The 140,856-nt window shown below is 42.1% G+C and overlaps 7 protein-coding genes across 32 annotated transcripts; 5 read left to right on the top strand and 2 right to left on the bottom strand.

Annotated features, from left to right (window-relative positions):
- The first annotated feature begins 2,412 nt into the window (after positions 1-2,412).
- Positions 2,413-5,052, top strand: CLP1 (cleavage factor polyribonucleotide kinase subunit 1). The gene is made up of 3 exons (XM_069470029.1): positions 2,413-2,486; positions 3,222-3,849; positions 3,942-5,052. Exons 2-3 carry the CDS (start codon positions 3,244-3,246, stop codon positions 4,611-4,613), a joined length of 1,278 nt encoding a protein of 425 aa, XP_069326130.1. The 5' UTR covers positions 2,413-2,486; positions 3,222-3,243; the 3' UTR covers positions 4,614-5,052.
- A 4,987-nt stretch (positions 5,053-10,039) lies between these two features.
- Positions 10,040-34,329, top strand: ZDHHC5 (zinc finger DHHC-type palmitoyltransferase 5). Of its 2 annotated transcripts, none has more exons than XM_069471403.1 (12): positions 10,040-10,336; positions 13,603-14,787; positions 21,767-21,888; positions 26,093-26,250; positions 27,803-27,975; positions 28,131-28,233; positions 28,812-28,903; positions 29,356-29,488; positions 30,284-30,407; positions 30,865-30,977; positions 31,442-32,301; positions 32,734-34,329. In XM_069471403.1, exons 2-12 carry the CDS (start codon positions 14,684-14,686, stop codon positions 32,897-32,899), a joined length of 2,148 nt encoding a protein of 715 aa, XP_069327504.1. In that variant the 5' UTR covers positions 10,040-10,336; positions 13,603-14,683; the 3' UTR covers positions 32,900-34,329. The 2 variants fall into 2 exon arrangements, with proteins under 2 accessions (XP_069327504.1, XP_069327505.1); XM_069471404.1 differs by having other exon boundaries at positions 10,328-10,389; positions 32,734-33,239.
- Positions 34,330-35,119: 790 nt separating this feature from the next.
- MED19 (mediator complex subunit 19) lies at positions 35,120-41,911 on the bottom strand. The gene is made up of 5 exons (XM_069470030.1): positions 41,662-41,911; positions 36,787-37,043; positions 36,524-36,620; positions 36,116-36,210; positions 35,120-35,922 (listed from the first exon to the last, which is right to left on the bottom strand). The coding sequence occupies exons 1-5, from the start codon at positions 41,876-41,878 to the stop codon at positions 35,854-35,856; spliced, it is 735 nt and encodes a 244-aa protein (XP_069326131.1). The 5' UTR covers positions 41,879-41,911; the 3' UTR covers positions 35,120-35,853.
- A 378-nt stretch (positions 41,912-42,289) lies between these two features.
- On the top strand, positions 42,290-56,177 carry TMX2 (thioredoxin related transmembrane protein 2). 3 transcript variants are annotated; one of them, XM_069471430.1, is made up of 8 exons: positions 42,290-42,513; positions 53,426-53,486; positions 53,752-53,865; positions 54,176-54,252; positions 54,485-54,591; positions 54,780-54,845; positions 54,917-55,067; positions 55,590-56,177. In XM_069471430.1, the coding sequence occupies exons 1-8, from the start codon at positions 42,325-42,327 to the stop codon at positions 55,734-55,736; spliced, it is 912 nt and encodes a 303-aa protein (XP_069327531.1). In that variant the 5' UTR covers positions 42,290-42,324; the 3' UTR covers positions 55,737-56,177. The 3 variants fall into 3 exon arrangements, with proteins under 3 accessions (XP_069327531.1, XP_069327533.1, XP_069327532.1); XM_069471431.1 differs by having other exon boundaries at positions 42,293-42,513; positions 54,938-55,067; positions 55,590-56,176; XM_069471432.1 differs by lacking the exon at positions 53,752-53,865 and having other exon boundaries at positions 42,291-42,513; positions 54,938-55,067.
- Positions 56,178-57,366: 1,189 nt separating this feature from the next.
- On the top strand, positions 57,367-59,426 carry SELENOH (selenoprotein H). 2 transcript variants are annotated; one of them, XM_069470031.1, is made up of 4 exons: positions 57,367-57,647; positions 57,735-57,880; positions 58,012-58,142; positions 59,247-59,426. In XM_069470031.1, exons 1-3 carry the CDS (start codon positions 57,526-57,528, stop codon positions 58,110-58,112), a joined length of 369 nt encoding a protein of 122 aa, XP_069326132.1. In that variant the 5' UTR covers positions 57,367-57,525; the 3' UTR covers positions 58,113-58,142; positions 59,247-59,426. The 2 variants fall into 2 exon arrangements, with proteins under 2 accessions (XP_069326132.1, XP_069326133.1); XM_069470032.1 differs by lacking the exon at positions 59,247-59,426 and adding an exon at positions 58,376-58,423.
- Positions 59,427-60,182: 756 nt separating this feature from the next.
- BTBD18 (BTB domain containing 18) lies at positions 60,183-66,761 on the bottom strand. The gene is made up of 2 exons (XM_069470033.1): positions 66,638-66,761; positions 60,183-62,248 (listed from the first exon to the last, which is right to left on the bottom strand). Exons 1-2 carry the CDS (start codon positions 66,759-66,761, stop codon positions 60,183-60,185), a joined length of 2,190 nt encoding a protein of 729 aa, XP_069326134.1.
- A 7,185-nt stretch (positions 66,762-73,946) lies between these two features.
- On the top strand, positions 73,947-121,100 carry CTNND1 (catenin delta 1). 22 transcript variants are annotated; one of them, XM_069471405.1, is made up of 21 exons: positions 73,947-74,265; positions 94,586-94,704; positions 95,897-96,186; positions 98,212-98,283; positions 99,001-99,153; positions 99,576-100,111; positions 104,345-104,808; positions 106,917-107,100; positions 107,848-107,965; positions 108,452-108,605; positions 109,306-109,323; positions 109,752-109,820; positions 110,816-110,943; positions 111,046-111,196; positions 111,940-112,129; positions 112,452-112,566; positions 113,138-113,225; positions 116,138-116,200; positions 116,934-117,040; positions 117,462-117,548; positions 117,842-121,100. In XM_069471405.1, the coding sequence occupies exons 3-21, from the start codon at positions 95,992-95,994 to the stop codon at positions 117,851-117,853; spliced, it is 2,904 nt and encodes a 967-aa protein (XP_069327506.1). In that variant the 5' UTR covers positions 73,947-74,265; positions 94,586-94,704; positions 95,897-95,991; the 3' UTR covers positions 117,854-121,100. The 22 variants fall into 22 exon arrangements, with proteins under 22 accessions (XP_069327506.1, XP_069327510.1, XP_069327507.1 ...); XM_069471409.1 differs by lacking the exon at positions 117,462-117,548; XM_069471406.1 differs by lacking the exon at positions 109,306-109,323.
- Positions 121,101-140,856: the final 19,756 nt, after the last annotated feature.

The following is a 140,856-nucleotide window of genomic DNA, read 5'->3' on the forward strand; positions in this document are numbered from 1 at the left end:
AAGCATTTAGTAAACAGTAGTTGGTGTTATTTGAAAACAACATTCTCAACTTTTTACTCCTAAACCTAGGGAGGATTTACTATCAAATTCTGACATCTCAAGAGACCCATGCTGCATTTGTGTTTTATGAGAAATTACATCAGGGAAGATTCTGGGGCTTAAGGTAAATTCTGAAAACACAACATGGGTATCTTGAAGGACAGTATCAGAGATTTGGAATTGAGAGGAAAAGCTGGGTAAAGAATGAAGAGAGAAGTGTTCTTGTCTGGGCAGCAGATGAGAAAGGAAATATAAATGGAGGAGGAGTTTGAGGAAACATTACCGAGAACGATGCGAAGTGGGAAAAGGCAGGTGACTAGTTTTTAGGGCACAGACTGAAAGTGTGGAAACAAAAAGGATACTAATGAATTTAAATCAACTCGGGAAGAAAATGATCCAGGATTTAGCTGGAGAGGAGAATGAGAAGGACATATGAGGACAGTATTATTTGGGGGCGGGGTGGAGATAAAAGTGAGAAAAGAGAGTGTAGGCAAGCACAGCTGCGTTAAATGTTGTGCCCTGACTTTGGGTTTAAGAGGAAAAAATGGAGAGCAGTCTAAAAAGGGGAGAAGGGATTCTTTTCCCTAACTTCAGCATGAGATAGTTATACAATATCCAAATAAAGATGACCTTTATTGGGAGCTAATTGGGAGAAATTGCCTCAAGGGAGAGAGTGTGGAGGCGAAGAAACAGATCTGGGAGACAGCCTGCATGTAAACCGGAGAGGATGAGCTCACTCAGGGAGAAAATTTGCAAATGGAAGACTGGAAATGAATTTTTGAAGAATGGTGAAAGATTAGGGGATATCTAATCGTTAATCGAAGAACTAATGCATGCATGGCGAATGAAGGAAAAAATTAAAGCAGACCATCACAGAAAACAGAAGTGACAAGTGAGGATGGCACTGCTTGGAGAGTGCCTGCTAAGTAGGGCCAGCAGGAGAAAGGCGAACTAGACAATCTTCCCAGGCTCCTCAATCTGAATTAATCATGTGAGCTGGACTGAAAAAAGTACTCACCTATAAAGTGGGGATGACAATTATAGTGCCCACTGCACAAGATTCTCATGAGGATTAAATGAATTTACACCTGGAAAGCCCTAGAACAGTCCCTGGCATCTAACATCATATAACTGCTATTATTATGGTAACTGGACTCAGACTCCAAAACTCCGGGTGGAGTCCTAGCTTTATGCTTGGACAAGTCCCTTCACCTCTCTTAGTCTCCTCCTCCATCTGAAACTGGGGAAAATAAAGCTGACTATTGGGTGGCTATAAAGGGAGATACCTGAGGGGGCTTTGAAAAATGTTAAGTATTGTACAAATGGATGGTATTGTAGCCCCTCCCAGCCTTTAATAAAAACTTAAAAGCTAATATCAGATATTTTCTATGTCACAGGCATTGTGCTTACATACGTAAATTATCCCTCCAATCTTCCAAACAACTTTAAGAGGTTGAGTACTGTTATCCCCATTTTATGTACAAAAAACCCCACAAAACGGTTTCAGAGAGATGAAGCCTGTGATTTGCTCAAAGTCACACAGTGAGCAAGTGGCACAACAAATACTACACGATTCCAAAGCTGAAGTTCGTGAGAAGAGGATTACAGATTTGGCCGAACCTATTGGCTGTGGGGTAAATGGTTGACCTTGTGTAACTGTCAGCGATTTAGGGGTGGTGAGGGAAATAGGTCCCCAACAAAACTTCCCGCTTACTGGGAGAGAAACTGTTGGATAATGACAGACTTACAAGGCAACGGGAAGAAATCATTGGACTTTTATTCTTTTATTAAAGAAAATGCTTTGGGGGAATGTCTCCTATGTGCCAAACACGTCAGGTGGAGGACAACAACTCAGAACTCAGAGTAGCCTTTGACAGGCTTGTTTTCCTCCGCTTTCCCTACCCCTCGGCTTACTCCTGCCCATACGAGGTTTTGCTAATTTCCCCACTTCCTGGCTTGTGGCCCAGGCGAGCAGGCCATCGTGGGACCTAGACCTCTCCCTTCCTGGCCGTCCTTCCCTTTCCCGTGCCGCATGTGAGTAGGAACACCCGGGTGAGACACCGCAACCGACACCCCTCGGCTGAGGTCTGTCCCTCGTCGCATCCCGGCTACGCGCGTGGGCGTAACCGCCACGCCTCCTGCTCCCTTCCTCCGGCTTCACCACAATGTCGGCCGGCGCCCCTCCCACCTTTGGCGTCACGATCAAAACAATCCTTTGACTACAACTCCCAGAAGGCTGAGCGGCCGCGCGAGCTTACCCGCTCCCGGCTCTTCCGTCACAACTACATATCCCAGGGGACGTCGCGCTCCAGCGCCTTCTTCCCCTGCGCAAGTGCGGAAATACGTTTGTTTCCAGCGTGGGTCTGAGCGAGCGCGGCTTGTAGTTGTGCTTAGGTCCTGCTTGTGGGGGCCTTTGGCGTTTACTTATTGAGCTCGCGGCCGCGCAGGTGAGATAATCTCAGGAACGCAACTGTCTCTTCCGTGGGTTTTGGGCAGATTTCGATGAGATTTCTGGGGAGGCTGGGACAAATGCTGTACCTAGAGCTACGGTCCAGGATCAGAAGTAATTATTACAGTTTCCTTGGCGTTTTGTAGTTTACGAAGTGCTTTTTACCTCCCACAATTCCTGTTAATCCCCAGAACTACACTGTATGTAAGTTTAAGTATCTGCAGTTAACGGCTGAGGAAAAGGTTCAGAGAAGTTAAGTGAAACGCTGCTAGTAGTTGCAGAGACGGGCCTTATGCTGTTTTCTAAGTTCAAACCCGGTGTCCTCTGCTTTGTATTCGGATTGCAGACGCCCTTTCTCGTTGACTGAGAGGGTTGGGAAGTGGGCATCTGTTGCTTTCTCAAGTCTGGCCGTTCACCAATAGAGTAATAAAGGGAGTGATGAACGTGATACAATCAAGTCTTCTGTCAGCCTGTAGGTATAGTTTTCTTCTTACGTCTGAGATATTTATTCACTAAATGTATTTATTGGTGTGCCTACAGTTTGTCAAGCCCTATTCTAAGTGCTAGAGAGACAGTAGCAAACAAAAATGCCCAACTAAGACATTCTAAGGCAGGGGGACAGATGATAAGAAATATGGAGAGAATTAAGGCCAGCCAAGGGGAAACATCCATTGGAGGATTTTGGACAGAGGACTGACTTACGATTAGATCTGATTTTTAATTTGTGTTCTAGGCACAGCAGCTACACAGAAAAGATGGGAGAGGAGGCCAATGATGACAAGAAGCCAACAACTAAATTTGAACTAGAGCGAGAAACAGAACTTCGCTTTGAGGTGGAGGCATCTCAGTCAGTTCAGTTGGAGTTGTTAGCTGGCATGGCAGAGATCTTTGGCACAGAGCTGACCCGAAACAAGAAATTCACCTTTGATGCTGGTGCCAAGGTGGCTGTTTTCACTTGGCATGGCTGTTCTCTGCAACTGAGCGGCCGCACGGAGGTGGCTTATGTCTCCAAGGACACTCCTATGTTGCTTTACCTCAACACTCACACAGCCTTGGAGCAGATGCGGAGGCAGGCGGAAAAGGAAGAAGAGCGAGGCCCCCGAGTGATGGTAGTGGGCCCCACTGATGTGGGAAAGTCCACAGTGTGTCGCCTACTGCTCAACTATGCAGTGCGTTTGGGCCGCCGTCCCACTTATGTGGAGCTAGATGTGGGCCAGGGCTCTGTGTCCATTCCTGGCACCATGGGGGCCCTCTACATCGAGCGGCCAGCAGATGTGGAAGAGGGTTTCTCTATCCAGGCCCCTCTGGTGTATCATTTTGGTTCCACCACTCCTGGTACCAACATCAAGCTTTATAATAAGGTCAGCCAGAGCCAAGGCTGGGGTGGAGGGAAGGGCTGCTATCTGACTTTGTCTTGTTGTTGTTGTTCTCACCTTGATCCTTTCTTTTGCAGATTACATCTCGTTTAGCAGATGTGTTCAACCAAAGGTGTGAGGTGAACCGAAGGGCATCTGTGAGTGGCTGTGTCATTAACACCTGTGGCTGGGTCAAGGGCTCTGGTTACCAGGCCTTGGTGCATGCAGCCTCAGCTTTTGAGGTGGATGTAGTTGTGGTTCTGGATCAAGAACGACTGTACAATGAACTGAAGCGGGACCTGCCTCACTTTGTACGCACTGTGCTGCTCCCTAAATCAGGGGGCGTGGTGGAGCGCTCCAAGGACTTCAGGCGGGAATGTAGGGATGAGCGCATCCGTGAGTATTTCTATGGATTCCGAGGCTGTTTCTATCCCCATGCCTTCAATGTCAAATTTTCAGATGTGAAAATCTACAAAGTTGGGGCACCCACCATCCCAGACTCTTGCTTGCCTTTAGGCATGTCTCAGGAGGACAATCAGCTCAAGCTAGTACCTGTCACCCCTGGCCGAGATATGGTACACCATCTATTGAGTGTTAGCACTGCTGAGGGTACCGAGGAGAACCTTTCCGAGACAAGTGTGGCTGGCTTCATTGTGGTGACCAGCGTGGACCTGGAGCACCAGGTGTTTACCGTCTTGTCTCCAGCCCCCCGCCCACTGCCTAAGAACTTCCTTCTCATCATGGATATCCGGTTCATGGATCTTAAGTAGAAATCAGCAGGAAGCCTTGCTGCCTGGGGCATTGAGATCTTCTGGCCATCACCAATGGCAGATGGGTGAGATATGAGAATCTGTTGAGACCAGCTGACCAGAACACTGTGGACTAGTGGAAAGCATATATACATATATATTTTACCTCTAAAAACAGGTAGAAATAACGTGACTCTTCTAATCTTGAATTAAAAGGAAAAAACAGGAGGCTATAATTGGTTTCTTAGATGACCTAAGATGCCATTTTGAATTCTCTAAAACCCTGGAGAATTCCATTTCTTTCACTGTGCTACTATGTGGATTTTTAAAATCACTGCTTTATATTCCATAGTCAGTACTTGCTATCTGATTTAGGATAAAAGTGTGAATTACAGGAGTTCCTTCCAATAAAGTTCAAACTTGCAAAATTTATTTTAATAAATATTTTTGCCATATCATAGAGGTTGGAGTAATTTTTAAACATTTTCCCCTCTAAGCATTGTAGAAACAGCGTTGGAATGATTCATTGCTAAAATGCTTAGAGGAGTGGAAAGCCAAGAACTTACTCTTTGAGTCAAGCAAGTGAGTTTTTACAATGGTTCCTCTTCCTCTGCAGTTAAGTAAATAGATGGCAAATCTGTTGTCAGTGCTGGGTTTACTGTGAGGAGTTAAAGAGGGTGGTGATAATCCTGGGATGAGATTTCAGATCTAATCATTACCCAGAGATAGGTCATTTTCTCTCTGTTGTGGCTGTCTTGTCTATTTGATTGGAACCAGGTCCTCAGTCAAAGTGTAACTTGAGCTTTCAGGTGCCCAGAAGCTGGGAAAGCCCATTCTTTTTGATTTCTTACAAATGAACTGTCTGATGTCCCTAGTTTGGACTTGGATTACTTAAGTATCTGATGCCACTCATCCATTTCTTTTTTCCACAAATATTTTTTGACCACCTACTATTTACCAGGAACCTTTCTAGATGGGGAACAAGATAGACAAAGTTTTATGAAGCTTACATTATAAACAAATTTAAAAAGGTAAGTCCTGTACAGAGACTTAAATTTGGGTGATATAAGACAGAGTGACTGGGCACTACTATAGATTGTGTCAGTAAAGGCCCTTCCTGAGCATACATTTTGAGCTAAGACTCAAATAGCTGTGTGAAGTATGGGACAAAACCTTCCTGGTGGAGGAAACAGTGCAAAACTCAAATAAAGGAACAATCTTGATGAATTTGGTGAGAGAAAAGCCAGTGTGTTTGGAGTGTAGTGAACCCTAAGGAAGAGTGGTAAAAGATGAGGCTGGAGGGGGCAGCAAAGACCATATAACGTAGGGCTTTTGTAAATCAGGGTGAAGAATGGATTTTATCCTAGAAGCAGTGGGAAACCATGGGGGAGGGGTGGGTAAGCAGAAAGTAGAATTGATGTACTTTTCATTATGAAAAGATCACTGCTTTGTGGAGAGTGGATCATAGAGGCAAGTGTAGAAGCAAGGACACTTTTGTGGTAGTCTCAGTGTGAGAATTTTGGAGGGATTGCAGACGAGGGCAGCAGAGGTGGAGCTGGTGAGATCTATCTATGCTGTGGGATATTTTGAAGGTAAAATGGATAGGACTTGCTCATGGGAGTGGTGAGGAAAAGAAAATGGAATCAAAGATGATTCCTGGATTTTAACTTTTACTAGAGTAAGTAGATTGGATATGAGATTGGAGAAACTCAGGGAGGGGACAAGGGAGTATCAAGAGCTGTTGGCAGTGTTAAGTTTGAGCTATTAGTCATCTATATGGAGAAATAATATAGGCAGTTGGAAATAGGAATCTGGAGGGTTAGGGAAAGTTAGAGCTAAAAGTTCATGTAAGCCACTATACATGGCATTTAAAGCAGTAGCATTGGATGAAGAACGAGAAGGAAGCAAAGGATGGAATTACAGAGCATTCCAAATGGAAGAGGTCAAGCATTATAGGAGCTAGCAGAGGAGACCTGACTAGATCTGGAAGCATGTATGTCAGTATTGACTATTTGAAAAGTATAGTCTCAGACTGGTGGGGCTAAAAGCCCTACAAAAATAGATTGAAGAGGTAATGTAAACTAAGGAAGTAAAGACAACACTATAGACAACTCTTTTAAGACACTTTGCTAAGAAGGGGCATGGAGGGGGCAGCAGGTGGGGTTGGTGCTATGGTGTGGAGGGCAGAGCAACTCCATCTTGGATGCTAATCCACCATGTTGACTTCTGGATTAACTCCTGTTCCAGGAATGCCTCTTAAGATTTCTACTTCATCAAATCTTGCCTTTAGGTCAGAAAACCCTTGGGCCATAAATCCTGCCCTTAGGCAGAATGGCATAACATTCTTGCCTTTCCGTGGGGGGCTGACTTTAGTTGTCCTACCCATTCCTTCCTTTTGGTATATTAAGGGGGTGGGAAGGGGTCAGTAATGGCCACCATCTCAGCCTTTCAGGACATGGCTTCTATTCACAAGTCCCTCTTAAATGTTTCTGAGAAACAGGATTTGTCAGCTTCTTGCTTTGGCCTCTCAGCTTTCAGGGATTTAGGGGTTGATGAAACAGGTGCGAAACGAGGGTTTATTTACTTTTTTAGATAGGATGATGCCTATCAACTAGGCTGTGGAGGGAGAGAAATTGATAGGTGTGTATGTGTTCTTGATAGTGTTTTTTCATTTTTCAAATAAAATGTCTAGGAAAAAAATTAGAAAATGCAGGAGTAAAGGGGATGGGATCCAGAACATAGGAGAGGGACTGTCCTTTAACACAGCAGAGACATTTAAGGACAGGAGGAAAGATAGCAGTATTTATTTTTTGTTTTGTTTTTATTTTTTAAAATGTATTTCAGAATATTACGGGGGTGCAAATGATTTGGCTACAAAAATTGCTTTTGTACTGTGCCCATCCCCCAGATAGTGTGCACTGTACCCAAGATAGTGTTTACACATAAAGAGGTCATTTGGTGGTTTTGGTGCTGAAGACAGGGCATTTCCTATGATGGCTTCTAAATCTAAGGGTGGTGGTTTGCCTGTTTATTTACCAGTGAGTTGAACTAAAATAACCACCTGTGGTTTGCCATCTATAGGCATGAGAATGCAAATGAAGAGGATTTGAAAAAGAACAGGTAAACTACATTAGAAAAACCGCAAGGTTTACTTGATATAATTTGAAGTTTGGTGGTCTGGATATCTCATTGTTTAAGCCTAGATTTTACTCTGGATACTTTTTAGAAGTGGCCGGCAGTTTAAACCTTATGTTCTATTAAACATCCTTTCCAGGAAATACTTTTGTGCAATCCCAAGGAAAACTGGACAAGAAAGTGGAATTTTTCTCTAAACCTTGGGGTGGATTATACCTGTTAGTGCTCATCCAGCTAAGAAAGAGCTTGGCAACTCAAGCTAGTGTCCAAGAGGAGTTCAGTATGTGTGGCTGGATGGTGGAAAGCTGAATTTTCTTCCTCATTTAACACTGTCTACCCAAGAGACATCACTATTTACAAATTCTTAGCTGAAAGTAGGAAAATAAAAATGCCTAATTTGTGAAGAGAATGAAATGAAGAAAAAAAATTTTTTTTTTTTTTTTTGAGACAGAGTCTCCCTCTGTTGCCTGGGCTAGAGTGCCGTGGTGTCAGCCTAGCTGACAGCAACCTCATACTCCTGGGCTTAAGCAATCCTGCCTCAGCCTCCCGAGTAGCTGGGACTACTACTACATGTGCCACCATGCCCGGCTGATTTTTTTCCATGTATTTTTAGCTGTCCAGATAATTTCTTTCTATTTTTAGTAGAGACGGGGTCTCGCTCTTGCTCAGGCTGGTCTTGACCCTCCCGCCTCAGCCTCCCAGAGTGCTAGTATTACAGGCCTGAGCCACTGCGCCGGGCCCGAAATGAAGAAATGTTAAAATCCAAGAAAAACATACAACAGAAACATGAAATTTGGCTTCATCTTAAAGAAACACGATTTACAGTAGAAAATACTCTGTAAGTTAAAGAAATATTGTGTCTGCAATAATACCTTAAATTTACCTTTCATAACGGTCCAAAGTAAAGATTTTAAAAAATACACAGTAATTAAAAAGAACTCTTGAGTGTACTGCAATAAATGCTGTATTGAAGCCCTTAGCGAGAATGAACTAGAACTGATAATATATGCCATATCAGAACAGGAACTAGACTAGACCCCAGAAAATAAAAGGTAGATCTTTCTCTTTTAACTTGTTACCTAATGCTATGCTAAAGTATCAGAACCAAAGTTACGCCAGCAACATTTGAGACCAAACCTGAGAACAGACTGCAGGCTTCAGAATCAGACTTCACAGGTGAGAAACGCTGGCTTCAGAGACTTGGCTGGTGTGACACCTTTTTGTAGGACCATTATGTAACAGCCAAAGCTGCTTTCAAAGAGAAATGGCCCGAGCTGAAAAAGGAGAGAATTCATGGCGTTGCTATTGGGTTCACAGCTGTCTCGGGCTAATTAGGGCAAAGCGTAGCGCTCTGATCTACAAAGAGTTGGCCAGCAGCTCGGCAGGCACAGGAGCTATTCTAGAGAACCTTTTCCTCCCAGCGTGTATTCTCGGATTGCACGAGGTTAGGACTGCGACCGCCCACCCCCTGTGCTGCAGTGGGAAACTAACTGAATTAAGCGAAGCCAAGAGCCGGCTCGCACTCCGGTGGACTGCCACAGCCGTAGATGGCGCGGACTCACTACGGTTCCCTCTCCTGGCTCGCACTGCAGCTCCAAGGCTCGAGCCCGCTCTCCTTCGACTTCTTCCCCGGCTCTCGGCCAGAGCTTCGCCCCACCCTGGCTCTTCTAATCCGTGCGCCCCTCCATGTGGGAGCTACAGCCAAGACCATTCCATCATCCTGGAATTCTGCTGGGACCAAGGAACTCGCTGGACTGAAGACTTCTCTAACTAGACTGTTTTAAATAAAGTTTTCGCCATTTTAAAAAAAAAAAAAAAGGAGGGAGGGGCGAGGCCTATTTAGTCACCTTACGGTGGGCCAATGCGTGAAGGGGCTGAAGCAGGAAGACGGCGAGGCCTATTCGTAATTGGTTAAGCTAGAAGCCTGTCTGGACTGTACCACACTTACTTGGAGGGGGTATGCTGAATTCGGGAGCATAGCTGCTTACTTTTGAGTGCTTCCAGTACACACACATAATTCTTTTTTATTTGTGAGAGTTTTTGCTTGAATACAGTAGGAATAGAAGCTAGGACGCAAGAAAATGGCAGACTCGTTCAGCCGTTTCCTCATTCCTGACTCCTGCGCAGTACGCCAATCCTCCTCTCCCAGTCGTCGCCGGAACCCGACGGCCTTGCGCGCGCGCTCTCGTTTTCTCGCGTTCGTACGCGCTGTGCTTCTGCAGCCAATCAGAGCGCGAGGTCGCTGCGGTCGCCGGAGTTCGCGCGCACGCTCCAGAGCGCAGTTGGGGTGGGGGCTATGGGTGAATGGGAGAGTGAGCGGGGGCGGGCGCGGCGGCACAAGCCGCATGAATGAGAGAAACGTGCCCCGCGCGAGACGTCGCGCGCGCCCGGACCAGGGAGCCAATGGGAACGCTGGGAGGGCTCGAGACCCGGCACTGAGGGCAACGGCCGCGCGCCGGCTCTAAGACGAGCGTCGCCGGGCGGGAGCGCGCGGGAGCGGGGCGGGCGTGGAGCGTGCGGGGGCCGCGCGCTGCCTCTCAGAGGCCAGACGGCACTGCTGGGAGGCGGTGGTGACAACGACGGCGCCGGTGACGGGCACCGCGCCGGGGGTGAGTACCGAGGACACCAGCCCCTGCGGAACCGGAAGTGCCAGACCAATGAGGTGGGAGGGGAGAGTGACCTCTAGGGAAGGGGGACCGACCAGGGGGAGGGGGTTGAGGCCCCGTCCCTCATTCGGGTCGGGTCATCCAACTGTGGCAGGACCCATGGGCCGCGGAAACGGACGACGAGTAGAGGCCGGGGATCCACGGCTGGCAGGGCTTGGAACGGGTTAGTGCCAGGCCACCCGGCTTGGGACCCCGGTGCTCGGCGTCTGGCGCCCAGCCGCCGCCCCTTCCGCCCCCAGCCCTGCGCCCCCGGGCTCTGCCGTGCCCCACAGCCCGCTCCCTCAGCCCCAGTGGGCCTTGCCGCTGTGGATTTAGTCTGCTCCGTCTCAGCGATCGTCAGCTCTGCCCCAGAGGATGATTCTTCTTGCCTCAGCTCCAGGGTGGGGACTGGGTGCTTCTGTTCCCCTTTTACCGCTCTGCGGTTCGGGTCCCTGGCCCGTACTCTGCTGATACTTATTTTGGCTCAAGCTTCATCCTGTTACCTGTTCTCTCCCACCGTCCACTTCCTTCCCCTACCCCCACCAGCCGGGTGCTCTGTGCTTTTTAGTACTTTGTACTTTTTGCTAGTGGAGCTCGAATGTGTTTGCCAATATTTTACCTATAGGAATTTCTTCGTGGGGCAGGGAGGTGGAAAGTGTTTTACCCACTTAGCCAAATGAAAACATTGAAATGAGAAGTAAGAAAGTGACTTAAAAGTTATGAAGGCAGTTGTAGGAGCACGTATCTATTACACTCTAGATCATTTTACTGCCTTGGATTCTGCACTTCCTAGTTAATCCCATCTTGTCCAGGTTGCTCTTAACATTTTCATCCACATCCTTTTATCCCATTACCCCTCTGTCCTGTATCAGATCTCTTCAGAATGCTCTTTATGATCCATTCTATAAAACCCACCTAATGTTTACAAGAATTATATCGCCATGTACTTTGCTACCTCACCCATAATTAAACTTCTACTTGGCTCTTCCGTATCTCGGCATGTAGATTATTCCATGGCATCTCCATTAGTGTGTATTCGTTTTACTATATTGTACTATTAACGCTACTTTATTTCAATGAACAATACTTGTGGTGTCAGTTATACTGCTCATATTCATTCACCCTTTTAAGGAGGTACTTGTGTTAAACCTTATTAAAGCCTTCAAACCACATACTCTGTTTTTTTGTTTGTTTGTTTGTTTTATATACACATACTTCCATTCCATGGTTTACTCTTTGCCTGAATATGTCATATGCATTCTTGTATACTCTTCTGATGCTGGTATGTATCCAGGCTGTGATGAACCACACTCAACCTTCCAGTCTCATCCTATTATCTGCAGCGCATTCTTGTGCTAAGACTTGGTTTATCTTTATTTATACCCAATAATTTCTTAGGTTTTAACCTGCCCCTTATAATGTATATCACACAAACATATCAGATGCTGATCTCTTTTGTATCCTAGTATTGTACTCCCAAAATTGTATGGCCTTTCATGACTCTGCATCACTAGGGCAATATTTGTCCATGTGACTTTTTTCCTGTAGAAAATATAATCTGAAATAATAAATGGTATCCTACTACAGGTAAAATTTAAGTAGTGTAATTTTCCATCTTCTCTAACCTTTGGGGTTTTGAGGGAAAAGTTTGCTTTGATAGTATGTACTGTCCACAAATAAGAATTTGCTTCTTGTTAATAAAGTTACTTAGGCCTAAATTCAGAAGGCCGGGCTTTGATACAGGTAACTGAGAGTTAAATAAACATAGAATCAGGAACTAGAGAGGATTTATCTTTTTTAGGACTGTAACAATTCCTTGTAATCTCTGGATGTTTGCTCTATTATTGCTATTTGGCCCTCTAAACCCTATTTTTAAAGAGAGATGATGAATCTTGAAGGCAGGTACCTTTGCCTTCTGTGCCACAGGTGAGAGAGGAAGTGATAAATTCCGGAGCACATTTGTATTTCACTGTCTGAATCTTTTGATATTTTTAATCTCTGTGTCTGGTATTAAGAAATATTAGATTATGCCAGGTGTGATGTGTGCCTGTAGTCCCAGCTACTTGGGAGGCTGAGATGGGGGGATCACTGGAGCCCAGGAGTTCCAGACCAGCTTGGGCAACATATTGAGACCCCATCTCAAAAAAGAAAAAAAAAATACTAGACTGCTTTAGGAGAATAAAACTGCTTTCTCTGTAAATTCTAACTTAAGTAAAATTTTTGGTCTGCAGATTCCAAGTTATCACTGAGCAGGTAGTATACTGGATGAGAAAGAGGTAGAAAGAGTTTGTGTCAGCAAAGGGGCATGTGAGCTCTTGGGTTCTCAACCTGGCTGCTCAAGTGATTCAGTGGAATGGCCTCAGGTATTCTCTAGCCTTCAATTTACAGAATGGGATAAGGGACTGTGTCACCAGATAATGTGAGTAAAGTGCTTTGAGATCACTAGATGAAAAGCATCCTGTAAAAGTCCGAGGTCCTGGTGTTATTTTGCTACTGTCATCAACAGAAATAATTATTACTGTTAATCATATCATATTAGGGTAGGTGGAGCTTAGTTTACTTCCTAATAGGCCAATGCAGGAATAAAAAACTGTTGAATTGGGAAGAGAACCAACTCCTACGGTAGACTTAGTTTCTCATAGAACTCTTGCCTTTCTGGGCAAGAACAATTCTCACCCAGGTTCTTTAATGAGTGATTCCGGAAGATCAAACATTCAGCTTCCTTTTCAGGGTTATAACTAAAAAGCATAGAAAGGTAAGAGAGAGAGACATACACAGAAGGAAATAAGACTTGATGTGCTAATTTTTATGTTAATTTTTTCTTTCTTCATTGTAGCAATAAATATTGTCTTTGTCAAAGAGAAATCTCTGTTCTAGGACTACTCTCACTGCTGTGCCCTTGTTTTTAGATTTTAATATCCTTGGTATTTGTTACTACCCATTTGTGTCAGGTGAGATGGTTCCCTTAGAAGAGCTAGTCCTTTGATAACCTTAGGCCAGGTAAAACCATGTTCTCCTCCTTCCAATCTGAACAGCACTTAGAAGAGTGAAGGATTCTGAATCCAACCAATTCAGGGTCCTTCCCCACATACATATAAGTGAAGTGGAAAATAATCTTTCTTTCAAAAGGCACTTTTTAACAGAGGAGCAGCCTGTGGGGTTTTAGTCTTGATGTTCTTAAGAAATGCTCTGAAAGAATTTCTCTGATAAAGATACTTGTTTTTCTCCAGGTGAGGCACCATAACCCAGTTGAACTCTGCATCTGGGAAGCCTAAGATTGAAGAAGAAAGATCAGAGACATTGACTAACCTGGAAACAGGGACATCTTTGGAACTTTCCTTTCATCCTCAGTAATCTTTTAAAATATCATCAAGTGGAATTGATTTCTTCATCTTATTCTGCTTATTGGGAAGAACATGGCTTCAAGGATTTTAAGTTTACCTTTAGTTTTGCATGAACTGTATGGGAAACGGTGCCCTTAAAGGGCTTGGGAATAACAAGAAGAAATTGAAGACAGACAAGCTTGCTCTCTTTGTTTTCCCTCCCCCTTGAAAAAAAGGGATTTACAAGTCAACCTCCTAACAGCTGTTGTCCAGCTTTAGCCATCAAGAGAGAAATAAAATTAAACCACCACTACCAGAGTACAAGCCCCGGTGAAGTCAAGGTGTGGGAGTGGTGGCATTGAGAAGACTGCCTAAAAGGGACAAGACTGCAGTAAAAACAGCTTCTCTTTAAAGCTGGAAGGGGCCCCAGGTTCCTTCTTGGATTAAAATAGAAACACAGGGCACACCTCTTTTTAGGGGCAGCTCACATTGTGTGGATGTGTGGTAGTCGTGGAGGTACTGCAGTATCTCCTCAGAAGAATTTTTCTGTGCCCGAAGTTTTCTACATTACCCTGATATCCTCCCCGTCTTTCCTTTTGAAGACCTGCCTCCATCCATGAGCTATATCTTGATCTGTCTGACTGTCTGTGCTCTCCACCTGCAACCATTTGCATGTGTACAGCCTACTGTTTGTCTCCAGTTTTTAAACCGTACAAGTTGTATTTCTTAATCTCTCCTTCTGCCTTGTTTTGAGGAGGTGGTTATTTATCATTTAGAATCACCTTTCCCCCTCCCATATGCTTTTTTTCATTTGAGAACTTTTGACCTTTGGTTTTATTTGGGAGGGGGAAGGGTGATAATTTTAAATTTTCTGTTTCCCTGGTTTCCTTCTGTACTCTCTGTTTCCCTCATCCCATTTTCTTGTCTGTTCTGCCGCTGTGTGGGCCTGGGCTATGCGGCAGGGCAGATCTCCCATTAGAGCTCCAACATGCCCGCAGAGTCTGGAAAGAGATTCAAACCCAGCAAGTATGTCCCGGTCTCAGCAGCCGCCATCTTCTTAGTGGGAGCCACGACACTCTTCTTTGCCTTTACGTGAGTTTTCTCCCAGCCGTGGGGGTGGGGAGGGGACTCTATGGGAGGTGAGGAGGTATGTTTTCTCTTGAGTGCTTGGTGTGTGATATGGGTAAATCCAAATCCTAGAGACACGTAAGAAAAGTGTTAAAAAGGCTATCCTTTCAGCCATGTTACAAATTTTACTCCACTGAATCTTCTACCTTCCCCTTCCTCCCTTACATTGGAATCATAGATGCCTTCTTATTTTCCTACCCAGCTCCATCATTAGATGATCTTAAACTAGGAAGGAAGTGGGAGGAAACCACCAGAGAGGCTTGAAGCAACTTAAGCAATCAATTCCATGAGAGAAAGAGAACTAGACTAGACTAGAGGCTTTGCAAATGTTAATGGCTTTTCCCAGGATGTCTGAAGCTTAGGTTTGAGATTGTGGAAACAAGAGTACTGGAGAATTTCAGAATTGAATTATAGGCTATACCAATGAGACAGTTTCCGTTTTTAGTGTTACTCAGGTGGTTTTCTCTATACTCTTAAGAGCTGAAGCCTGGGGAAGTGAAGGCCACTGGGAACGGGCAAGTTTTATTTAGGAAGAGAGTTCTTAACATTAGTTCCTGTTGACAGGAATGACAGTAATTCTCTCATTCCCTGGTTCTGCTGGGGAAAACAGTTGGTATTGAAAAATTCCCTCTTAGGGTCTAAGATCAGCATCATTCCCACTTATGGTCTTCCAATTTTGTTCATCTGCTTGTTACTGGAGGAGACTGAGTGATTTACCCTTCCCTTTAGCTGTCGACCATCTGGCAAGCATCTTTGCTGTCACCTGTGTATAAATTTAACATGCACCAGCCTTCTGAGCCTTATACTGTTGAGTCATTGATTTAGCACTCTGGTTGCAGCTCTTAGAGTCATCAGAACATGCTAAATCTTCTGGGAAGTTCACTTTGTTATGGTTTAGTCTCAAACCTAATTGTGAAGTGGTATTCAGAGCAATATGAGGCTGCTGGAAAGAGGAAGAAAATGAAGTGGTAAGGAATAAAGGCAGCTTGGGCTCGTTGGAGGAGCAATTATTGGGGTGAGGGCAGTTACATAGAAATTACATCTGAGATAGGAGGGAAAGAAAATCCCCCAAATTGAGCTTCAAATGCCAAAAGAAATTCTGAAAAAATAGGTCACTTTGCCAAAAAAGTTAGTAAAGTAATACTGATGTATTTCTATCTAGTGTTTAAACAAGGAAAGAAAGACTGAATATCTAAAATATGAGCAGCATCTTACTTCAACCTTTTCCTGTAACATATAGAAGTCGTAGATTTTTTTGGCCTGGACACACCTGGTGAATCCCTCAAGGATCTAGAGACATTCTGCCCTGCTCTTCTATATCTGACTTTTCAGCATGATCTTTTTCTCTTGCTTAAACTCAACATGTTCAGTGTTCTGTCCTTCATGCATTGGCTACCAAAAAGGAGGGGTGAGTCTTCAGTTCAGAACTTGTTTTGGTTTCTACTAGTATGGCTAGTGAGTGGAATCAACATTTTAACCAAGGGACACTATATCTTAGTATCCTTGTAGCAGTTGTAGTGCTGGGTCAGGAGGGGTATGTACAAGACCAATTTGACACCCTTAGACCTGCTTAATTGGGGAGAGTTTATTTTCTGTCAAGAGGCAAAGCCTTTGGAGAAGCTAGGAAATTCAAGGGACTAAGTAGTTTCTTTCAACCTATCTGTTCTTGAGATAGGGCAAGCAGAATCCTTGTTTTTAATTTGCTAATCTGGAACCACTGAAGTGCTTGGCTGGTTATACCAGTTTGCCCACAGAGTTGTCCTGACATAGGCATTTTCTCAACCAATAGTTGAAGCCATTTAACCTACTTTCTCATTCCCTGGTGCTGGTAAAGTAGGGGCCTTCCTTATTCCATGGTCTTTCAACCCCAGGAAAAAGGATTTTGGAGGACAGTATTCACTCTTTAGAATTATATCCTGGTCCTAAGTCATAGTTTGAGTTCTTCCCCCACCCACCCCACCCCCCATCAGTTTCCACATGGCCAATTTCTGGGCTCACCTTTCCCCTAAGGGTCTTCCCTGCCCACCTTGTGAAGGCATGTACACTCTGTTTATCCTACTCTCTCACTTAGCTCTTGGTACCTCTGAAATTCTCCTCCTCCATCTAACAATAATATTTCCTCTATAAGCATTTATCTGTGCTGAGGCACCACTGTTCTCAAAAACTGGTTTCCCATGGATTCTACCCTTTTTGAGGTTCAATTTCTTGGAGACCCCCCTGTTTAAAACCATAATACAACCTAAAAAAGGGTTCATGGTTTCAAATGGGGAGGTAGGAGGGAGGCTTTCTTTGAACCAGCTCCTGCATGGGACCTTAAATCTGTAACTACTCTGTTATCCTCCTGTTCTCTTCACCAGGCTACAACTGGCTGTTCTTACATCAGTGTAAGCCCCAGGTGAGAATTGCTTTGGGACCTAGAGGACTGGGAGTAGGAGGAAGAGTCCCTTTCAGCTGACAGACATAATTAGTGGAGGCATGTAGGCTTCAACTAATTAGGAGCAATGTAACCTCCATGTTTATTTGTCAAGTAGGGAAAGCTGTGAACAGAAATTACCAGTTGAGTTTGGTTATCGAAGAAATAGTGATCTTCTTCTGCCCCAGAGAAGCTTGGATAGGACAATTGAGGCTTTCCCCCCAGAACCCTAATCCCTTTCATTCACTCAGTTTGTCCAGTACTGAGACTAAGCAGGAGTGATGGAGATCCTGTCTTTTCACTATTTGGGAGGGAAGAGTGTCTGCTCTAAAATAACCCTCTCCTTCCCAGTTAAGTACTAGACTTTTCATTTAAGATAACTACCTAGATCCTCATATGTCATAGTTTAGTCTCTTTTTGGGACTGGCAAGAGGGCAATGCTAGGTAAGTGGAATAAGCGCTCTTTGGGGGGTCAGGAGACTTTTTGATAAAGTCTGTTGACCTTTGTGGACTTTAGTTCTTCAGTTCTTCCTCTCTATAATGAGGTAGTTGACCTAGGGCAGTTTATTTAAGCAACATGACCCTTTTTTAAATGAAGTCTTATATATAAAAAAACATAAAAAGAAGGGCTGCACTGGTTCAATTGAGGTTGGCATGTAGAGGCCAGCCACTTGGTGTCTCCTCTTTGCCTCTCTGGGATCCCCTGAGACCACCTTAGGGCTGTTGGCAACACTGTTTGAAATCACTGAATTGTATCTTTAAAGTCTCTAGCTGTGAATTAGTCGAGTCGGTCAGTGTCTCATATTGTCCATTTCTAAAGCCAGTGGGGAGGGGCTGGGGGTAGGGGCTCTGGTTCAGGTGATCCTCTAAAGGGAGGATAAAAGTCAGGGTTGTCCAGAAATCCATGATGATCTTTCCAGACTCCCATCCATAATATAGCTGGCCTCTGGCCCCTTCCGACCCTTTTACCCAGAGAGAGGTGGGCAGCCTTGATGGCCCTCCCTCTGGTCTTTTCCCCCCACTAACTGTAGAGGTGCTAGCACCTGATTTGAGTGGGAGCAGTTTCGTGATTTAAGGCTTTGAGAAGAGGTTGTTCCTTTTCTTTCCCACATTGTTTTCTTATCCTGGAATAAATGCCTGGGTCCTACATCTAACATTCAGCTGCTTGAAAGTGTGAGTTACAGAGGCACCACAAATCAAGTGTTTTAAAGAGAGACCTACCTACCTATAAAGGGAGAAGTTGTTTTCCCGTGGACTCTTGAGGAAAGCAGTCTTAAGTGAGGACCTCCGGGGCAGGAAGTGGAACATTCATTCCAGCCTTCTCTCATCAACAAGGAACACTACTCATATGCTCAAGCAATGTGCTAGGCATGGGTGGAATGCATAGACCTATTCCTTGGGAGCTTAGTGCCTCTGCTTTAAGTGTCCTTGAATCCCTGGTACCTCAGGGGAAGTGGAATTAAGGATGAAGGTGGAGCTGGAATGATAATTGATGATGATGGTGATAGTTAATAATGTTTTCTTGTGTCTTCCATCCAGTGAATGCTCAGTATTAAGCCAGCTGGCTTAAAAAGAATTCCAGAAGCTTTTCAGATATTCTTCTTTATTCTCATATTTGTATTTTGTAGCTGAAGTAACAAGCTTGTAGAGTTTCCTATGGATTACCTAAGGCTACATAGCAAAACATTTATTGAGACAGGGATTAAAATCCAAGGCTTCTGGACTCCAGCTTTGTCTTTCTTTCCAGGAACTTAACCATTTTTATAATAGGAAATGTTAGAGAAGGCTAGGAAACAGGGTTTCAGGAGTGTGAATATTGGAACCCACTCTCCCCATTTTATTTGGCCTGGAAAACAGGAGTGCTGAATGGGTGGGCAGAAGAACCTGTTTTACCTGGGATGGCATAGGTCTGGGAGTCCTGTCAGTGAGTCAGCCAGCCTTCTGGGCTGTGGCCACTCCCTAAGCTTCTTGAGCTCTGTGATTATTACCGTAGTCTGAGGACGAGCCTCAACAACTCCTCTCTTCAGCTCTGGCCTCATCTCCTTCCATCAGAGGGAACAGATTCAGACAGGCCACTTGGGGTGGTCACCTAGGAATCTGGCAAAGTACTATAGCAATGGAAAACCTTTCCTCAAGCCAAGCAGAATTTGGAATATGGCAGAAACAGGCTCTGCTCACACATGCCTCACCTTGGTTGGGTGTTCCCTCAGCTGGAGTGCTAAGATTAGAAGCAGTAGGTCTAGAAGCAAATCCTGCCCATGAAGTTGAGTTATATGCATCATTTCTAGATTCTGCCACTGTGGGGGCAGGCTTTATTTTGTCAAGAGATACTGGAACTCAATATAGGATTATATACTTCATCTGGAATGGGTTATCAAGAAGGTTGTGGGGTAAAGTTCATCATCCAGGGGTAGGTTGCCAGGCTGCCCAGGAAACTGGGTGAGCTGCTTTGCTTAAAATGAAACAAAAAAGAATGGGGTCAGAAAGATTGACAGTTGGGCCTGTGGAAGAGCTGATACCTCATTCTTATCACTTTAGTTTCCCTCAGGGCTGGAGGATACCCTTGCTTATTTCTTTCAGAAGCTCAAGAGGCCTTAGTAGCCACAGTGGCCAATTCTGGGAATGAGACTTTTAAAATTATGGGCACCTCAGTGTTCTAAGGATTTAATTTCTTTTTCCCTTCTAATTATCTTCCCAGGCTGTAGGAGTTAAGTGAGTCACCCTTTCTCTTCTTCCCCAGGCGGAAATTGAAGCGACAGCTAAGTACTAGGGAGGGGCTCTGACCTGGATGACTGGTTTTCAGTTTCTTTTCCCTCCCTCCTAAGGAACCTAGGTGGTCAGGCTTTGAGGTGGGGCTGTGCAGGGACTCTTCCTTCTTGCTTATATTCTAGCCCCAAACACTGACAAGGTAGGGGACATCTTTTCTGAACCAAAGAACTCACAGAGGAAGAAGCTTCCATAGGGAACTTTATTTGATGGTAGCATAAAACTGTGACTAAAGATCTATTTTGTCCTTAAAATTGGTGCCCTCTCTCCAGCTTCATTTTTCTGTCTGCCAATTATGTACTGACCCATCAAGAGAAGCAGAAAGTTAACTGCTATTTACTATCTAAAAAGCCTGGCATATAATAAATATTTACTTACATTTTTTTTTTTTAATGAATGGCTGGATGGAACTTGAATAAATAGATGATGGTGGTAAAGATTGGTGAAATGCTTTGTGACAGTTTTGTTTCTTATCTTTGGTTTATTTAATTCTCATTAAGGAGCTTGTTTTTCCAAACTATTCAGAATCACTTTTCATGGTTGTGCTTTTTGTTTTGATTGGGACAGATCACCTCTTGACAGAGTCTAGGACTGCTGTGGATTAATCCTCCAGAGTCATATGCTGTCTTATTCTCCTGGCCCTGTTCTTCCTTTCCTTCACTGAGCTCTTCCTTTCCATCTTACTGGTCCAGATAAAGGGGACAAGGACAGATGCTGTCCTAATTCTAGAGATTAAGTTCTCAGCACAAAGCAGATTAGGATATTTAGCCACTGTCTTGTAGTGGGAAGTTCTCCCTGAGCTGAGACAAGAGAGAGGGCATTTGATACTCCTGACAAAGCAAGCAGCACATCAGAAGTTCTTATGAAACTTCCAGTTTCCAGGAAATCAGCAGAGAAAGGAAGAGCTCTTGAAGTGTTCCTACTTAGAGTCCCAGTCTGAAAGAAATTGAGCTTAATCCTGGAAAAGAACATTCTTTTTTGATCAAAGAAAATTTACCTAAAGCATGTCTCTGATTTGATTGCTTTGGAATACTGGATATGTATGGCCAGTTTCTTTTTTCTACAGAATTTAGAGCTGCTTTGGTATGATACCTTCTTCTTCTTCCTCCCCCACTCCTTTGCTTCATTTTTAGACCTCGGTGGGTCTAGTTCTGTGTCTTGATATCTATTTTTATCTGTGTTTTTAAAAATTTCCCAACCTTGAGAACTAGCCTTTAGTTGAATAAAACTCTCAGGAATATCTGACACATTAAAGAAACTTTAGGCAGTTGAAAGTGATTCAAAGCCAGCTGGGAAGAGGGAGGCGGAGCTGGAGAGGCAAGTGGTAGTCCATGCTTTGGGCCAGTGTGCAGGTCAGTGGGACATGGGTGGGATCCAGAAGCCTCAGGCTGCTCCAGAGAAGGGAATGTAGCTGGTGTCAGTTACATAGTCCCTAGTTCTCACATCTGGTTAGAAAGGAGATACAGACAGATTCTAAAACATGTGGAAAGATCTACAGGTTAAGAATGAATCGGAAGAACGCAGACCTTAGTGCAGGGGTTAAGGTAGGAAAGATTCTGAGTCCTGTACCTTTATCTAAAGTGAGCAGTTCTGTGGGAAACTAGACCCATTTAGTGGGAAGGATAAAGATAATTTGGGATGGCAAAGGTAAACCACACAAGATTTATATAAAGGTATGGGGCTGAATCTTTATAGAGTTTTATGAGCATGATTGGTGTCCAAAGTGTTAGAGGCAGCCTTTCATTTTCTTTATTATCTGTGCAGGTGTCCAGGACTAAGCCTGTATGTGTCACCTGCAGTGCCCATCTACAATGCGATTGTGTTTCTCTTTGTGCTGGCCAACTTCAGCATGGCCACCTTCATGGACCCAGGAATTTTCCCTCGAGGTAAGATCTCCCTCTCTTCTCTTGGAAGCTCCTTCCTGACTTTGAAAAATAATGATTTGGGCATATACAGTTGACCTTGGGCCTTGAGTCCTGGGATTATGGGATACTTTGATAGTCTGATGATGAAAATCAGGGCAGGGTCTTCAGGAATATATGTCATAACTTTTAGCCATGTGATTCACTTTGGGTCAAATCTTTGATTTTTAACTATTCATTCAGTAGAAATATATTTAGAGCATATAGGTCGGGCAGTATTGCTAGGTACAATAACACCCATAATGAATTACAGTTATAACAGTGTGATGTAAACTATAATGGAGGCATGAGCAAGCTTCTTTGAGAACGTAGAAAAGGGTGCACTTATATCTGCATAGATAAATTGGGGAAATGCTGCTAAAAGTAGGTGGGAAAGACTTCAAATAGAAGATGGAAGGGAAGGGTATTTTTAGAGGAAGCACCATATGCAGAAGCCTGTAGCCATGAAATGGTGAGCTCAATGTGGCTGGCGGATATGGTGCATGGTGGGACCGGAAGAGACAGGAGATAAACCCAGAGCTAAATTGTGAAGGTCTTTATATGCTAAAATAAAGATTATACGTCTTCCTTTGGATAGCAAGAGGTCTTTAATTGGAGAACATATAGGATCAGATTTCCTTTTAGAAAAATAATTTTTAGGCCGGGCGCGGTGGCTCACGCCTGTAATCCTAGCACTCTGGGAGGCCGAGGCGGGTGGATTGCTCAAGGTCAAGAGTTCGAGACCAGCCTGAGCGAGACCCCGTCTCTACTAAAAATAGAAAGACATTATATGGACACCTAAAAATCTATATAGAAAAAATTAGCCGGGCATAGTGGCGCATGCCTGTAGTCCCAGCTACTCGGGAGGCTGAGGCAGTAGGATCGCTTAAGCCCAGGAGTTTGAGGTTGCTGTGAGCTAAGCTGACGCCACGGCACTCACTCTAGCCTGGGCAACAAAGTGAGACTCTGTCTCAACAAAAAAAAAAAAAAAAAAAAAAAAAAAAAAAAAAAAATTTTTATAAGAATGTACAGATACCTTTTGGGAGACAGTGGCAATAATATAAACCAAATGAGAACTTGAATTCAAGGCTGGATTTACAGATTTTTCAGAAATAGACACAATAATTTTTCATGACAACTTATTAAGGGAGAGAGAGGGTGAGGGAATTGTCTGGGATAGTTTCAAGATTCCTAACTTGGGAGACAAGTTGGATGTTGATTTTTGCAAACCAAGATATGAGTTATAGGTATGTTGAACAGGTTGGGAGGGAAGACAGAGTGTACTGTTACATATGTTGAACTTGAGATATTTATGAGTTATCCAGGTAGAGTTATCCAGTGTACAATTAAGTAGTCAGAGTCAACGATGTTGATTTAGGAGTCTTCAACCATGTGGTATTTGAAGCAACAGGAATAAGATTGTCCAGAGAAACAGTGAGATTAGGAAAGAACCAAAGTCAGACTGGATCAGCACTGACATTGTTACGAGCAGAGGAGGAGGAAGAGCCATGGAAGAGAGATTGAGCAAGAAGGTTAGTAGGAGGAGAAAGTGGGAACTAAGGAAATTCATGAAGTAGCTAGCTGATGGTTGGCTATATCAGAAATTAGAGAGCTTCAATAGTATGGAAATTTAAAATATCCCATTGTTTTGGTAACTAAGAAGTAACTGATCTTACCAAGAATAGTTTTAGTAGTGTGTTTATGTATATATGAGGAAGAGATACAGGTAAATTACTGAAGTGTAATGGTTTATTTATTTATTTATTTATTTTTTGAGACAGAGTCTTGCTTTGTTGCCCGGGCTAGAGTGAGTGCCGTGGCATCAGCCTAGCTCACAGCAACCTCAAACTCCTGGGCTCAAGCGATCCTCCTGTCTCAGCCTCCCGAGTAGCTGGGACTACAGACATGCGCCACCATGCCCGGCTAATTTTTTCTATATATATTTTAGTTGGCCAGATAATTTCTTTCTAATTTTAGTAGAGACGGGGTCTCGCTCTTGCTCAGGCTAGTCTCGAACTCCTGACCTCGAGCGATCCACCTGTCTCGGCCTCCCAGAGTGCTAGGATTATAGGCGTGAGCCACCACACCCGGCCTAAATTGTAATGGTTTAAAAGGCAGTAAATGGGAAATGAAGAAGCAGAGTCAATGAGTATTCAAATTACTCTTTTAAGAGGTAAGCAAAATGGCAGAAAATGGAGTAATATCTTATGGGAGAAGAAGGGGGTGTTTTAGGATACAGAAGACTTTAGCATGTTCATAGCATGAGGAAATGGAACAGAGAAGAGAGAGAAGCTAAAGCTAAAGCAGGGGGATAATTGAAAGTAGATACCTAAAGGAAGGAGATGCTTTGCAGTGCATATTGGAAGGGGTAGGCTGTTGGGATAGGAGTTGAGAGAATCATCAATGAAATAAGAGGTGGAAAGAGGAGAATCTGACAAAGGTTGTTTCTGATGACATCTGATTTTCCTCTCAAATGTGAGGTTATCTTGTAAGAAAGAGTGAGACAGGATTGGGATAGCAACTCTGGTGAGATGAAGTTTTTCTGAAATTCACTGTGCTCCCAAAGCCTGCATCACTGTGCTTCATTTGTGACTTGTTTCAAAGATTAGGTGATGGGTAGGAACTTTGTGTCCCTACAGCCAAGGAAAGCTATTTAATGAGTCTTTAATGTTCATTCATCAAATATTTATTGATGTACTATATTGAAGGCACTATCATGGTCATTTGGGATGATTTTTTTAAAAGGTCATTGCTTTCAAGTAGCTCAGTTGAGAAAGGAAGATAGGGAAGACATTCCTGTGAATAAATATATTGTCATAAGTTGTAAGAGTAATCAAAGACCTATAGTACTTAAGAGGAGGAAAGAGCATACGTCAGGTAGATGATGGTACGTAAGGATTAGAAGTTTCAAAATAAGCAGCATTTGAATTTTTTTCCTTTAAAAGAAAAATCCTTTATTTAAACATTTTAAAATATCTCCTATAATTTCACAGCCCAGAAATAATTACTACAATATTGTGGTATATATCCTTGCAATATATTACAGATTTTTTATATATATATTTTTTTATTTATATATGCCACATATCTGTACTATATATTTGTGTCTATTTTTATTTATGTTTTCAAAGTGGGAGCTTTCTGATTGTACAGTTCTTTGCATTCTTTCACTTATTTATATTATAAGCATTTCCCTAAGTCAGTAAAATTTGAAAACTTAATTTTTAATCCCTACATCATAGCTTATTTAATTTTTCCTTCCCACATGTATTTTTTTCCTAGATTAATAATAAATAACAATTTGTTACTGTAGATGAGAAGGCAAATAATGTCCTTGCAGATTTTTTTTTTTTTGAGACAGAGTCTCACTTTGTCGTGAGTGCAGCTAGAGTGCAGTGGCGTCAGCCTAGCTCACAGCAACCTCAAACTCCTTGGCTCAAGTGATCCTTCTGCCTCACCCTCCAAGTAGCTGAGACTACAGGCACGTGCCACTGCTCCCAGCTAATTTTTTCTATTTTTAGTAGAGACAGGGTCTCGCTCTTGCTCAGACTGGTCTCGAACTTCTGACCTCAAGTGATCCTCCCGCCTCAGCCTCCCAGAGTGCTAGGATTACAGGTGTGAGCCACTGCACTGGCCTGTCTTTGCACTTTTGAAATGGGATGGTACTTATCTAATAGCTGAAAATTGAGAGAAAGGGCATTTGAGGCTTGAGCAACAATAATAGAGTAGTGGGAAGACATTCTGGGCAAAGGATTTGTGCAAGGAAAAAAGGTTGATGTTAGTCTCTTTCCTGGGTTGCTATAGTTCAGTCATGTACTTGTAAATATTGAACTATTATGTAAATTCATTATATACATACTTTGATATGTAAATTATCTATTTCTTTTAAAATATATTCATAATACTTAAACCAAAGAATATCAGCATATGCATATCCGTGCCACCTCTGAGTCATTTTCTCTTAAACCTCACTTCCCAAAGCAGAATAAATTACTTCCTCATCTGTGTTCCCATAGTGTTGCATACAGAGCTGATCTCACAGTGTTATAGTTACTAATTCCTAGTCTCTCTCACCCATTAGACTGTGAATTCCTCAAATGCAGAAGCCATATTTTAAGCATCATTGCATCCTTGGTGCTTACTGTAGTTCTGGCATAGCTGTTTTTCAACTAACTTTTCCTCTCTACAGCTGAGGAGGATGAGGACAAGGAAGATGATTTCCGAGCTCCCCTTTACAAAACAGTGGAGATCAAGGGCATCCAGGTGCGCATGAAATGGTGTGCTACCTGCCGCTTCTACCGTCCTCCTCGATGTTCCCACTGCAGTGTCTGTGACAACTGTGTGGAGGTAAGAGTCCCGGGTAGGGTAAGACTTAATACTTAACCTGTGTTGACATCTTCCTAACCATAGATAGATTCTTAGCCTTGGATTTTTTTTTTTTTTTGAGACAGAGTCTTGCTTTGTTGCCCAGGCTAGAGTGCAGTGGCATCTTCATAGCTCACTGCAACCTCAAACTCCTGGGTGCAAGCAATCCTCCTGCCTCAGCTTCCCGAGTAGCTGGGACTACAGGTTTGCACCAGTATGCTCGGGTAATTTTTAAAAATTTTTTGTGGAGATAGGGGTCTCACTGTGTTGCTCAGGCTGGTCTCAAACTCATGGCCTCAAGTGATCTTCCTGCCTCAGCCTCCCAAAGTGCCAGAATTATAGGCGTGAGCCACTGTGCCTGGCCCCTTGGATGAATTATAGTCCTGGCTAACTACCTTGGCTACGTAGTCTAGCTCTGTCAAAAGGTGTTAGCAAAGATGTTTAAAGGAGGGATGCTTTAACCCCAGGTGGGCATAGGCTTTCCTGACACCAAGAGTTATAGCTTTAGCTTTCAATCCTTTGACTTATCTTTTTGGTTATTTGTCCTGGCTTTGCATTCTCTCGTTTCCACAAAATCATTTTGTTGCGTTTAAATTTTAGTTATATTTCTCTTCCTGCTTGTTCTTCTGCATTCCTTGTCTTTTATTTTTATCCTTGTCCCCTTTTTCCATTCTTTTTTTCTCTTTTTTTTGAGATGGGGTCTCACTGTTTTGCCCAGGCTGGAGTGCAGTGGCTATTCATGGGTGCAGTCATAGTGCACTGCTGCCTCAAACTCCTGTCCTCAATTGATCCTCCTTGCCTGCTCAGCTTCCTGAGTAGCTGGAACTACAGGTGTGTACCACCTCACTGACTCCAGTCCATTTTTACTTAGCTATAAGCAGTTTCCTGCCAGATTTGCCTCATGAATCTTGATGTTTTTGCAAAGCCTCTGACATTTGTCCCTTTTAGAGTTCCTTGGTCATACAGGATAAACTTTGAGAGCTGGCCTTGGCCTTTGACCAACCTCTGGAAGGGTATCCCTTACATATTGTTGTTTGTTTGTTTTTTGTGGGGGTTTTTTTTTTTTTTTTTGAGACACAGTCTTGCTTTGTTGCCCGGGCTAGAGTGCAGTGGTGTCACCATAGCTCATTGTGACCTCAAACTCCTAGGCTCAAGTGATTCTCCTGCCTTAGCCTCCTGAGTAGCTGGGACTACAGATGCGTGCCACTATGCCCAGCTAATTTTTCTATTTTTTTGTAGAAATGGGGTCTTCCTCTTGCTCAAGATGGTCTTGAACTCCTGGCCTCAAGCAATCCTCCCACCTTGGCCAAAGTGCTAGGCTTACAGGCGTGAACCACAGTGCCTGGCCTCCCTTACAGATTTATAGAGCAAGATAAACTTCATGAGCCTGTTTTAGTTTGAAGTTAAGTGGTGAACATGATCATAAATTACTAAAAGCAGAACTTAAGTTCTGCCATTTGTTCCTCTTCTTGACAGAAGTGATCTAGTCCTGTGGTCCAAGAATGCCTCTCAGTCTATCTCTTTTTGTCTCTAGGAATTTGATCATCACTGCCCCTGGGTGAACAACTGTATTGGTCGCCGGAACTACCGTTATTTCTTCCTTTTCCTCCTTTCCCTGACAGCCCACATCATGGGTGTGTTTGGCTTTGGCCTCCTTTATGTCCTCTACCACATAGAGGAACTCTCAGGGGTTCGCACGGCTGTCACGTATCCTTCAAGGCCTGTGGGGTGTGAGATTGGGCTGGGGAGGAATGAGGAAAGTTGAGTTCTCTGGTAGTGAGAGTCAAAGGGAAAATGGCTACAGCATGGGCTGGGGAAGGTGAGACCATGTTGCTCTGTTTTCCTTGACTGTTCGGCATCAGAATGGCAGTAATGTGTGTGGCTGGCTTATTCTTCATCCCTGTAGCTGGCCTCACGGGATTTCACGTGGTGCTGGTGGCTCGGGGACGCACAACCAATGAACAGGTATGGAGAGATGTGACGGGAGACCCCTGAATACCTTTTATGGTGATGCATAGATTAGTGGCAGAGGCTGAGGTAGTCCCATTTCCTCATGTAAGCATGCGAACAGAGGCCATTTCTTAGTTAATAAACATTTACAGAATGTCCACTGTATACTGGACAATTCAGGCTCTGAGTTTATATAGAAACAATAAAAGACTTGGGCCAGCCCTCAAGCTTATAGTACTGCTTAAAGAAAAATAATGGTTTTTGTGCATATTAAATTAATCGCTTACTCTTATGCATTTCATCTTAGTTTTCAATACTCAGAAAGCTATTGTTCCCATTTTACATGAGGAAGCTGATGTTTAGGGTCAGACAGATACCATGAGGTATAGACCTAGAATTTTCAGTGAGGACCCTGACTCTAGAGTCCCTGTCCTTAACCATCACAGTGTAAGTTTCTTGATGGTAGATTTGCGTTTTACTCATTTTTGTATCCCCCAGATAGTGGGTACACAGTAATTTATCACTGATTTATGTTCTGGCCTTTGGAGGTCAAGGTCCCGTCTTCTGACTGATCTGGTCTTTTTTTCCTTTAGGTTACGGGTAAATTCCGGGGAGGTGTGAACCCCTTCACCAATGGCTGCTGTAACAATGTCAGCCGTGTACTCTGCAGTTCTCCAGCACCCAGGTACACCTATCCCTTCAGTCTAGGGTTCACCCTTTGGTTCGCTTTGGGCTTGTTCTGATTGATATAGGGGTGGTCTGGTGGAAGACAGCCTTTTAGGAAAGGTTCTCTATTTAGAATGGTAAGTGCCTGCAAGGTAGAGACATGCCCATGCCCATCTTTTAGCGGACCCTGTGAGTGTAGTTGGTATTCTTTCTGTGTTAAGGTTAATCTTCTTTGAGAGTTGAGGATGGGTGAGATAGATTTACTTTTATTTACTTATGTCTTTGAGCTAGGTATGTACTCACAAAGGTCTAGTCTTGCTGCAGTTCTTCATAGAATCAAAGAAATTGGTTTAGTGCTAACCTTTTCACTGGCCTGGTAGGACTGTTTTATTTGTAAAAATGTTTCACGTAGTAGGCAACCAGTGCATATTAAAGTGAATGAATGAAAGGCTTCTCATTCTTGACACTCAGGTATTTGGGGAGACCAAAGAAAGAGAAGACAATTGTAATTAGACCTCCCTTCCTTCGACCAGAAGTGTCAGATGGGCAGATAACTGTGAAGATCATGGATAATGGCATCCAGGGAGAACTGAGGAGAACTAAGGTGAGGAATTTAGGGATGTAAAGCTAGGTAACTTGGGGAATCTCACCCTGGCAAAGAGATGGAAACTTGCTTTAGCTACATTTTCCTTATAGAATTTGTCACTTACTGATTTATGTTAAAATTACTTAAATACAGCTGGGTGCAGTTGTTCACACCTGTAATCCCAGAACTTCGGGAGGCTGAGGCAGAAGGATTGCTTGAGGCCAGGAGTTGGAGACCAGCCTAAGCAACATAGCGAGACCTCATCTCTATAAAAAATAAACTTAGCTGGGTGCAGTAGTGTACACCTGTAGTGCCAGTTACTCAGGAGGCTAAGGCATCGCTGGAGCCCAGGAGTTCAAGGCTGCAGTGAGCTATGATGGCACCGCTGCACTCCAACCTGGACAACAGAGGAGGACCCTATCTCTTAAATAAAAAAAAAAAATTTAAAAACAAATCTTTTCTCCATTAGATTTCCAAGCCTATTCAGTTTGTTTCACCAAACTGACTTTTTAATAAATGTTAAAAATTATTATTAGTTTTGGGTTTTTTAATACATAGATAGGGGTCTTGCTGTTGCCCAGGCTGGTCTTTAACTCCTGGCCTCAAGCGATCCTCCCACCTTGGCCTCCCAACGTGCTAGGATTACAAGCGTGAGCCACTGTGTTCAGCCTCCAAACTGACTCTTGTCTTCCAGTCCCGCTTTAGGAATATACTATTGACTTCCCAACACCTTTCTTATACCAGTTTAATGCTTTTGAGTTGCCCTAATGCCCATTTCTCCAAATCTGATTTTCCCTCCCCTCATTTATCCAGTCTAAGGGAAGCCTGGAGATAACAGAGAGCCAGTCTGCAGATGCTGAACCGCCACCTCCTCCTAAGCCGGACCTGAGCCGTTATACAGGGCTACGAACACACCTCGGCCTGGCTACTAATGAGGGTAAGGGCTGCCTGGACCTGCGAGATCCTAGAAAACTAGAAGACAAGAGTGAGAAGTTTACTTGTGAGCTGTGAAGAGGACATGCAAGGGCTGGGGGATACTGCTTGTGTTGTGGCTGTAAACACCCAACAGTTGGTACTTCAGCCACTTCTTTGGACAGCTAGAAGGGAAGGGATGCCACTTAGCTACTGGCAGTGAATTGGACTTTTGTGGGGGAAATTGTCAGCCTCTAGACAGACCAGAACATCCTAGGACCTGTTTGGTGCAGTCACCCACCTTGAGTTCTGGGGTGCTATGAGTCTTTAGTCTTGATTTCAGCAAAATCATGTTCCTTAGACTTCCCTTTTACTGGGTATTTCTTGTTTCTAACTTGTACTCCCTCTGTACTTTAAGGAACTCTAGGCAGATTGAGAGAACAGCTTGTAAAACAGTGCCTCTTGAACCTTTTTTCCTGCAGATAGCAGCCTCTTGGGCAAGGATAGCCCCCCTACACCTACCATGTACAAGTATCGGCCGGGTTACAGTAGCAGCAGTACATCAGCCGCCATGCCTCACTCCTCCAGCGCCAAGGTACTGAGTACTCTAAGGGGGTCATAACGTGCCAGCTGTTTTGGAGGAAAAAAGATTGGGGGAAGGAAAAGGCAGAAGAAAAGAGAAGAAAACCACAGGCCTTTTACTATTTGTTGGCATTCATGGAATTGCATCTCCTTGATAGCTTGATAATGTGTTTCATCAGAGGGGGCAATATAGCATAATAGATAAAAACACTGATTAATGTTAGATTTGAGTTCAAAACTCAGGTCTGCCACCGTATGTTACTTAACCTAAGCCCTGTTTTCTTGCATCTTAAAATAAGATATTGTTTGTTCCAACTCATAGATTTGCTCTTAGGGTTAAACCAGATAATGCTTGTCAAAGTTCTAAGCATATTACTGGCACATAGTAAATACTGTTTTTGACTGATTCCTTGGGCTCTGGGGTCTAGTTTCTGTCAGAAGAGAAGCACTAAGAGTCTGCTTTACTTTCTTCCTCAGTTGAGTCGTGGGGACAGCTTAAAGGAGCCAACCTCAATTGCAGAGAGCAGCCGTCATCCCAGCTACGGCTCAGAGCCCAGCTTGGAGCCAGACAGCTTCCGTTCTCCCACCTTTGGCAAAAGCTTTCATTTTGATCCACTATCCAGCGGCTCACGTTCCTCCAGCCTCAAGTCAGCCCAGGGCACGGGCTTTGAGCTGGGCCAGCTGCAGTCCATTCGTTCAGAGGGCACCACCTCCACCTCCTATAAGAGCCTGGCCAACCAGACACGCAATGGAAGCCTGTCTTATGATAGCTTGCTCACTCCTTCAGAGAGCCCTGATTTTGAGTCAGTGCAGGCAGGGCCTGAGCCAGATCCACCTTTAGGCTACACCTCTCCTTTCCTGTCAGCCCGACTGGCCCAGCAACGGGAAGCCGAGAGGCACCCACGTTTGGTGTCAACTGGCCCAGCACACCGAGAGCCCTCACCAGTCCGTTATGACAATCTGTCACGCCACATTGTGGCCTCCCTCCAGGAGCGAGAGAAGTTGCTGCGCCAGTCACCCCCACTCCCAGGCCGGGAGGAAGAACCAGGCTTGGGGGACTCAGGCATTCAGTCAACACCAGGCTCAGGCCATGCCCCTCGTACTAGTTCTTCCTCAGATGATTCGAAGAGATCACCCTTGGGCAAGACTCCACTGGGACGCCCAGCTGCCCCCCGTTTTGGCAAGCCAGATGGGCTAAGGGGCCGGGGACTAGGGTCCCCAGAACCAGGCCCAACTGCCCCATACCTGGGCCGATCGATGTCTTACAGCAGCCAAAAAGCCCCTTCTGGTGTTTCTGAGACAGAAGAAGTGGCCTTGCAGCCATTACTGACACCCAAGTAAGTACTAGTACCATCCTGGCCCTCAGCCGACTTAAAATTAGCATGCCTCCCTACAGAAGGTATCAGGGCTTTACTTGCACATCCTACTGTAAGTGGACCCAGGTATCCTGATAGTTCTTCATTTTCACTCTCACTGCCATCTGTGTTCATAGGTAATTCCTGTTAACAGACTGAAGATAAATGATTTTTCCCTAATCCTATCTTCCTAAAGATATTTGCCTGGGAATAAGTATACGACATAGCAGCTATTGGAAATAATAAATAGGGGGATAGGGGATCGGGCTTGTTTTAAACTGGACAATAAAACAAAAGAGAATGTTAGGGTAAGAAAGTATGTATATAGAAAAGTACATCATTTTTGCCTCAGTTTTTGAACTGTCTCCCTTTTGTGTCTTACTCTCTGACACCTGTCTCTTCTTTTCTTCCTAGAGATGAAGTACAGCTCAAGACGGCCTACAGCAAATCCAACGGGCAGCCTAAGAGTATAGGCTCAGCCTCCCCTGGCCCAGGCCAGCCACCTCTCAGTAGCCCCACAAGGGGAGGAGTCAAGAAGGTGTCAGGGGTTGGTGGTACCACCTATGAGATTTCGGTGTGAGCCTTCGGCGCCTCCCCTCCCTAACGCCTCTGCGCCTACACCAAAGGGCCCCAGGTGGCCACCTTCCTTCCCTCAAGGGGCTCTCCTCCCCTACATGGACATTTTTTAGACCACCGATTCCAAGAGGATGAGGAGTGTTTTCTAAAATGCAGTGGGGGTTGGGGAGTCGGAGAGTTGGGGCCCTGAGACTGGGGTAGCAACCCCCCTTTACCTTTTAAGACCTTCCCTTCCTTAATCCCTGGACCAGACTCAGTGGACATTTGTGCAATCGCTCGCCCTGGAGGGAATCAGATCATTTTTAAATCAGAAATAATTTTTTTTATTATTGTTACGGATTCTATTTTTTTCCTCTTCTGCGTTACCAGGTGTGTGTGTACATATATATATATATATATATATATATATATTATAAATATCAAAGAAATTATATATCTATCCTGGGATGGGAAAATGAGGGAGGGATATGTGTAAGGAGGGGGATCTTAATTCTTCCCATTCCTTAGACCAGCAGGAAAAGAGGAGAGACATCGAAGTCTTCCTTTTCCCCATGGTTCCCTCTCTTGTCCCAGTTACCAACTAAGGAAATAGCACCCACTCTTGGTGCTAAGTGATCAGGAAAGAAGCTGGGGAGAGGTGAATCTGGGGTCTTGGTCAGAAGAGGGAAGGACTTGGAGAGGAGAGTTAGTTTTCTAGGCTCACTGGCATTTAGTTTCCCCAGGAAAGGGGTCATATCTCCATGACACTGGTGGTGGGGTGGGGGAGATCAGGAAGAGCTTGGCCTAGTTCAAAAAACAATACTGGATGATCCCTCTTCTTGGGGGAGAGGGATTAGGGTAGAATTCTTCAACTAGCCCTTCAGAGCCTCCCCTAGCTTACATAGTTAACATGATTTTAAAATCCAAGGCCAAGAGAGAAGAATCCAAAAAGCAATATTTTTCATCACATGCCAAAAACGGGGGATAGAGAGAAGGAGTGGCAGGCCTAGCCCCCTCCGATTGTCCCTTGGGGGTTATCCCTCAGCCCACCTTAGTATGGTGCTGGGTAGAGGGGATGCCTGGGTTCTAACCTCTAAACAGGGGAGACCCCAGCCTCTACACAGAGGCCCTTTTATTTTTTATTCTGATTAGCCATTTTAAACCAACAAGGAATAAAAAAAAAATCCTGATCTAACCAGCTCCCCCTGACTTGTGTTATTTTGTCTGGTTAAGGCAGGGTGAATGATCTTTGGTGGGAAGTCATCACAATGAGACCCTCAAAAGCTTCTCTGGTCCCAGCCCATCTTCAGGCAGGACTATAGTGAAATTAAACACTTAAAACAGGTCCTGGTTTTACTGGGGTGATTTTAAAAATTCCCCCAAAAAGTCTTTTGCAACCACCAAAGCTTTTTGTCATTTCCAAGCTTAGAGAACTCTGGACTTGTGTCACAGTGGTTACTTAACAGAGGATTTTGGTTCTGGAAAGTAAAGCTCATTTTGGAAACAGCCAAAGGTGAGATGCTGAGTGATTAATGTATGAAAGCCTGTTGAAAGCAGGTTGACTGGATATGGGTGGCAATTCAATTAGATACCTAATGTTGTCTTCTATTTGACAAAAGCAAAGGCTGTGCCCTAATTTTAAACAGGTATCCTCAGATACTCATCTCAGGAAAGTGACCAGAATCTCTTTATTTTCACATCCGTAACTTAAGTATATAAACTCTTGTTCTGAAATCCTAGATTAAAACAAGTTGAATGAGTGGTTCTCCACCCACTCACGGCACAACTTTGGCTCAAAGCAACAGATTCTTAACTGTTCTGTGTTAAATTTTGTCAGATTACATTAGTTCAGGTTTTCTCATGGATGTTTTCACTTACCTAGCCAGTTGCAAAAACTAAAGGGATTTATTTTACATTTTGATAGTTAAGGCTACCTTTTTTGTTGCTGTCTTATTTTATTTTGAGGCAGGGTCCCGCTTTGTTTCCCAGGCTAGAGTACAGTGGCATCCTCATGGCTCACTGCAACCTCAAACTCCTGGGCTCAAGTGATCCTCCTGTCTCAGCCTTCTGAGTAGCTGACAATACCAGTGCACACCACCACATGTGGCTATGTTGCTGGTAGAAGCTTAGAAATGTTTTCACATCAGCCAAATAATTTCATTGTCTTAACTAAGGAATGAAGCAGGTAAAAAGTTCTGAAAAAGACAAGAGAAGTAGCATTTACCTTTGCTTACCAGAGATTCATTTCAAAAGATCACAGGCTTCTGACCTAAGAAGCAATCTTGTTGAAAAACACTTAGTGATTCATGGTGCTTTTTCAGTTGGCTATTTTGTTTGAACACAAAATTGACCTAGAACACACAGTTGAGCCCTGCATGAATCAGCTCTTCAGACAGAGCCTGAACATCAGGTGCTTGGTTCTCAACATTATGGGCAGAGTGTTATTTGTCTGCTCTGGAGAAGTACTAGTAAACTCTGCCTCAAATTTGGACCACGTTCCCCAATTTCATTTTTGTTGTTTCCCTGCCTGAGATAATACGAAAGTAAGATCCAAATCCCCTCAGATCTTGGCAATGCCTCGTCTTAAACCCTCTTAAACCCTAAGAGGCACTTACCTCTTAATATGGGCAGTGACGCTTCAGCCAGTTTGATAAATGCAATTTTTTTTTTTTTTTTTTAAAGAGAAAAACCTAACAGATCAAGTCCTAAATCAGACAAATTGCACAAAAGAGGAAAAGCTTCCTGGGGGAGAGGAAGAGATGTCCACGAAAAAGCCAACTGGGCTGAGCCTTACAAAAGCATGGCCCTTGTCTCTCTTAATGTCTTAATCTCAACAGAGCGTATAGCAGGAGCTGGTCTCTGTTCCAACTGCAGGATGCTCCCAAGGCAGTGTCCAAGAGCCTGGAAGGCAGCTTTTCACAGCAGGTTCAATTCAGTACAGCAGGAAAAGCCATCCTGCCTGAGAGTCTAGTGGTCCTGTTAGCGTAGGCTGCTGCTGCTGCTGGCCTGGGAGCTGCCCATACCCGGGTGGTCTGGACTATGTCGGTTCTGGGGGAGACAAAGAAAGAGGGGTAAGAACAACTAGGAACTAGCCTTGGCCTTGACTAGGCTGTACAGGAAAAACCTGCAACCTGCCCTGGGTTTTCAGTCTTTGGTCCATCTCGAGGCAAAGGACCCTACTTAGGACAGGGGTAAGATGTAGGGAAATTCACTGGGCTGTGGCAACAGGCCCCTACTCTACCTTCTTTTTCTTCTTCTCTTTCTTCTTCCTTTTCCGATCAGGATCCTCTTCTTTTTTCTTTTTCTTCTTCTTGTGATCCGAATCAGATGGTGTTTCTGTAGGAGACATTAGGTGCCTATCACCTGTAGAGCTCAAATCCTCTACTGCTATGAACTCTGAAGACTACAGGAAAACCCCAAGTCAGGGGAAATGGCTTTTTTCAAATGGCCAGAAAGGATATGGAGGCACTGCTAGAGCCCCTGTCCCAAGTCCCTACTTGCCCAAGAGACTGTGCAGTATACCGGTTTCTTACTCGGGAGAATTTGGGAGTCCAGGGCTCTGTAAGGAACTTAACTGGGTGTAACTGTGGAAGGTCAAATCAGATTCTGAAGGTCAGGTTTTTTTGCTCTGAATAGAACCACTTCTTACCTGGGGGGACAGGATCCTGAGTACGGCTCTGTTTGTGCTTGTGCTTATTCTTCTTCTTGGGAGGCTGAATATGCATCAGACGACACTGCTCAGGCAACTGAAGGAATCAAAGGAAGGTCTGGGTGAGTAGAGGGAGGAAATACCCTGCTCCCATCATTTGTTCTGCTCAGTAAGTTATGAAGGAACAGACTTGGACAGAAAACCCGCTTCCATGCCTTTTAGGCCTCCCCATTTGCCTTCTTCCTCCCCAAGAGGGGACTCACCGGTCCAGTGTGGAGGCGGAAGCCAGCCAGCATGGTCCCTGTGATAGGATTGAAAGAGCCACCAAGAATAGGGGGCTTCTCAATGAGAGAGCGGAGGCTGCTGTTATCATGGGAACCAGGCAGATCAATCATCCCTGGCAGGTCAGGCAGGAAGTTACTTAGTTTCTCCTTCACCTTTTTCCCACAGAATTTGTTATAGGCATGTTCCAGGTTGTAGTGTGTGATCAGATTGGTGCTGCCTGTCAGCTCTGTGCTACCTAGAGAACACAGTAAAAATAAAAAAAGATTAGTCCTAAAAGTAGAGATTTTTGAGATTTTTTTTTGGTCATTGACATGGAAGGAAAGTTAAGGACTATATTTTAACCTAAATAAGGAATCTTTTAAATGAGAATTTAAAATTTTTTAATTTAAAGTAAGAAATAGAGCAAAAGAAAATAACATAAAATAAACATTAAAAATAGTATAGAATGGTAGGCTGCAATGAGAAGGGAAAAAAATAGGCAAAAATCCAAATAGGGCAGAAATGGAAACTGCTCTAGCCCAATGGAGAAACACTCCACTCTCCTTGGATTAACCAGAATAATAACTTACACGATGTTTACTTCATGCTGTTCTGGGTGCTTTTCATAACATGTACTAGTGAGAAATTATATTCTTTGATACAATCAGGATAAGCAGTACCTCACAGCTCAGCTATACCCATGCTAAAGGCCAGAATGTGACCCAGTGGCTTAAGGGTCTTGTCAATGACTTCTCTCTCTCTCTCTCTTTTTTTTTTTTTACTAGCAAGAAATACTAATCACACCTTTACATAGAAAAAGAGCCAGGAGATTTTTCTAGCTACCATTTTTGTTACCAACATCTTTATTCTTCCTCATGATACTGAGTATAATGCTTTGCCTAGAAGGAAGAAATGTTTGATTAGAAGTTGGGCAACTAGAATTCTAATCCTGGTTGTCCTTCATGCCTTAGTTTCCTCTTATCTGTGGAATGGAATAATAGCTATCTTAAGTACACTTCATTTTTTTTTTCAAGGCTCACATGAAAACATATTGAAAAGTATAAAGTATTACATACATGCAAGGCATTATCCATATAAATACTGCATGGCTGACTTTTCTCAAAGAATATAAATTAGTAACTTAATAAGGACCCAGTGGCAAGGGTAGAAATACCTAACTACAACTTCATCTGTAATTACGATGGACACACAGGATACAAGTGACAGAAGTGGCTTGTTTATAATCATTCACTTGGGAAAACTCAGGTTCTGACTGTGAACTCCTTGAGGGCAGAGACAACGTCTTGTTCATTTAGAATTGCTAGTGCCCAGCACAGTGCACATACTATGTACTCAATAAATATTTACTAAATAAACAAGGTACTTTTCCTCTATACCTCCATGCCTTACTCCATCTTTTCCCTCCTTTTACTGCCAAACACCTCAGAAGACTGGTCTATAGTGGCAGGAGAACAGTGTCACCGTATCTCTCCTCACAACTCTGGGCACTGCCTCCTAACATCATAGTCTTCTGATTTTTTCCCTCTCTGCTAGTTTTCCTCTTTCCAGGTGGTCATGCTAAGGTTCAGGTTAGAAGACACTGTGTGCTTTTTCTAAAGTTTAAATTAAGAGTTCAATTTCCTGGGTTTTTTTGATTTTTACTAATCAGCTGAATTTAAAATTCAAACTTCCTGTTTTAACTATTAGTTCTATGAAGATGACTTATAAATCTATCTCCCCAGCCTTGACTCCTCTCCTGAAAATGAATCTTGCATTCCCAACTTCTTAATTCCATAAAGATTCAATTTTTTTTTTTTTTGAAATTCCAATCTTGCCTATATCACTCATGGCTTCTCTATTTCAATCCATGGCATCCACATTCTCAGATATTTTAGAAAGCAGTACTCCTAGGGGTGGGCACAGTGGCTCACACCTGTAATCCCAGCACTTTGGGAGGCCGAGGCAGGAGGACTGCTTGAGGCGAAGAGTTCAAGACCAGCCTGGGCAACAATAGCGAGACCCTGTCTCTACAAAAAATTTAAAAAATTAGCTGGGTGTGGTGGTGTGTGCCTATAGTCTTGGCCACTCAGGAGGCTGAGGCGGAAGGAATGCTTGAGCCCAAGAGTTTCAGGTTGCAGTGAGCTATGATTGTGTCACTGCAGTCTAGCTCAGTGGAGAGTGAGACTCTGTCACGCAAAAAAAAAAAAAAAAAAAAGAAAAGAAAACACCCCTCTCATTGTTTCCTTCTTGGAAAATTCTTCCTAATTTTCTTCACCAATATGAATTCTTCAAGGTCCACCTCAAGTGACATCTTATTCTTGCTGTCATTTTGGATAACAACACATTTTGACAACCATCAGGTAGTTCTTAATATTGTTTGCTGAGATATAGTTAGTTATGTGAGGCATGACACAAAGGAATGAGACGAGTTGACAAAAATATACAGTCACTGTTCTTAAACTACAAATTTTATAACCCTAACTAAGCTCCTTAAAAAACCAAGGACTAGGCTTGTTAATCTCTCTCCCCTTCTCACCTTCCTCATATACCCAGCATTTCCTAGAACAGGTATTCGGTATCTGTCAACTAACTGATACAAATAGGTACAATCAGAATATGTAAGGCAAAAGAAAGATTTTAATCTTGGCAGGGCGCGGTGGCTCACGCCTGTAATCCTAGCACTCTGGGAGGCTGAGGTGGGAAGATCACTCGAGGTCAGGAGTTCGAGACCAGCATGAGCAAGAGCGAGATCCTGTCTCTACTAAAAAATAGAAAGAAATTAACCGGACAACTAAAAATATATAGAAAAAGTTAGCCAGGCATGGTGACACATGCCTGTAGTCCCAGCTACTAGGGAGGCTGAGGCAGGAGGATCACTTGAGCCCAGGAGTTTGAGGTTGCTATGAGCTGGGCTGACGCCATGGCATGGCACTCTAGCCCCGGCAACAGAGTCAGACTCTGTCTCAAAAAAAAAAAAAAAAAAAAAGATTTTAATCTTTTCTCTAGAAACTGCTGGTGGACATCAACCACTAACTAACCAAATGAAAGTCAACCTCTCTATGCTTCAGGTTTTCAACTATAAAATGGAGATAACAATACCTACCTCAAAGGGCTATTCTAGGCATTAAATACTATAACATATAAGTGTGTTGTGAACTTCAAAGTACCATACCAATTATTTCTTATTATTTCCCTTAAGTCATGATGTGGCAATAACAGTTGGGATGAAATGAAAGGCATCTTAGAGACTTAACATGTCCAAAACAACTCTTGATTTCCATCTTTTCAAACTTGTTCCTTCCTCATCTTCCAAGTCTCAGTACTACCACACAGCCAATTAATCAAGCCCCAAATTTACAAGTCATCCTCAATTACTCTCTCTCCCTCACTTCTATATTCAATTATTCATTCCTGTTGGCTCTACCTCTAAAGTTCTTGGGTTTTTTTTTTTTTTTTTTTGAGACAGAGTCTCTCTCTGTTACCCAGGCTGGAGTGCAATGGCGTTAGCCTAGCTCATAGCAACCTCAAACTCCTGGCTTCAAGCGATCCTCCTGCACCAGCCTCCCAAGTAGCTGGGACTGTAGATGAGCGACACCATGTCCAGCTAATTTTTCTATTTTTGTAGAGATGGGGTCTTGCTCTTGCTCAGGGTGGTCTTGAACTCCTGACTCCACACAATCCGCCCACCTCAGTCTCCCAAAGTGCTGGGATTACAGGCGTGAACCACCTCACCAGGCCTACCTCTAACATTTATCCTGCATCCCTTCATTTCTTTTCTCCCTTGCTATGTGCTGGTCCAAACCATTATCTCTTTCCTGGACTACTGAGCAGCAACTTCTGACTGATTTCCCTACCTTTCATTCTTCACGTAGCTGTTTGGATGATTAAAAATAAATAAATTTGATCATGTTACTCCCACGTTAAAATAGCTTTCCTTTGAGCTCAGGATTTGAATGCCTTTATTGCTTTATAAAGGTCTCCACCTAACTTTCCCACTACTCTTCCCCTTTGTTCACTTCACTGGAGACCGATAAGTCTTCTGTCCCTTGGATATTCCAAGCTTTTTCGCACATCAGGGCTTCTAACTTCATTTCTTGTATTGAAAATTATCTCTCACTCCTGTCCATACATGGCTGGCTCTTTGTCTCTGCTCATGTGTTAGTGCAACTGCTATCAACTCAGAGAGGACTTCTCTAATCACTCTAGCTGAAGTCATTCTATCCGCTTAATTCTTTATCGTGTTTTCTCCTCCTAGCATTGACCATTATCTGATATCATTTTGTTTACACTTTGCCTCCTTCACTGACATGTGAACTCCAAAACAGGCAAAGCTCTGGTCAGTTTTGTTTACAGCTGTATCTCCAGCATTTAAAACAGTGCTTTGTACATAGTAGGTGTGCAACAAAATAATTTTTTGAATTCAAGAGTTTAGTTCACTTCTAAGTCCTTCTTTGAACAAACGTGGAAACACCAAGACCCTGAGAAGGGCAACTTGCTCCAAACCAACAGCAAGTTTGTGGTAGACTTGAAACTAAAACTTTGGGTCCTCAGGGATGGTATAAATAAATCAGGCTTCTCGAGTTCCAGACTCAAACCCTGGATTATTTTTTAGGGAGCCATAATCAGTGTCAGGGACAGAGCCCGGATACGGCGCGAAAGATGGTCAAAGATAGTGCATACCCACCCACCCTCAATTCATCCCATGAATTCAAGTCATCCCTTGGGCTTTCTAACAGCCCTTCCAACTTTGAGTTCAACGGTCCCGGTGTGTGTTGCCCAAGTTACCTCGCACCTCCACCAGCGGCCTGATAGCCACGCCCACCACCTCCTCTCTATGATCCGATTGGCTGGCTTCCGCTAGGCCGAGTACTCACCTGGCAGCTCTCTCATTAGGTAGAAGGGGCCACAACCAGCTCCTGACTTGTCCCCGCCGGGAGGAGCCGTGGCCGCGGTGGGGGCCGGGGCCGTGCCGGGTCCTCCGCCCGGAGGAGGCGGAGGCGGGGGTGGAGGCTTTCCTGGTCCGAAGCCAAGTGCGGTTGGGGGCGGTGGTGGGTCAGCCTGAGCCCCGAACAGTGCTGTGAAATTCTCCATCGTCCTCTCCGCCCCGGCGCTGCTTCGATGTCTCGGTGTTGATGATTTTCATTGGACAACCCTTCCACGGGATACCGCCCTCTTTCTCTAGGAGCCGCTTATCATTGGATTTCTCAGGCCCCGCCTGCCTTGTTCTGGCAGCTACTTCCGTCGCTTTCTGAGAACGTTCAGGAAGTGCTGTCTAACCTTATTAATTTCTTTGAGGTCTCTGCTCGCCTCAGTCGCATATCCAATAAAATGACTTAGGTGGGAAATGCGACAGCTAGACTGACCAATAAAATATCAAATCCCTTTTTCAGTTCTGACCTTCCATAGCGTCTAGAGATCCACTTCCGGGTCCAGAGGCGGTGCATTCGAGCTTTGGCCCAATAGAGGACTCAATGGTAGGGGAGGCGGGATCAGACCTACTGACGCCGTGAGCGGCGGGCGCCGCTAGGGCCAGAAAAATGGCGGTCCTGGCACCTTTAATTGCTCTGGTGTATTCGGTCCCGCGACTTTCACGATGGCTAGCTCGACCTTACTACCTTCTGTCTGCCCTGCTCTCTGCTGCCTTCCTACTTGTGAGGAAACTGCCGCCGCTCTGCCACGGTCTCCCCACCCAACGCGAAGACGGCAACCCTTGTGACTTTGACTGGGTAAGCGCCCCGGGTCTTAGCACCCCGCGACCTTGACTGTCCCTGCCCCTGCCCCTGCGGGTGCATCTCCCAACCCCAGGATTTACCTTTCTGGGGACACCAGAGGTTCCTGGCGTGTAGCGGATTGTTAGAGTGTAGGGTCTGACTGTTACAGCAAGTGTTACAGCGGGTGGTCCCTAGGACAAACCGAGCGGCACACGGAGAGTCGGAGAATCAAGGTTTATTCGCCACCAAATTCTGAGCCCCGTCTACCCAACTTTTCCCACTTTTATTAAGTTGGGGTGGTCTGAGAGGTGGGGTCTCAGGTGGCTGCTGTGCCAAGTAATAAATGGGGGTTTTCCTTATCATTACCGTCATCGAGTCTAAACCTTCGTGTTTAAGATGGGAAAATAGGGAGCATGTTAGTCGTTGCCCTGCACGACTGCCCAAGCAAGGCCTTCTGACTGTTCAGTTCAGGCTTTTTCTCCATCTCACCGTTCGTACTAGTCAGCAGCCCTGTTAAAACTCCACACACGTACAATGTTTTTCAGTGCTGCTCATTTTGTGACGCCTTCTGAGGAGCCAATGAGGTAGACAAGGCAAGTAGTAGTATTTCTGTTTTATTGAAGAAGAAATTGATCTCGGCGTGGTACGGCGACTTGCCCAAGGTCACACTAGTGAGTGACTGAGACTTGAAACTATTTTTCTGGCCGTAGTACCTGCACACTGTTTCAGCCATTTCTTAATTCAGTAAACATTTCCAGAGTGCACATTCTAGGCACTATGCTGGATCCTGAGGATGCAAAAATGAATAAAACTTTGAGGCCTATTGAAAAGGAATTGTAAAAAATACATTGTAAAGAAATCTGTACCAAGCTTCTTGCTGTGCTTTCTCAGTAGGAGTGAAGGGACTGCTAAAAAAAAAACAAATAAATAAGTTGAAGCTTTATGCCCTCTCCTATATAGCATGTAGGGGCCAAGGGAAAGCTTCCCCTTGCCATCTAAAGGTTCGTGAAAAATCGACTGACAAAAGGCAGGTTTAATAGGAGAAAGTCATACAAATTTTGTTTTAACGTGCATAGCAGGAGAGCATTGCGGGAGAATGATTGCCAAATAACCCAATGGGGTACAGATGCTTATACACCCTTCTTCATAGGGTAAGGGAAATGGGGTTGATTTTAAGGGGGATAGTAAATGATTTTTAAGGGGATTCAATGGGCTTGGAGAGTATACAATGAATGGCCTGGGACAAAGTCTGTTGTGTTCACAAAGTGGACAAGGGTTTGTTGTGACAAAAGTCTGACCAGGTGTGTTAACAGGCTTCAAGTCTTTTTTTCCTACAATATCAGTTAAGATAATGAAAACTCGGGGAAAGGACCAGAAATAATCATTTGCTTCTTTGGCAGGTCTGGACATTAAGCAGATAAGGTATCGTCAGAGTAAAACTTCTTCCAGTGTCTGCTGGCCCTCCAAGGGCCTTACTTTAAAATAATCAGCATACCAGGGTACCATATTTGGGGGTGAAATTCCTTAGTGTCTTCATTTCCTCTGAAACTTCCCTAGAAGTTTTGCACGCTATAAGCTGAGTTGGTAGCAGTGGAGAGAGAAATTGGGTAGTAATCGAATGGCAAAGGATCCCATTAAATCATCTCTCATTTTGGGGGACAGGCCAGTCCAGTTAAAACAGTTGTGTCTCATTTCAGGAGATGGCATTGTAGATGAGCGCTCCAAGCTAGGCTTCAATATATGATGTAGGCAAACAGATCTTTAATATTGAAGAGGCATTTCTATGGAAACAGGAAAAACAAAGGTTGATGTTTGCAATAGTCTATAAACTAGTTTCTTTAGAGCCTGAAAGGCAGTCATTTGGGAAGATTTGTGATAATCTGACAGGTTTTTGTAGAAAGTAGGTTGTGTGTAAAGTTTTCAAATACAAGCTGTTGCGGTGATTTTTTCTTTTTAAATCCAGTTGACTAGCTTCAGCCTGTAGGGCCTTAGGAAAAAGGCAATTCTAATTTTTAGTGATTCCAAGTCAGAAGGGTGGGTGAAAAATTGAAAATGTTAGTCTGGAGAGTCACAGAGGAAACTAAAAATTTAGGATTTGGTCAAAAACAATGGACACTGGGTATAAAAAAATGAAAAAAAAAATCAATGGACAGGGCTAGAATCTCATAACAGGTACACTATAGTTTTCTTCTGAAACATAATTTTTCTCTCTCCAGTCTCCCATTTCTACCAAAGATAAATCATAGTAAGACCAGTTTATTTGCAAAATAAGTTTAGATTTTGGCCTGATTTTACATAAGTTTAGCAAGAATAGTGATTTATCATACAGGCTTTTTTTTTTTTTTTTTTTTTTTTTGAGACAGAGTCTCACTCTGTTGCCCAGGCTAGAGTGAGTGCCGTGGCGTCAGCCCAGCTCACAGCAACCTCAAACTCCTGGGCTTAAGCGATCCTCCTGCCTCAGCCTCCCGAGTAGCTGGGACTACAGGCATGTGCCACCATGCCCGGCTAATTTTTTGTATATATATATTTTAGTTGTCCATATAATTTCTTTCTATTTTTAGTAGAGATGGGGTCTCGCTCTTGCTCAGGCTGGTCTCGAACTCCTGAGTTCAAAGGATCCGCCCACCTCGGCCTCCCAGAGAGCTAGGATTACAGGCGTGAGCCACCGCGCCCGGCCCTAATTTTTTCTATATATATTTTTAGTTGTCCATATAATTTCTTTCTGTTTTTAGTAGAGACGGGGGTCTCACTCTTGCTCAGGCTGGTCTCGAACTCCTGACCTCAAGCGATCCTTCCGCCTCGGCCTCCCAGAGTGCTAGGATTATGGATTATAGGCGTGAGCCACCGTGCCCGGCCCATACAGGCTCTTTTAAGTTGGCTTTGCTGGAGCTTTGCATAAGGAATCTCAGATTAGACTTTTTTTTTTTTTTTTTTTTTTTGAGACAGAGTCTCACTCTGTTGCCCAGGCTAGAGTGAGTGCCGTGGCGTTAGCCTATCTCACAGCAACCTCAAACTCCTGAGCTCAAGTGATCCTCCTGTCTCAGCCTCCCGAGTAGCTGGGACTACAGGCATGCACCACCATGCCCGGCTAATTTTTTTTTCTATGTATATTTTTAGCTGTCCATATAATTTCTTTCTATTTTTAGTAGAGATGGGGTCTCGCTCTTGCTCAGGCTGGTCTCGAACTTCTGAGCTCAAACGATCCGCCCACCTCGGCCTCCCAGAGTGCTAGGATTACAGGCGTGAGCCACCGCGCCCGGCCCTCAGATTAGACTTTTAAGAGCCTCTTGGGGTTAAGAAGCTAAGCCAAGCAGTTAACTCATCCTCAGACTGTGTCTATAATACCTGTACGAATGGGATGAATTCCTCTCTTCTTGAGGTCCCCTAAATACCTTGAGGTTCCTTGGCTTGTCAGAAAGTAACATTCTTTACTCACAGCAAAGCAACCATGTGAACCATGAATTTAGGGCATGAGGCCAGTTTTTCCAAGGGCTTCTATTGGCTTTATAATGTCAACTTCAGTTCCTTAAAGCTGTCTGGTCATATCTGAAAATATGACATTCCAGTCAAAGCCTTGACAGAATAACCAGTGTCTTTAATTGTGTCCTATTATAAAAGAAAACAGATTCTTATTGAACTTGTGCAAATGATTATATTGTTGTAAAATAAGAATACTTATGAATAGTTTTTAAATTCTGGAGGGATCAGGTAGAGAGAAAGGTAAATATTTCAATTCTGTTTACAAAAGTATACTTTACCCAATTGCTGTAAGCTATAAATAGCTTGCAAGAAAGGTGTTTTTTTTTTTTAAACTCTTGAAAACAAAATGAATCAGCAGTGTTTCAAACAAAAAAAGTAATAAATCATTTTAGTCCTTCATCAGTTCAGCCCCATGTAATTAAAACTTGTTTTGCTTGATGGTAAGTTAGCAATTTTATGAGTCCAGTTTTTGGTTTTTTTTTTTTTTTTTTTTAGAATTCTGGAAATTTTTGCCCAGTTCAATGATGTAATCTCAAAGTTACCAGAAACCTGTATTTGTCAGAGTTCTTTCCATCCTTTCCCTGAACCTCCTTGAAAACACAACACTTTAGGATTTGCAGAGAGTTTCCAGAAAAGAAAGCATCAGAATATAGCAGTTAACTGTGTTCAACAAGACTCTAAATGGCCATGATTAAAGACGTAATTGACAGGGAAATTTGGTTATTTTCTCTGGCCTACAACAATTTAATATAGTAGACATAATTATGACTGATAACATATATCAAGACATAGCAAATCTTTAGGAATCTCATACAGTTTTGGAACACATATTGATAAATATCCATACAAGTATAACTTGAAAGAAAAGGTTAAACATCATTTCTTATTTGACGATGTTTCCCATATCATTTAACATACCAAATAAGCCTAACGTGTCTTTCTTGAATTTTCATGGGCACTTTGGGAATGTCCAAAAGTTAGTTTGAGGTCAAAAAGAATTTAGCATTTTGATTTTGGGAAGTTTGTCACATATTTAAGGTTTAAAACACTTGATCAAAATAGAATCACAGGTCACTATAAAATTATAGTAATTCATTTAGCCACTGGCCACTGGACTTGATCTGAAAATCACACCCCTCAGGTGGCACAGACCAATAGAGAGTGCTCCTATTTTTTCATAAGTCAAGCTCTCAGGGATATGAAACAAGATGAGAGGGGAACCTGGTGAGAACAGTAAAACTCACCAGTCTGTGGGAAACTTGCTTGAACAATGGGCTGATAAGGACTTTAGGCACATGTTCTAATCTCGGGTACCCCTCTTTATGACAGACAAAACAGCACAGGAAGACAAAGGAAAAAACAAAGACTATTTGTGGGAGAAAAAGAATCATACGATATGCATATTCATACCAAAGTACACTAGAGTTACTATACCTGAAACTCATCATACAAATGCTTTTCCCCTATTAATCTTAAATCTGGAAAGGATAAAGAGACAAACAGTGGTATTTGTCTCTTTGTCTCTGCTTGTGTCTATGCACATTGATAAATTTTGCCTTTTCTCCTATCAATTGGTCTTTTGTAAATTCATTTTCTGCAAGCCCGTATAGGGTTGGGGGGAAGCTTTCCCTTCACCCTTACAGGCAACATCTATGTTCAGATGAAGGAGAATCATCCAGAATTTGTCTTTTTTCCAGCACCCAAAATGAGTCTTGATCTGTACCAGGACCCACTCCCTTACTTTTTTCTTCCTTCCACTATTCTTTCCTGCTTCCTCTATCCTTTCCCATATGGTATTAATAATTAGCTCAAATGTAGCCATGCTATTTCAAAAGATCCTATTTTTATTTGATATTCTATACCACTTCAATGAAAATGGGACCCAAAAATATAAGTAGATAGTAATAAGGATTTTAATAAATGTAAGGGACCTTTTATACAATTCATTTCTTTATATACTCTTATCTAAAAATATGCAAAATACTAGAAGTTTTCATATTTTATTATTACTCTGATAGAATTTCTTTTAACTACTTAGGGTTAATAGCCAGTTTTCATTTTCTTGGAAAATGTATGGTTTACTGATTTACCTTGGTGATTGGGAAGTTAGGAAATAAGGTAAATAACATTAGCAGCAATAACAGATAAACCCTAAAATTTTAGTGGCTTAACAGAATAAAAGTAACTCTTTTTTTCTTCATCTCTCTTCTCTTTTCTTGTGGTTTTTTTTTTTTTTTTTTTTTTTCCTTTTTTTGTTGGGACAGAGTCTCACTCTGTTGCCCAGGCTAGAGAGCAGTGGCATCATAGCTCTCTGCAACCTCAAACTCCCAGGCTTAAGCATTCCTTCTGCCTCAGTCTCCCAAGTAGCTGGGACTACAAGTGTGAGCCACCACACTTGGCTAATTTAAAAAAATTTTTTGTATATGCCCAGGCTGGTCTCAAATTCCTGGCCTCAAGTGGTCCTCCCACCTTAGCCTCCCCCAGTGTGCTGGGATTACAGGTGTAAGCCACCATGTCTGACCTACCTATTTCTATTTTATTAAATAAAAGGAAGGAATCAAACATTTATTTTGCTTTTCATGTGTATATACTATCTTTCACAGTAAACAAATAATTGATAAAGGAATGTTTCTTTCTTTTTTTTTTTTTGAGACAGAGTCTCACTCTGTTGCCCGGGCTAGAGTGAGTGCCGTGGCGTCAGTCTAGCTCACAGCAACCTCAAACTCCTGGGCTTAAGCGATCCTACTGCCTCAGCCTCCCGAGTAGCTGGGACTACAGGCATGCGCCACCATGCCTGGCTAATTTTTTGTATATATATATTTTAGTTGTCCATATAATTTCTTTCTATTTTTAGTAGAGACGGGGTCTCACTCTTGTTCAGGCTGGTTTCAAACTCCTGACCTCCAGCGATCCACCCGCCTCGGCCTCCCAGAGTGCTAGGATTACAGGCGTGAGCCACCGCGCCCGGCCGGAATGTTTATTTCTTAATAGAAGAATTTGAGTTAATAAACAGAGAAGAAATGATAAGATTTAAAAATCAGTATTTAGCAACCCCCAATGAAATAATAAATCTAGGCAATGATCATTTGTGGGTGCTTAAACCATCAGATAAAAGGTTAATGTGTCTTCTGAAGTGATTCAGTAGGGAATACCTAGTACTACTGATGATGAATTTTTGCCAAAAATTTGGATTTCATTGTATTCAAACCTCCTGATCTTTACACTTTACCAGAAATATGGAGATAGAGGATCATCCTCATCAGAACACACCACGAGTATGCAAGCAGCCAAATCCAGAAAGTGGGAAAGCTGACAGTGCGAAACTCAACATCTTCAACAGATAAATAACCTAGGGTAAAAAGGAAGAGTAGGTATCCATTAGAGACTAAAGAAGACTAAAGAAATATATGAACCAAGTGCAATATCTGAATCTTGCTTGGATCCTGATTTGAACAAACAGCTGTACAAAGACATTTTGGATCAAAGACAATTGGGATCATTGGAATAAGGACCAAGTATTACATGATAGTAAAGAATTACTGTTAATTGTGTTAAGTATGTATGTGATGTAGGAAAAAGCAAACTCAGTCCTCTTACTATAATCTCACAACACAGAACACTTCCTGTGACCACTGGTCATCAAGAAGTGTGTGAGGATTTCACCAACTAATCACTTCTACAGCGGACACCAGCTGGATGTCCTCTAATTCAATTCAATTCTAATACTATCTATTTGGAGATGGCTTCAGATCCCAGAAGTTGAGGGCTTAGTCTCACAAGACTATCCCTACTTCAGACACCATTTGCAAGAAATAGATTATCATCTCTACTTCTGACTGATCAGGCATAAATTGGGGTTCCCACTACCCCCTCTTTGGGCTCTACTAATTTGCTAGAGTGACCCATAGAACTCACGGAAATACTACTTAAATTTACCAGTTTATTATAAAGGATATTAGAAAGGATACAGATGAAGAGATACACAGGGCAGGGTTATGTGGAAAGGAGTGCAGAGCTTCCATGCTCTCTCTGTCTATGCCACCCCCTAGGAACAATCCTGAAGCTCCTGGAACCTCCAGGACTCTTAGAGTCCTTTTGGATTTTTATGGAAGCTTCATTATGTAGGTATGGTTGATTAAATCATTGACTGTTGATGAGCGGATTAACCTTCGCCACTCTAATCATGCCTTGGTCTTTCCTGTGACCAGCCCCCATCCTGAAGCCAGCTAGGGGCTACCAGCCACAAGTCATCTCAGCATGTAAAAGACATTCTTACCACTCCAGAGATTCCAAGGATTATAATCTTAATGGGACCACCATTGTATATGTGGTCTTTCATTGACAGAAAAGTTGTTATGTAGCACGTGACTGTATATTTCACAGCATAACAGTGTGATAATGGTGTCATGGTTGTGTTTCAAAGAAAAAGTCCTGCTGGGCATGGTGGAGCATGCCTGTAGTCCTAGTTACTTGGGAGGATGAGGTGGGAGGATCGCTTGATTGCAGGAATTCTGGGCTGCGGTACATTATGCCAATCAGGGGTCTGCACTAAGTTCAGCATCAATATGGTGCTGATCAGGAGTAGGATCACACCTGTGAGTGGCCACTGTGCTGCAGCCCAGGCAGCACTGCAAGACCCCATCTCTTTTAAAAGTTCTTATGTGTAAGAGATACACACTGAAGTGTTTACAGATGAAATTATATAGCTAGAATTTGTTTTAAGTTTCTCAAAAAAAAGGGACTCAAAATGAATACTGTTTTTTTTTCATTCAACACTTCCACCTGTATTTCATGAATAAAAAATATTTAACTTATCTTTTTCTGACTGAGTTTTATAAGTGAGTTAGGAATAATGAGTTAGGATTAATAGAAAGTGCGATCTTTATTAATCCCTATTATTTGTCCAAAGTTTCTTGAATGTTTTCTATGTTTACCCAATATTTTGTTTTTATCAGTTGAATTTCTGGTCAAGTGGGAGGTAGTAGGGGATCTGGTGGGCATGTACCGTTTCACTGAAAATTTGTGCCAGGCCCACCCACCCTACTTCCACCACCGCTGGTGCCCACACACTCAGTCCTGGGGACTGAGGGCTAGTACATTGCCACACTGCCAACTCTGGTGCCACATGTACCACCTAAGAGCCTGAGGAACTGCCTGCCTTGCCTGCCACTGTCACTGCCAGTGTCTAAGCATGCCACCTGCGGGCCTGAGGACTGGCTCTTCTGGGCACCCCACCACCACAGTTGTTGCCCATTTATGTCACCAGGAGGCCCAAGGACTGGCCTTGGTGATCTGCCACTGTAACCACTAATGTGCAAAGGCTGATTTGCCTAGTGTTCCCATTCCTAGCAAAGCCTCACCACAGTCTCCACTATGAACCATAGCCTAAGCCACTGAGGAACTCAAAGATACCACTAAAGTTGACTGCAGCCAAAGAAATCCTACTGAGAATACACTATTGTGCCCACCCAGAATCAAAGGCATAGCATCCTACCCAACCAACACTATAGATACACTGACAAGGAAAAGTCTCCCTATACAACATACTAAAACCTGTGGGAAATAGCAAAAACAGTGATAAGAGAAATTTATAGCAATAATGCCTATATCAAAAAAGTAGAAAGATTTCAGTCCTGCCGGATCAGATCTGAACTAAAAAAGAGGAAAAGAAAAGTAGAAAGATTTCAAATAAACAATCTAAGGATGTACTTCAAGGTACTAGAAAAGCAAACAAACCAAACACAAATTAATGGAAGGAAAGAACAGAGTAGAACTAAATAGAGACTAAAATAAAAATACAAAATAGCAATGAAAAGTTGGTCTTTTGAAAAGATAAATAAAATTGATATACCACAGAAATACAGAGGATCATTGGAGATTATTATGAACAAATATATGCTAGTAAATTGGAAAGACTAGAAGAAATGGATAAATTCCTGGGCACATATAACTGATGGTTAATGTCGAAGCTGGGTAACAGGGATTCATTAACGTATCCTCTCTACTTTTGTGTATGTTTGAAATTTTCCATAATAAAAAGTCTTAAAACAACTAACAACCAAACAAAGGGACTCTTCGTATAGTCATTCTGGAATCCAGTCTCATTCTATCTTCAACTTATAGCCTTATGTCATCCCAACATCATCTAGCTGGATACTTGGCAAAAGAAAGTTGGAATGCAGGGACACACTCTTTAATTGCCTTTGCCCAGAAGTGGCAAGTCACTTCCACTCACATTCCATTCAGGAGCACTAGTCAGAGTTCTACCTGGGTGCAAGAAGACTGGTAGAGTCCAGCTACCGTGTACCCAATAAGAAAAGGAAATAAGATTTGGAGTATAGATAGCCAGTCTTTGCTACAGACCCATTTTCTGTCTTTGGAGAATGTTCCTTTTGGTGCTACATTTGGTCTCCTGATTGACCACAGTCCACTTTTTAAATTCATCTTTCCACAATGTTAAGTCCCAATTCTAACCTACCCAGTTTCATTCATGAAAACCCTTCCTAATTTCTGCTTCAGGTATATTTACTAAGGTCTGTCACATTGTCACCCCTGCTTTACATGTGTGTATCCAAATCTAATATTTTGTTGGAGATTGAGGCTAAAAACCTAGGTCCCTGACTCCTAGCTATAAATCGCAGTTGATTAGTTTGTCTGAAATGAGTTGGCCCTCTGTATTGTAAACAGAAGGGTATCTATCTAAACTGTAGTCTCCCTCCCACCCCATGCTTTCTCTCAAATGATGCTTGTTTTTTTTCATGAGTCATTACTCTTTGAAATTATCTTGTTCGTGTCTTTGTCCTGTTTATTATCTGTCTCTCTTGCCACTTGGTTGCTTACATTCTAGAAGGTGAGAAAGAACTGTAAGCCAACAGTCCTGAAAAGGGCCTTTGAGAGCTCTGAAAGCCCACTTCAGCTCTCAAATTATGTCAAAGGTGCATGGATTATCACTATGAATGTTGGGTGGAGAGGAATGACTAACTTAAGCAAAACTAAACAAATGAAATGGGCAGATATTGTATTAATGGATTATTACTGAGAAAGCTTCCCGAGAAAAGTTTTATTTTACCAGGGTCACACCAAGTTGATTGTAATAATATCTTTGGGGTTTATACCATATCATACTTTTTACAACCCTTTTTTTAAATCCACTATCTCTTTTAATGCTCACAGTAGCATTTCAAAATAGATACTATTCAGGCCAGGAAACCAAAGCTCAGGGATTAAGTGATTTGCTGAAGGACACCAGCTGGTTTGTGGCAGGGGTAGAACCTGAACCTAGGTCTTCTGGCTGGTATTTATCCCAGTACACCTTAGCTGACTTCAGTTATTTTTTATTGTTACCATTCCCAGTTTGGATCTCTTGGTTTTTAATTTATATTTGGTTCCCTTGCTCATCCAGATCAGCTCTATTCACTACATTCCTGTCACTTTGATTCTGTTCCAGAGAGAAGTGGAGATACTGATGTTTCTCAGTGCCATTGTGATGATGAAAAATCGCAGATCCAGTAAGTTTTGCCTGGTTGTCAGTCTCTCAGGGTGAGGTCTACTGCCCTCTGGAGGTGCTTTTCTTCATGTTATGAGAGGGGCATCATTTGGTGAACTGGTCTCACATTCATGCCAAGGCTTAATTTGATCTTGGACTTCTGTCCTCTCCCCATTTCTCCCTCTCTCCCTCTCCCTCTCTCCCATTTCAAAGTGCCCCAAGAGGGACAAAGAATAGGATTTAGGAATGTGCAGCCCAGCCTGACCTGTGACATCTCTGTGTTTCAGTCACCGTGGAGCAACACATAGGCAACATCTTCATGTTTAGTAAAGTGGCCAACGCAATTCTTTTCTTCCGCCTGGACATTCGTATGGGCCTGCTTTATATCACACTCTGCATAGGTGAGGAGACTGCCTTTCTGCAGATTCTTTGTAAGACTATGTTGATGAAGACTTGATTTTGGGAACCAAGTTCCAATCCCAAACAGGTTTCTCCATACCCTTCTTCCATATCTTGTACCTAATTAATTATGTGTGTAGCTCAGATGATAAGAATCTACAGAGAGACTGTATTTTTAGAGGAAGGGAATGTGTTAGTGGTCTACATATGTCCACAAGTGTGTTTTTTTTGGTGGCTGAAATCCTTGAATTGGCTTGGAAGTAAATCCCCAGCAGGTCTTATGTGTTTCCTCTGACATCTTTCTGTGTTTAGTGTTCCTGATGACTTGCAAACCGCCCCTGTATATGGGCCCTGAATACATCAAGTACTTCAATGACAAAACCATTGACGTGAGTGCTCTTCCTCCCTTGTGTTTCTTGGATCCTTGTTGGGTGATTTTGTAATTGTGCTTTCTACTCACTAGGAGGAACAGCAGTGCTTCCCAATGGAAGCCAAAGGCTCTGTGGTTTATAATGGGAGCTGAGGGAGAGGGGGAGCCAGGAAAAGTAATTAGATGCTAAGGTATGAACTTTCTCAGGAAACTGAGTGATCTAGCTCACTTTTCTTCCCTGTGTGTGGCAGGAGGAACTGGAGCGGGACAAGAGGGTCACTTGGATTGTGGAGTTCTTTGCCAATTGGTCTAATGACTGCCAATCATTTGCTCCTATCTATGCTGACCTCTCCCTCAAGTGAGTAGTGCAAAGGGAGGGATGATGGGAATTGAGATGCTTTGCATTCCCTCTCACAGTTTTTGGCCTTGATTTTTGCACATGACAACCAAAGGCATTTTCCCCTCCCATCTCAAGACATCTACATTTCTACTTCCTTTGATTCATTCTTTCTTCTTTTGGTATGGTAAATAATATATTCTTCTCAGATACAACTGTACAGGGCTAAATTTTGGGAAGGTGGACGTTGGACGCTACACTGATGTTAGTACACGGTATGTAAAGACCTGGGCAGAGGGTCTGAGCAGGGAATCACTTTGAGTGATGTATTTAGGTGCATTTACAGAGTCCTTTCTGGGCCCTGTAGGTACAAAGTGAGCACATCCCCCCTCACCAAGCAACTCCCTACCCTGATCCTGTTCCAAGGTGGCAAAGAAGTAATGCGACGACCACAGATTGACAAGAAGGGACGAGCTGTCTCTTGGACCTTCTCTGAGGTACCTGAAAGGATGGGCATGTGGTTTGGAGGAGGGTATGGAATAGTGAGTGGGCTTTGGAGCCCATCCTTGGTTTGATTCATAGCTCAGCCACTTTCGCACTAGCTTTGAGAGACCTCATTTATTCACTTAGCAAATTTATATTATATGCCAGACCTTCTAGTATTGGGGAACAATTTTTAGTTCAGCCTCAGTCTCTAAGGCCGGTGCACATACAGTCTGTAGGCATTAGGTTCCTCGTTGGTAAATTGGAGACAGTAACACTTGGCTCACAGGATTGTTCTGCAGACTACATTAAATAATGTAGGTATAATTCTTGGCACAGTGATTGGTACTTCATGGGCACTTAAATATTATTTGACTTTTTTGGGTACCTAAAAAAGAGGAATGCTAGGTGAGGGCAGGTTTCTGTCCTTTGCTTTCTCCCTTCTTTCCTAGACTTTGTCTAAATACTTCTTACTTCCTAGGCTCTAAACTGTCCTTCCCACCCCAGATCCTGATGTGTGCATCTCTTTTGTACAGGAGAATGTGATCCGAGAATTCAACCTGAATGAGCTATACCAACGGGCCAAGAAGCTGTCAAAGGCTGGAGACAGTATCCCCGAGGAGCAGCCTGTGGCCCCAACTCCCACCACAGTGCCAGATGGGGAAAACAAGAAGGACAAATAGGATCCCCGCCTTGTCAGTGCTTCCTCTCTTGTCAATTCCAGGCTCCTTTGATGCCTTGCTTCTTTTAAAACCACAAGCCTGAAGCCTTGGCCTTGTATTTATATTTTCCTTGTTTTGCTGTTCTTGGATGGGGCAAGGTACCGCTTCTGATTTTAAAGCAGCATCCAGGGAATTGTTAGGCACCCTACAGGAAGGCCTGCCCTGCTGTGGCCAACTGTTTTGCTGGAGGAAGAGATGGTCCTAAGGAGAAACCTAATTTCAGAGTTTTATCATTGAAGACAGTATTGGACAATCCCCCTATTTTGTGGGGATTTGGAGGAAGGGGAGCAGAGGCTTGAGATGTTCCTTTGTGTGTTGTCACCTAGAGGAGAAAGCCCCTGGACTGAATTGGGGTTTCACTAACCCTCCTATCTATTCCTCACACCCAGTTGATGGTTTTCCATAATAAAGAGACTGGGATTTCCTTTTCATTGTGCCTTGGTGTGTTTCTCTTGTGTATAAAGCCAGAGGCACTTTGGGAGGCCGAGGCAGGATTGCTTGAGGCCAGGAGTTCCAGACCAGCCTGAGCAATGTAGGGAGAAGAAAAAAAATCCTGGGACTACAAGTATGGTGGTGCGGGTCTGGCCTGTTAGCCTGTTACAAGGCAGGAGCATGGCTTCAGCCCAGGAGTTAGAGGATGCAGTGAGCTATGATAAGCCACTACGCTCTAGCCCTGTGGTCCCCAATCCCCAAGCAGCCTGCGTAGTACCAATCCTTGGCCTGTTAGGAACTGGGCTGCACAGCAGGAGGTGAGCCATGGGTGGGTGAGCAAGGGAAGCTTCATCTGTGTTTACAGCCTTTCCCCATCACTCACATCACCGCCTGAGCTTCACCTCCTGTGAGTTCAGCGGTGGCATTCCATTCTCATAGGAGCTCGAACCCTACTGTTAAACTGTGCACATGAGGGATCTGGGTTGAGTGCTCCTTGTGAGAACCTAATACCTGATGATATGAGCTGGAGTTGAGGCAGTGATGCTAGCTTTGGGGAACGGCTGCAAATACAGATTATCATTAGCAGAGAGGTTTGACTACACAATAAAGATAATGTGCCTGAATCATCACTAAACCATCCTCCTATCCCCAGTCCGTGGAAAAATTGTATTCCATGAAACTGATCTCTGGTGCCAAAAAGGTTGGGGACCACTGCTCTAGCCTAGGCAACAGAATGAGACCCTAGCTCAAAAAAAAAGAAAAAAAAAAAGCAATTGCAGAGGAATTGCTCATTTTCTTTCTTAGTGTCAAAGGTCAACCTATTTTGTTTCACCAAATGCCCCAGCATTGATCCCCAGGATTAGCAAATGGGGTAACTCTAGCCTCCGTGATCCTGGAGTACGGACTGCACGGAGTTAGGTCGTAGATTTAGTTTGGCATGAGTTCGTGGATCCCAGGGAGTAGGGTTTGCGGGGAGGGCTGTGGTGCGCTAACACCATTTAGCGCAACGCGTAGGTACACAAAAGCCTGTGGGTGAAGCGAGGTTTGCTTTCAGACCTACCTAGTCCCCTCTGGATGGTTTGGCCCAGCGCTCCCCCTCCCTGCGCGCAGAATGGTAGTGCCCGGAGGTCCCGCCTCCAGGCCACGTGGGCGTTGCGGACCGCGCTTTCCGCTTGTTGGAGAGAGGTTTCCGCTTTGGGATCGGAGAGTGTGGCCTGAGGTTGCTGCTGCCCAGTTCCTGCTCTGTGGTCACGTCTCCTCCTATTCCCCGTCTCCCACATCCCAGGTCGGCTCTGCTCCCAGCCGGGCTCTAGTCGCCATGGCTCCCCGCGGGAGGAAGAGGAAGGCCGAGGCCTCAGTGGTCGCGACGGCCGAGAAGCGGGAGAAGCTGGAGAACGGTGGGGAGGGAGTGGAGGAGGCGACCGTCGTGATCGAGCATTGGTGAGGGGCCCGGAGAGTCACAGGGAGTGGGGACAATGGCGTCGCAGGCCAGGGGCTCCAGTCTCTATTCTCCCCGTCTCTCTCTAGCACTAGCTGACGCGTCTATGGGCGCAACGCCGCGGCCCTGAGCCAGGCGCTGCGCCTGGAGGCCCCGGGGCTTCCGGTGAAGGTGAACCCTGCCAAGCCCCGGAGGGGCAGCTTCGAGGTGACGCTGCAGCGCCCGGACGGCAGCAGTGAGTGGGGACCAGGTCTGGGGAAAAGGGGCATGGGAACCAAAGAGGAAGCGCTGAAACCGCGGCTACCTCATTTTGGAGAGGAGCTTGTGGATTCCAAAGTAACTTCGCTTTATTCGGTCCTTTCCCAGGTGCGGAGCTCTGGACTGGGATTAAGAAGGGGCCTCCACGCAAACTCAAATTTCCTGAGCCTCAAGTGGTGGTGGAAGAGTTGAAGAAGTACCTTTCGTAGGGAGTTTTGGGCAGAAGTCCTCATGCTGAGGTTTGAAATGGGGCGGGGGGGAGGTGAAGGTAGGGGGCAGTGTTTAGGAAGGGAGGGGATTCATCTTGGTTTGGCTACTTGGAAAGCAGCCCTTAGCGCTGTTACAGCTCATTTCACACAGTATCTAAAAAATGTACCATTGCCCATCTTGTATGCTCTTTACCAACTCCATCTTAAATTGTCTTTGAGCTAAGTTGTAGAATATTCGTAGTAATGTAAATAATTCTTTATAGACATGCAATTCGTGTCCTCTGGAGATGCAGTTGATTGTTGCCCTGAGGGTATGGACCAGTTTTGCATTTGTTTGAAAATTTATTTGCCTTTCCTGATGGCTCATTTTAATTTTTTTTTTTTTTTTGAGACAGGGTCTCACTCTGTTGCCCAGGCTAGAGTGAGTGCCGTGGCGTCAGCCTAGCTCACAGCAACCTCAAACTCCTGAGCTTAAGTGATCCTCCTGTCTCAGCCTCCCGAGTAGCTAGGACTACAGGCATGCGCCACCATGCCCGGCTAATTTTTTCTATATATATTTTTAGCTGTCCATATAATTTCTTTCTATTTTTAGTAGAGATGGGGTCTCGCTCTTGCTCAGGCTGGTCTCGAACTCCTGAGCTCAAACGATCCGCCCACCTTGGCCTCCCAGAGTGCTAGGATTACAGGCGTGAGCCACCGCGCCCGGCCCATTTTAATTTTTGAACCAGTTCTAAATTCTCTTAATTCACTTGTTGAGTGAAACAAAATCTTTGGCACGTGTTTTTGTATTTGTATGAATTAGTGATTTTCCTCTTTATTGACAGTGTTTCATGTTGGTTCATGTATGCTTACCCTACGCTCTTGTTTTTGTTCCTAGTGTGTTTCTGATAATAGTGCCATGAGATAACACTGCACTACAGTACTGTTACTCCTGGTTACAAGGATTTGACCTTGTCTTTGCTTCATACAGTGCTTTAGCATGTTGTTCTGCACTTGTATATTGAGTGAGATTTGGGGGAGGGATGCAATCCTTCAGCACCCGTGATTGTGAGTTGGATGTGGGGCAGAAATGTCTTCCTCTATCCTTGATTGTCTGGATCCTTTCTCTAACCTCCTTTCCCCCCTTTTTTGCAGCTTTCTGTCCCTGGTGATGTTGGAGCATTTATGACGGGACATGGCCAAACCTCAGTCATGTGCCTGAAGCCATGGTTTCTTCCCCTCCAGAAATGATGGTTCAGTTGTGAGGCAACCCTCTAGTAAGGCATTGGAAAAGTTACTGGATTTGGTTTGTTTTTAATAAAAGTTGAAATATAAACTGTTTGAGTAACAGAGTAAAACATACATGTTAAGAGACGGATGAAGCCAGGTTTATGTGGTCGGTGGTCCTTGTATTTTTTATAGCCCAAGGTGGCCATTTGACTTGGTAAAGCATATGAAATATTTGTGAAAACTATGGGAGTAAATCATTTATTTTTTTAGAAAACAACTCTATCTTTTCAACTCACTTCTTGGAAGTGATGATGGAAGTACATCTTCCTGGCCCCTGCAGAGGTTTTAGCTAGACTTTACATACTGGCAATGAATAAGCCCCACACACATTAGGTACCTGACAACATTTCATCACTCCCACCCACTTAGTGTTCTGCCCATCACTGCTTCATACCTTCTCCTGGAACATTTTCTCTTACAGAGAACCGCACCACAACAGGTGTTTTCAGCTTTTCCTGAATTAGCAGTCACTAGAGATCTCATGACCTGAGAGGCCTGGCCTTGGCTATTACCTATGACTCACTAGAATTGGGGACCACACGGTTTATTGTTTCACTTATCACTAACTGGAAAATAGATTACAAAGAAATAAGATGGTTCAAGTTCATAATTTTCTACCCACGGTACTCCTTAACTTCTGCCTGATTCCCAAGACCTGGGGAAGGGAGGAAAGGACCTACAAATAGCCAAGGGTACACCTGCCTCTTGTGCTAAGAGGAGAGAGCATGTGCTAGCTTCTCTGCCAATAAGCCTTTTGCTAGCCAACACTTCCCACCGGCCCAGGGCCCCTAACCCCCTCCACTACGTTAGTATATCTACCTCTGTTTCTGACTCTGAGGAAGGGTCAGGCCATACAGAAGGAATACTAGTGGGCACTAGCTTCTCCTCTGTTGTCCAGTGTACCACATCAATCTCTTCCTCTTCAGAGCTGATGGGAAGTGGGCCTAGTAGCTCAGAGTTACCAAAGACCTCCTTGCCTGCCTCTGTAGCAGGGTATAATACCTCATCCATAGTTAGGGACACTTCCAGCCCAGTCTCCACCCAGTTTGAGCAGGGAGATGAGAGGTCCTCATAAGACCTTTGGGGAGGGTCAAGGGAGTCAATGTGGAGAAGTTTGTCTCCCTGACCATCCAGTGGCTGGGAGCTGGTTATTTCAAGGTCTGGAGTCCAAGAGCCTCCCACTGAAAGCACCTCTCCTTCACTCATCTCAGAAGGCATGACAAGGTGGCTAAGGGGCTCAACTGACTCTTTGTTCTCAGAATGCATAACAAGGGGGCTAGGGGGCTCAATTGGCTCTTTGTTTTCATCAACAGGTTCCTTTTCCAATCCTGTGAGCTCCCTGGGCCAGAGTTCCAGGTCTGGCAAACACCATTCTTCCCCTTCAATCCAGTTCTTTCCTGTTTCTGTCAGGTGGTAACTAGGGGTTTTGCAGCCCTCAGCCTCAGGACTCTCCAGAGACCCTATAGGTGGCTCAATGTCTGAACCGCAGAGCATGAAGTCCAGGATCTCTTCCAGCTCACTGGTGGCAGCAGCACTTGTGATTCGGTACTCCTCAGCTTCACAGGGCTGCCCCAGTAGGGCTGTGTCAAAGGCACAGGGCTCTCTGCAGTCAATATCCAACACAGGGTCCTTCCCTACCAGCTCTGGACTGGACCCAAACTCGGACTTTACCACTGGGCGGTCTGGGGAGTGGCTAGCAGAAAGCAGAATATCTTGTATCCTCGAGCACACAAGGGAGTCCTGACACAGTTCTATTCTAGCAGATGACACTTCCTGCTCTTCAACTGAGAATGACTGAGTCCCTGAAGGCTCTTCTAAGTCTCCTCCAGGTTCTGGGATCTGAGGGCTATCTTGAGAGTTTTTGAGGGGAGGCTCTTGTACCACTTCCCAGCAGGTCCCATTGACAATTTTCCGAAGTTTCACTCTCCCAACCTGCCCCTCCTCTGCAGAGTCTGAGTTAGGTGCCCTGACTTCAGGGCTCCGCTTCTTGTTCCCACCTGTCTTCCCAAGACCACACGGGCTTGGGGTGCTTTGTAGAGGACTAGCTCTCCCTAGTTTCTGCTTGTCCTCTGGTGCTTCTTTATTTATACTCCTCTGCCGCCAAAGACGCCGGCCAGGGGCTGCAGGCACTGAGCTGGGTCCACTTAAAATGCTGGAAGGATTCAATGCACAGATATCAGGAGATGGCTTTGAGCGACTTAGCCTGATCTTTCTAGGTAATAGTCGCTCATCCACAGAGGGGTACAAGCTGGGTGGGGAAAGCACTGTAGAAGCAACAGCAGGGTCATTCTTGTTCTCCTTAGGCCCCTGACTGTGGCTTGAAGAGCTTTTTTCTTGTGGAGTTGGGCAGGTTCTGGCCTTCCTCTTGAGCAGAAGAGTACCAGATAAGTTCTCTGCGTTCTGTCGGTTATTTTTTTCCTGGGACCCCTCCTCCTTCCCGGAGGACTTCAATCTGACTGCCCCAAGAGGACAGGGAGTCTGGGTGGTGGGCAGTGGAGTTCGAGGGCGGCGGTTTGGTACCACCACTCTGGCAGAGATTGGTGCAGCAGTTGGTGGTTGTAAGCACTCCCGATTCAATCTTCGGCCCTGTGGGGCCTTCACCAACTTCCCACCCTCTAGCTGAAGGGATTCTAGCTCAGATACACGGAGCTGACGGGCGGCAGAAAGCACATCCTGGGCTTCCTCTCGAGATACTTCCATCTCTGAGGTATACAGGAAGTCCACAAGCTTCCTAAGTGTCCTGATCTTCAGGCCCCCCAGCTCCAGCACCACCTTCCGACCCTGAGCTGGCCTCTCCCGTTCTAGGCGCTCTGTGAAAAAGGGGCTGCAGGCTGACAGGATGCAGCAGTGGGCTGGGACTGCTTCACCTAGAGAGGAATCCAAACACTTTTGTTATCTCATGTAGACAGGCATGTTCATGGGCTAAGCATAGACATTACCTACCCAAATGTACTGCCCCTTATTTATTTTTATTTATTTATATTTGCTTACATATTTGTTTTTAGAGACAGGATCTCTCTCTGACGCCCAGGCTGGAGTGTGTAGGTCACGGTAACCTCAAACTCCTGGGCTCAAGTGATCCTCCCACCCTGGCCTCCCAACGTTTTGGGATTGCAGGCGTGAGTGACCACGCCCCAGCCCTGCCCATTCTTATTTTCCTTTTACGGAAATTCAAGTAAAAGGAGAGATTTGTTCCTTATGCCTGCCTGGAACCTTCTGCCATTACCTTTGCCTATCTAACTCGTTTCTTTATCCTCATAATCTAGCTTAGACGTCACTTCCTTAAGAAAGCCTTCCTTCACCCGGCCACAAGTCTGTGTTAGTGCTTCTGAGCACAGAGAGGTACTCAGTAGCTATCATCGCACTTACCTATCTGTATTGTAATTGTCCATCTCCTTCACTAGACCGTAAACTCTGAGGATAGGGACAATGTCTGTCTTGCTCACTGAGGTACATTCAGTGCTTGACACAAAGTAGAGAATCAAATACTTGATGAATAAGTTTTATTGATTCAAGAGAGTTCAAAAAATTTTATAGAAGGAGCTTGTGCTCTGACAGAAAGAGCTTGAGCTTTGGAGGTGGACAATCGGTTCAGTTCTCTGCTGAGCTCTAGCCACTGCCTACCAGGCCGTGGTCTGTTCTGAGCCACCTTCTCACTTTATGGGTACTTCCCAGGCAATCTCACTGAGTCTCTCCCATGGTTTCTTTTTTTTTTTTTTTTTTTTTTGAGACAGAGTGTCGCTTTGTTGCTCAGGCTAGAGTGAGTGCCATGGCGTCAGCCTAGCTCACAGCAACCTCAAACGCCTGGGCTTAAGCAATCCTACTGCCTCAGCCTCCCGAGTAGCTGGGACTACAGGCATGCGCCACCATGCCCGGCTAATTTTTTTTTCTATATTTATTTTAGTTGGCCAGATAATTTCTTTCTATTTTTAGTAGAGACGAGGTCTCGCTCATTGCTCAGGCTGGTCTTGAACTCCTGACCTTGAGCGATCCACCCGCCTCGGCCTCCCAGAGTGCTAGGATTACAGGCGTGAGCCACCGCGCCCGGCCATCTCCCACGGTTTCAATTACCAAAGGCTTGCTGCTGACTCCCAGATCCATACCTCCACCTAGATATCTTTCCTGAGACAGTAAACATGCCACAGCCTACATGTCTACATGTATGCCTCACAACCACTTCCAATGCAACCTTTCCAGAAAATGAACTCATCATTCCCTACCCTCCAAAGCCTCCCCTATTTTCTGCTTCAAAATAAGGTATCATCCTACATAATGAGTGCGATGCACATTGTCTGGGGAATGGACACGCTTGAAGCTCTGACTCAGGCGGGGGGGTGGGGCATGGGCAATATACATAACCTAAACTTTTGTACCCCCATAATATGCTGAAAAAAAAAAATAAGGTATCACATTCACCTGGTTGTCCAAGCCTGAAAACTAGAAATCATCGTTGATTCTTCTCTCCCTTACTTACCACATCCAGTCAAATGTCAGGTTGTTTTAAAGCTAATATTTTTGAGTCCTTATTATGTGTCTTATTGATCTTAGGATTTTACTAGTATTTTTTTTTTTTTTTTTTTTTTGAGACAGAGTCTCACTCTGTTGCCCAGGCTAGAGTGAGTGCCGTGGCATCAGCCTAGCTCACAGCAACCTCAAACTCCTGAGCTCGAGCGATCCTCCTGTCTCAGCCTCCCGAGTAGCTGGGACTACAGGCATGCACCACCATGCCCGGCTAATTTTTTCTATATATATTTTTAGCTGTCCATATAATTTCTTTCTATTTTTAGTAGAGATGGGGTCTCGCTCTTGCTCAGGCTGGTCTCGAACTCCTGAGCTCAAAGGATCCGCCCACCTCGGCCTCCCAGAGTGCTAGGATTACAGGCATGAGCCACCGCGCCCGGCCAGGATTTTACTAGTATTAATTCATTTAATCTTCACTGCAACCCTGAAAGTAGCTACTATTATTATAGATGAGTAAATTGAGACATAGTTAAGTAACATACCTACATTACATAGTAAGTTAGGAGGGATAAGATTTGAACCTGGAGAGTCTAGCTACACAGTCTATGCTCTTTACTTCAGGAAGTTTTGTAAATTCTCTTCAATAGTTTATTCATTTCTCTCTATTCTCAATGCCTTAGTTCAGGCCACCATCTCCTCTCTCCTGGATTACAAAACAGTCTCCTATCTGGGCTCAATAACCATCCAGTAATTCTTAATGCATCCTGAGTGTTGTTTCTAAAGCAGGTATCTGATCACGACCTCCTGCTTAAAACTGTTCAATATGTTTCCCAGTGTCCTATGAACAAGACCTCCTACTTTATTTTATTTATTTATTTTTTTGAGACAGAGTCTCATTCTGTTGTCCTGAGTAGAGTGTGATGGCGTCACTTGAGCCCACAGCAACCTCAAACTCTTGGGCTCAAGCGATCCCGAGGAGCTGGGACTACAGGTGCATGCCATGACACCCAGCTAATTTTTTCTATTTTTAGTAGAGAGGGGGGGGTCTCGCTCTTGCTCAGGCTGGTCTTGAACTCCTGACCTCAAGCAATACTCCTGCCTCGGCCTTCTAGAGAGCTAGTATTACAGGCGTGAGCCACCATGCCTGGCCAAAGACCTACTTTCTTTGCATGATACTTCAGACCTAACATGATTGCTGATTTTTCTATTCTTCTCTGGCCAGTACACCTCTTATGGTCTGTGCTCTAGCCATAATGAACAATTTACAAAACCCTGGTCACATCTCTGAACCTCTGCACATGCTGTTCTCTCCACCTGGAATAACCTTTCTCTACTTCCTCCTACTTCTGTTTGTCCTTCAGATCTCACCTAAGGGGGTTATTTCCTCCAAGAAAAGTTCCCTAACCCTTGTTCCCCAGCTTCCCCAAGTCTGTGAAGGATGCTCCTCTTTTATGCTAAGTCAGGCTACACTTACCCAATTATATTTTTAATATACTGAACACACTGGACATTTGAATGTCTCCCCCTTACAAGATTTCCTTAAGAGCAGGGATTTTATCTTGATAAATACTGTATGCCCAAGCTAGAACAATGTTTAGCCTACAAAAGGCAACTGATACTTTTTGTTTATTTTGAATTAAAGAATCAATTTCAGCTCCTCACTAAGAGAACCAACAGGCAAGTAACTTAACTGTAAGCTTCGATTCATTAATCTGTAGAATTGGAACCATATAACCATTACTTATTTCGCAAGGCTGTTAGAATCAAATAAGACACTATACTATATGTACTTTGCAAATTGTAGAGTGCTACACAATGTTGGTTGTCATAATCTTTTTTTATAAATGAAGAAACTGAGCCCCAGAGACATGAAGTTCCTTGCCCTATTTGACACTTACTTACAAAGCTAGGAAACTCTGGGCCTCTGACTCCTAATCTTGGGCCTTTTACATTATACCAGGGTCTACTTCATCCTGATTTAACATTTCCAGTGTGAAGGGAAGGGGTGGAAATAAGCTATACGGTTTTAGTTCTAATAGCAAACAACAAAAATCATCAATATGAGATAAAATCAATAGCTTGGCAAGAAAATGTGAAAATATGTATCATCTAAAACACATTGTCGTAAGTATATTAAAAGCACTGTTCTAAGTACTTAACATGTTAACTCAATCTTCTTGATCATCCCATTAGAATATTATCCATGGGGTTTTTTTTTTTTTTTAGATAGGGTTTTGCTCTGTCATCCGGGCTACAGTGCTGTGGCATCACCCTAGCTCACAGCAATCTCAAACTCTTGGGCTTAAGCGATCCTCCTGCCTCAGCCTCCCAAGTAGCTGGGACTACAGACGCGTGCTACCATGCCCGGCTAATTTTTTTCTCTTTTTAATCACTCATCTAACTTTTTCTATTTTTAGTAGAGACGGGGTCTTGCTCTTGCTCAGGGTGGTCTTGAACTCCCCACCTCAAGCGATCCCCCTGCCTCAGCCTCCCAGAATACTAGGATTACAGGTATCAGCCACCACGCCTGGCCAGAATATTATCCATGTTTTATAAAATTTCTGTGCTTACAATATTTTACAATTAGTTTCATTTTTTAAAAGAAAGAAGCAGTCACAATTTCACCTTTGAAAACAGTTAATAACTGTCCTAGAAACAAATAGCTCTTTATCAAACGGTTCCCAGTGGTCAAAGGCAGTAACATTTTCCTGGTTTTGTCCTTCACCCCCTGGCCCTAAATTCATTTTATCATATTCTATGGTGAGTTTTCAGTTGAGTTTCTGCCAGTCTCTTACCTTCTGCCTGCAGAAGGACATCACAGAACACACCACTCTGCTGCTGGTGATGAAGTTGCAGAAAAGCTAACCGGAGGAACCGGGGGTTCCTGTATAGGATTTTGGGACTGGCAGGAGAGCACATGTTGGTAGTCTCTTAACAAACCTAGGTTTCACGGATCAGATTCCTGTAGGTGAGATAATACATTTCAGAGGTACGGTTACAACTAATTTGGTTTTTTGTCTTTGAAATGGCAGGGAAATTTTGAAAGTGAGAGATAATAGTATGAGTTGAGGAAACGGCAGCCTAGAAATCGTGCCAAGGGTATCTCAAGAAAGAAAATCATCATAGTGGTTACATGTGGGAGCTCAGAGATCAGCCTAGGCTTGAATCTCAGCTCTGTTGATTAGCCTAGCTATATAATCTCATGCAGGTGACTTAACTTCTCTGAGTACTTTCCTCATCCATGAAATGGGAATGATGTACTTACCTCGTAGGGCTGTTTTGAAGATTAAATGAGTCAATGCAGGTAAAATTGCTTAGCACAGTGACTACCTAGCACAAAATAATTACCAACCCTCAAATGGTAGCTATTATTATTATTACTATCCTCCTTCAACCGTCCTCATTCACATTACTACTGAGACTCAACTGCTACAGTGCTGACTACTCATATTCTTTCTGAGCACCACATCCCAGTTCCATGGATATAATTTTCAGTTTTACATTTTGAAAGAAACAGACTTGATATAAAATGATCTCTTTGTTTTCTCTGAGTTCACTCTATCACACTAACCAGCAGAGGGTGCACAATAAAGAGAAACCTTTGGATCTGGTGGGAAGGTCTCTCACAGAAATAAGGAAAACACTGCCACCCTGGGCTCTGATGTACTTGACCAAAGTGAGCCTGACAGACCCTGGAAGTTGGCAAAGAATGTGGCCTCTAAGTTTATCTGTCTGCTTAATTACCCGGCTAATAATGGAACAAGGATAGTTAAACATTCTACCCCTCCCCAAACAAACTGGATATTCTGACTTCAGGCTTGCTACATGTCCAGCTTTTTTGCACTGAGACCCCCACACTCACTGCACAGCTGTGTTCCTTTCCTGGCATGCAGTTTTCTGTCAGGTGGCACTGAGGGTCCAAATAGTTCACGTCAAAACTATCAGGAAAGAAAAGAGCGGAAAGGTAAATTAAACAAAAGGCAGGCTCAATTCCGATCCAAGCCAGAGAGACGTGGATGGAGAATGGCAGCTGTTGCAAGGGCCCTGGGGAAGCTTCCCAATCCACCAGCGCCTGGCCTTGCCCCCAGACCCAACCTGGAATAACTTTGCAATAGGGTTTGCTCCTGTTGTCCTCTCTATGCTTGGATCCTCTGTCCAGGCTGCCTTGCTTCCTCCCAATGTCCTGCCTCGCGACGAGAGGTTAAGCAAAGCAGCGCAGGTGGGCCAACGGCCTGAGCGGTTGCCCTCCTGTCCAGGACCAAGGGAATCGCGGTTGGCGGAGAAAGCGCGGCTTCGGGGAAGGCCCCTGCAAAGCTGTACCGCGCACGTTCCGGCCGCCCCGGCCCAACTCCTTTGAAGAGAGACCTCTCGGCGCGAAGGTTTCTGGGAATGGAGCGTGGGGATCCGGAGGCCCGATGTGAGGACTCGCCCTCACGGGGCTTGCGGCGGTATGGGGTTTGCAGGCACCGCCTGGCGCCCTTGTACCTCCGCTGGCCCCGGCACCCGCGTGCAATGGGCAGTGTAGACAGCGAGGGCCTGTGGCCACGCGGCGGCACCACACACCTCGCGCACCACGCGTCGCGGGGCCCGACGCCCTTCCGCCTCCCCGGAGCCCTCGGGCCTACGTCTGCCCGAATACGTCATCCCCATTGGCCGAAGGATCACAGGAGGGCCAATCAGAGGAGGAGCGGAGCTTTGGGCGGGAGGCTAAGTCTCGAGGGACTTGAGGGCTGAGGGAAGATGGCTGGGCTGCTGCAGGTAGGAGGAAGGGCCCGTGGGGGAGGAATTCTTAGGGAAGCTATCTTCTCCCTGAGCCCCCGGTGAAAACATACCGAAAAAAGGATAGGTACACTCTAATGAGGGCCGGGTCCAAGGCCGTTGAAGGACCCTCCGTTTTCCTCTTGAAGGGGCTACAAATGGCCTTGGCCCTCCTAAGAACACTTAAGGCTTCATGGAGGAAGGAGCCTGTGAATGGCCCTACTCATACCTTGTCCCCCGTATCTGTAATCTAGATACCGTGTAAGGCCAGAAATGTTCTGGAATAAGGTCCTTGGGGTAGTTTTTAAATTCAGTTTCTTCACTGATTCCACTCCAACCCGGAACCTCGGAGGACTGGTGACCCAAAGAGGTTGCAGAAACTGCCCCCTGGAATGGTCTCCCGTGTCCTTCCAGAGATAATTTATTTAGCGTTTCCTGACTGAAAACAGCTGTTATCAGGGATGATCCTAAAAATTAAGTAATCTCAAATTTAAATATTTACGGAGAATGCCAACCCACGTTATAAATCTGGACGGCGGTTCTTTGCCCTGTGTGCATTAGGACCTGGGCCCTAGCATGGGTTACTGCCTCTCCGTAGATGTTCAGTGATGTGCAGCTCTGAGCGAGAATGGCTGGATCCAAAGCCATGGGTGACAAAGTATGGTGAGTTGAAACGGAGCAGTCCCTGCTGAGGCCAACTGGACGTAGAAAGGAAGGAAGATGCGTAAGAGAAGAGAAGCCTGCAGAGGGACAAAACGTAAAAGGGTGAGTAGTGGGCTCAAATATGTCTTTATGGATATCCAACACCATTTCAAAAAAGATTTGAGGTGGTTGACTGAAATGGTGGTGCGTTTCCAAATGAGGTACTAGTTTCCCTAGTTTGAAGCCTCTGCTGTTAAGATGGAAAAAGAAACGAGGAACAGAAGACATTTTTGGTTGCAGTTGTCTTATTTTGAAGAGGAGGCAATTCGTGAAAGGAGATAAAACTTAGCAGAGGGAGGACAGATTTTAGATGTCAGCAGCGCGCATGCACTCACACACGAGCAAACAAGGAAGCAGGCAAGGAAAGCAACAGAGAAGGCAGCACAAAGCTTGTTTATGGCATCTGTTACTGTAGAATCAAGACTTGATTGGGCAGGTGAAGTACCAGTATAGATGGCTCTGCGGAGGTGTAAGGAAAATATAAATATTATGTCCCTTCATTAATATATTGCCATTAGGATTAAATTAATTTTCAAGAAGTAGAGAGGACTTTTTTTTTTTTTTAACCAACACCATTTTAGTTAAATCTTGTGTTAGTAGAATTTCTAAAGAGAATGATAAATGGCCATTGTATCCAGGGGTTCAAAAATGACAGATTTTGGATGATAATATGTAGCCACCAGAGGATACAGAGGAGTAAAAATATTTTGTTTTTCTTTGTATGGGATAGCCAGTGTTTTTTTGGAGTTGAATATTTTTCATTTCTTTTCCTTGGCACTTATAGTTTAGTCTTATTTTATAACTAGAATCATCCCAGCACGGCACTCTGCCTTATGTAATAATTTTAATATTTTTTAAACACACATTTTTTCCCTCTCTCAGTTTTCCCCTGACCTTTCACCATTTTATGGTATCTTGTTTTTCTGTATTTGTATGTGGTGATGGTTGTTGATGGGGAAGTTAAAATTTGAGGGTTGTAAAACTGAGCACTGAATGTAATATTCCATGCATAAAAACAAAACAAAAAAAAGAAAAAATACAAAACAAAATTTTGTATATCTTAAAAATATCTTCAATCTATTGACTTCTCTCCATTTTTCTTTCTTTTTTAATCTCTGTCAACCTCCAAGGATTCTCTCCATTTTCACTGCTGCCCTAATCCAAGTCCCTATGACTGTAACTTGACTAGTGCAATAATAACCTTCAAACTGGTCTTGCTTTCATTCTTGCCATTCTTTAATCCATTTTTGTATAAATCCATTTACCAGATCTTTTCAAAATGTGATCTTGTCATTCTGTTTAAAAACCCCAAAGGCTTTTCTCTAGCTTTCCTCTACCTAAAAATAAAAATCTAAAGTCCTTTCTCTGACCTGTAGAACCCTTAATATGCTGATTCTCACCTATCCTTCCATCCTCATTCCTAACACCCTCTTTTGGGTCCAGGATGTTTCAGCCTCTCACCTCCTGGCTCATACCTTCTCATGGCTGGCAGCTCTTTACCATTCTGATTTTAATTTAAATATCACCTCTCCAGAGAGTTTGTCCCTGACATCTGATCTGGAGCAAGCCACAAGTCATTCTCATTAACCTGTTTTCAATCTATGTAGTGCTCCACCTGACATTTATTTGTTTATCTTCTTTTTCTCTCCTAGAAGTTAAGCTCTATGAGAACAGGAAACTTGTCTGTCTTGTTATCCTTTTTTTTTTTTTTTTTTTTTTTGACAGAGTCTCGCTCTGCTGCCTGGGCTAGAGTGCTGTGGCATCAGCCTAGCTCACAGCCACCTCAAACTCCTGAGTTCAAGCGATTCTCCTGCTTCAGCCTCCCTGGTAGCTAGGACAACAGGTGTGCAAAACAACGCCCGGCTAATTTTTTCTATTTTTAGTAAAGACGGTCTTGCTCTTGCTCAGGTTGGTCTCCAACTCCTGAGCTCAAGCGATCCTCCCTTCTTGGCCTCCCAGAGTGCTAGGATTACAGGTGTGAGCCACCACGTCCAGCCTATCTTGTTATCCTTGATATCTACTAGAGTATCTGGCTCATAGTACTCAAAATAATCCAAGTGGAACTAGTCTTTTTATTTTCTATTAAATGAATGTAAGCAGTTTTTCCCTTAGTAAGTTTTAATGCTTGTGATGGTTTATTTGGAAATAGCTGTTTCAGATAAATTTAAAAGTTAACATCTTTTTCATCACTATATTTTTTGATTTGTATATAATTCTAACTTGAATGTTAGCTACAGATTCATTAATGTTAAATGACTTGACCAGGATTACATAATTAGTAAGCAAAGAGGCCTCATTCACTTATTCACCTATTGCTAAAATGAGATATAAGATTAAGTAAAGCTCTGCATCTATAGATACACCATGAACAAGAAAGACACTGTTCATGCCTTCATGGAGTTTATCTTCTCTTGGGGGAGACAGAAATACACACACACAAACAAAAACAAAAGAAAAAGGAAGCCAAAATGCAAGTTGTGAGCAGTGACATGAAGGCAACAAGACAAATGACATCCATCTCTAGAAATTTGTAGAACATTCTAGAATATGGCTTTGATCTAGGAACAAACATTTCTTGTGCTGATTGCTTTCCTTTAGCAATTATCTTTGGCTTTTGAACTTGCTATGGAGGACCAGGAATAGATGGAGAATAGAGGTAGAAAATGTGATAAAGTAATGGGAGAAGATTCTTAGGTAATGAGACCTTAAAGGCTGTTCATATCTTTGTTTTTATGTATTCATTTCCCATTCTAGTTTGTTTAAAGCCCATCAGAAAAGTGCTGTGATGCCTGTTTGGTTTGTCAGCACTTCTGAGAGAAGTTCTTTTGGCCACTATAGACCATATGAGGGAGTGGATAATGACTACGTCAGCATGATTAAAAGGGCACATTCATGCTGAGGAGGAGTGGAATTCCAGGTAGCTAGGTAAGGAAAAGTCAGATTATGGTTAGTAAGTGTTACTTTAATGTATTAAGTGAATAAATGTGGTACCTTGAAAGCAGATGAGTTGTTTAGCTTTTTTCCTGACCACAGTGTAAAAGTGATGGAAAGAGCATGGGCTTAGGAGTCCGACTGATGAAGGATTCACTTCACTTCTTAGCCAGATGAGCTCAGGCAGGTTTCTTCACCTTGTTGAGCCTTGATTTCCTCATCTGTAAAGTGGTGGTAATACTGTTTCCATGGTGATGTTTTAGAGATTAGACATAGTGAGCCCAAAATGCCTTTCACATGGTGGACACTCTATCATTGGTTGCTATTATTGGGTAGTGATGAGCCACTCACTGAAAGTTTTGGGGCAGGGTAAAAATAATAATTCATTCTTAGTTTATACTATATGCCATACATTGTTTTAGGAACTTGATGTATATTTTAATTTTCACAACAGTCTTATGAGAGAGATATAGTTATCGCCACTTTATAATTAAGGAAACTGGAGGCTCAGAGAAATTATTTAATTTGGCCAAGGTTGTATAGTAGTAAATATATTTGTGTGTTTGTACTTACAGAGGTGAAGTTTGAAGCCAGGCAGTCTGACTGCAAAACCTATGCTCTTAAGCACTATAGTAGAGCATGAAAACTTTATGAAGACTCATTTGGCAGCATTCTACAGGGTAGGTTTTAGATTTTTCAGTAAGAAAGAAAAAGGATATCTTCAACTCATCTTTGTTGTAGTAATCAGTGAATAACCATAAAGTACTTGTCTTTGTCAAGCATGTAAAAAAAAACCCAACCCCTATCCTTCATGGTTTAAGAACATATTAAAAATATTAATATTTCTTAACTCAGAAAAAGAATATCCCGATAATGCTTTATTTAGGTCAAGAGTAAAAAGACAATGTATGAACTGTATCATCTTAAGCTTGAAGTTCACAAAGAAATAAAATTTTCTTGATGTGAGATTTACTTGTCCTTACCTTTCGCTGTTATCCCTTCTAAATATATTGATTGTTTATTGGATTCCTTTTCCTCTCTCCCACAAACCTACATTATTTTGATTTGGGGACAAATGGGAAGACAGTGATTTTCCTCAACAGCCTAATGAATTTTGTTTCCTTCTGGTTCAGAGCATAGAGACTAAAAACTGTTAACAAGTCTAGGCATTTCTTTTTTCTAATTAGCTCTAATGCAATTAAACCAAAACAATGAAATTGAGAGTTTACCTCGGATAGCCCCTACCATCCCAATCAACACACAGTAGTCCTGTTTCTAGGATTTCTCTCTCCTTCCCTTCCTGTCTTCCTTTGGGAAAGTGCTTTGGGGTAGAAAGCAACAAGCCAAACAGCAGCAGGCAAATAAAATCAGCTCTTTTCTGTTTCCCCACCGGGATAGGACAGGAGAGGGAGCAAGCACCCTCCATCAAAAAGAATTGAGGCTTAGGTGTGCCATTCTAAAAAGCCCTTGTTTCTTGACGCCCTCTACCCCCAGCTCTGCAGTAATTCCTCAGAGACTGTACAGTCTCCGCTTTAAATATAAATATATATAAAACTTCCCCCTGTCTCTTTTTCTCCTCCTCTCTCTCTTTTTTTTAATTTCCTATAATAAAGTTTCCTATTGGATAGGGTCAGCTCCCTGATTTATGCCTGGCTCCTATTGGAAGCTCACAGGGGCTGACATCACTTAGGAAAGCGAGGGGGTAGGGCTGCCAGATCAGTTTGTCACCACCCAGGCTCCCTTGCCTTTGGCTGGGTGCAACTTCCATTTTAGGTGTTGGATCTGAGGGGAAAAAAAAAGAGAGAGGGAGAGAGAGAAAGAAGAGCAGGAAAGATCCTGAAAGGAGGAAGAGGTGGCGAAAAATCAACTGCTCTGCTGGATTTGTCTTTCTCAGCACATTGGCGAAGCCTTGGGTTTCTTCTTTCTTAAAGGACTGGTTTTTTGAAGTCCACATTTGAGGTGTGTGCCTTTTAAAAAAATGTGTGTACAGACGGGCAAAGGAGGATAAGCCAAGCTGAATTTTTGTCTTACGGTAACCGGAGGAAATTTAAAACGGGAGAGAGTCTGTTATGCTGATGGGTGACTTTTATGCAATTATTTTTTTCTTTCTACTTTCAATACTTTGGGGCGATTTTGGTATTTTATTATATTAAAAAAAGGTAAAATATACAAGACCTAGAAACAAACTTCTAGGTCTCTCTAATATAGGAAGCTGAATAGATTCTTACAGAGGGGTAAGAACAGTTGTGTAAATTTATATTTTGGTGTGTTCTTTGATTTTATGTTTTTTTCTGGATTAAGCTAACGTACTTCTGTTTTCAGAGCCCAAATCAAAAGTTGATTTTTTGGCATGTTGCGTGTGGGTTGGGAAAGGAATTTGTCCGGATCGGAAGCTAGTTATACAGATGGTTCTTCATATGTTTCAAAACTTTTTTTTTTTCCTTTTATCATTGGATTTGTGGAAGTGGAAAGTTGCAGGGAGCTTTGCAGCTTAAATGGTATTATTTTTTCCTCCAGAGAGTTTGAACAGCCCAGATCGGTTTCAGCCTGCTGTTCCTGGGTGGATCCCTCTTTTACTTTTCCAGGTGCAATGGGTGGGAGCCTCATTCTCCTGCTAGACGTAGCCTCCTTGCTTGCCTTATAAAAGAAAACATGGATCTATGTTAACTGAATTGCCATCCCCTTCTTCCTCCTAAAAGTACCTCTGATGGTAAAGATTTGTAGAGGTGTTGTATGTTAAATCTGCAAATATGATAACATTTGGTTTATGTGCTTAAAGGGATAAGGAAATTCCTTTTTTTTCCTCCGCGCCCTCCCCATAAGGAAATTCTAATCGTGCTTTTATTTCACCTGAGTAAAGTGGCAACACACCTGAAAATATTTTCAGCTTTGTGCTTTCTGAAAGGGCCATGGATGGAATTAGGTTTAGAGAAACTACTTATACAAACTTTAGTGTTTACAATGCATTTGAGAAGACACAAGAGGAATTTTTATTTTTAAAAATAAAAAGTTGAAAGTTGTTTTTTGGAGGTAAGTTTTTTGTTTAGTTAATTTACCGTGAAATCAAATCTGTTAGACCTGAAGGCTCATGACTGTGCTTTCATATCTTATATTTAATCTTAAGATTTGTTTTTGCAAATACATTTTTGCAGAAGTACTGATTTTAGATAATTATATAGCCAACTCATCAGTAGCTGAAAACTGGGGTATTCTCTTCTTTTGCTTTTGAAAATGCGAATCAGTCTGAAAATTATAGCTGGAGTAGATACTGCCCTAAATTGTAACAAGATGGGCCTTAATGTGTAAGCTGCTCATTAGCTTTAAACTGGTATGTATCTTTAATAATCCTTTTTTGTTCCCCCTCCCCCATTTTTTTTTAGACTAGGAGACTTCCTTGAATTTCTTTTCTAGAGTGAGGGTGTTTCTTGAAAGATGATTTCATACTTGTGAGGTTGTGGCTTCAGGAGGAAACAGAACTTTGTTCCTCCTTTTAGCATAATCTAGGGAAGGGCTGCAGGAAATTTTTGGTGTCTGGATCTCATAATTATAGCAAGTACAGTAAAAAAAGAAAAAATACAATGTGTACAGTCTGTTGAGCTGTAGTTTAATTATAAAATTTTCCTTCAAAATGTTCTCTCTGCCTTTACTCCAGCCTAGGGAGGTTTCTTGGTGGATCTTTGGAGGGTTGGTCCTGTTGCTGCCGAGTGTCGGTTTCCCACTCAACCTTTAGGGGGAGGGGTGAGGGAATCTGAAGGAGGAGTACAAAGGCAGTTTGAAAATAGGTTCTGGATGACTGAGTGGTGGTGATTTGGATCTGGGTTTAAATACTGGGCTTTGTGTAGCTGCAGTGAGCATCCTAGTTAACTAGTGTCCGGGACTGTTTCCACGAACTAAGGCATTGTTTTGGCTGGTGTGTAGTATAGAGCCTCTAGGGTGATAAGATGGAAGATTTGCCTTTTACCTCATCTCCACTGGTTCTTTCAGAAATTATAGTAAGGAATGTGGATAAGTAAATCTTTTGTTTTTAATTTTTGATTTTCTGATTTTGGTTTTGGGATAAAAAATGATGACAAGTAAGTATGAGTGGTGCAGATTTTTCTTTCCTTGTTTGCCTCTTATATACTGTTGGTTTCTTTGTTATGTGAATAAGGTAGTGGTCTTGTGTTCCAGATGAGGGGTCTCTTTTGAGTGGTTAGAGTTTAGTACCTTTCTTAGTGTTCCAACATGGACATTCAGAGGGTAGAATATATTCTCTTAGCTAGTGTAAAATTGGGACTATTAGAAATCTTTAAAAAAAAAGAAAAAAGGAAAAGCTCCAGGTAATTACAGTCCAGCCTTAGGTTTATAAAGTAGTTGATCTCTAGGGATGGGTGAGATAGGATGGATGCAAACAAATTAAGGATAGGTCACTATCAATTGGAATAACAAAATGATTAGCTCTGTATAATTTATTGCTTTCTATTTTGGTACCAACTGTTAGGACCTCCCCTCCCCATTGTGTGGTTTTTTTTTTTTTTTTTTTTTACTGTGTAGTAAGCATTTTGCATAAACTTAATATTTACTTACTTTTCCACAACAACCTTTTTTTTTTAAGGAATTTTAGCCTCAAAGGAGCTGAGGTTTGCTGAAAATCATACTCCCTGTAAATGGTTGAGGCCTGGATTAACCCTGGTCTGACTGACTACAAAGTCCATGGACTTAACCACTAATACACTGCCATTTTTCAGAGAGAATGGAAACAACAGCTAGAACTAAAATGAGCCCTTGCTAGAGGCAGGAGTGTTTCATCTTGGTGCAGGGTCGGTATTCACTTAGATTTCCAACCCTCTTCACTCCCCACAACCACTGCTGGGATAAGGTATGTAAAAGATCTGTTTTCCTTAGAGCCCTTGAGGAGCTGGATATGCTGGAATGGATATTATATTAATCTCTAGTACAGGGATCTTTCCACATGTGTGCCACTGCTGTCCTAATTTCTTAAACTTCTGGAAATGTCTCAAACTTCCTTTGATTATCAGTAAAATTTCTTCTTCCAGAGAATTTTCAGGTATGTGGTTTGGAATGATATCAACTTGCAGGAACAGGCTTGTAGGAGGTGCTTCAAATAATGTATTTATTACACTATTGAAATTGTCTATTTATACTTGTTTTTCTCTCTAGACGGAGCTGCTTGGGTGTAGGTGCTGTCTTATCTCTGTATCTTTTTAGCACCTGTCTTAGTGTCTAGTACATATTGAGGTGCTCAGTAAGCCTTGGTTAAATAAGGCCCTTGATGGGAATCAGTGAGAGACTGATTTGTGGGGAAGGCTTGAAAGGAGGTTGAAAAAGGAAGCAAAACAACATAGGTTAATAAAATTGCAATGTAATTTTGTAAATTTTACTATAGTTTCAACCTTTTATGAGTCTCCTCCATTCTATGTGTAAGCAAAGTTTCTGGAAATAATGGAGGATCTTAAATTTTAGCTTTTCTGTTTCCTTTCTTGGAAAGTAGTCCAAAGAGTGTAAAAAGTAAGGATCCTAGTCAGTTCATTTCATAATGTAGGCAGCTGTTGGAAAACCTTGAACGTAGCCATTTTCCAGAGGAGAGAAACTGGTTACCAAGAGCCTATTTAGGGCAACAGCAGGGAGGTACTGCTTTCAGCCCTAGGTTGGAAGTTAGTGGTTTCTATGCTCGTTAATAAAAACAGTAAGAGCTTGGGATCATAGTTTCAAAGAAAGTATGTTTGCATATCATTGCCTTTTTTTGTTTTTAGTCACTGTTTCAGCCATGAAACTTTAGGAGATTTTGTGCACAAGGTGTATTGGGAAGTTTATGAGTTTAAGAACTGAAATTAGGCTGGATGCAGCGGCTCCCACTTGTAATCCTAGCACTTTGGGAGGCCAAGATAGGAGGATTGCTTGAGCTCAGCCTGAGCAAGAGCGAGAACCCGTTTCTACAAAAAATAGAAAAAATTAACTGGGCATGGTGGCACATGCCTGTAGTCCCAGCTACTTGGGAGGCTGAGGCAGGAGGATCCCTTGAGCCTAGGAGTTGGAGGTTACAGTGAGCTATGATGATGCCACTGCCCTCTAGCCGGGCCAACAGAACAAGACTCTGTCTGAAAAACAAACAAAAAAACCCCCCGGAAATTAGTTTTCATGGATAATTTAGAAAATGGTAACAAGAGACTTACCTAAAGGCATGAGCTTTTGGTAATAAGGATGTGAATAACTACACATATTTTTTCATGTTGTCTTCCCTCAGAGAAAGGTTAAATGCCACGAGAAGCTAAAATAGGGATTTCTCTACCTAAAAAATGCAGCTGCCACCAAGGTTTCCAAGAGAGCATTGATATAGGCTGGCTGGGAGATTGTAAGGAGGCAATAACAACTATTCTGGTTAGAATGAACAAAGGGGAAAATTGGGGTGTGAATTGATTTGTAGTTAGTTATATAATGTGTTTTTTGGAAGTAATTTTTTTCCCTACTTGGAATTGCATGTTGTTGATCATTAAGCACTGAGAGTAGGGCCCAAATTTACTATTCTATTTGGGGACAGTGTTCTTTGTTTTTTTAGGGCCACTTCCTCTCCAATGAGCCCTTTAATCTAATTGGCATGGTGTGTGAGCAGTTTAGATCAGGCATATAGCAGGATCATTATGAGGATCCAAAGAATTTTCTTAAAGTCTTTGATGATCAGCAATAGGTAATTTGGTCATGACTTTCAGGAAACATGTCCCATTGTATGATGGCAAAAGCAGTTTTTAACTTTTTATTTCAAATGTGCAAGAAAGTTGCAGGAATAGCACCATAATTCCTGTATACACTTTATTCACCTAGGTACCAATTGTTAACATTTTGCCGCAAATATTATTTTATATGTTTTGATCAATGTGCTGACCAAAAGGGGAATTTCCAATCTGAGAGTTCCACAATACTGTGAGGCAGGGCTGCTTAGCATAGTGGTTAACAGCATGGATGCTGGAGCCAAACTGGTGCATAGGATCTGTGTAACCTAGGGCAATCTGCTTGTCTGTGCCTTAGCCTCCCTGTCTGTAAAATGGAGGTAATAATATTAACCATCTCATAGGACTTTTGCGACAATTGATTTAATATATATAAAAGTCATAGAACAGTGCACAGCTCTTAGTAATGCCTTGCGTTTGCTACTAGAATGGATGCATTCAATGAATTCAGACTTCATTTATTGGACTAAATGTCCTTTAAGTTCATTTAAAACCTGAAGTTCTGTGGTAGATGTAGATACTTATTTTGCATAAGAATAAGTGAGCTCCTGGATGGGTAAGCTAACTTTTAAATTTTTTTAATGAAAAAATGTTTTTAGTAATAGGTGATTTGGGGAGTTGTGTGGACATGGTTGTCCACAACAGCAGTGGTATGAGAATGGGTAAATTTTTGTAAAATGAGGTGAGGAGAAACAAGAACCAAACCTTGAGTATCTTACAGTAATTTCTTCAGAGACTAATATTTTAGGGGAAAAAACCTGCGATACAAATTTCTCCCATCTTTTTATATCTATAAGAGACAAAACTCTAGCATCCAAGGAGTAGATTTTCTTCAACTTTGGCAGAGAATGAACTGAAAAAGGTTTTATTTGGGTTTATTATTCTTGACTCTGAATCAGATTCTTTACCTCTAAGTTTCTCTTGTCCAACCCAGATTTTGTAGGATAACATTCAGTTATGAATGGTTGTATAGGAAACAGTTTCATAGAAATGAAGGCAGGCTTTTACTATCCCATTTCTTGAAATAAGCTCCCTCTTTTGTGTTCAGGAAACATCATTCTCTGTTTGCAGCCCTTATTTATGGACATTTGCAAAACTGTGACATGTGGAAATTTTGAGATCATGAATGCTTCCTGTGAAAAGTGTCTTTCTAAGAAAGGAGTCTGCTCTTATATGTGGAAAAGCCAGGCTGTGTGGCCTGTGGGAAATACATATATGTTGGATGCAGCCTTGCCTGGAAACTTGTAGGTTTTTTCCAGCCTAGAATTTTCCTTCTTTTTTCTCTTTTTCTTCATATTAAATAACCCATGATTGTCTGGCTCTGCAGTTGTAGGGGAAAGAAAACCCATGAAACTAGTGTTCTGAATAGTATTTAAGCCAGTTTCTATTGGCACTCCATTGCCTCCTACCATAACTCCCTCAACCCAACTCCCCACATTTTTTTTTTTACCCATATTTCCTCTATCAATTCTCCTATATTTTCTCCTTTTCGTTTACTTTCCTGTTCTCTGTGGTATCTCCCTTTGTCTCTCTTTGCCTCCTTTTGCCTCCCTTATCATTTTTTTCTCCTGTAGATTGGTGGTTTTCATGGGTATCACTTTGCCTCACTAACAATATGGAAGACTTTTCTGATTCTTATTCTAGAATAGACTGTACCCATGTGCTAAAGATACAAGTATCAGGATACTACTTCTGGTTTGTTTCAGTTGGATAGAGATTAGGATTATAGTTGTAAATCAAGAATATTGATCTAGTAATTCAGATTAGTTTTTATCTTTGATTTTCAAATCTCATCCACATTTCCCAATTACTCATTTAGGTTCAGTTGACAGTAGAACAAAAGAAATTTGCTTTCCCCAGAATAAATTGCCAGTTTTGTATGTGCTTCCCTTGTTCTGTATTGGAATGCAGGATCACATTAGGAGGTCTCTTTGTGGAGTGGAAAGATTTTTGTTTTAGGGAGTTTATATTTTAAGAAACCAAAATATATTCTGATGATTGAGGACATAAGACATTGTTATAGAAACTAGGTCAACTTTTCAATACCTTTATCAAAGTACCTGCAGTTCCCATTTCATTGCAAGTGAAGTAAATCTCATTGAAATAAAGTAGCTGGTGTATATTCAGTACACTTTTAAAATAGAGTACTCTATTTAAAAGAGAAATTGGTGCCCATCTGATTTCTTTCCTGCTTCTTTGTTGGAATGGGGGAAGCTCTGTAACCTCTGTTCTGTTCTACTCTCCATTGGCTACTTTGTAAACCAGGGCACAGTTGGTCACTTGAATGTCTACCCTGCTGAAGGTCAGCCAAACAGGCAGGTAAGGCTATATAGGCCTCTTCATAGGCCCAAGATCACAACTGGAAAGAAAAGTATAGAAAGAAAAATGAAATGAAACAAAGTTGATTTATTTTTCTAAAATTTAACTTTTTGTATTAATTGAAGAAGTAAAACTATTCATTCAAAAGAAATTTGAGAATCTGCTGTATGCCATGCATTGAAGTACAGCAATAAACAAAATAGACCTACTAGTTGTCCTCACAGAACTTACATTCTAGTTGTGAGAGACAAATAATAAGTAAACTAATAATTATGTAGTATGTCAGAGTGTGGTAATGCTATTAAGAAAAAAAAAAAGAGTAGTATGGAGGATAAGAATTGCCAGGATGGTAGTGAAGTTATTTTATATAGAGTGGTCAGGGAAGGCCTCATGTAAAAGAGAGAACAAAAGAAATGAGGGACAGAATCAGGTAGCTACGAGAAGTAGAAAGTGCAAAGGCCCTGAGGCTGGTTGTTGCTGGTGAGCAAGAGAGATGGGGGAAGGGGAAAAGTATGAGAACTGTCCAGAAAGATCCAATGGGAGTGTATTGGGGAGGGAAGGGAAATAATCTAGGACTGGGTTGTACCCTGAAAAGTTGTCTCCTCACTTCAGGCCCCAGGGACAACAGCTATTACCAATTTTTTTGTTTTTGCTTTTTTGAGAGTCTCAGCTCTGGCTAGAGTGCAATAGTGTCATCATTAGCTCACTGCAACCTCAAACTCCTGGGCTCAAGCAGTCCTCCTGCCTCAGCCTCCTGAGTAGCTGGGACTACAGGCCCATGCCACCATGCCTCCAGTCCCAGCTAATTTTTCTATTTTTAATGGAGGCAGGGTCTCGCTATTGCTCAGGCTTGTCTTGAACTCCTGACCTCAAGCAATCCTCCTGCCTCGGCCTCCCAGAGTGCTAGGATTATGGGCGTGAGCCACTGTGCCTGGCTTATTACCTTTTTTGTGTGTATTCCTTGTGAGTTGAGGTAGCATCTGACCCAGCCTTTGTCTTTCTCCTATTGTGGAAGCTCCATGAAAGTATAATATACTCAGCAAGTAATTTGCATAGTAGAAAATTTTGCATAGGTTGGTGACCCTTGTCTTGGAGAATAATAGTAAGGCAACTACTTAGAATAAGTTTGTATGTATTTGGGAAGTGAGATCAAAATTTTTCTTCCCCAGAGAAATACTGCATACTCCTCTTATCTACAGAGTCAATTTTCTGTGAACAGAAGGAGTGACAGCCTAGACCTGGTTACAGTTTCCTTTTGAGTACAGCATTTGTTGGTTTGGTTTATGTGCTTTTGACCAAATATTATGCTTGCTGCACTTGTCTGCTGCTTCTCTTTTTGCTCATTTGACCAAAAAGCTCCTGCTTGCCCACAGCCCTAATCAATCACTGTGATTTAATGGATTCAGGGACCCCTTTATAGCTCATCATCCACATATATCTGTCTTGCACATTGAGGGAGATAATTTGTCCCTGATAACTAACTGTATGTCTCTCTTTTCCCTTTCCATGTATATGTTTAGGCATTAGGGGTTCTTAAAGCACATACTGAACCACTTTACCTGGTTGACTTTAATGGACCAATTAAAACTGAGGAGGAAGCACCAATTATTTAGTGATTTGATGCTCTATTATGGCAACCTGATGTAGGAAAGTAAAAGGATATTTAATTATCAAAGTACCTGTGTCTTGAATCACCTACTCTTACTTTCCCTCTCAAGATTTCTGGTTTAGCTAGTCTGTACCTTAGTGAAAGAGTCTCTCTGTCTCCCTCTCTCTGTTTGGAGTAGTCAGCCCTGGTACTTGACCTGGTTACCCTCTGTTCCTCCCTTTAATTACACTTATCTAGTTGTCATCCTGTTACTTAATATCATCCTTGGGAGATGACCTCAATCAGGAAACATTTTTTTTCCTTCCATCTCCTCCTTTGGTCAGGTAACTGTATCATCTTGCATGGGAAATAATCCAGGCAATCACAGATTCCTCCAAAATTTGAAGTTGCTTAAAAAAACTAGTTGATACTTCAGCATATATAGATTGGGCCAAGATGTTTGTCGTTGTCTTGAGAGTATATATACACTTTTTTAAAAATAATGTCTTTTAATGTCATTTCTTCTTTCCTAACTCTAAAGTGACACATGCTTCCTTATGGAAATATTTCTCTTTGTGGTTCTTTTAAAGATATTTTGCTATTCATTTGCTCTTACTTAAACCAGAAGTTAAAGTGACTTGCTTGGGTAAGTGTCAGAGGTCACACTTGAATACAGAGTTTCTGGTTATTTCTATTATGTTTTGTCAAATGGGCTAGAATTATCTAGAGTCTTGGAATGCTAGATTTAAGACTTTGGACTTCTTTAGGGATATAATATGGGACCAGTCTTTGAAAATTTGGCCATAGTTCCTTGGAGGAAAATTTAAGACTTTTTAAAATAATTGGGTTGCCCAATCTGCAGTGTAAATAGGGATATTCTCTAATGTAGCAACTCAGGATTTCAAAGAAGGTGATGCTGGCAAGTGACAGTTGTCCCTTCTAGGTTTTGAGTCTAGAATTTTAGGATTTAGACAGTGCTGTTTCACCTGTCCTTATATTTAAATTCGTGCTTTCAAAGAGCTTCTAATCCACACTGAATAATGATGTGAGCTGTCTGGTGAGCACTAAAACAGGTTCAAATAATGTATTTTATAACCAGTGCCCTTTTTGCAAGAGGAATGTTATGGTCAGAGGATTGTCAGGGATAGGTCAGTACAGTGGTTCCCAGCAGGCTGTCAGAATCACTATAAGGGCTTTTTAAAAACGTGAATTCCCAGACTTCTCCTCCAGAAAATTGAGGTAGATGGGGGATTGTATTTTTTCAAAAAGTTCCCCAGGTGATTCTGATCACTCTGGTTTGAGGACTACAAAACCTGAACATTTGAATCAAGCTATTTATATATGTTATTTCTCAGGTGGTTGATTATTTAATTAGTATGAGAAGTAGAGAAGACCAGTTCATAGCAGTAGACATGGTGAGAAGGTGATTAATTTAAAGTGAAGTTATCTACCTCTGTGTCCTGTATTGTTTTGGAATTATAGATGTTACCTCCTGAATTGGAGGTTATGGCAACACAGCATGAAGTGGAAGACTTGCCTGTTAGGGGGAAGGGAAACTTTTAGACCATATCTCCATTTCCCCTCTCCATTTTGAAATTGTGGAACAAATTCAGGAGAGGATGTTAGCATTGAAACTCAGCTGGACAAATTGTTTAAAACTGGACAGGAAGGGCCAATGTTAACTTCCTGTCTGAAAAGGAAGTGCTGGCTTCCTTTCCTTCCTCCTTGGCTAACTCTGTCCAACTTGGACTATGGGTGGGGGAGGGGCTGGTCACCTTAGTATGCTTAACTGGCTACTGGTGCTTTAGGAAATTGTGCCACCATCAGTGTTCAAGTGTGGCTGCATAACATTTGCTCCTTTCTTCTCCTTACTTGAAACACGTAAAGGAGTGCTGTGTTTGCTCTTGTCATCTTGCCCTTATGTGGGAGCCTGGTACTCAGTTTGGCTGTTGTAGTCCAGGAAGCGTTCTAATCTCTCATATGTTATTTTACATTCAACCTTATATACACTTCCTCTGTATTTTCTGACATTTGAAAATAGACCAAGGAATTGTAGAGAAGAAACTGAAACCTATTTGAAATTGAGGGGTAGGATGTGGAAAGAACATAATTGGGCAGAAGGGAATGGATGACAACAGTTTCTTATTTATAAACTGAGCCAAGAAAGCATTCCATCTAAGTGGGGCCAGTTGGCACTCTTCCTGCTATTTTAGTCCAAGCTTCTCCTTCCTACTGACCAGTCAATTGTATTAAGTGTTTGATGTGAGTCTGAACCGGCCATCTCAGAAGGGGAGGGAAGGGAGGGTGGTGGAAACAGCTGGTGCCTTCATCAGGCCATCTCAATTACCCTTCTTTTCTGAGTGTTTGGGGGTGGGGGGTGGTGCAGGAATTGGGTGTGTGCTAGCAGAGTCCAGCAACTCTCATGTAGTGGGATTGGATTCTCAGCACTCTTAATACTGTGTGGGATGTTGGCTAGTTGGAATGTAGCTAAAACTTTCCCAGTCACATTCTTTTGTCTGCCTCCCCTCCCTCTAATTCTTTCAGTTTGGGGGCCTGCTTTGGAGAGAGAGGGGTGTGGGTTGTTAGATAGCAAAACAGATTCATCCTTCCTACCCATTGAGACTATACAGCTTAAGTCTTGGGGCCCTCCAGGGACTTCCTCCTTACCCATTCATCATTCCTTTGGTTGGGTTTTCTAAATCTGTCTGCAAACAGCCAGAGTTACAATTAGAACTGGGAACTCTGGTGAAGCTAAGTTGAATTGTAATCGTTTCGCTATACTTGTCTCCTTCCCTCCCTCGTACCCTAGGATGACACATTTCTGAGTCAGCACTTCTTTTCTTTCTCACCTGCTCAATTTGATGCAGAGAAGCTGCCGAGCATCCTTTTGGAACAGCAGCAGCAGCATTGATATGGGTGTGTCTGGTTCTTTTGTCTGGGGTCTTTCACATGCTCCCCCACCCCACCCCCCTTTGTGTGTCTCAGAAAACTCTCCCCAACTAGATGGTACTATTTTTATCTGCTTTTGTATTAATATATGTAATATATCCACACTATGATATTTAATTGACTCAGATTTATTTGGCCTAGGCTACGAATGAGGGAGAATTGGATATGAATACTAACAGCAGTAGCTAATTTTTTGGTATTCTTGAGAGCAAAGTGTAGTTAGTCTGGTTCCATGCTAGATCTCATAAACTTTTGTGTGTGTGCTTCAGTGATAGAGTTTGCAGTGGCTAGGCGTTGCTGCTGAAGTTCTGTTCTAAAGCATAGTGTTGCTAAATGTTCTTTTCTATCTAACTCTAGAATGGCTGACTATTGTATATATTCCTGCCCTTCCCCTTTTACCTCGTTATGCAGATCCAGATAAGGACTAAATCCAAGTTGTGCTATTTTAGACTTAGCTTCTTTTCTGTCAGTGTTCAGCCCAGAGTACTTCTAGGAGGTCCAAGAAGGGGAGAGAGGTCTAGGAGAAAGAAAGGGATGAGAAAAGGTAAGAAGTGAGAGCATATTACTAGTTAGTTCCTGGAATGTCCCTCTGGTTAGAGAACTCTGCTGAGTATTGTGCTGTTTTTTTTGCATAGGGAATTGAGCCCTTTGGGCAAAGGGTGTTACTTCTTTGGATTTCAAGAATCTCTGGCTAATAGAGTTTGACCTCTACTTCTTTGCTTTTGGGGTTTAGGGCTAACTTCCAATGGGCTGTACAAGATAATAGAAAAATGTATCATTTATCCCATTTTTGGAGTCAGCTGAGGACGCTTATTAGGAACGGAGGCTTTCTTTGCTGACTAGATTCCAAATCTACAGCCCCTGACCCACTAGACGAGTAGTGAGCAGGAAAACCTGAGGTTGCTGTCTTGACATCTTTGCCTCCAGAGCTTCTGTGCAATTCCTGGTGGTCTTCCTCTTATTCTCTAGGGAAGCTGAGAACTTTGCGCTTAGCACCTGATAAACTGTCTCTTTGTAGGGTGGAGTTCGCTGCCTTTGTTTGTTCTCTGTGGGGCCTGTCTTAGGAATCAGCTCTATGCTTGTAGGAAAGAGAGTTTGAAAGACTTTGAAAACAGTGAAAATGAATGATAGAGAAGGCAACAGAGGATATGTCCTAAAGTAGTTCTCCAAGTGGGAATGTTCCATTGACTTAATCCAGGTTGGTGATCAGATTGCCATGATGGAACTTTCTTGGGGGATGTGTCACATGTAGTTGAGCAGAATGTTACAGCAGCAGCAGTAGCTTTAAAATCCTAGTGCAGTGCCTCCAAAGTGAAGAAACTTGCCAAGGAGGAATCTTAAAAATCCCCTCACTCCCTCCAAACTCTTAGATCCACACAGTCTTTCTGCTGATTCTTAAAGGCCTGAGCTTTGTCCTACGTAGTGTTGGCTTGGGGCAGAGAGGAGGGTTGTTTTCCTCCAACATGATAAGGAACCGAACAGGGCAAAGTGGGGGCTCTGGCCCGTGATTGGTAGACAGGATGCCCTGGAATGCGGTTGGCCAGCAGCCCAGAATCCAGTACTTTGTATTTGTTTGTTTCTGGGAGACTGTGGTCTGGTGCTACTGTGACAGGAAGTGAGAAAGCTGGGAGTGGGGGAACCGAGAGGGGCAATGTCTTTGTGGTTCTCCTGTGAAATCTCTTTGTCCCTGGAGAGCAACTCTGCTACAGAGCTCTACTGAGAAGAGAGCAGCCTTTGTGTGTCTAATGGGTCTCAGAGCATCTAGCTACTCTGAGGGATTAGAGAGTGTGAATTCTGACTGTGGCCTTTTCGTCTTAGCACTTGAGTTATATAAATGGCCTCGATCTCTTAGCATTGGGGAGCTTACTGAGTTTTGTGTCTGCTGTTATTATTTACGGATCTCTATGATTTAATTAAGAAAGGAATTCTAGAAGGAGATAGATGTTAAATAATGTTCATTTACTGTATATATTGCAGGTACCTTGTTGGGTCTGAAAGGGACAGAAAGAAACAGGTAGTGTTGAGGCCTTTACATTTTAGGTCTTATCCTTCCAATTGGCACCTTACTATATACAGAGCAGGAGACCTACCCATTCAGTATTGAGTTACTGGCAGTTCTCTAATGTTTGCACGTAACTAGGGAATGGCTCCTAGTTTCCTGGGATTTTCCCCCTCCATGTCTAGACTGAAATAGCACCTGTAACACTCTGTTTCCCCCTCCCCCCTTTTCTCCCTTGTTTTGTGTTTTCCTTGCCCTCCATTCCAGCTGTGAAACAGGCATCTCTTCTCACTTTGTGAATTGGGTGGCTAAGTCCTCAACTTCTTGCCAAGCTGGCTGGTCCCTGAGCACATACACAAACCCGCCTTTGATTGCCCAGGAGGACAGCTGCCCTAGAGGCAGATTGCTAACATACCGCCAGAACAATCCCTCCCCTCTGTTCTGATACTGGCTAGCACAATCTTCCCTGCTTCTAGTTCCTTCTGTTTCCCACCGCAACCCTGATCTTTGCTTTTGGCTTAGTGAGGTGTCACCTTAAAAAAAAATGAAAGTAGGGATATTTGTGATTAGATTTTCTTTCTTATGATAGGGAGGTGATCAGAGAATGTGGCATGTAGCCAGATTTCTAGAGCAGGCTTGCCAGTGGAAAGGTAGGTAGGTGATTTGTACAAAATAGTATCTCTTTTGTCCTTAGCACCTTTCCTGCTGAGTACTTGCTCCTTATAAAAGGGGAAATAAATTGGAGGTAGATTGCAAGCTACTCTTCCCCAGAATTGAGTAAGGTCTTATTCTTTAAAGTGAAGGTAAGACCCATAGGTCTAGCTGGTTCCACTCCATCTTTTCTTGCTGCCTCCCCTCTCCACACAAAAAAGTTTACTTTGGGTTAATTTCTCTGTTGGAACTAGAATGACTTCTAACCACAGGAAGCATAGAAATTTCATACTCCTTCCACTGTAGCAAGGAGAAGGAACATGGACTTGGAGTAGAACATACGAGTTTCTACCACTTAATAGCTGATGACCCTGGGCAAGATACTCAGTACTTCTGATATATACAATACTTATGATATATAGGTAGTCTGCTTATCCATAAAAAGAGGCCATTACCCCAGTGGGTGTTGAAAGGATTGTATGTGATAACTCCTGGGGGGGGTCAATAATTAATAATACACAACTTTTCTTCCCCCGTAAGGTAGGATTTTCTTTTTTCTTTCAGATCAAAGAGAAATATTTCCTCCTGTTTTCTGTCCTGTAGTTGAAATAGGACCTTAACACTTCTGATTTCCTCATAGATTTACACTTTGTCTCTCCCTGTTGCTTGTCCCCAAAAGAAAGTATACTCTTAAACCTGATAGAAGGGATGTCTTGTTGCACTTTTTAGGGATTTGAGGATTTGGGACTGTGTAAGTATTACATGCTTCCATTTTTTCCAAGTTATCTTCAAATGATGGGCAAAGAGGTGGAAAGTATGCCATATATTGAAAGTTAAGGGAGTTTGGTGAGAAGCTGCCTTTTCAAAAAGGAATGTGAGCTCAAACAGTTGGGTGACCTTTAGTGAACTCTAAGGTTAAGCTTTTCCATGAACATTTTTTTTCTAGCCTAGGATGTGGAAGGGTATAAGGTGTCCTAGTTAATTTTAGGATTTCTCTTTTATGACATGAGACTTAAACAGTGCCTTTCCATTTTGATTAGACCTTTTCTCATTTCCCATTGTGTACCTGGCCTCCCTCTCTTTTTCTCACTCTCTGTTCTTGTAGGAAGGAGAAAGGCATTTGGCCTCTCCCCTTCCTCTAGTCTGACACCTCCCTCTGTTTTTTTGCCCCTCCCTCTTATCTTTGTTTCCTTATCAGCCTCTCCCTAAAGCCTTGCTTTCTCCTTTTAAGGCTAGGTGAGGCACCTTTGGCAAGGGGTTCAGGTAAGTAACTCTGTGTGTCTCCTCTGACTCTCTTGGGATTGAGAGAAAATTCAGTGTTATCTGGCCCAGTGGAGGGCCTTGGAGAGGCATGTGGGTATTGGGGGAGGAGAAGGAGGCGGCCTGGCCTGAGAGATCAGAAGGACTTGTTAGACCAGTCCTGTGTGTGTGTCATGCATGCTCCATAGAGAAGCAGGTTTTGTTTCTTTCCATACCCTTTCAGTCCTGGGCCCCCTCACTAGCTGAGAGCCACACCCTTCCTTCGCTTCAAAGCCAGCCCAGGACTTAGCCATTTTAGTATATCATGGTTTGGGGGGTTCCCAGAATACTTGGGAGGGGAAAAGAGAGCAAAAAGAATGTTTTATCTGGTCTCTAAATTTAGGAGGTCATGATGGTGGCGTAGATTTTTTTTTTTTTTTAAGTCACAGTAAAAACTTTAAATCCTGGTAGGTAACTTCACTTAAGGATTGTTAGACTGAAGTAAGCTTAAGGTGCCCCATTGACACATAGAAATTGCCAGCCCAGCCTCCATTTAACAAGGAGTATTTAAAAATAAACTTTTATATGTTTTATTTTAAAGTCTTTTTTTTTCTTTTCTTTGACATTCCAATCAGATAGAATTCATCACTCTTTCCTAAGAGGAGGAGGATGATTTGCCCAGAGACTCCCTTAATTCATCAGAGAGATTCACGGTGGACACAGTGAGACCCAGTTTTTCCTTGTGAAAGTAAGACTCCTTTGGTCAGCCTTTTGGGTACTCTCAGTGGAGAAGCTGGGCCTAGCATGAAACAGATCCACGAGGAAGTACAGAAACTGCTAACACTCAGAGAAGACCATTTCCAAAATAAAGGTTTTGTGACTTTATATCTTAATGCAAATCAGTTCCGGGGACTTGGGGTTAGCATAGAGATGAGTCTTCCCAGGGAAGTGAGAAGTACAAGAATTGTTCTGACTGAGCTTCGGAAGGTGGAACATCAAGTGGAGTGGGGTGAGGTACTTAGACTTTGGACTCTAGTATAAAAGCTGATAAGAAGCCGTAGAAAAACTGTTGACAAAATATATTCCTTTGATTTAGAAACCACATGGCAATTTTCTGTTTTTATGTTTGCAGTTGAACAGAAAAAATTGCTTTGAATTTGGGGGGCAAATGCCAGTTAAGGCAAATAAATGCCTTTAGGTATCTGGAGGACCCACCTTTCTGGTTTGGATGTTATGTAATACAGTTCTGTAGTGTTAGAGGTACTATATTTTGTTGACTGGTATTCTTCAATAGGAGGCTCAGTGTATTTTTTTTTTTTTTTTTGACACTGGGTCTTGCTGTGTTGTCCAGACTAGAGTACAGTTGTGTCATCATAGCTCACTGCAACTTCAAACTCCTGGGCCTACGCTAAAGCAATCCTCCTGCCTCAGCCTCCCAAAGTGCTAGGTTTACAGGTGTGAGCCACCATGGGTGGCCTCAATGCGCGTTTTGAAAAAGCCATTTGAAATCCCTAGAATGACAAAGAAGTAGAATTTTGGCTTATTGTTTTTAGAGGGAGAGTATAAATTTGTGATGTTGGTTTTGATTTTATAATGAATAAATATAAAGAAAGGAGGAGAGCTGCCTTTGGGACTGGCTGCTGAAGATAAAATTTCTTTCCCAAGAACCCAGAGATTGGTGAACTTCAGAGTTCACTCGGCCTATGGTTTTACATATATTAGTTCATTAAAACTAAACCCTGAAAAGTATTAATGATAGAAATAGAAGCTTATGGGGGTTATAACTTCTCTAAGCTCTCTTAGCTAGTTTTATTGGCAGAGCCAGGACTTGGACCCCAGGTTTTTTGACTCCTAGTTTGGGGTTTTATTTTGTTTTTCCCTTTCAGCATAAAGAATTCCTATCATTTACAGTCCTGCTGGAAATGGAAGAAGGGAGCATGGGGAGACTGGTTTACTCAAAAGCCCTACCAGTACACCAAAACTCTAGTCCCTATAGTAGTAACAGTATTAATAGCTTTCTATGTGTCAAGACATTTTCCTAAGCACTTTACATTGATTGTCTCATTTAATCTCACAACTGCCCTATGTATTTTCATTTCTCCATTTTATAGAAAAGACAGCTGAGATTTGGAGTGATTAAGTGGTACTTTGCCCAAAGTCATATAACTAATAAGCAATAGAGCTGGGACTTGAACCCAGTCAGATTTCAAAGGCTATGCTCTTCTAAGAATCATAATTCCAAGTTACATTTCTACAGCCAGTTTACAATAGAACAAATCATTCCAAGGACTACTGGCTTGTTAAGAGCAAAACCAGCTATTTAAAAAAAAAAAAATCTAGTCTTGGGGGGGAATAACACGTTTCACTTTATATACCCTCCTTCTTGCTTTGGGAATTCCTTGATATTTTTTTTTTTTTTTTTTTTGTAGTGAGAGCAAATGTAATCCATTTGAAAATATTAAGTGGCAAACCTGGAAAGGTGTTGGGCTGGACTCATAAAACTTTCCTAACTCTATCTGCCAAAGTCAGTTAATGGTCTACAGTGTAATCTTTTTATGATGTGTATGGCATGGAGAAGAATCTCACTTCCTCAAGTCTCTGAGTTATGAGACTGTTTGCTGTAGCTTGCCCAACAGTGTCCTTCTTTCCCTCTACTCATGCTTTCTTTTTCCTCCCATTATTTTTCTGTTCTCTCACTTATGTGTAGACAATCTAGATAACTATAGCTGGAAGAAAAATGGAAACCTTTTCTTTCCCTTTTTTCCTGTGATAGTTAGGAAGAAAGTTCTCAAAGGTTGTAAGGGAAAGGAGCTGGACCATCCATCTTGTACTGTACTTCTATTTGGACTTGGCAGCATAGCACAGAAAGACATAAGCTTTGGAATGGTGTAGACCTGGGTTTAAATTCAATATTTGCTATTAAATGTGAGACCTTGAGTAATTTCTTCACCTATGGGTCTGTTTTCTCATTTGTAATAAAACTTCCTTAGAGTTGTTGTAAGGATTTCCAGGACAATAAATTTAAACCATTCAGTAATTGTTAGTTCATTTCACATTCCCTTTCTCCTTGGTATAATAAACTGCTAAGGCCTCAAATAAGGAATTAAGAATTTACGATAGATGTGTGATGATGCTGTGACGACTGCCAGGCACTAGACAAGTGTCTTGTATCCCACAAACACCTGGTCTAGGTGAGACCTCCTAGTAAATAGAGTTGGAGTAGGAAACCAGCTCATCCACTCTGTAGAACCCAGTTATGTTCCTGATCTGGTTAATTTCATCTACTAGTTCACAGAATAGTTTGGGGCTGAGATATTACCATGAAGTAATGTAATTGGAAGATAGAAACTAACTCTTGAAACAACTTAGTACCTCATATTTGTATAACGTAGATTATCTCACCTGATGCTCACAGCAACTCTGAGTTAGAGTTTGGCATTTTGCAGATGAGAACATGGCAGGGACTTATTGCCCTTTTTGGCTAGTAGCAGAGCCAGGACTTGGACTGGTCTTCTGAGTTGTCTTCTGTCCTACGCATTCTCTGCTTCTGCCCTCTTTCAGGCAGCATATTTCCCCATGCTGTAGACCTAGGAATCTGAGCTTTTCTTTTTGGTTAATTGTTCTGTCATCTTTTCCAAAATAGAGCCAGGTGGTTAGCTTCAAAGCCACGAAGATGAGGGAAGCTCATGTTTCTCCAGATACTGCTTTCTGACCTAGAGCCCTGGGTATTTTTCCTACCTTCCTTTCTACCTCCCCCATTGTGTTTAAGTTGTGGGGGGCAAAAAATGGCCATCAATGGCAGGGTGACAAACACTTTCTCTCTGGAGCAGGGATGTTGAACTGTATGCCCCATGGTAGTGGTAGTTTGGGCTTTTATTAGTAAAGAAGATTATAGGGTGGAGACTGCTGGCGTGGTAACTGCAGTTCAGGCACTGTTGAAACTCAGTAACTGGAAGAATTTCTCTTGAGCTCAGAGTCCTCTTGGTGTGGAAGATTCATAGGTCATTGTTCATAGCGGATACGGGCAAGTGCTTAAAATGAAGAAGTGGAGATGAAGGGGAATAACTTTTTTTTTTTTTTTTTTTACAATAAGGGTGTTTATTAAAGAAAGACCTTTGAATGGCCTATTGGGGTGGGAACATGAGAAAGTGGCAATGGGCTTTGGACTGAAAGGTAGAACAGTAGTTTATAAGTGATTGTGAGAGCCCAGAGCTATGGTAGGAAGAATTCAGGGAAGGGCTACCATGTTCTCTAAATTTAGGGACTGAATTAATTAAGGAGTTTATTGGATACCTGTTTATCAGTTTCCTCTGGGTACTCTTGTTTGGTGAATGCTGCATACATTCTAAGGCAGACAGACCCATGAGTTTGTGCTTAGTGGGGCTCTGGGGAGCGTGGGAAAGGGAACTGAAGCAGAAGGCTCAGCCTAGGCCAGTCCCCACATGTCTTCCCCACTGCTACTATTGCAGTTGGTTTCTCAATGTCTTTGTGGGCATGCTGGGACTGGGCTTTGAGGTTTCTGCTGAAGGGGTGGGAAGGAGGGGGAAGGGCATTCCAACAGCAATTTTTTTTCCCAATTTGGTTGCTGGAAACGGGATAAGTGGATTTTAATCCATATTATAACCTGTTACTGATTCTGTATGGAAGTGCAAATGAGGAACTCTGATTGCCAGTAGAATCCAGGTTTTAATGAAAACTGCTTCCAAGGCTTAGGTATCTGAAGGCAGCAAAGTCCAAAGGGCATTTGTCACTTTAAGCAATTCCAAATCATATTTTAAATTACTGCCTTTCATTCCTAATATTGCCCCTTGCTCCTCTTTTTATATATTGGGTATATTTTATTTTCTTCTCATTCCCATTTTTCCTCCAAATATTTCTGCAGCTTTCTCCTTCCTGCTTCCTCCTTGCTGTGGTGGCTGGGATGCTTCTTCCATGATTTTTTGAATCTAGACTGGGCTGTTCTCTGTGTTAAACCAATCAGTTACGACCTCCTCTTAACAGGTGTGTATGGAAACATGTTTATTGAGAATAAAAAATCTTTTAAGTGTCTTTTTTCTTTGGGGATTGAGAGGGTGGGGAATAGGGAAGATCTATTCTAAAACCTGCATTTCAACATTGTATACTTTGAACTGGCCATAAAATCTCCCATAGCTATAAGAGAGAAAATCCATTAATCCAATAATACGACTATAATGTTCTTCGTTTGCTAGCCAACTTGCTGTTTATATAATAAAGGTATGAGGACCTCTTCATTTCTGTGTAACTATCTTTTTTTATTGTAAATAGCACCCATAAACCCTCTAGGTACTTGGATATCTACCCTGAGTTGGAATAAGTAAAGGGGTAAAAGGATAGTCTATATAGAGCTTTCTGCAGGATTACAAGATGTGGGAAGTTCTAGCCATTGATGTCTGGAGCTTAGGATCTGAACTGCAAGGCACAGTTTCAGAGTTTGAGCCTAATATTCCTTTTCCTACTTTCCAAAGAGGTGAAGGTTCCTGAAAATAGTGCCTTTTTACACATAGAGCTTTTTCGTAGTTCTAGCACTCTCATCTCCTTTAGTCAAGGCACATGTTTTGCCCTCAATATTGTAGTATAGTTTTGGAAAGTAGAAAGGCATTAAACAGGGAGGCCTTGCCTACCTTTGGTGGTGGAAACTTTTTTACTACTTACATTTCTTAACTGGCATTTTAATTTAGCATATTAACTTAGTATATTTTGGCTCCACTACAGTAGTTTCAGTGTTCCCATTTGGGAGAGGTTAAGTAAGATCTGTACTGCCCCATTATCTCTAGAAGTGGCTTATTCTTGCGGGACAGTGAGTGCTTGTCTTTACCATGGAGTTATAGCTTTCATTGAGTTGATACCAGCAAATTTTTCTAGGGAAAAATAATCTAATCTCACGTCATGACTACAGCAGTTAGCCACATTCTCCCTCTGCTACCAACAGTGTAGAGACTTGGATCTGGTTGAACCTTTCCTTTCAATAGTTATTTCTAGTGAGTTGTTGAAGAGGGTATTGGGCAAAGGACACTGAGCAGACACTGGTGATGGGCTCCCAGGCTTGGTGGTGGCTTGCTTTCTGCACTGCAGTAAAACCATGAGAGGGCATCTTTGGCTCTGGGATTAATAATTCATCTGTCTTCTCTGACCTGTGACCTTTTCTCTCCTTTCTCTTACCCTTTCCCGCTAGTGTGAAGTGAGGGGGGCCTTCTCCCTCCTTCCTCCTCCCTTTGTGATCCACCTTCCTTTATACCCTGCCCTGTGGCGGCTCCGCCCCTTACCTTCATGGACGACTCAGAGGTGGAGTCGACCGCCAGCATCTTGGCCTCTGTGAAGGAACAAGAGGCCCAGTTTGAGAAGCTGACCCGGGCGCTGGAAGAGGAACGGCGCCACGTCTCGGCGCAACTGGAACGCGTCCGGGTCTCACCACAAGATGCCAACCCACTCATGGCCAACGGCACCCTCACCCGCCGGCATCAGGTAACCCCTCTCTCCAACAGACCTGCAGGTAGGACTTTGGCATGATCACAGAGAGGCTATGATCCTTCTTGAGACGCTACTCCCCTGTTGGTGACGGGCTGTCCATTGCCTGTGCTTCATGGTGAATCTTTCCAGGGATGATAAATACTGATAAGAGATAAGGAATATTGCTGCTGAGTTGGGTGGACTTAATCTCTGGAAGCATCCATCCGACAAATTCTTTTACTGGAGTAGATTTTCTAGGTTGGGATGCAATTCTAGTAATGGTAGATAGTGTAGTTTGAAGCTGTACTCAAGTTACTTTTGTTTTCTCTGATTTTTTTTTTTTCTTGGTATCAAAAATTCAGATAAGTAAATGCCTGCTTAGTGGTTGGGCATCTTGTGCTTTCAGCTCCAGTTCAGTATCCCTGAGGAAACAGTCTGTTCTCAGAAGGTGTGGCAGTCAGTGTCCGTAAATTGTGTATTCCTGCTCCCTATTGTCTTTGTGTGCTCTTTTTCTTGGCTGTGTAAATCGTGTCTTGGAGGAAGGAGTCATTGTTAATTCTATTGGTTAGAGTTGAAGAGGGAGCATCATGCTGCTATTTAACCCAAATAACCACAGGAGCCAGTGGTCTCTGCGTTGGCTGACTCTATGATGTGACTTGGGAGAGTTGGTGTTAGAAATGAGAAGGATCTTGTGTTTCCTCTGGTTTTTCTAGTCTGACTTTGCTGTGATGTAATCTGTCTGAGGTTTTTATCTGTGTGTGTGTTTGTGTGTGTGTATGTGTGTGTGTGAGAGAGAGAGAGAGAGAGAGAGAGGCATTGAATGATAGACAGCATCTTAAGAGATCTCTGGGTGGGAACCAGAATAATACTCATCCTCTGATAGTCCTTTCCATTGATAACATCTATTTTTTAAGATAGAGAAAGTTCCTCATGCTGACGAGCCTTACAATTGGGTGAGAGGACAGAATTCCAATTGGGGGATAATCAGGAATTTGAAGGAGATTGTGTGTTTGCAATGTTCGTAGGACTTTTATAGGAACTGGAATAGAGGATTAGGGATGATATAGATATAGAAAGGGGAAAGCAGGACTGATCAAGCTTGGAGGTGGTGGGGAATTCCAAGATTTAGTCGTGGTTTCTCTCTTTATTTTTAACTTCTGCTCAGCAATGAAACCACACCCTTCCTTCTTCCTGAAAGTAATGTTTAACTTCCTCTCCCTGCAGCATTACACTCTCTATGTAATAGGGATGGAGTGGGGGAGGAGTCTCCCAAGGTGGCTGGATCTCACTGTATTCTATTGGAAGAGGAGAAGGCAAATGTATTTTTATGTGGTATAATGTCATTAGATTATTTCCTGCTGCTTCAGACAGACCAAATTAATGACATTTTGGAATGTATTCTGTGGCTCAAATAATTGGTGATGACAATGTTGAGACTTCTGTTTTTGTGAGGGGAGTTGGGGTACTTATTTCTTTGTATTTGGAAAGGGAGACTCTCTCTTGCTTCTTTCCTTAAAACATTGCCCGGAATGGGAGTTTCCAGTGGCAACAGAGCATGAAGGTTCATGGAACAATAAAGAAGGCTTTTGGAAACCCCCGACTTTAGCGTCCCCAACTTTCCTTATATTCTTAATGGTGTTCCAGAAAAGGTTGAGTAAAGAGTAACTTACCTGAGTCTCTGCTATTTATTCTGCAAGTAGTTTTTGAGTGCCTATTATGTGCCAGGTACTGCTCAAGGCACTAGGGATACATCATTAAACAAAACTGACCAGGGGGAAAAAAAAACCCTCTGCCCTCATGGAGCTTACATTCTTATGTTGCAGAGACCCAGTTTGCCAGAGTTCCAGGCCTGATTCCAATTTTGAGGAAAGTGCTAAGACTAAGGAGTGATGTGTTTCTTTTATGAGTACTGACACAAGGACTCCAGGCCACAAATATCTTCTTGAAAGCCCTTTTCCTGTTTGGAAAAAAGATCATTTATGTTTGATAGAGCAAAGGAAGGCCGCAAAATGAATTGTCTTCTTATGGGCTGTGTTTCAGAACGGCCGATTTGTGGGTGATGCTGACCTTGAGAGACAGAAATTTTCAGATTTGAAACTCAACGGACCCCAGGTAATCTTTTTTTGTCTCAAGGCCTGGGCTGCTTCATTTGTATCTTCCACAGCCTATAAGAGCATGTTGGTGTCTTGTAAAGTGCCTGGCACATTATAAACACCTATTAATTAGTTTCTTTCATTTAGGAAAATAAAGTGGAGCTCCAAAGTATATATGTAGTTTTGTTTTGGAATGAATTTTAATGGCCATTGGTCTTCATCACTACCCCAACCCCAACGTCGATCCCCAGGCACTGCATTTCTTTTCTAGAGAGGGCATATTTCTATGTTGCAGAAAACCCTACCTAAAATCTGGCTGGTCTTGAGCCTTTAGGCAGTATCTGAAGAGTAACATAGAACCAGTCAAAGTATAGCTCTTATTGGGATTTTCTGGTTTATCTTAAAAGTTCTTTACTTATTGGGTGTGCTATTCTTTTGAAGGGTCACTCAAATGTAGATGAAGTAACAGTTGATTCATATTCACTTAAATGACCAGAACTGGAAAGTTAAATCCGCTGTCTCTGTCACTTGGATGTCGATGTGGCTATAGTTAACTCAGTTCGTGTTTGTCAAATGACTAGAACTGGGAAATTATGTCTACTGTCCTTTTGTACAAGTTTAGAAGGTGACTGAGGAGTCCTTGTCTTCTGCAGCATCACTTATGCTTCTCATTAGGATGGATTGTTAGTACATATGGCTCAATAATAGCTTTCTCCTTTTTCTCTTTTCCATATAGGATCATAGTCACCTTCTGTATAGCACCATCCCCAGGATGCAGGAGCCGGGGCAGATTGTGGAGACCTACACGGAGGAGGACCCGGAGGGAGCCATGTCTGTAGTCTCTGTGGAGACCTCAGATGATGGAACCACTCGGCGCACAGAGACCACAGTATGCTAAGACTCGTATAATGTCTGGGAGTGTATAGAAGAGATCTTCCTGTGATCTTTATTAGCGGAGGGGTTAAGCTCTTAATTCAGGTGAATGAAGGACCATTGATCTGTAGTGATGGCATAAAGAAGGTGATCTCTGGTCAGATAGAAAAAATAAAAAGGAGATATGGGGAAATCTAATGGAATGGAGAAGAGAGAAGGTATATCAAGTTCTATAGTAGCTTCCTTTATAGTCACAGTTGCTGCTGGGGTGATTTTCCTGTTTGGGGACTTCCTATAGGATGGGAAGAAAGACAGATGGCAGACTGTAAACCATTTCTAGGTAAAGAGACCTAGAGGTGTAGGGGTTTCTTAGAGTGGTCTAATATTTGTTTGCTCACTTTCTTCATTAGTTTTCTTTTTCTCGTTCCTTACTTGAAGGTTAAGAAAGTGGTGAAGACTGTGACAACAAGGACAGTACAACCAGTCCCTATGGGACCAGATGGGCTGCCTATGGATGCTTCATCAGTTTCTAATAACTATATCCAGACTTTGGGTCGTGACTTCCGCAAGAATGGCAATGGGGGACCTGGTCCCTATGTGGGGCAAGCAGGCACTGCTACCCTTCCCAGGAACTTCCACTACCCTCCTGATGGATATAGCCGCCACTATGAAGATGGTTATCCAGGTGGCAGTGACAACTATGGCAGTCTGTCCCGGGTGACCCGTATTGAGGAGCGGTATAGGCCTAGCATGGAAGGCTACAGGGCACCAAGTAGACAGGATGTGTATGGGCCCCAGCCCCAGGTACGGGTAGGTGGGAGCAGCGTGGATCTGCATCGTTTTCATCCAGAGCCTTATGGGCTAGAGGATGACCAGCGTAGCATGGGCTATGATGACCTGGATTATGGTATGATGTCTGATTATGGCACTGCCCGTCGGACTGGGACACCCTCTGACCCTCGCCGGCGCCTCAGGTAGGCAAGAATAGGGGAAGAAAAGGGTCTTTCTGAGACACAAAGGGTCCTTTTCATTCTACCTCTAAGAGCTTTTTGGGATCAGAGACACTTCTCCTCCCTTTTGCTTTTTTTTTTGGTAGAAGGCTACTTTGTTTTTCCCCTTTTCTGATTTTGCTTAGTATTGATCTTCTATATCATCTTTTTTTCATTGTGAAAGTCATGTATTCTAACTATAGAAAATGAGTTGTGATGGTTGTTGGTCTATGTCCTGAAGAATGGACTTTGCTTTTATGCCAACGTTTCTGTGTCTGGCTAAGATCTGACCACCTTTTGGTGATAGTGTACATCATAAAGGAGCCTGATGCCTGGGCCATGCAATACTCATTCCTTGGAATCCTCAGCATTTGGTTTGGTTTTAAGAACAGAGTTGGGGCCGGGCGCAGTGGCTCATGCCTGTAATCCTAGCACTCTGGGAGGCCGAGGTGGGCGGATCGTTTGAGCTCAGGAGTTCGAGACCAGCCTGAGCAAGAGCGAGACCCCATCTCTACTAAAAATAGAAAGAAATTATATGGACAGCTAAAAACATATATAGAAAAAATTAGCTGGGCATGGGTGGTGCATGCCTGTAGTCCCAGCTACTCGGCAGGCTGAGACAGGAGGATCCCTTGAGCTCAGGAGTTTGAGGTTGCTGTGAGCTAGGCTGATGCCACGGCACTCACTCTAGCCTGGGCAACAGAGAGAGACTCTGTCTCAAAAAAAAAAAAAAAAAAAAAAAAAAAAACAGAGTTGAGGGCCATACGCACTGGCTCACACCTGTAATCCCAGTACTTTGGGAGGTGGAGGCAGGAGGATGGCTTGAGGGCAGAAGTTCAAGACCAGCCTGAGTGACATAGTGAGACCCTGTCTCTACCACCAAAAAAAAAATTAGCTGGGCGTGGTGGCACACAGCTGTGGTCCCAGCTACTCAGGAGGCTGAGGCAGGAGGATATCTTGAACCCAGGAGTTTGAGGTTGCCGTGAGCTATGATGATGCCACTGCGCTCTAGACCAGCCTGAGCAACAAAGTAAGACCCCGTCTCAAAAAAACAACAAACAAAACCAATAGAGTTGAGAGTTTTAGGCTTTCAGAGCCAGAAGAGACAGTTAAGGGAATGTAGAAGAACCTTCTTGTGGTGGTTTTAATCCCAAAGTTAAAAACAAACCTTGACCTTACAAAGGCCCTGACACTTTGTGTTGACTGTGACATCCTTAGGGGGAGGTACATTAGCAACACTCTGAAAGGTCGCTAAGCAGCTACCTCTTCTATGGCTTTACTACTTGTCCCTGGGGATTCTTTGGTAATGTGAATAAGGGAGTGATTGATGTTTGAACTTGTAGATGGTTTGCCTTGGTGCCTTGACAGAATGCTAATTTAGAATGGGGTCTGCAGACTTTTTCTGTAAAGAACCAGATAGAACTATTTTAGGCTTTGTGGACCGTATATCATCTTTGTCATATGTTGTTGTTCTTTTTTAAACAACCTTTTAAAAATATAAAAACCATTCTTAGTCCTGGGGGTGTACAAAAACAGGTTTGGCCCATGGGCTGCCAACACTGCTTTAGAAAAAATTAGGGACAGTGTTTTCCAGGCAAAGAGAAATAAGAAACAAGGGAAGATTTATGATTGTCTTGATGGTAAGGGTACCTTAGCAGCTGTTGCTGAATTTCTCAGTATAGGGTTATGACCTTCTAAAGCAAGTGCCTTGGTGCTCATTTTCCTCATGTATTGGGTAGCTTTGGTTAACACTGAACTGGGCTGGGCCCAGGGGTAGAGGCCCCATTGTCTAAGCCTGAGTCACTCACCTTTCAGGTGTCTTGGATAGCTGATCCAACTCCCATGTGACTCATTTTTATTCCTGTGGGGCACCAGACTGCAGCTGGTGCAACCTAGAGCAGTGGTAGATAACAGCTATCACTGAAGCAGTCTGCCCAGGGTGTTGCCTCTATTGCAAGTAGGCTTTTTCTGACTTCCTCGTTAGTAAAGAGTGATTGGACTCAAATGGGTGTGGGTGGCCAGGTCATTCTCTGCTGTCTCTAGATGTTGTAGCTGACATAAATAGAGAGGGTTTTGGGCCTGGTTCTTGGGTTTATTCCAGGGTAACAACATTGGACTTGGAAACCTGCTTGACTAGCAAGAACATTTGCTGCTTCCTGTTCCAGGTCTAGGAGAGTAATACAAGGTCAAACTTAAATAGTGAGGCAGTGCTTAGTGGAAAAAGCACTGAACTCAGACACCTTGGTTCTACTTGTGCCTCTGCCACTAACTGTGTAGCCTTAAGCAAGTCATTGGATCTTTGTGGTCACAGCTTTGAAGGAAAGAATGTCCTGATCCACTGCCTATGAAAGATGATATAAGATAGATCTCTCCAAGTGATGAAAATTTTGGTTATGGTAGCTGTTTATACTGAAATGGTAATAGAAGTAAACTGTGCTCAATACAGAGCTTGAAGAAACTCCGTAAAGCACACCATCTATTGATAAAGAGCCACTGTCAACATTTTGGTTGACATCCTTTCAGTTCTTTTTCTTATGCATGTAAACATACCGTATTTTTCCCCTACTAAAATGGAATCTTACTATACTGATTATTAATAGTAGCTTACTTTTAAAGCATAACTATATAACTTATTTTGTTTCAATGGTATTTTAAAATAGTCTTGCGTTTTTTTTTTTTTTTACTAAGTGCTTTATCCCTCTGAATCACTGTTATGTGGTTGATGTTGATACCTGTGAGGCTGGCCTTCGGTCTAGGCCAACCTTGAGTATTTGGTGACAGTAGGAGTGGTTTTGTAGAACAAACAACCCATTTATTTGGAGAGTTCAACACAATAGATAATCCTCTCTCCTGTGGGAGCCACTGAGTAAGAGATAATGGGTCTCTTCCTTCCTGGTGGTTATGAATAAATAATAGTGTGACAGACTCACCCTCTAGTGGTTGTTGGTAGTACTGAAACAGGAAGAATCACATCCTGGTTTGACTTTTCTCTTACCTTCAGTTGCTTTGTCTGTTTCTAGTGGCTGGACATCCCAAATGTGCTGTTGGTTAGTTGACTCCATTTTGACAGAATTGGAGGTATTGTCTTTAGAAATTGGAGGATGGAAGTCATATCTCTAACATACTTGTTGAGTAGCAGATGTTACCTTGGGATGAACTGTCAAAATTAATGTTCAAGTTTATACCCCATCAGTACCAAAGCCAGGTCCTCACATGGTGTGTAGCAAGATGTTCTTTACTACTTTTCTCTGTCAGCCTCTTTTATAATTTCAAAAATAGGATAAAGAAGCAGCTTAAATATGAAATGTGTTTTGGGGTCTTATCCCACCAAATGCTTCTCGTGTGTAAATGCCTCATTTCCTGTTTAGCTAAGGGTTTGTAAGAACTGTTCTCAAGCTTTTGCCGACTTCTGTGGCATTGAGTCAATTGCTTTGGTTAAGTCTGCTATCATCTGAAGGTTTATTTTAATCTCTACACAGAGAAGTTATAGCTGTTAGGTATCATTCAAATAAATGCTAAGTAATCAGGATTGGGTCTCTCTTTGTGTGGTGTTTTTTTGGTTTTTTTTTTTTTGAGACAGAGTCTTGCTCTGTCCTTCTGGGTAGAGTGCAGTGACGTTATCATAGCTCACTGCAACCTCAAATTCCTGGGCTCAAGCCATCCTCCTGCCTCAGCCTCCCAAGTAGCTGGGACTACAAGTGCATGCCAGCACACCCAGCGAATTTTTCTATTTTTAGTAGAGATGGGTCTTGCTCTTGCTTAGGCTGGTCTAGAACTGAGTTCAGGGATTCCTCCCTCCTCAGCCTCCCAGAGTGCTAAGATTACAGGTGTGAGCCAGTGCTCTCAGCCCTTTGTGATTAACCTCTCCTGAATGCCTCTCTCTTTCTCTCTCTCTCTTTCTTTCTTTCTTTCTTTCTTTCTTTCTTTCTTTCTTTTCCTTTCTTCTTTTTCTTTTTGCTGTTACTCTCTAAGCCAGCAAACTTCACAGAAAAAGGTAGTTTTAATCTAATTGCAGGTGCCTTGAAGATTATTACCTTTATTTTTCCTATCCCATTAAGGAAAATTGATCAGTATATCATTTATGGAAAGAGGAGATCAGTGTACTAGAGCTGGGGTTAATCCTGCCTTGAAGATGAGGGATAATGGGAGCATCTAGGAAACTAGATTTAATGGCTTGATGTAGTTCTCTTTTCTCTTGGTTCTTCCAAAACCTTGCAGGAGCTATGAAGACATGATTGGTGAGGAAGTGCCATCAGATCAGTACTACTGGGCTCCTTTGGCCCAGCATGAGCGGGGAAGTTTAGCAAGCTTGGATAGCCTGCGCAAGGGAGGGCCCCCACCTCCTAATTGGAGACAACCAGAGCTGCCAGAGGTGATCGCCATGCTAGGATTCCGCTTGGATGCTGTCAAGTCCAATGCAGCTGCATACCTGCAACACTTATGTTACCGAAATGACAAGGTGAAGACTGACGTGCGGAAGCTCAAGGGCATCCCAGTACTGGTGGGATTGTTAGACCACCCCAAAAAGGAAGTGCACCTTGGAGCCTGTGGAGCTCTCAAGAATATCTCTTTTGGGCGTGACCAGGATAACAAGATTGCCATAAAAAACTGTGATGGTGTTCCTGCCCTTGTTCGATTGCTACGAAAGGCTCGTGATATGGACCTTACTGAAGTCATTACTGGTGAGTTCTAGGCTTAAGGAAAATTGTTAGATTTGGGTTACTGTTACCTCCTAGAGCTGTTGAGAGCTAGAGGGGTTTCCAGTTCTTTTACTTTTGATTAAAGGTCTTAACTGGTGGCCTTTGGGTCAGATCTATCTCACAGATTTGTTTAGATCATACAGGGCTTTTGAAATTTTAAAGAAATGGTTGCTAATGTTTAAAATTGAGGAGATTTCACTTAAAATTCCAGTCCCTGGGCTTCTATTAAAAATGTGGGCTGGGCACAGTAGCTCACACATATAATCCTAGCATTATGGGAGGCCGAGGCAGGAGTATCGCTTGAGGTCAGGAGTTCGAAACCAGCCTGAGCGAAAGTGAGACTCTTTTTCTACTAAACATAGAAAAAATTAACTGGGCGTGGAGGTACACACCTGTAGTCCTAGCTACTTGGGAGGCTGAGGCAGGAGGATGGTTTGAGCCCAGGAGTTTGAAGTTGCAGTGAGCTGTGATGCTGCCCCTACACTCTAGCTGGGGTGACAAAGAAGGACTCTTATCTCTCTCTCTCTCTCTTTTTTTTTTTTTTTTTGAGACAGTGTCTCACTCTGGTGCCCAGGCTAGAGTGCCGTGGCGTCAGCCTAGCTCACAGCAACCTCAAACTCCCGGCTCAAGCAATCCTTCTGCCTCAGCCTCCTGAGTACCTGGGACTACAGGCATGCACCACCATGCCTGACTAATTTTTTCTATATGTATTTTTAGTTGTCCAGCTGATTTCTTTCTATTTTTAGTAGAGATGGGGTCTCGCTCTTGCTAAGGCTGGTCTCAAACTCCTGACCTCGAGCGATCCTCCCGCCTCGGCCTCCCAGAGTGCTAGCATTACAGGTATGAGCCACCGTGCCTGGCCCAGGACTCTATCTCTTAAAAAAAAAAAAAAAAAAAGATGGACAAGCTGGTAAAGATAGATATGTTTTTCTCCCTGGCAGTATTCGATCTGAGCTGATTGGAGTATTGGAGCACGTGCTTTTTAATTTATAATAATCTCTAACATAGTCTGTTATCTCTGAGCAACTACTGCCACATGGAAAGCTTTCTCCCAAATATGGAAGCTGAGTGTCAATTGCCGTTTTTCTACATTTCAATAGTTTCTTTTAAATATTTCTCTATCTTGACCCACCTGCTTGGCCCATATAGACACTTGAGCTTGTGGCCCTTTTTATTTAGAACAGTAGTTTTTCTGATTGTAGGTTATGATCCATTAGTGTAAATTAAACACAGTTTGTAGAACCTAATCAGCATTTCAAGAGAAAGAAAGAAAGAGAGAGAAAGAAATAGTATAGACCACTGGTTTTCAACTGAGAGTGATTTTGCTCCCTAGAAGGCATTTGCAGTGTTGGAGATATTTTGATTGTTATAATTTGGGACGGTGTTGGGGGAGTGCTATTGGCATCTAATGAGTAAAGATGGGGATACTGGGAAACATCCAACAGTGGACAGGACAGCTCCCCACAACAAAGAATTATCTGACCCAAAATGTCAGTGGTGGCCGGGTGCAGTGTCTCATGCCTGTAATCCTAGTGCTTTGGGTGGCAGAGTTGGGAGGATCACTTGAAGCCAGGAGTTTGAGACCAGCCTGTGCAACATAGTAAGACTCTATCTCTACAAAGAAAAAAAAAAAAAGGCAATTAGGTGTGGTAGCATGCATCTGTAGTCCTAGGTACTCAGGAGGCTGAGGTAGAAAGATTGCTTGAGCAGGAGTTTAAGGTTATAGTGAGCTACAATCATGCCATTGCATTCCAGCCTGAGTGAGACCCTGTCTCAAAAAAAAATAAAATAAATAAAATAAAATAAAATCAGTGGTGCTAAGGTTGAGAAACTGTGGTATAGATAGATGAGAGAGCATTGCATATAGTAAGTATTGTTTTACAAACCTTTATTTCATTATCTGTATGTATTCTGCTATAATGTAAAATATATTTCTTACTGTGGGTCACAAACAAAAGCTTGAATATCACTACAAGATATTTGGTCATTGGAGAAAACTAAGAAATGATGCAATGGGAGATTCTCTCTGACATTCTTCAAACATACAGTCTTGGGTGCTTGAGAACTATCTGACAAGTTGTCTCTGCCAGGAACTCTGTGGAATCTCTCATCCCATGACTCGATCAAAATGGAAATTGTGGACCATGCACTGCACGCCTTGACAGATGAAGTGATCATTCCACATTCTGGTTGGGAGCGGGAGCCTAGTGAAGATTGTAAGCCACGCCACATTGAGTGGGAGTCAGTGCTCACCAACACAGCTGGCTGCCTCAGGTAACATTGGGGGCTTTGAGAATGCAAAGATTGAATTTTTGGGGGCTGACTTAAATTTCTTTAAAAAAGATTAAAAATCTTTAGCTTGTTATCTGGCCTCCGCTCCTATCTGTATTGTGTCCTGTAGCTCCAGTCTGTCTTCCTGCTTTGGTCACCACTTCCTCATGTGTTCCACATGTACCTGTGTTGGTTTGCTTGATGTTCCCCACACAGCCTCCTCACTTTTATTTGTCTTTAGCTTTGTTCACCTACTTTGGTAAACACTTGTTCAGTACCTGCTACATGTAAGGCATTGGTCTAGTCCTGGGCTTGTGTGCGTTTGTGTCCCTGTCCTCAATTATCTGTACTTCAACTCAAGTTGCAATAAATGCAACAAAAGGAGTACAGAGTATTATGAAGGTAGGGTGTGGGTGAGGAACGTCTGTTCCTTCTATCTGCCGATGCCTTTTTCTGCTTATTTATCTTTTTGAGGCTAAATTCAAGTGCCTTTATTTCATGAAAGTTTTCCTATTCTATCTTTCATTATTGTTGTTGGTATACATTTATTAACCCACACTCCAGTGGGTTGTGAAAGTTCAGAAGGCAGGAACTGTGAATCAGCTCTCTCTCAACTGTAGTGCCTTACAATAGGTATTCACTATTTGTTATAGTAAATGGAAAGTGTTGAGGAAGCTTGTAGATGTTGAGGGATATTTTAGGGAGGATTTCTGGATTTGAGTCATCTTGAAGCTTCTGGTTTCCCCTCAGGAATGTAAGCTCAGAGAGGAGTGAAGCTCGCCGGAAACTTCGGGAATGTGATGGTTTAGTTGATGCCCTCATTTTCATTGTTCAGGCTGAGATTGGGCAGAAGGATTCAGACAGCAAGGTAAGTTAATGGCTGAGTGAATTCCATTCACTACAACCATGAGATATTTGTAGTAAAGACCTATCATCTCTTGCTTTCAAATAATATTAAAATATCTGTACCAGCTCCTACTCTCTAAAATGGGAATTCAACTTAGAAGAAAATAGTTTTCTTTAGAATTTCCTTCACCTGTATTATTTTAAAGCTGCTTAGCTGTATTCTGAAATTGTACATTTTCTAAGTAGTAAAAACAGTGATCCAAGCTTTGGATCACACACCAAATAGTAGCAGAAGCCAGTGAGTCCAGAGTTGGGCTTTCCATTAGCCTGAGGCTACAAGGATTTTGAGAAGCCCAGAGCGCTGAAGAGGCATCCTCAGAGATTGTGGATTGGGCTGTACATTTGAGGATCCACATTTTAAAACCTGAATCATGGAAACCTGTACTTGCTGGGAAATCACAGTAGGCATTCTTTTCTCTCACTGAGCCTTTTATCTTTTGTCCCTAAGCTTGTGGAGAACTGTGTTTGCCTCCTTCGGAACTTATCGTATCAAGTTCACCGGGAGATCCCACAGGCAGAGCGTTACCAAGAGGCACCTCCCAATGTTGCCAACAATACTGGGCCACATGCTGCCAGTTGCTTTGGGGCGAAAAAGGGCAAAGGTAAGTCTTGGTTTCTGTTCCTTGCTCTTTAACGTGGGACAGGGAAAGAAAAGAGGACACTTTTTTTTTTTTTTTTTTTTTGGAGACAGAGTCTGGCTCTGTCACCCAGGCTGGAGTACAGTGGCACAATCATAACTCAGTATAACCTTGAACTCTCTTGGGTTTAAGCAATCCTCTCACCTCAGCCTTCCGAGTAGGTAGGGCTATAGGCGCATGCCACCATGCCAGCTAATTTTTTTAGTTTTTTTAGCACCAGGGTCTCACTATGTTGCTTAGGCTGGTTTTGAACTCCTAGTCTCAAGTGATTCCTGCCTTGGCCTCCCAAAGTGCTGGGATTACAGGTGTGAGCCACCATGCCTGGTAGGAAAGAACACTATTAGCTTTAGGTACAAAATACTTGCCAAGCAGAATAGGAGTCTGCCTGGTCAAGAATATCTTTTTGCTCTGCTGCTGCTTCTCCTGTGTTGTGTGCTTCATTGAAGGTGGTGGTGGTTTTGGTATCGGTGACTGGGGCAGTGAAGGACGAGAACCCAGCTAACCTGGGGCCTTCTCCCCATACGTCCTTCATGTTTCTTGTGTTTTTCTTTTTCTTTCTGTGCTTTCCTGCTTATTTGCCCATAATCCTGCTGACATCTTTCTCCTGCATTTTTCTTCCTTTGTTTCTCTCCTCTGCTTTCCACCTTGGGTGATGCACTGGAAGATGAATGGTTCTCCAGAGGTGAGTGGAGTCTTTTAAGGTGCTTATCTACTTCTAATTTGCATGTTTTGGTTTTAGCTTCCCTAGTGTTTTCTTGTCTAACTTTTCTCTGTGAATGCATGTAGGAAAATGTAGTTGAGGAAAACATTGCAACAAGTTTAGCTCTTTTGAGCTAATAGCTCGTGGCATGCTATTTCTGGGCAGCAGTTCCTGTTATCAGAACTCGGGACAGTAGCAAAAACAGTGGTTATCCTAGTCTTACTTATCTGCTGCCTGTTTTCTGACCTTGTTTCTGCATAGCCCCTGTTGGGACAAATTATGCTCCCCTTCTCCCCCCACCATGCATCTCTGATCAAAAGATTCTGACTGAAGAATGAAAAATATGCCAAGTGGAATCTTTGCTTTCTTGAACTTTTTACCCCTTTTCCCTCTTTTGTTCATTTCTACAGGGAAAAAACCTGTAGAGGATCCAGCAAACGATACAGTGGATTTCCCTAAAAGAACTAGTCCTGCTCGAGGTAAGTTTGCATATGTTTACTGTTCTCTCTTTTCCAACTTATGGATTTGAGTGATGGTGAAAGTATTAGAAAACTTCATAGTAGTATAGTAGTAACTTGGAAAGGACTGCTTGTTGAGGAAATTGTTCAGGTTACTTAAGGATAGGATAAGGATGATAGAGCATAAACTTAGGAATCTTAAGTGGCCACTACAGTTCTTCAGACTTAAACCTTGCTATTAATAAGAAGCTTATTTTTTCACAGTTTGGATCTTTATCATCATCAATACAGTGAATCCAAAGTTCACAGCCCTCCATAGATATAAAAAACTTAAATAGTTAAGTCTATAATGGGCCCTTGTACTTAGTCATTGTAAAGGGGGAAGGATGACTGGGTTAAGTTAGAAATAATTGATAAAGGAGGAAGGAAAGAGAGGAGTTGAATATGATGAGTTGATATCTGTTTTGCTTTTACCATGGATAAGTTATTCTTTTTTTTTTTTTTGAGACAGAGTCTCACTCTGTTGCCTGGGCTAGAGTGCCCTGGCATCAGCCTAGCTCACAGCAACCTCAAACTCCTGGCTCAAGCAATCCTTCTGCCTCAGCCTCCCGAGTAGCTGGGACTACAGGCATGCACCACCCATGCCTAGCTAATTTTTTCTATATATATCTTTAGTTGTCCAGCTAATTTCTTTCTATTTTTTTAGTAGAGACAGAGTCTTGCTCTTGCTCAGGCTGGTCTTGAACTCCTGAGCGCACACGATCTACCCGCCTCGGCCTCCCAGAGTGCTAGGATTAAAGGCATGAGCCACCGAGCCCGGCCTGGCTAAGTTATTCTTAAGGCATGGAATCAGGTTTCTGAGTTTGCTATTGAGTGGGTGGGAGAGTTTAGGGAGCCTAATGATACAGGAGCATAAATCCATCAATTCAGAGTACCAAGGCTGGACTCCAGCCAGCCAGAGCCTGTTTCGTAGATGTTGATTAGCATCCTTTGCCTTCTTTTCCTTTCTTGTGCAGGCTATGAGCTCTTATTTCAGCCAGAGGTGATTCGGATATACATCTCACTCCTCAAGGAGAGCAAGACTCCTGCCATCCTAGAAGCCTCAGCTGGAGCGATTCAGAACTTGTGTGCTGGGCGCTGGACGGTAAGTACCTTTCAGAAAATGAATTTGGAGATGGGAGAACTTAGATAACTAGTTTGGTGCCAGTTGTAATCTGTTTTACCTCTTACGATGTGTTTGTTCTAGTATGGTCGATACATTCGCTCGGCTCTGCGTCAAGAGAAGGCTCTTTCTGCCATAGCTGACCTCCTGACCAATGAACATGAGCGTGTAGTGAAAGCTGCATCTGGAGCATTGAGAAATCTGGCTGTGGATGCTCGAAACAAAGAATTAATTGGTAAGGAGTTGAATGCTGTTACCTCAGCATCTAGTATAGTGTCTGCAATCTAGCGGGTGCTTAATAATTTATTGAATTCGTTGCAGTGACTTGGAAGGACCCTAGCCCTCCATAGTTTATGAATCTAAGGGTTGGCGAGAGCTACAGTTTAATGGTTCTTGGAAAGACAAGAAATGATGACTCTTCAAAAGTAGAATAACAATAGCTATTATTTATTTATTGAGTACTTGGTTACTAGGCAGTGTTAAGCACCTCTGTTTTTTCATTTAATCCCCACACGTTACAAAGATACTTTTTTTAATAGGATAAATAAACTGAGGTTCACAGAAGTTAAGTAATTTGCCCAGAGTTAATACAGCTAGTTAGTGGCAGAGCCCAATGTATTTATTTTACAAATTCACAATCACTGTTTTATTATATTAAATTATTATAATATTCAATATATTGTTTTTATTAGAGTATCTGAAAGGACTGTGTAGTATATATGATAAATACAGTACTCACATTGTTTCAATGTGATTGAAGGAGAGAAGAAATAAAGAAGTAGGAAGGACAATAAATCCATTACTGTTCCAGGCTTTTGCCCTTTTTGATATGATAATCCCATAGGAAAATGAAGTTGATTTGTATGGATAGCACCTATACTTGATGTGATCAGTACACTTTAAGTATAGTGCAAGGCTTCTCATGACCTGACTCTGCCTTTTCTCCCTGGGTACGTTCCTTCTGTCCTACTTCTATAGGTAAGCATGCTATTCCTAACTTGGTAAAGAATCTGCCGGGAGGGCAACAGAACTCCTGGAATTTCTCTGAGGACACCGTAGTCTCTATTTTGAACACCATCAATGAGGTTATTGCTGAGAACTTGGAGGCTGCCAAAAAGCTTCGAGAGACACAGGGCATTGAGAAGCTGGTATTGATCAACAAATCAGGGTGAGCTTACCACTTAAAATCACAGCTGGAAGAATTTGTATGAGAGGGGAGTTGCTGAGAAGGGCCTTTCCTTTTTGCTTTTTATGTATGAAGTGTGAAGAGTATTATTCTATTTTCTGTCTTAATTTTGATCCAAAATTAATAACAGACTCTTACATCAAACATTTTTTTGTGTCACCGTTTGGGATACAGCATTTGATGAAAACTTGATTTTGTCCATTTTGGCATCTATATTCTTACGTTCTTATTAGAGGGTATAGGTTCTAAGATTCTTTCCTGGTGTTAATATCCAAATTCCATATGGTGTTACTTTCTTCAAAAGGAACCGCTCAGAAAAAGAAGTTCGAGCAGCAGCACTTGTATTACAGACCATCTGGGGATATAAAGAACTGCGGAAGCCACTGGAAAAGGAAGGGTGGAAGAAATCAGACTTTCAGGTATAGTAACCCTTGAGACCAAGAATTTTACCTTTTTTTCCCCCCTTGGTCCCAGGGTAATGTTTCTGTCTTCTTTGAGTTTTTTTTCTTTTTCACCACCACACTAAATCTATTTTTGACCCATCTCATAATTGGTAGAAATTATTTACCTTACTCCTCCTCAACAGAGTGGGGAGCTACAGTGCGTTTGTTACTGAAAGCTCTCTGGTCTTCCTCTGCGTCGTAATATACTATAAGTGTTGGTGGTGATGAAGGATGAAGGGATGGCCTTTTTGTCTTTTCCCCAAATCCCCATAGCTCTTTGAAGTAGTTTACTATCCTGAGACTGTATTTCCCTCTGATAGTATCAGTGTTTGGAACCTTTGTAATCTCCTGTTCCAGAACATAAACAGAAGCCATAAATCCTAGCTCATTTCACCGTATTAGGGTATTTATTCAACCCTTACAAGAGATGCCTTTTTGTAAGAATTGTATTTGGAAACAGGAACTTAGAGGTTTGTGCCCACTAAGGAGTTAGATATAGGTGAATTTAATATTCTGTGGCATTATTGCATTTTGGTTTTGCTTCCAGGTGAATCTAAACAACACTTCTCGAAGCCAGAGTAGTCATTCATATGATGATAGCACTCTCCCTCTCATTGACCGGAACCAAAAATCAGGTACAGTATCCAGAGAGCACACCCTTCTCCTTTTAGCCACTCTGCGCAGCGGTGGGGAACCTGCGGCCCTCTGATTTCAAGATTGTTCTTTTTTAAGCACGAAAGGAGACAAGAAAAGCTTCATCTTTCTCTGCTGCACCCTTTTTAATAAAAGAATTTGTTCTGTAAAATTTGGATTCAGACAAAAGGCCACACTTAAGGAGCTAGAAGGCCACATTTCACCTTAAGGCCGCAGGTTCCACACCCCTGTGGAAGGTAATAATACTCTGCTCCAGGATTGTAATGCAGAATTGGGTAGGTATGAGCATTAGAAATCAAAGCAAAACAGGTTATTAGCCTGGATGTGATTCCCCTATATTTGCTTGTGAAATCAAAATCACTGGGAAGTGGACCCTTGTCTCTTTTTTCTATTTTTTTTTTTTCCTCTTTTAAATTTCCGTATAGGGACCAGGTACAGTGGTGCATGTTTTATAGTCCCAGTTCCTTGGGAGGCGGAAGTGGGAGGATTGCCTGAGCCCTGGAGTTTGAGACCAGCCTGGGCAATATAGCACAACCTTCTCTCAAAAAACTTTTTTTGTATAATATTAAGTAATATGTGTTTATTATTGAAAAATTAGAAAATACAGGTAACCAGATAAATAACACCAAAATATCACTCTTTTCTATTACCCAGAGATGGCCACTGCTATTTTTCCCTAAGAGATGAATCATATATTTTGTTTTGTAAATTCTTTTTTACTGAAAGTGCATATTGTGACCCTTGTGACACTGGCTTTTGCCTTGATCATTGGTTTTTTTTGTTGTTGTTGTTTTATTTTTTTGAGACAGAGTCTTACTCTGTCACCCAGGCTAGAGTACAGTGGCATCATCATAGCTCACTGCAACCTCAGACTCCTAGGCTCAAGCAATCCTGCCTCAGTCTCTCAAGTAGCTGAGACTATAAACATGCGCCACCATGTGGGGCTAAGTTTTCTATTTTTAGTAGGGACAGGGTCTTGCTCTTGCTCAGGCTGGTCTCTAACTCCTCACCAAGGCAATCCTCCTGCCATGGCTTCCCAGAGTGCTAGGATTACAGGGGCTAGCCACCGTGCCCAGTTGATTATTGGTTCTTGAAATGTAGTCTGAGGATTCCAAGAATGTTGTCATTTGTACTGGTGGTACAAAGCACTGGTGCTTACTGCTGGTGGCTTAGCACAAACCAGGGGAGTGACACCAAACTGAGTGAGTCATTGTAGTCTTTGCTGCCATGTACTTAGTTAAAAGAAGAGCCATTTTTACTTAAGAATATAATTGATAGAGCTGTAAAAATTAATAATTTTACTATTTTTCTACCCTTTAGTACACATCTTTTTAATATTCTGTGCTGATGAAGTAGGATTACTCATAAAGCACTTCTGCTGCATACTAAAGCCTGATGATTGTCTGAAGGAAAAGGGCTTAAGTTATTGAGTTACTAGTTGGACTAGCCACTTTTTTCTGAACATCATTTTTACTTGAAAATATTTGTGGCAAATAAACTATAATTATTTGTACATGGATATTTAGCAGATATTTTCTCAAAAATGAATGTAGTGAGCTTGTCACTTTGAAGAAAATAACTGACAGTATTTGCTGCCTGGGCTTTCAAATGAAAATTGTAATTTTGGAAAACTTGTATCTGCCACTGTGAGCCTGGTAACTTCCCAATACTTAAAAGACTTTCTAATGAAATCAGTGGTGATATGAATGAATGTGATTTTAGAAAAATATTATACAATGATGTGTGTTACATTTGAAACATCTGCATAACTCTATGAACCAGTATTTTGCAAGTGACTAACGCATGATGTTTTAAAATCATGTATGGGTAATTGATCCATTCAAAGTGCAAGACAGAGCAGTCTTTTAACAGAATATGAAGAGATTGTTAGTTTGGTTTCAGATTCCACATTACTGCTAACCTTTAAGAAACTGCTACTTGTCTAGTATTATATACTATCAAAGACGGATAACCAAAATTATCTGAAAAGACTATTAAAAATTTCCGCCCTTTTCCAACTTTTTACCTGTGTGAGGCTGTATTTTCCTTGTATACTTCAACCAAATTAACATATCCTGATAGATTGAATGCAGAAACAGATATGAGAATCTAGGCTGGTCATGGTGGCTTATGCCTGTAATCCTACAACTCCGGGAGGCCGAGTTGGGAGGATTGCCTGAGGTTAGGAGTTTGAGACCAGCCTAAGCAAGAGCAAGATCCTGTCTCTACTAAAAAAATAGAAAAAATTAGCCAGGTGTGGTGGTGCATGCCTGTAGTCCTAGCTACTTGGGAGACTGAGGCAAGAGGATTGCTTGAACCCAGGAGTTGGAGATTGCTGTGAGCTAGGCTGATGCCAGGGCACTCTAGCCTGGGCAACAGAGACTCTGACTCAAAAAAAAAAAAAAAAAAAAAAAAAAAAACAAACAGATACGAGAATCTAGCTATCTTCTATTAAGCCAAACTTAATAGAAGGGATATGTAAAAATTAAACATGTTTTTTATTAAAATATTAACAAATTCATTAAGGAAGTAGGTATTTTAAATTTCTCAGTGTGATAAATATTAATGCACATAACCCATGCTAATGAAAGCTCTTTGGATCCTCATACTTTTTAAGACTGTAAAGGGGCCTTGAGAACAAATAATTTGAAAACTACTGGCTTAGATGGATTTGTTTCTTATATTAAGAGTCTGTAGGAAAAAGATCGCTCTAAGTCCTATGAGGGCTTTGTTACAACTGTAGAGTTGTGATCAGTGCCTGGCACATAGTGGGTGCTAAGTAGAAATTTGAGTGAAAGGAAGAAAGGAGGGCAGACCAGAGAGCAATTTTTATGTTGTGTATAGATTTTGAAGAGTTGGTTTTTGACGTGGATAACTTTCTTACTTCATATAGATAAGAAACCTGATCGGGAAGAAATTCAGATGAGCAATATGGGATCAAACACAAAATCATTAGGTAGGTGATTAATTCCTGCCTAAGGATGTGGAGTAATATTTCATTGGGCTGAGGGATACTAGTAGTTTTTTCTAAAACCCTGATCATTTACCATTCTAGAAGAGCACTGGCTGATCATTTCCATTTGGAAGGATGTAAAGAAATTTACTTTTTCACATTCCCACATGCTCAAAGGTTTTCAGAAAATCTTCCTCTGCCTCTCCGGTTACACAAGTTCAAGTTTGTGTGTCTAAACTTACAGCCCATCACAGTGTGACCCCAGTTTCCTTTTCTATCTTCTCTTTGTGCACTCTGTGTCAGCTTGCCTGGTGTACTTGCTGTTCTCTCTTTACTCTCTGTGTTTCTATAAATTGTGATCAATACCTACTGGAATGTCCTTCCCATTTGCTTTTCTAAATTCTCTTTATCCCCAAAGGCTTAACTCAAGTCTTGTTCTCCCTTGTCAGGTCCTTCCTAACTATTGCAGCATATTACACTCTCTCTTCTCTTAATTCCAATACCTTTTACAGACAGATCTTTATTATCGTATGTCATACTCTGGGTATTTCATACATAATGTCTTCCCTGCTAGATTCTAGTTCTTTTTAAGTCAGGGACCATCAGACTTTAATGACTTTCTGGAGCATTTGACAAAGCTCAATTCTCAACAGAGGTGCTTAATTCATGCTTACCTATTTTGTATATATTGTACATAAGAAGGGGATGTCATATTTCTGTGTACTTTTTTCACTAGATAACAACTATTCCACATTGAATGAGAGAGGGGACCACAATAGAACACTGGATCGATCTGGGGATCTAGGCGATATGGAGCCGTTGAAGGGAACAACACCCTTGATGGTAAATTCTCTTTGTTTACTGTTGTCTATCTAAGGTTCTATTTTGAAGCCTGTGTGTTTTGTGAAATAGGAAAAAAAGTACAGAGGGAAAGATAAGCATCCTTTTCTGGTAGGGGTTTTCGGGAAAAAGTAGGGGTTTTGACTCATGCTGGGATTTCTTGGGCCATTAGACTGCAGTGGTTGAGATGAGGAAGCTAGTCTGTAAACATGTTACCGGTAGGACTAACACTAATTAATCTATTCTCATACATTACCTTCTTCCTGTCCCTCCTGTTTATGAATATGAATATTTTGCCCTTCTCTTACTTTGGTATCTTGTTTTGTTTGAGTTTATAGATATTGGGATTTTCCCTAGGTCTGGCACGCACTCATGAGGTGTTCCTATCTCTTTACTAATACTAACAAATTGCATGTGTTCACAGCAGGACGAGGGGCAGGAATCTCTGGAGGAAGAGTTGGATGTATTGGTTTTGGATGATGAGGGGGACCAAGTGTCTTACCCTGCTGTGGTATGTCCTCTAGTTACCCCCAAGATCGTCCTTGAGGAAGGAGTTTCCTATGTGTCAGCAGTTCGCCAATCACGCTGATCTGATCAGGCCAGAGACACTAGTCTCAGCCACGTGGGCTCGGGGGGTTCCGCTTCTGTGATTATTACCTCTTAAAAGGCTGGGACATGCAGTTGGTGATCTGATTCCCCATTATGTGCTGCCTTCCTTCCTCCAGATTTGTTCAACGGTGTATTTTGGGTCTCCTTGTTCCCAACCCTATTAACATCCTCTCTTTCTCTTTTTTTTCTCCACAGCAGAAGATTTAGCACCACTATCTCCATTCCATCTGGGCTTATAATATATGTACTTTTTTTTGGTGGTGAAATGGACGGATGATTTTCCCTTTCTTCGCTGGACTATTGTGCCAACTGCCAGGCTGCCTCCTGCCCTTATAGCCCTAAGTGGCTGCCTTCTTTCCATCAACTCCCAACTTCTTCCAGTGAAGTTTAATTGTCCCACCCCCCAACCCATGCAATTTCTCCCAAGAAGCCTGACTCAGTTATTTGCATATCTTGAGCAACTGCTGCAGATTAGCTCTTTTTGCCAGCTCTCCCTGGAACTCTTGGCCTTGTGTGGAGGGAGGGAGAGAATGGGAATCTTCACTGGAAGCTGTGGGAAGACTTGGAAGTTACATGCTGTATATGCAATGTCCTGCAATCTGATAAACTGATGATTCTTAAGATTTTTTTTTTTTCCTGGTGGGGAAGGGACTTTTTATTTTCTTTTGGAGAAGGGGAAATGTGAGCTCTTCCCTAATTCCTAGTGGCTATTTTTGAAGCAAAGAAGGCTGGCAACATTGGCACATTCCACCTGGCAAGGGCTCTTAAGTAAGTGGAGGTCTCCTAGAACTGGGATTAAGAAACCTGGGTCTCCTCATCTCCAGGGCAGGGACCATCAAGGACCTACAGACTCCATCTCTTCTACAAGCCTCATGCCAACCGTGGGCTGCTGCTGCTGCCCCTTACGGAGGCTGTCGTTAACCCACCTCTCCCACCCTGTGATATGTCTGCTGACTTGGCCTGGCTATTTGCAAAAGGCCACGGAAAGAGGAGAATGTCAAGACTCCTTGGTTGAGAAGGAGCAGAAAAATGTCTTTTGAGAAGAAGAGGAACCTCTAGGAGGAGCCTAGTAGGAATGTACATGAAGCAGTTAGTCAGAAACTGGCAGGAAGCTTCAAAGCTGGCTTCCCCCCACCCTATTTTTCCTTTTCCTACCCTTATAGGCCTGTCCACCCCTGCCTCCACCCTGGATTGGTTGGCCAACTAACGGACTTTGATGTATATAACTCCTATCCCCTTTACCCTTATAAGGTGGGGATTGCCCCTGGCTTTGCCTCTTCTTTGTGCCTTTGGCCTTGGGTGCATCTCCTCCCTCCCTTCCATGTGCCTTTCTTTGCCTCTGCAGTCTCATTTCTCATAATTTTGCAAATTGTATTTTGTTGCTTTCTTACCCACTGTTGGCCCTAAATAGCAGAAAGAAGAAGAGAAGTGACCTAGAGAACCTCAGATTCTCCATTGGGGATTGATGTAGCCTCTGATTTTAGCCATAGCAAGCTTTTGCTCAACAGCATATGGTTGGGATTTTGCAAAAATACTGTTTTGATAAATCTCAAAGTGAGGTTGGTGGGAGGAGTGAGTGGTGTAACTCTTACTCCTTAGGTGCCCAGAATTTACCATCATCTCTGAAGCAATTATAGAGGGAAGTGTTCTCTCCCCAATTCCTCCCCTTCCCCCTAATACTACCCTCTCTCACTTTAGTATATATTAACAGGTTGGGCTAGAGGAATCAGCTGCTATGCGGGTTGATTTTTTTTTTTTTAATATTTTTCCTTAATTTGCCTTCCCAGTTAATCTAAAAGCTCTGTTCCATGCAACTGGAATTCTTTATCCCTCTCTTCCCCTTCCCTTATATATTGAGGCTATGGGGTAGGAGAAAAGTGCACAACCCACCACTCCCCTTCCCCATGCATTAAAATTCCTTATTTACCTTTTTTCCCCTCCCATTTTCCCCACTCCTATCCACCTTCCCTGGCAAAAAGGAGCCTTTTGCTCTCTGTGACCCCAAGAGCACACTGCACAGGGGAAATTGCCCCCATCCAGACCTGGCTCCACTCTTGGCTTCTCTTGTCCTCTTCTGCTCTTTTCCTGGTGCTCTTTTTTTTCTCGGTGGGGTGTGGGTAATAGAACAGCTGTGGGCTTTTGGGGACCTTTAACTGTTTTTTTTTTCCTTTCATTTATAAAAACACTAAACATTCAATTCCAGAGAACCAAAAATCCCACCTTCCCACCGAACACTACCAAGGGGCATGTCTTCTGCTCCGTTCCTTTTCTCTTTTTCTTTCTCTCTTGTTAATGCTTTTAAAAAAAATGAGTTTTTTATATAAATAAAGTTTTTAAAGTGTGTATGTAGGGAGTCTGTGTCATTTCTTCGCTTCAAGCTGTATTTCTTCCCTCTTCATCTTGGTTACTTCCTTACGTATCAGTGTCCTTTTTCTTTCCAGAGCAACCAGAAGGAGGTTATACCAGGATTTATTTTGAGCTCAGCCTCAACTTGAGCAACATTCTTTTTAATTATATGTGAAACATTTTTCCCCGAAGATTCTTAAAAATTAAATGTGGCTGAAGTTGAGCATGAGGCGCTTATTGCTCACTTAGAAATAGGAAACCAAAGTATAAAGAATTAATGACTTCCATAGTCACTGGGATTCTTTTGCAACATTTGAGAAAACTAACATTAAATAAAGCTTACTACAATATGTGGTCCTCTTGAACATAACACGAATAGAAGATTAGAAGCTACCAACTCCAACTGCCATCCATCCTAATAAATATGAAAATGTAGAACTAAAAGTCTTATGTATATAAGTAATGATCACTGGGCCATGATGTTGCTTCTCAGGCTATCTGCAATCCTTCAGTCAGAAGATAATAGGCCTATTTACTTGACAGACCATATTTGGTAGGACATTATTTGTGTGTGGATTACTAGGGATTGTCTTTACTACAGAGGCCAAGGATTAAGACCTATGGAAGGAGACTTATTTTTCTGAGGCTTTCGTATCCTATCTTGTAATTAAAAGACTCAAGAATTTGTATAAAATACTTTCTGTATACCTGAATTTTTAGATTATATAGCTGCTACTGCTGGTCCTATCTCATTTTGTTGAACTAAGACTTGGGTATGAAAACTTTCTTGGGCTAGTAAGACCAGGAAATATAAGCATTCTAGTTTTTACCTTTTAAGGCTTGATTTGTGTCTGAAAATTGTAGTGTTCAACTAGAAGCATGAGGCACAAAGCCAAAAAGCTATTGTGGCTTGCTTTCCAAAGAGGTGTGGTAGCCCCGCTTGAGATGGTTTTTATCTATGTAGAAAACCCTGGCTACTGGTCAATAGCCTTTTATTTCTGTGTTAATATTCTTTATTATTCACTGGCATTGAGCTAGATACAAACACTACTCTCTTCTTCCTGGATTGGTTCATTTGTTGTATCTTATTCAATAAATATTTGCTAAGTACTTCCTATATACTGAGCATTGTGTAGAGGTAAGATTTAGATTAGAGAATGAAACAGATGGATCCTTTCTCACAGATTACAATCCATGAGAATCCCATGTAGCTAAGATCTATGATCCTTTGAAACATTTCTTTCTGTGCCCTTACCTAACTAAAATGAGGTGTTTAACAGAATAATCTGTAAAGGTCTTATATCTCTTAAGTTTCTTGATGCTGATTTAATAATGCTTTTGAAGGCTTTTGATATCTCTTGCTCATACCAACTTTAGGAATCCTTTGGGTTTTGTCAAGGTCGTCCATGTACTCCCGATCCTTTAAAAGCCTGAGATTTTCTGTAATTGCTTGAAGATTATGGTCAACCATTCTACTGCCTCAACAAAGCTGTTTTGTGAACATGATAGCTAACTGTAATGAGTCTTGCTGTGACATAGTTTCTGACGGAGTTCAAAGCTATGACCTCACTTGGCCACTCATTCTTTCTTGCTGGACTAATGTACTTTGCTACAAATATCTTACCCAGGAAGAACTAAAGACCAGTCTTTCTATATCATTCTTTCTCATTTTGTCTATTTTTATATCTGAAGTAAAGGTTCTGCTTGGTATTTTCATAGATCAAGTTATAAACCAGCTAGACCTAGCCTTACGGATCTGAGCAAGTACATAAGAGCTACCTGGATGCTTGTTGAAAATACGTATTCCCATGTTCCATTTTCCAAAAATTGATTCAGTAGGTGGGACTCGGGAATCTGAAATCTCGGTAAGTCACTCAGGTTATTCTGACGTATGTGGCCAGGTAACTGCAACTTGCAACACTGGTCTAGTGACATGCTTAAGGTTACATCCTCAAAGTGGAACTAGGATAGCTGGCTCCAGTTCCACTGACAGTAGTACTAGTTTCATGGTGAGTGTAAATAATGTGTGATGATCACCATGATAAGAGAGAATTCATAAAGAAAACATTTATCTCAAAGGAATGAATGTTTACAGAAGGAATTGAGGTAATGGTAAGTGATAGGCTGATGTGTGGCATGTGGGCAGGAGAATCTTCTTGTCCTGCAAATCATATCACGTAGTTAGTGCCCGGGCTGCTGAGGAGGGAAGTTATCCCTTGACATGGGACACTGTAGGGCTTAGAGAATCTCCTGGGATTGCTGGCTTTAATTAAAGTGTCACTTTTGGCTATGAAGAGTACCTCAACAGGGGGGCAAGTAGCCCCACTAGCCAAAGCCAAGGACACTGCCTCTGAAAACTTTAAATCCCTCCAGGGAGGACCTACCACAGGAAAGCTCAAAAAAGTGAGAAACAAGGTATTGCTAGGAATAAATTTTTTTTTTTTATATAACTTTAAGGCCTCTTGACTGTCTTGTTTGACCCTTAAAGCATTAGTTCTCAAGTTGATTCACTTGGAATTTAGTGGCAGACATGAATGGAGAGGATGCTGGAGGAAGTGAGGGAAAGCATCAGTGAAAATAATCATTTTGATTGTTCTGCGTTATTTTAACCTGATTTATGTTTTTCTTCTTTTGTGCAGTATGAAAGGACCAGGGCCAGATATCCATGAATGGAACGAGTCGAGTCATACATCTCTGTCTTCATTGTTGAAAAGGACAGGTTATTTCACTTTTATTAAGGACACAAAGGGATGACTACCTTACTGTCTTTCCCCGGTATCTCTAGTGCTAATGGACAAATAGTCTGAGTGCCATGAGACATTTGTGCCCAAGGAAAAGAAAAAGGAATATGGGATATCTGTGGTGATGTTCCAGTCACTTATTTACTACTTGTCTTCACCTCAATTCTTTTTCGCCTTCTACCTTTGAGGCAGGTTTGCGTTGGTCTTTGTACAACTGTTGTCCGAATCAGGGGCAAGGGGAGCGTGGTGTACATATTTGGAACTAATTCAGGCTTCGGTACAGTGGATTAGATGCTCTGAAAAGTCCTTTCAGCAGCAGAAGCAGCGAAGATGCAGGGTAAATACACTTATAAAAAATACTTTTAAACATTGTTGAGCAGGCATAAAAGTAAAGAATCCACAGATCTTCAAAGTGAAGCAAAAGCTAAAATCCTAGGAAGTGACTGCTAAAGACAGCTTTTACTCAGCTTTGGCCAAACACAGCAAACTTTAACCTACTTTAGTGACTGCACAGAGTATGGGAAACAAAATGCAGAATCTAGCAGGTGCTCGCATAAAGCTGGGTACCCTCAGTGTGAAGGTGAACAAGAAATACCTCCATAGAAGGGGACAGCAAGGAACTTGTTTGTCTCTTATCTTGGTGTCGGATGGAAGGAGTAGAGTATCTTCCTGGAGAATTCATAACCACAGGATGGCCTTCTGCAGGTTTTCAGTCTGAACTAAGGCTACCTGTGCAGTCCAAAACGGGGAATTTAAAGTGGTACTCGGTGGGTCATGCTTCTGATTTCCAGAAGCAAATGCAATTCCTTTAAGGCCTCAAAACATTTCCAGTAGATAAACTTCCAAGGCAAATGAGCAGCCTTGTTCAGAAATGATACATAAGGCACCATGAGTGAAAAGCTGATCTTTTTTTTTGAGACAGAGTCTTACTCTATTGCCCGGGCTAGAGTGCCGTGGCATCAGCCTAGCTCACAGCAACCTCAGACTCTCCTAGGTTTAAGCAATCCTTCTGCCTCAGCCTCCCAAGTAGCTGGGACTACAGGCATGTGCCACCATGCCCAGCTAATTTTTTTATATATTTTTAGTTGTCCAGCTAATTTCTATTTTTTTAGTAGAGATGGGGTCTTGCTCTTGCTCAGGCTGGTCTCGAACTCCTGAGCTCAAATGATTTGCCCGCCTCAGCCTCCCAGAGTGCTAGGATTATAGACGTGAGCCACCATGCCCGGCTAGAAGCCGGTCTTTAAATACTTCACATGTTGGCATCGTCATATAGACTATAACAAGATAACTTGATTAATGAACTAAAACAAGTTTGAAAATAAGTAAAAAACAATCCCAGCAGATAATGGGAAAAGTTTTTGAATTAGAAACATATACAAATTAGAGATAAAAATTCAATGGATTGAATAGATTAGGCAACTCAAAGGGGGATTAGTGAGTTAGAAGATAGTTCTCAAGAAATTAGGGTGTACTTCAGATAAAAAGTAGGAAATAAAATGGGTAAAACAGAAATAATATAGGATAAAAATGGAAAATAAGCCAGAAATTGAGATATGGACAATGGAGTGAGAAGATCTAATGTACATTATCTGGAGGTTCAGGAGGAGATGATAGGAAGAGGCAATATTCAAAGAGATAATGGCTGAGCAATTGCAGTGTTTTTTTTTTTTTTTTTTAATTGAGACAGAATTGTGTTCTTTTGCCTGGGCTAGAGTGCAGTGGTGTCATCATAGCTCACTGCTACTTCAAACTCCTGGCTCAAGTGATCCTCCTGCCTCAGCCTCTGTAGAAGCTGGGACTACAGGTAGATACCACCATGCCTGGCTAATTTTTAACTTGTTGTAGAGACAAGGTCTTGTTATCTGGGCTGGTCCCGAACCCTTGGCCTCCCAAAGTGTTAGGATTATAGGCATGAGCCACCACACCCAGGCTTTTTCAGATTTGTAGAAAGATACCAAACTTCAGATGTACCTGAAGATTTAGAAAAATTTAGGAAGCCCAGTGAACCCCAAGCAAGATAGAGCAACTTACCTAGAGACATCAAGGTGAGATGTAGAAAACCAAAGAAAAGATTTTAGGCAGATTCAGAGAAAATATCGACTACAGAAAACAGCCCAGGTAGATGACTTTTCAGCATCAACAATGAAAGCCAGAAAATAGTGAAATGGTGTCTTCATTGTGTTAAGAAAAAAAAAAAAAAACAAACCAAAAAAACAGTTAATCATGGAAGCTTACACCCAGTGAGACTTTTTAGAGAAAGGGTGAATGAAAACATTTTCAGACAAAAGCAAAGATTCCACTCACAAAAGAGTGTCCTTGAGGTGGAAGCAAAGTGATGTCGGATGGAAGGTCCGGTGCAAGAAAGAACGCTGAACAAAGATTGGTAAATCATGTTGGTAAAAGTAAACCTTAATGGTAAAAGCAATATATAATTTATATATAATTTATGGGATGGAAATATAGACTAGAATTAAAATACTGAACAACAATAGCATATAATTTGAGGGGGCAATTAGAACACTACTTCTCAGATTTTTATATTCAGGAGAGAAGTAAAAATACTGATTAACTTAAGACTTTTGTGAAACTAAATATATGTATCAGCTTGAATAACCACTAAAGAATAAACAGAGCACGTAACTTCCAAACAGGCAGAGAAGGAAGAAGGCAAAAGGCGAGTGGGGGCAGTCAGAACTGGTGCCACGTCTGCTAGAACAAGCTGGGCTCCCGGGGCAGCAGTGGTAGGAGGTGGTGAAGCGTCCACCTCTGTATCACAGCACTGGGGTTTAGCATGTGGCCAGCGAAGCAGATGTGTGCAGAAGAGAGCAGAGCGAAGAGCTAGAGCAGGGACAAAGGAGACAGTTCCAAGACAATTTCCATAAAAGCAAAGTTAATTTAAACAATTTGCTGGCTGGTATGTGAATTGGTCAGCCTGGTTTAAAGACAGAAGGTTGGACAGTATTTTCATATCTTGCCGACTAATTTGCTTACTGTTTGGGTACAAAATCTTATTTGAGTAGCCTCACTATATCCTAATGGGTCTTGACCCTGAGTAGGGCTGGAGTAAAGCTGGAGTCTGCCCTTTGACATGCGGGAGATGTACCCTTTTTAGGGAACACTGGCTTTAGAGGTCAAGAGGAAGTGTTGGTCTGTTCAAGCTCATCCTGGGTCATGAATCATTTCCTGGACTCCAAGAAGGGCTTTCTTAGGGACATTGATTCAAATATTGAATTGTTGGAGGCACATCACAATCTCAACACATTTGCAATTGCCATCTCTCTTGATGATGCATTTAAAGCATATCTCTCCTAGCAGTGTAAGGCATAGATTTTATAGGGATCAAGATGTGCTATCTAATGTAAAATGCCTTTTACTTTAATCCTTTATTTCTTTTTATTGGGGTTAGTATGTCTGAAATCTACCTCGTAGATTTTTGAGATAATTCAGAATGATTGCCTTACTCTGCTACTTCACTGTGTGACCTTGGGCACATTTCTTGAGCTTTTGGTGCTTTTCATCATGGGAATAATAATGCTTACACTTTGTGAAGATTAAATGAGATAATGAATGTAGCTGCACTTAAAACAGTACCTGGCACATAGTAAATATATTATTGTATTATTGTTGTATTTATCACCAGGTATTTCTTTTCTACATATATGGGTATATAATTTATATTTGCATTAGCTATGTGATTACTCTGCTCAGTTATTGTGTCTAACTACTTCAGGGGTGATTTCAAGGGCAACCAGAAATAAAAAGTAATTAGTATATATGTCCACACTGGATTAGAAAAAGATAGCATTTCATTTGGTGAGTACTTTACGTCTTTGGTCTAGGTTGTTTTAGTGCTTAAGTGTTAGGACCAGTAGGAATGATCCTTGCAGAAATTAATATTAAGGGCTTAGAGATTACTTTCTGACATGCCCAGGTGGAAGTAAGTGTCTGTTAAGTCTGGTAGTGCTTTTGACAATGCATAGACTTTTCTGAACTAGGATGCGAAAAGACTTCCTCACAAGATACCAAGGTTTTTCTGTGCATCTGCAGTCTTGGGAGAGAAAGAGGTAATCTTCAGGCAGAGCCCATGGGAGATATGAAGGGATTTGACTGAATGAAAGAATGAATTAAAAGCTGCATATATTTAAATACCTTGCTATATTCCAAGCCCTAGTGATAGACATGTTGTAGTAAGCACAGGCCCTTGTCCTCAAGGAACTTTTGGTAAATTCCTTCACCCTAAGAGCAAAGAGTTTTAAGCAGTGAAGTCACCAGATTGCTAGCTGTAGAGAACAGTATGGAGAGGAAAGACCAGATGACCAGTTGGAGGAAGCGGCAAGATTCTCTAGGGAAGAGGTGACGGTGGCTTAGATTGGGTCATAGTGTAGAAAGAAAAGTTTATTAATTTCAGAACTATTCAGTAATGTTGGTAATAGCTAATGTTTAGTACTTACTATGTGTAAGACTTTATTCTAAGTACTTTGAATATATTGACATTTAATCTTCACATCAACCCTATAGTAGGGGAATGACATGAACAAATATAGTAGCAAATATTTGGAGGCTAAGCTTTGTTCTAGACTTCACATGCATTATTCCTGTTTAATATTTACTATAACTCCATGACTATCCCCATCTTAGAGATGAGGAGATGAAATCTAAAAGCAGTTTAAGTAACTTGCTCTTAGGTTACACTCAGTGGCAAAGGTCAGATTTTGATCAGATTTGTTTGATTAGACATACTCTGTTTTTAAACTGCTAACCTAGATTGCTTCAGATGCTTAAAAGGTAGAATTGGCAGAATATAGAGTGAGGGCTTGGGGAAGGGTTAAGGATGGTGTCTGGTTGGTATCAGGCACTGACAGAGACAGCAGACAGTGACAAGTAGAAGGATGTGTTGGAAAAGGAAAGTTTTGTTACAAGTAAAGAGTTTGAGGTGACATTGAAGTGGCAGTATCCAATGGGCAGTTGGACATGTGAGGCTAGAGCTCAAGAGAGAGAAGCCTGGATTCTAGATATGGATCTGACAGTCAACCTGTAGGTTGTACCTTAAGCTGTGGGAGTATATGAGGTGGCCCAGGGAGTGTAAGAAGAGCAGAGGGTTTAGATTTGAACCTTGGTTGTACATAAATATTTAAGGAAGGAAAGGAGATCGTGAAAAACCAGAGGACTTTTTTTTTTTTTTTAGAAACCTATGTGGCTTCCCATTGCAAAGAAGTAACTAGAAGAAAAACAGGATGGAGTTTGCTTTGGCCAGTTTCATCTTTGGATGATATGTTAATTTTTCTTCCAGTCTTCTTACAGTGTTTGGATCTTGGTCTAGGGTCTGGAACCCTAGAGGGTTTATGAATTCAGTCTTCCATTTAATTCTCCTTCCCTCTGTTATAAAACTGGGGTTCAGAATCCTGAAAGACCACCTTGTCAGTCAGGCAAAATGGGCAATAAAAGTTCAGATTCTTCCAACTGTCAGGTCTGTATCTTACTGTCCTGTCTCATCCTATTTTCCCTACTCCCTTCTTGCGTGTTCCTTGGCCCTCTTTTTCTTTGCTTTCCTCTTCATTTCTCTTCTACTGGCTCTCTAGTTGCTGCCACTCGAGACCTGTACTCCCAGGCAGCCTTTGAAGAATAAATCTCTGGTTTTGTATCTCTCTGCTCAGAAGTTTGTCCCTCAAAGAGTGGTGAGCATAGCCAATAGGGCAGAGCCATATTCCACCCTGTGACTGACAGAAGGAGGCCACTTCATGCAAGGTTACCCCCACCACCGAGTCCTCCCTGCAGAGCAGGTTCCCAGCTTAATCAGGATAGTCCTGAGTCCTGGTGAACTGGCAGGACTGAGCGAGAACTTGTATTTCCTTTATTCTTGTTAGTTCTTGTCCCTTACCCTGTTGCTCACCCTGATTCCAACAGGCCTGTTGCCACATCAACTCAGGTTTTCAGAGGTCAAATGGGACCAGTGCAGGCTGGAGATCTGTCCTTATAGAGCAGCTCTCTACCTGTAATGCAAGTAAAGCACCAAGCACAGAGCATAGCAGGCGCTGAACATACAAGTACATAGTAGCCGGCAGTGATAGACGAGATAATGAATGGGTGCCGTCTGCTCACAGAGCCCATCACCAGCCAGGAGTCTCCACCTCCAGCAAGAGGATGTGTACCTTGAGCACACAGCCTGACCCTACCCTGCCTCATACATTGATTATTTTATTTATTTATTTATTTTTGAGACAGAGTCTCCCTTTGTTGCCCGGGCTAGAGTGAATGCCAGGGCATCAGCCTAGCTCACAGCAACCTCAGACTCCTGGGCTTAAGCAATCCTTCTGCCTCAGCCTCCCGAGTAGCTGGGACTACAGGCATGTGCCACCATGCCTGGCTAATTTTTTTTTATATGTATATTTTTAGTTGTCCAGATAATTCTTTCTATTTTTTAGTAGAGACGGGGTCTCGCTCTTGCTCACGCTGTTCTTCAACTCCTGACCTTGAGAGATCCTCCCACCTCAGCCTCCCAGAGTGCTAGGATTACAGGCGTGAGCCACCGCGCCTGGCCTTACATTGATTATTTTTAAAAATATATATATTTTTTGAGGCAGAGTCTCACTCTGTTGCCTGTCCTAGAGTGCCATGGTATCAGCCTAGCTCACTGCAACCTCAAACTCCTGGGCTCAAGCAATCCTCCTGCCTCAGCCTCCCAAGTAGCTGGGACTACAGGTGCGCACCACCACACCCGGCTAATTTTTTTCTATTTTTAGTAGAGACGTGGTCTCACTCTTGCTGAGGCTGGTCTCGAACTCCTGAGCTCAAGCAATCCTCCTGCCTTGGCTTCTCAGAGTGCTAGGATTACAGGTGTAAGCCACTGCGGCCAGCCTTATTTTTAAAAATCTTGATTTAAATTATAGGAGTCTGCCGGCATGGTGGCTCACATTTGTAATCCTGGCACTTTGGTAATCTGAGGCAGAAGGATCACTTGAGGCCACGAGTTGGAGACCAGCCTGGGCAACAGTTAGACCCATCCTACAAAAAGTTTTTAAAAATTAGCTGAGTGTGGTGGTGCACGCCTATAGTCCCAGCTACTCAGGAGGCTGAGGCAGGATTGCTTGAGCCCAGGAATTTGAGGTTACAGCAAGCTATGATCAGGCCACTGCACTCTAGCCTGGGCAATAGAGGAAGATCCTGTCTCTAAAATAAATAATTATAAGAGCCTATAAGACTTTTTTAAAAAACAATTTAATACAGCAGATTATAGAATTAAAATTCCACCCTCTTTTATGGCACCTCCCCAGGGATAATTACTGTTAACGATTTATTGGCTATCTTTCCAGATATTGTCTCTGTGTGCTTATACATCATAGACTTATTTCTGATGGAATGATTTTATGCATGATGTTCATATTCTGCATTTCCCCCCCCCCCCCCAAAATGCATCACGGACATCTTTATACTCTACTGCATATATAGATCTACCCTATTTTTCTCACGATTGCCTATTTTGCCATTGTAAGTCTTTGCCATAATTTTGTTTAGGCCTGGTGTCTTCCTGCTTGTGGGCCACCTTTTTGTGGTCAACAGGGAGCCCTATAGCTCACTTCCTCAGGAGGCCTTTCTTCCAATATGGGACCTCAGTCCAGAGCCCATGATCTGTGGTTAGGATGGGCAGACAGTATGACCACTCTGCCCCCGCCTCTTAGATGGTTCAGCCTCTCCACCTCCTCACCTCACCTCACCTCTCCTGCCCAGAGGATTTGAAAATATACTTCCTACTGTTCCATGCTTCTATGCAGAGATGCTAGGCATCACCCTACTTCCCTCAGAACATAATGCCAATTTTTGGCTTTTTAAACCTGTATTTCATTTGAAAATAGAGGATACTCTGCCTGCCATCCCCAAAGCTTACAGGTCTGGCACTGTGTAAAGTGCCCCCAGAGACAGGAAGTGGGATGCCGTTGGCTTTGAGTCCTAGCCAGCCGTTGGTTGGCTACAGCCTGCCTCTAACTTGTTTCTGGAGGAATTCCTAGGAAGGCCCCTGGCTCAACCTACTTTCCACCATGTCTTCTTTGTACTTTGGAGCCCCCAGCTCTCCTCTCTGGGCCTGTTTAATGTCTGACTGTGGACATTTGGTAACTCAGCTCTGACTTCATCTTTACTTCCTGTAGAATGTCTTAAATTCTAGTAACTCATTCTCATGATGAGATCATTGCCAGTTGCTTTGTAAATCTATGTAGTGCCACTTAAGTGAAACTGACTTTTTAAAAGTGAAACTCTGACTCCTTTATTACAGTTATGCCTCACTTAATGATAGAGTTATTTGAACATCGTAGAGTATACTTACATAAACCTACACAGTATAGCCTACTGCACGCCTAGGCTGTGGTATAGCCCAATAGGCTACAAACCTGTACAGCATGCTACTGTACTGAATACTGTGGGTAATTTTAACATGATGGCAAGTATTTGTGTACCTAAACATCTAAACATAGAAAAGATGCAGTAAAAATATGGTATAAAAGATAAAAAATGGTATACCTTTATTAGGGTACTTACTATGAACAGAGCTTGTAGGACTGGAAGTTGCTCTAGGTGAGTCAGTGGGTGAGTAGTGAGTGAATATGAAGGCCTAGGACATTATTGTACACTACTGTAGACTTTATAAATATTGTACACTTAGGCTACACTACATTTACAACAAATTGTATTTCTTCAATGATAAATTAACCTTAGCTTACTGTAACTTTTTAAATGTATAAACTTAAATTTTTAAAAAACTTTTTGACTCTTATAATAACACTTAGTTTAAAAACAAACACATTGTATAGCTGCATAAAAATATTTTCTTTATATCCTCATTGTATAAACTTTTAATATTTAATTTTTTTTTGTTTTTACTTTTTAAACTTTTAGTTAAAAACTAAGACACAAACACATGCATTAGCCTAGGTCTACACAGAGTCAGGATTATCAACATCACCATCTTCCTCCTCCACATCTGTCTCCCTGGAAGGTCTTCAGGGTCAATAACATGCATGGAGTTGTCATTCTCTATGAGAACAGTGCCTTCATATGGAATAACTCCTGAAGGACCTGCCTGAAGCTGTTTTTCAGGTAACTCTTTTTTTTTCTTTTTTTACATAGAAGGAGTACACTCTAACAATAAATGTATAGTATGGTAAATATTAGCATAGTCTTTTATTATGATCAAGTATTATGTACTTAATTAATTGTATGTGCTATGCTTTTATGTGACTGACAGCCTAGTAGGATTGTTTCCACCAGCATCATCACAAACACATGAGTAACGAATGCATTGTACTTCTGCCTCAATGTTACAATAGCTATGATGTCACTAGGTGATAGGAATTTTTTGGCTCCATTATAATCTTGTGGGACCATTGTCTTATATGTGGTCCATGGTTGGCTGGAGCATTGTTATGTGGTACATGACTGTATTTTGTTCATTTCTGCAATTATTTGTCCAATAACTATACAGATGCTTGAGCCTAAGTCTATTCCTGTTTTTGAGGAGCTCCAATTCCAGGGATGGGGGCAGTAAACTCTGCCAGGAGGGAGGGCAAGGCTTTACTGACGAGATATTTAGGTTGCTTTGAAAGGATAGTTAGGCTTCTACCAGTTGGAGAAGAAGTGAAGTCATTCAAGTCAGGTAGGATAATGTGCAAAAGTACAGAGGTGTAAAAAGAATATGGTTCACTGGGTACCCAAATAGGCAAGGGGAAGTTTCTCTTTATAGAAACATTTCATCTAATAAATGAGGCAGTGATTGAAATAGAATGTCACCATTTTGCAAACCCTAATGAATGGATCTTAAGCATTGAGCATCAACAGCTGCTAACAGCACAAAAAGAGACATCACCAAGAAGTAGTAGCTGCTAACATAACAAAAAGAGACAGATATCACCTATGAAGTAGTTAAAAAATAAAATCAAGCTTGAGTCTAATCAAGTTTCTAGATCCAACCACTATTTTATAGGAAGTACAGAGGTTGGGGGAAATGTTAAACTACACCATTAGGATGTAATTAGCAAAATAGAGGGAATTAAAAATGACCCAATTACAACAAAAATAAATGGAAGGAGACCTATAGATCAAAAGAAAACCATCAATCTCAAAGCATGGTTGTTATTTGAATCCTGATATAAATAGGAGATACTATGAAATGACTGGAAACTTGAACACTGGATATTTGATGTGACTAAGGGATTACTATTATTATTTTTGGATGTGGTAGAGATATTGCAAGTTATAATTAATTCCTTGTCACTTTGAGAAATGTACTGAAATTTTAGTGGATGTAGATGTTATGATGAGGAAATTTGCTTCTCAGCAGCTTGGGGGATGAATAGATGGGGCTGTAAAGGAAACAAGATTAGCTGTGAGTTGATAATCATTGAAACTGGGTTATGAGTATATCCAGGTTCATTATAGTATTCCATTTGACTTTTACATATATTTGAAATTCCCTGTAATAAAAAATTTAAAAAAATGGCATATCTGGGATCTAATAGCTGCATGTGGCTGAGACACAGGGGCACCCAGGGAGCAGCGGGAAACAGGGCTGGGGAGGGCATAGCGGTGGCGGGGAGGGTGCTCGGATTATGAGGTTCCTTTCCTGCCATACGCAGGCAAATGGGTTTCAAACAACCATGGAGAGACCTGGGGCTCCAAGGGAGGCCTCGGGAGCAACACAAGGATGGAGAGGGGCTGAACAGAGGGGACACTGGGTCACCTACACTTTTAACAAGGACAGCTTTGCTTCCAACTGTTATGAGATTGGGCTTCTGGGTAATATTTCGTTTAAAAAAACAGGATTTTAAGGCTTTAAAGAATTTCTCTGTAGCCATTGAGGGAACAGTTGCCTATTTTAAAGACTGTTACTTGAGCTGTAGTGCAGAAGATCGGAGGTAGGGAAATCAGCTGGGAGGCCAATTCAATATTGCAAATTAATGGTACATGTGTTTTGAGAGGAATTTAGCTAAGGAAGATTTGATCCAGGAGGTAAATATTTTATGATAACATAACGTTTCCCAGGCCACAGTCTTAGGAAGGACAACAAAGGGAGCCTAGAAATAGGCTCACTCCTCATAACAACAAAGCCAGTCCCTCTGAGCACCTGCTGGAGAACAAGCAGGAACCCAGCTCCCTTCTCTCCTATCTGACTCTTGGCGGAGCATCGGAAGAACTCACATCCCCTTTGCTGCTGTCTCAGCATCTTTTTTGGTTAGAGGCTCTAGTCTGTTCTGTGCACCATGACTGATAATGTGGGGAGGTAGGGAATGATGCCAGCTGTTTGGGCTCACAGGGACCCCTTCAGTCAGCACTGCTCCTGCCTCATAGCTGATTTCAATGTGCACCACCACATCTACTTGACAGAACTCTACTTTCTTATAGATGCTTAAACTCCAGACTGTAAAGCCTCAACACTTAAGCATCTTTCCCCCCCCTTTTCTCCAAAACCCTGGAGTCTTGTCCAACTAGGAAAATCCACTGACATTCCTATTAATCTCCCTCAGAGCTGATGTCTCCGCTGACCCCTGTGCCTTTAAAGCGCATGGACACCTATGCACCAAGTTGCTTGTGGCTAATAAAAATAAGCTAGTAACATTCCAGATTTTTAGATGAAAATCATTTTAGGTACATCCTTGCGTGTGTGTATTTTTTTAACCTTGCTCTCTTGCCCTTCTGACTTGATGCTTGAATGAGGCCTCTTTAGTTCTGACCTTTTGTGCTTACTTGAGACAGTTCTTGGCCTTCTTGAATTATGAAACTTCTTGAAAATCTGATGATCATTATGGATCTTCTCCAGAAAATGCACTCACATAGTATTTTGCCTACAATGAGAGTCTCTAAAATTTTAAAGCTATTGCAATTTTAATGCATCAGGAAGACTTGGGGGCAGAGAGTTGCTTGATAAAAATGCAGTATTCCCTGTCCTACCCTAGAATTTCTGGTGGTAGTATCAGCAATTTAAAAAGTCTGCCTGGTAATTTTTAAGTTCACTATAATTTGAGAAATTCTGCTTTAAAGACTCAGCTTATCTTCATAGTCTATCTCATCTTCCTCTCTCAGCCACTTAACTCTGGCTACAGGGATTCAAACTTTGGAGTCCTTGTCCTCATCTAAAAAGAACAACTACTTTCCTCTAGGGCTGAAATGAAGCCTCTTGGAGAAGCTCTAGAATCTGACAGTGGGCCTAGATCTTTACTTCCAGGCATAGTTCTAAATTCAGAGAGCCAAGTTAGGTTCCCAGAGAGCCATGCTTCCTCCCTTCCTTCTATCTCTCATCTGTTCTTTCTGTGCCCATCTTCCCCTAATCCAGACTGGAACTTTCCCTGTTGTGGAAGTGCAGAGTCTTGTGCTTCTGCACGTTTGCCTCGTGTCAGGTTTATTATTCCTGTGAGACAGCCAACAGTCCAGAGTTAGGGCACCTTGTAAGCAGGGTTAGAGGGATATAGAAAAAAAAGGTTTGCAGAGTTACCTGTATCCTAGTAGGTCCAGCTACTTTGATGTTCATAACTGATGACAGAGCAGAAGTCATACTGAGTAACTTCCTTTTAACTGATTCTTTTCACTGGCTATAAAAAGTTTTTTTAATGTAATAATTGAAAACAATTGAGAAAGTGTGAAAAGTCACTTTTTTTTTTTTTCCCCCAAAGCAGAGGATAGATAAGTCAATTATAATCCTGGGTTTTGCCATCCAGAGGCAACCATTATTAATATTTTGGCATCCTTCCATCTAGTGCTTGTCTATTTTTTTAAATCAACATAATAGAGCCTATACAATATATACAACACAGTTACCTGCTTTTCTTGTCTAACATTGTTTTATAACGTTTCCCAATTCTTCAAAACCATATTTTTTTTTTCATGGCTGCATGATATTTAATCAAATGGATATACCATGATTTATTTAACTTTTGCTCAGTTGTTGAATACTTAAGTATAATACCTATGTATATATAGTATTTTAAATATGCTATAATAAACATTTTTGTGCCTAAATCTTTTTCTTCTGGATTCTTTTCTTAGAAGAGGAATTGCTGAGTCAAGATCAATGGGAATGTCTGTCTTACTGCACTTAGAAGTTGCACTGCATATAAAAAATGCTTGAAAGGGTTTGCACATAAGCAAGGTTTTACAATGAAGGTGGGTAGATAGGGTTGAGAGGAGAGGATAAATGGAAACAATTTCTCGCCCCAAGGAGGGAGATCTGTTTCATTCATACTGGAAGCATAACTATTCAATTGTGTGCCGCATCCTCTGAGAGGCTATTCAAGCTTGAGTAATAATTATGACAGAGTTTGGACTCTGAACCCCAACGCACTTTGCCATTGGTGTTCTAAACTCTCCGGAGACTTGCCTCCTTTGTTCTTGTTCTTTCTGCTATGGCTGCTGTTATTTCCCCTCTGGCCCCGGCGCTTTTAAGACTACTGCTGTTATTTTTTCTCCATGCTGTTCCTGTCTCAAAATTGGAATAAAAGTTTCTCTTGGTAAGTAGTATCTGAACCCTCCTCTCCTAACACGCCCCCTCTCCCAGCCTCCCTCCACCCCCATTCAAGGGTGGCTTTACTCTTTGAATGTCTCACAGTATTTCCATCATTAAGCGAAACTGCATATGATCTCAAAGGAAATAGAATCATTTTAAGGTTCACTGCAGAAATCAGGGACATAGGAAGCTAAGGATAAGGATAAACTTGTGTGGTGAGATCAGTTGTAATTCAAAATATTAAATACACTAGCACAGAAATAGGTCCTACTATACCCAAGACCATGATAAAACATCACAAATCAATGCCAGAAGGGAAGAAAAGTCAATAGATAGTGTTGGGATGATAGGGTTAACAAATAGGAGAAAATTGTTTTTTAGATTTTTTTTCCCCCTCATACACCACATTTATTTAAATTCAAAAAGGTAACATTTAACAAGGAAAAACCTGAATGTTAAATCTGGGAGAGAAGAACTTGCAAACTTTAAAAAAAATAATTAATGGACTATTTTTTGGAGCAGTCACAGAAAAATTAAGTGGCCAATACAGAATTCCTATATATATATATATCCCCCACCCCTCAAGTTTTCCTTACTATTAACATCTTGTATTCATGTAGTACATTTGTTACAATTGATGAGCTAATATTGATACATTACTATTAACTAATGCCCAGAGTATACATTAGGATTCACTCTGTTGTACATTTTATGGGTTTTGAAAAATGTATAGAGACCTGTATCCACCACTGTAGTCTCATACAGAATCCAGCGTCCCTCAGTATCCACGGGGCATTGGTTCCAGGACCCCTGCTGATACCAAAATCCATGGATGCTCAAATTTCTTATATAAAATGGTGTAGTATTTGCATATAATCTATGCACATCCTCTCATATACTTTAGATCAATACCTAATTTATTGTAGCAATAAAAAAATACCTAGATGCTGTGTAAATAATTGCTATACTATACAATAAGAAAACAACCCAATTAGAAATGGGCAAATGATTTTAATTTTAAATTTGTATTTTTTTAATTGTTGTTATTTTTAATTTTTTTCCCCAAATATTTTTCATCCACAGTTGGTTGCATTTGTTGATGCTGAACCTGTGGATACAGAGGGCTGATTGCAGTTTCACTGCTCTAAAAATCTCCTGCTTTCCAGCTATTCATTCTTTCCTCCCTCCCGTCCCCCAACTCACTGATAGCCACTGGTCTTTTTTACTGTTCCTAAAGTTTTATCTTTTCTAGAATGTCATATAGTTTGAGTCATACACTATGTAGCCTTTTCTGATTGGTTTATTTCACTTAACAATATGCATTTAAGTTTCCTCCCTGTCATTTTGTGCTGTGATAGCTCATGTCTTTTTATCACTGCATAATATTCCACTATATGGATGTACCACTAGATAAACAAAACCAGAACATCTTGGTTGCTTCCAAGTTTTAGCAATTCTGAAAAAAACTGCTGTAAACATTTATGTGCAGTTTTTTGTGTGGACATAAGTTTTCAACTCATTTGGGTAAAACCAAAGACCATAACTGGTGAATCATATATAAGTCTATGTTTAGCTTTGTAATCTAAACTGCCTTTCAAAATGTCTATACCATTTTGTATTTCCACCAGCAATGAATGAGAATTCCTGTTGCTTCACATCCTTGCCAGCGTTGGTGTTATTATTTGATGTTTTGGATTTTAGCCATTCTAGTAGATGTGTAGTGGTATCTTGTTTTCTCTCTCTTTGATTTGCAATTCTCTAATTATGTATGATATTGAACATCTTTTCATATGTTTAGTTGTCATCTGTATATCTTCTTTGGTAAGATGTCTTCAGATCTTTTGCCCATTTTTAAAATTGGAGTTTTGTTTTCTTATTGTTGAATGTCAAGAGTTCTTCACATATTCTGGATACCAATCTTTTATCAAATAATTATTTTGCAAATATTTTCTTCCAGTCTAGGCTTGTATTTTCATTTTTTTTTAACTTATAAATTTTTTTTTTTTTTTTTTTTGAGACAGAGTCTCACTCTGTTGCCCAGGCTAGAGTGAGTGCCGTGGCGTCAGCCTAGTTCACAGCAACCTCAAACTCCTGAGCTCAAGCGATCCTACTGTCTCAGCCTCCCGAGTAGCTGGGACTACAGGCATGCGCCACCATGCCCGGCTAATTTTTTTTTTTCTATATATATTTTTAGCTGTCCATATAATTTCTTTCTATTTTTAGTAGAGGTGGGGTCTCGCTCTTGCTCAGGCTGGTCTCAAACTCCTGAGCTCAAACGATCCACCCACCTCGGCCTCCCAGAGTGCTAGGATTACAGGCGTGAGCCACCGCGCCCGGCCAACTTATAAATTTTTAAATGATAGAATAAATTAAGAAGGAAAAGATAGATTAGACTATACAGACATTTAAAAGTTATCTACATAAATAGCCAAAATAAAATGAGGTATTTAAAAAAACAAAATATTTGCAGCAAATATGATAAATCATTAAATATGTTCATTGTATGAAAAGCCTCATATATAGCCAGAAGACTTGAACAGATAAATCCTAAAAGGCTATAGAAAAAATAAATATATGGAAAACTGTTTACTCTTGCCAGTAATAAAATGAATGCAAATGTAAACAACAATAAAGTACTCCCATTTTTTGGGCTTATCAAATTAGCCAAAAATTTATAATGTGTTGACAAAGGTATTCATATATTGCCTAATGGTGTCTAAATTGGTAATTTGCTGACTTATCAAGGTCTTTTAATATGTCAGCAAATGGAACATTGTTGTTAGGAATGCAAACTTTGGAGTCGTGAAAACTTGATCATAAATTTTGACTTTGTCCTTATTCTTAATGTGGGGACAATAATGCTGCCTGTCTCACAGGGTTGTGGTGAGGTTTAAATGACAGACAATCTGTAAAGCACTTGGACAAGTACCTGACACCTGGTGGGAGCTCAATACATATTAATTTTTGTTATTAGTAGTATTTTTTTGTAGTGACAGTGGTAGGAGGAGGCATTCCCAGTGCCCTTCAAATCCCAGTACACAATCACCTACTCAGAAGGGAAGTGAACATTATACTAAGATTTACTGCATTCTAACTGTATGCCGGAAACTGTAGCAGAAACCTTTTCATACCTTATCTCACTTAGGTGACACACCATTCTAGGAGGTTGATGCCGATGTCTTTACTGTAGGGACGATGAAACTGAGACAGAGAGGACAGACTTGTCAAGTCCACACAGTAAGTGGCAGAGCTGAATTTCCAACTCAGTTCTGCCTGATGTCAGTGCTTTTTCTTACTTATTTAGTTACTTTTTTTAATGAGTGGGAAATTAAAACAACAAAGAAGTAAATAAGGCATCAAAGTCTTCCCTTTTCCCTCTCTGCCCCACTCCTGTTTTTATTTTTACAGAAAAATATTTGCTGTTAAGAGTTTCATTCAGAACCCCTGCTCTGTATATATGGGCATAAAGAGAGATACCACTACATACACAGTTCCCTCCCTCCCTTCCTTCCTTTTCTTTTTTAAACAAATAGTGATGATTCTGTGTGTATTGTCCTGCAACTTAATATAATTTGAACATCTGCCCCTATCAATCCCTGTGCACAGTATTCTGTTATATGGCCCCACTAAATTTATTTAATCTTTCCCCTATTGATGGACATTTTGGTTGTGTGAAATTTTTGCTCTTTCAAATAATGTTTCATTGAAAATTATTTCACCTGTATCTCTGCATATGTGTGGAAGAAGCTCAGTATAGATTTCCAAAATTGGAATTGTTTGATCAAACAAAGCTCCTTACATTATATCATGCTGGATTTTGGTCCTGCTTTGATCACATGGCAGTGATGTAAAGGAAACATGGTTAGCATGTATGATTCTTACCAGAAAAGTCTAATAACAACCCTAGGCTTATTCTGTCCAACTTCCACAATATTCTGGAAAAGCTGTGCCTATTCCAAAGGCAGAGAAGGGGGAGTCCTATCATAAGTTAGGGAAAATGGGAATGGTAGTAGTACTTTGTCAGGCTCCTTTAGCTTCTTTGAATGAACATCATTCTGAGTTGTTCTTTAAAACTTCTTGCTTACATCTTGACAATGAGGCTATTTTTTCTCAGTTGTGGTAAGTTCTATGGGGTCATACTTCTACTTTTATCCTCTGTGACTGCCTTGGATTATTAGCATCTATTGAGGGATGCAGAGCTTGTTTGGTGGGTCTAGCCTGGAATCTGGGAGTATGATTATGCCACATACATTAACAGGTCTCAGATATTTGCTGTATTTTTATCCACTTGACACTGTCGTGTTGCTGATCCAACCACTAACATGAATTGAGCTGCATGTATCTGCCTCTGGTAGCTAATGATGTGCTGAGAAGAGAAATAAGAAACCTGCAGAGAAATTATAGAGATAATTATAGAGAGCTTCAGGCATGGACAATTCTGGAAACTTTAAAATCACAGGGAAAAGCTTTGTGAGAGATAGGCATCAAGAATGGAGAGATGGACATCAGGATGGGTAGGTATTTGGAAGGAAATGAAAATAAATGTGATACTTTATGTAATGCTCTAGTATTACTTAGTACAACTAGTAATATTTTAGTAATATATATATGATACTCTTGTAATGCATTTGACAGTTTAT

The sequence above is a fragment of the Eulemur rufifrons genome, chromosome 6, assembly GCF_041146395.1.
Source record: "Eulemur rufifrons isolate Redbay chromosome 6, OSU_ERuf_1, whole genome shotgun sequence".
Classification (NCBI taxonomy): Eukaryota; Metazoa; Chordata; class Mammalia; order Primates; family Lemuridae; genus Eulemur; species Eulemur rufifrons.

Coding starts and splice junctions, on each gene's coding strand:
- ZDHHC5 (XM_069471403.1), top strand. CDS start 14,684: ATGCCCGCAGAGTCTGGAAAGAGATTCAAACCCAGCAAGTATGTCCCG. Junction 14,788..21,766: donor ACACTCTTCTTTGCCTTTAC/GTGAGTTTTCTC, acceptor TTATCTGTGCAG/GTGTCCAGGACTAAGCCTGT. Junction 21,889..26,092: donor CCCAGGAATTTTCCCTCGAG/GTAAGATCTCCC, acceptor TCCTCTCTACAG/CTGAGGAGGATGAGGACAAG.
- MED19 (XM_069470030.1), bottom strand. CDS start 41,878: ATGGAGAATTTCACAGCACTGTTCGGGGCTCAGGCTGACCCACCACCG. Junction 36,211..36,523: donor TCAGGATCCTGTCCCCCCAG/GTAAGAAGTGGT, acceptor TGTCTCCTACAG/AAACACCATCTGATTCGGAT. Junction 35,923..36,115: donor AAGAGAAGAAGAAAAAGAAG/GTAGAGTAGGGG, acceptor TGTCTCCCCCAG/AACCGACATAGTCCAGACCA.
- CLP1 (XM_069470029.1), top strand. CDS start 3,244: ATGGGAGAGGAGGCCAATGATGACAAGAAGCCAACAACTAAATTTGAA. Junction 3,850..3,941: donor ACATCAAGCTTTATAATAAG/GTCAGCCAGAGC, acceptor TTTCTTTTGCAG/ATTACATCTCGTTTAGCAGA.
- BTBD18 (XM_069470033.1), bottom strand. CDS start 66,761: ATGTGCTCTCCTGCCAGTCCCAAAATCCTATACAGGAACCCCCGGTTC. Junction 62,249..66,637: donor TGTCCTTCTGCAGGCAGAAG/GTAAGAGACTGG, acceptor ATTCCTCTCTAG/GTGAAGCAGTCCCAGCCCAC.
- TMX2 (XM_069471430.1), top strand. CDS start 42,325: ATGGCGGTCCTGGCACCTTTAATTGCTCTGGTGTATTCGGTCCCGCGA. Junction 54,253..54,484: donor TCAATGACAAAACCATTGAC/GTGAGTGCTCTT, acceptor TGTGTGTGGCAG/GAGGAACTGGAGCGGGACAA. Junction 55,068..55,589: donor TCTCTTGGACCTTCTCTGAG/GTACCTGAAAGG, acceptor TCTTTTGTACAG/GAGAATGTGATCCGAGAATT.
- CTNND1 (XM_069471405.1), top strand. CDS start 95,992: ATGGACGACTCAGAGGTGGAGTCGACCGCCAGCATCTTGGCCTCTGTG. Junction 96,187..98,211: donor CCCTCACCCGCCGGCATCAG/GTAACCCCTCTC, acceptor GCTGTGTTTCAG/AACGGCCGATTTGTGGGTGA. Junction 117,041..117,461: donor AGGGAACAACACCCTTGATG/GTAAATTCTCTT, acceptor ATGTGTTCACAG/CAGGACGAGGGGCAGGAATC.